The sequence below is a fragment of the Lampris incognitus genome, chromosome 4 (assembly GCF_029633865.1).
Source record: "Lampris incognitus isolate fLamInc1 chromosome 4, fLamInc1.hap2, whole genome shotgun sequence".
In the NCBI taxonomy this organism is placed as follows: domain Eukaryota; kingdom Metazoa; phylum Chordata; class Actinopteri; order Lampriformes; family Lampridae; genus Lampris; species Lampris incognitus.
Window position 1 is genome coordinate 34796825 of NC_079214.1, and position 144179 is coordinate 34941003.

The window sequence follows — 144179 nt, forward strand, 5'->3', positions numbered from 1 at the left end:
AGCAGCTAAAGGGTAGAAAGAGGAAAAGAGTCATTTATTTTTGACAATGCATAACTCTATATGATGGAGCCAGGTGGGCGAGACAGCAGTGGGGACAGAGGGACACATGTCAGTCAATCTTATCTGAACGTGGTTTCGGTGTTTTGTTTTGTTTTTGTTTTTTCCACCACGTTGTTTACAAGACCCAGTCCGACGTCAATCACACCTATCAACACCAAGTCAAGTCCACCAACAACGAGTCAACGTTTTGGAGTCAAAGTCCATCTGTGGGCCACTTCCTGCACCGCTCGTGGTCTTCAAAGCGCTGAGCCAGATGGTTAGAGCTGGAAACGTCGTCATGGTAACAGGGGGAACAGAATTACACGGAATACAGCAGAAGCTTCTCTAAACTGTAGAATCCACTGAAGTCAGAGTCAAAGCTGGTCATTTCATTACAAAGTCAGATAGGCTACCGCAGAAATATCGAAATCCCCGATTTGGGAAGTTTTGACTTCAACTGATACTAAGTTTTCCTTTTATTCTGCAATGAAAGAAGAAAAAAAAACAATTTCTCAGTCCCAAGGTAAAGTTTGTTTGTAGAATGTGTCTTGAATATTCCTCCTCCCGCTTATCTGGGGACACGAAGCAACTGAATGAATTTCTAAAAACAAACAAACAAACAAACAAACAAACAAACAAACAAACAAACAAACAAACAAACAAAAACAAAACAGTCGTTTGACATGCGCACGACATCAAACTAAAACATACTCCACAAAATTGGCAAATTTCTGTGTGGAAATAAAACCTCCGTTTATTTTCTTGCTATATGCAATAACAGAGTAGTGTCTTGTTACCTGAGTTACCTGAGTTCGTAGGAGGCGTAACGTCCCGTTCTGTGGGGCTCGAGAGACGCACGAGCATCAACATGTGATGTGTGACAGGGATGACCTTGATTCATGTTAACTCCTCCTCCCTGCTAACGTCGGATGTGGTTTACCGTCTGGGTTTACCAAGTCCTCTATCATTTAATGCTACGCTATACTAACGCCGCCGACGCCGACGCCGACGCCGACGCCGCAGCGTCACTCATGCTTCTATACGGCGTAAAAGACAAATCAAGTCAGGCCGCTTCAAAGCGAGCCGCCTCTGCCTCGCCACCTTCAATCCACTCAAGCAAACAGACCAAAACATTATTTACTCTCCTTTAATTACCCATGCATCTTACTTTCAGGGAGAAATCAGCTTGAACATTTACACATGCTTGTGTTGCACGTGGCGTGAAAACGGTGTCGTTGGAGTTTTCATTAGCCTTTTATATGATAGCTTCAAGTGGGCCCATATCCCATTAGACGCGGACTGCATTTCTACTGACCGCTAACACACTGGATCTGACATCGGTGTGCAGAGTGGCACAAAGCCCCGATGTAAACATCTAACTGAAGACGTAAACACATTGACATGCTGTGGGTTAAGTTATGATGATACAGCCCATTTAAATATAAAAAACACAACTAAGATATGGTCCCTTATATACAACGCAGGTAGCAGTAGGTGCAGGTTGCAGGTTTAGACGTGCGCAATGTGGCAGCAGCGAACAGGACGTTATTATATAATGAAAGCAGCCCATAGCGCTATGTACACACACACACACACACACACACACACACACACACACACACACACGCACACACACACACACACTCACATATTAAGGTAGAGCGTTGTGTTTTCCTTTTAACCTTATTTTCCATTAAACCATTTAACCTCAATTAATAAGCTCTAACATTTATCAGCCACGGCCTATAGATCAATCAAACCAGCAAAATATACCTGCAACTATTACTATTATTATTATTATTAATATATTATCATTATCATTTATCATTATCATTATTATTATTATGAAGTGAATCGTTTGAGATAATGATGAACAACCGGCAAACTACCACAAAAAAGGAGACCTTCATATATAGGACATTGGGTGAGCGGGGGGGGGGGGACAAGTTACTCCAGATATGTTCACTCACAGCTTTTTCGTGTCAAATGAATTTGAGCTCTCTCTCTCTCGCTCTCTCTCGTCCTCTTCGCTCTCTCTCTCGCTCTCTCTCTCGCTCGCTTGCTCTAGCCAGGCCAGCCAAAGCTTCGGTTGAGAACGTGTCCAAGAGTGAGGTCGACAAACCTGGTCAGGGTAAAAGAGCCCCAGCTACAAGAGCTGCAACAAAGCGAGGGAAGAAGGCAACCCCAATAGTGTCACAACTGATGTATTTTAAAAGATATGTTTTAAACGTATAATGAAGGCTCAAAAATATCTCTCTTCTCACCTCTCTCTTCCCCCCTCTCCCCCTCCTCCCTCTCTCTCTCCTCACTGAAGATATTTTCGTTTCCCAAATCTGACATTAACAGAGACACTGTCAGGAGTAAGAAGCGCGCAGCTTATGTGTATGTGTGTGTGGAGAGGGGAGGGGAGAGAGAGCGGGGGGAGGGGGTGTATTTGTAGCCTACTGCTGGGGGAAGTCTCTCCAGAGCCAGACCGGACAGACAGTGGGAGATGTGGGGCCCAGGGTGGCTGAGAGCTGTATGGGAGCCCCGGCGAGGTGACCAGGCTCATTGAGAGACATGTTTAGAGGGGAAGGGGAATGCTTTTGCTCCACATTTGGCCCCCTGACCCACTGTCCAGCGTCTGCCTTATAGCGTCTTTGAAACCACACATATTTATTTGAAGCACTCTGAAGAAAGAGGGTGGAGCAGCTGTCAGAATAAAGACACTGGCACTCTGACAGCTTCATCTGCCGTTGAAGGGCAGCTATGACAGCCACACAATGTCTCTGTGTCGGCCAGCCTGGGCACATAGGCTGTCATATCTGAACATGCTGTGAATCCATGCCCCCCCCCCCCACACATAGACACACACACCGTCACCATCACCATCACATCCACCCCCACCCCTTGATACAGGATTGTTTTTTTGCTGGCGCAGTTGGGATTGTTTTCCATCTCTATTTAGAAGAGAGAGAGAGGGAAAAGATAATCACGGGCTACATTCTGTTGCCCAAACTGAGCAAGCCAGTACTTGTTGAAATTAGGGCATAGACTCAAGGGATGAATGAAATGACACAGAAGTGACCTCTGTGTAGAAGCCATCTAATTGCATTAGCGGTGCACCAGGCATGGGCAGCGAGGCATAGCGGGCGGTTCGATTCATTCGGCTGAATCAGGAGGATCGAGTCTCAATGAGTGGAACTTTCAAGGCTTGGTCTCAGGTACATGGGTACACGAGTCCTCAATACTTCTGATACACACCATGCATTCAAAACTATCACTTCAGTGCTGTGCAGCAGGCCTGGTAACAAAACATGGAAGGCATTCTTTGCACTTTGACCATTCTGTAAAGTTAGGGCCAAAGTGTTGGCAGCGCTGGACAAATTGTCTCAGCACAGAGACCTATGGTAGTGTAACCTCACGAGGTTATATGCTGCCTATGTTATATGCTGTCATTACCCAACTCTTTCAATTTGGGCCTATTCAACCTACTGTATTCCAAGGCATCAATAAATAATTTTTGCATCAATCACTACGAAAAGACATCATCTCTCTCCCTCCTTCCTCTCTCGCTCTCCATTTCTCTCAAATTCAAATTCAAATTCAAAAATGCTTAATAGGCATGACAAATAGGCAATTGTGCTGCCAAAGCATTCATTACAAACCAGAAATCAGAACATATACCAAACATCCACAGAACATAATACATACATAAATACAAGAAATCAGAACATATACAGGGTGCAGTAAAAAAACCAGATTGGTAATAAATTACCAGTAGTACTTATTGATCATTTAACTAATGTTTATTATCATCATTATTAATGTTATTTATTTAAAGCAGTAGGATAGTAAGGATGACTGTATCTGTGTACGTGCATGTGTGTGCATGTGCATTTATGAGTCTCCGTGGGCTTGAGCGTTTGCGCATGCGTGGGTGTGTGCGCGCGTGCATGTTTGTGTCTGTGTGCATGTGTGTGTCTGAGTGTGGTCTTGGGCTTCTTTGTGTAAAAATTAACAAATATCTGTGTGAATACGTGTATCATTCAGTGTCCCTTAGATGGTGGCAAGTGAGAACATATTGTGCAGCTATAGTACAGCTCTCTCTCTCTGTCTTCACCCAGGGGTGGTTTACTGTGCTTTGGTAGAGCATCGGATTCGGGGTGTTTTTCTTCAAATTTGAGAAAAAGCAATCACGGATTGATTGGAATGTTTTGTAGTCTGTTAAGCTCTGTCTCAACTACATTGTCTTTGCACTGCTGACACAGTGACTCACTCACTCTCTCTCTCTCTCTCTCTCTCTCTCTCTCTCTCTCTCTCTCTCTCTCTCTCTCTCTCTCTCTCTCTCTCTCTCTCTCTCTCTCTTGCTCTAGCTCTAAGGTTCTGTCTCAAGCAGTCTCGAGGTCTTTCCATACAGACAGAAGTGAGCTGTTAATTGGGAGTAGGTTCATGTGTAATGTTTTTTGCTGAGATAACAGTGCTAACCTAACACCGTTCTTACCATGAAGTCCAACATGTGCATGGTGAAATATTCTGTTCACCATGCGGTATGCAATACTCTCAAAGTTGTGCATATCCCCCCACAGTATCGTGTAATGGCTGAAGCCTTAAAATCTATTTAAATGATGTAGAGCCGTGGTTTTCAATCCGGTGCTCAGGGACCAGCAGCACTGCTGGCTTTCTAATCTGACAGATATTTTAATAACGTTCACCTGTTGTTCCTGCTCTACAACACGGGTAACTGGAACAACACATGAATGTAATTAACTCCCTGTCAGAAAATAAAATCAGTGGTACTCGGCCCCAGCACCTGACTGGGGACAAATGCTGGGCCCAGTCAGCACCTGACTGGGGACCAGTGCTGGGACTGACTGGGGACCAGTGCTATAGAGAACAGATGAAGTGCCAGATTCATTATTTGTTAGGATTCCCAAAGATGTTCTTTCGAAATTAGCCCACAAAGCCAAGGTGCCCTACTCTATCTGTGCCCTTATGTTTGGTTGAATGTTTTTTTTCAGTTGGAAATGAGCACACACACACACACACACACATATTTTTTTTTATTGTGCCCTTTATATATATATATATATATATATATATATATATATATATATATATAATATAGAGGAGGTGTGTCGAGTGCGTCTGGCTGGGAGAACTGGCGTTGGGTCGGCTGGGGAGCCTGGTCTGCTGCATCCTGTGGGCCCAGGGACCACGGCCCTGCCTGGAGCTGCACCCGAAGAGGAAACAAGGAGGGCTGTCTGACAAGGCGTGGAAGCAGGGCATGCTAAGCTAACTTCTAGCCCATAAAGACCGGCAGTTCCGACAGTCATCCTGGCTGGCTGTTCGCTTGGACAGTGATTTTTTTTTATGTTGGATATATGTGTATTTGTAGGTTTTTTTTGTTTTTTGTAGTTTGGATATGTGTTCTTGCAGGTTTTGGATATGTGTTTTTGTCTTTGTGTTGCATTGCTGTGCGCTTGGGGAAACGATATGACAAATAAATGTTCCTGATCCTGATTCCCTGATCTCGGGTGGCCGATGCAACCATTGCATGGGACAAAAGTCCGCGAGGGAAAGGCAGCAGTATAGGTTGTATATTTATGAATTCTTGGAAGTTTCCCGCCCGTTTACTTAATGAATGTTTAAATTCATTTGGTAAGTGAAAGAATCAGTGTTGCGTCCAGACACGACCTGTTGACTTTAGCGTCTGATATATTCCAACTTCTAACTTTGCGGTATCACCTTATACAGCATCGCTTCAGCATTCCTCCATATCTGTCAGCATCCCCTCCTCATTGCTCAGCATCGCTCGCTACCAGTTGAAGCTCGATCTGTATTGAGCTCGAAAAGGGGATTCGTTTCAAATGTCAGTTGCTCCTTCATTTTGCCCACATATATACATGCTGTTGCGACCCACCAGCGTCAGGCTAATATACCTGTCAGAGTAACCGTATCTTTGTTTCCTATCAACAAATCATTATCCGAGTCATGCTAGAGAGAGCATCCTCCAGCCCTCCGGCTTGTGCAGGTTAACCGCAGTGCTGCCGCCCACATCATCACTGTCACCACCATCCCTGGTGAGGGTAGTCTCTCCACCATCAGCTCGAATTACCGTCTGTAGTGACCTCTAATTGATATGAATAGCAACAAAAGAACGCCTGTTAATGGTGAACGTGACTGTCCCGGGCGAAAGGGCAAACAACAAAAAACACACTTTTCTCCGTGAGGGAAACGCAGGGCGGCCATCTGGGCTCCATGCAGACACGGACCAGGAAGGGACAAGAGATATCCATCTACACCCCGATTCACATTTCATTACCAACACGTTCATTAAACCTAACACCATACTCTGACATCTAGACTTTAACAATCCAATGTCATATATACGTATATATATATGTGTGTGTGTTTTGTGTGTGTGTGTGTGTGTGTGTGTGTGTGTTGGTATCAGATCTAAGCTGTGTTCTTTTATGAGCATTTACTCGATATGCATTGCACAGCGCATTTAACTACTGCCTTGGCATCCTTAATTGGGAAGATATTGGACCGAAACCCTTCACCATAAGTTGCAACACCCTTTTAAAGGCTATAGGTTTAGCTCCTAATCAATGTAGATTTGTGTTTGTTTTGTTGTTTTGGGGTTTTTTTTTGTCCATGGTGGACATGCATGAAATGCCGATAACTGGCTCTCCAGCCTTTTTTAAGATGCACCACTGAGAAGAGAAAAGAGCACTCTAAATACCAGCCATGTGCAACTGAAAACACACACACACACACACACACACACACACACATACACACACACACACACACACACTACCCCCCTCCACCCCCGCTATCCCACCAGTGCTGTTGTTGGGGTGGTCTTCGCTTCTGCTGTCACCGCTCCGTTTGCTTTTCAGTCCTCCTCCTCACCCCCCCCTCTCTCTCTCAGCCCCCCCCCCGCCTCTCCCTCCCTCTCCCTTGCAGGGGCCAGGCGTCGTGTGAGATTACTGAGGCAGCGCTGACATCTCTATCAAGCTGACCCCAACACTGTGCCCTTTCCCTCTCGCACTTTCACCCTCTCTCCCTCCTCCCCGTCTCGTGCTCTCAAGATCTGTCACACTCTGGCCTTAATAGCCCACCACAAAATATTAAAAAAAACAAAAGGACGTGAATAAAAAAAAAAACCAAACTCCCGCTCAAAATCCCCCCCGGTTCTCTCAGAACGTGGGATAAACACTTTCCCAACCACCTCAAAGCCTCCAACATCTCTGGATTAGATTGTTTCACACCAGCTCTGTACCTCTCCCTCTCCCTCTCTTTCTTCTCTCTCTATTCCCCTGCATCTCCGTCTTGGTCTCTCTCTCTCCTCCCTCTCTCTCCCTCAGAGACTCTTCCCATCTTTCTCTGTCTGGTGCTCCATGCATGCAGTCTTCCACATCAAAGTGAGCAGGCAATCCCAGAGGCCTCACTTCTGCTGCGTGAGGCAGCTTATAGCCTGTCCATATGGCGAGCTAGACCCCCAGAAAGATGTCTGGTCGGGCTGCATCGCAAACCGTTGCAGAGCTCAGCCCAGAGATTTATAACTGCACACTGTGTTACTAAATGCCGAGTGTGTAGTTTGTAAGGAGTTATGTATTGTCTACAGTGATGTCTGCTCGTCTGTCTGTGTGTAAAGTGATATCTATAATCTACTGTCTGACAGATGTCTTGCATTATTCTGGAGGCCGTTCGTTTATCGCTGTTTTCTATTACATGTATTGCACTGTTCCTCAGCCCTGTGCGTTTGGTCTTGATATCCCTGTACGATGTGACGTGAACAGTAAAATCCCGTTGTTAATTTAACTTCCATTTGTACACTCTCAGAGTTAAATTAACGCTCAGGTTTTTACTGTGTGAGTATGCATTGTGGTATTATTTTAGTCTGTTAGAATTTTGTTGTCCATTTGTGTCAGTTGTCAATATGTCTCTTCATGAGCGTCCCCAAGGACAAATTTGTGGGTATTTCTTATATTTGACAACGTTTGTACATGATCCTAATTCTGGTCTTTTCAGCCATATGACCATGGTTCTTTTCATGATTTGATATTGAATTTTCCCACTGAATGCCATCTTTGGTAGCCTCTCCACGTTCATCCAATCGCCCCCTATAGTGTTAGCTTTGAGATTTGTGAGGGGAGTGATTTTCATCTGCAAACAAACTGCTGTTTTCCCAAGAATGCCTTTATCTGTGCAGCCTTAGTTTCGTTATGAAGCCACCTAGAATGACACTGTCCACAGGGGGGCTTCGCCAGCGGAGAGATGCTGTCCATTAGCTGTCAACAACGACCACCGGGTGTCCCATCCCTTGGGACTGGCAGGCAAGGCATCATCACATCCAGGGACTGACTGAGAGATCACACAGACCCCATTGTGCCCATAAGCCCAGGGTCTTATTGTAGTAGTGCCTCTGGGAAGGGACAAGCCTCATGACTGTGGTCTGTTTCAAAAAAAAAGAAAAAAAAATGAAGGGATTTCTCTGGGCTGAGGCCATGAAAACTGCAGGGCTGAATCTAGGGTAGAATAGAGAGGTCTACAGCACAGATTTGGAATAGGAGGGCAAGATCAATCCCACTCCCCCCCCCCTCGCTCCGTCTGTCTCCCTTAAATGCATTGGGAGTCCCCTTCCAGACCTCCCTCTCTCTCTCTCTCTCTCTCTCTCTCTCTCTCTCTCTCTCTCTCTCTCTCTCTCTCTCTCTCTCTCTCTCTCTCTCCTCTCTCTCTCTCTCTCTCTCTCTCTCTCCTCTCTCTCTCTCTCTCTCTCTCTCTCTCTCTCCCATGCACACTCTCCCAGCACTGACCTCTTCTTCTCTACCTCTGTTTAATAATGCCTGGGCCCTGGTCATTCATTTGGGCAGATGGAGACGGGGGGCAGGCCTTGAAAGGAGCTGGTGTCACTCCTGAGGATGAGGATGGTAGGGATGACAGAGAAGAAAAAGCAATCAGAGAAAAGATCAAAAGCAGAAGCTCGCCTTTCACTCGCTTGAAAGCGCTAAAGAGGATAAGAAGTGATCGGGCCCGGGGTCTCCTGTCCTCTCTGGCAATTAGACTCAGCTGATGGAGAGAAAGGCTTGAATGGCAGGGTTCAAGGCCCTCTCTAGAACTCACACAACGGGGAGGGGTTTTTTCTTGGACGCCTCCTTTATCTTCCTCTCCTTTCAGAGTGTCAGAAATGCAGCTGAAATATCTCCCCAAGAAGACAGCACAATTCCCAGTGCCAAACCTTAATCAGGGTGGCTGATGAGGTGAGGGGAGGGAGGGAGAGACGGGGGGCTGTTTGAGAAAAACATACATTCTTTTCACAATTCATCCTTGCACTTTATGAGGCAGGGGTTCCTGGGAAAGAGTATTTGGTTTATGTGAGATAATTAAATAAATCAAATGAAGAGGAGTCCACATTTCTCTAAGATGATGAAAAATTCTAGGTGTTGTTCACTTCCCTACGTACCAAGAGACATGTAACATTTGTTTTTAGTTGAATGAAGCTATCCGCAAGAGAACAGAATATCTGAAAACACATTTCTTTGGTTTGACCACCCAGGGAGGCTTTAAGATATACAGAAAACGTAAAAAACGATTTCATCAAACTGCGGCTATAACTTCGGATTAGCTACTGTAGCATGCATCTGTAAATGAATGTAAGTGAGGTACACTCCATGCTATCCTACTCTTGGGAGGGCCTCAATGGGGTTGTGCAACGGATTGGGCTGTCCCAGGCAATTTGAAATCCATTTTTTAACTAGAGAGCTATCTCGGGTGGAGCCACAGCAACTCGTCCCACAGGGGCCTATTACCATCCTCTACATATGCAAAAGTTTCAACAAGATGTCCATTATACTCACAGAGAGACACAGCCACCGCTATGACTTTAATATCTAGAGTATGTCATGAAATATGTGCACGAGGTCCATTTATGCGGGTGATCGGCAAGCAGAGAATAGCACTATTTGGGGCATGTTAATGTAATTGCTACATCCTCTTGTTGACAATGGCTGTGGAAAGGGCATCATGTAGAGTAAAGAAATAATAAAAACAAGATGACGTTCATGGCAGCAGAATAATCCACTGTGAGACCGCCATGTCAAACGAAACTGACAGACTCCACTTTAACTGAAACTTTGCCACAGTGGAGGATGAGCTGGTTTGATTAAAAAGTGTGCAAGCTGAGTCCTCCTCTAGAGGTTCACTAAGGTCTGATGGTCTGAACTCCAGGATTTAATTCTCCTGAAGAAACACCTGGAGAGAAGACTAGAAAGATCCTGGACTGGGTAGACCTCACACACACCAAGCTTCAAGAAGTCTGTCTGAAGCAGTCCCCCCAGAGAAGTCCCACTGTGAGAGCTAAGGGAGGGACCACCACACAGACCCTGTAAATGATCCCTCTCTTGGCCTCCTGCTGCTGCTGCTAAACCTGCTGCTAGGCCTCTCCCAGGCCCATCCTCTCAGGGAAGAAAGAAGAGGACTAAATGGTAAATGGTAAATGGACCGCATTTATATAGCACTTTTCTAGTCTACCGACCGCTCAAAGTGCTTTCCACTGTATGCCTCACATTCACCCATTCACACACACATTCATACATTGATGGTGGAGGCTGCCATGCAAGGTGCCAACCTGCTCATCAGGAGCAGTTAGGGGTTCAGTGTCTTGCTCAAAGACACTTCAGCATGCTCTCTGGAGGAGCCGGGGATCGAACCAGTGACCTTCTGATTACTAGACGACCCTCCTGAGCCATGCCACCCCAACAGGGGCTCAAGTGGCCAACCACAAGGCCCCCTATCCCAACCCATAACATGTACACACAGACATACTCAGAGATTCACTTCTGCCCAACCCAAACCGGGGTTCACACAGATGTGTGATAAGCCACAACCTAACTCCTCCCCCTTGCTTTAACCCTTTTCTCAACACCATAACTGACTATCAAAACACTGTTATAGAGGGGGACACACGCACACACACACACACACACACACACACATATATACTTGCTCCTTCAATTCATCCTTTACACACATATGTACGTTATCATTAAGAAACACTCAACGGTAGGGAAAGTGCTCAACAAATAAGGGGCAAAATAATCCAGTGAGTCAAGAAAATTCTTTGTGAGACAGTACAAGCCTGTTTCATGCCATAAGCAATCATCAGCTGCCAGTAAAGATACACGGGAAAGAACATACCATTTACTGCCTCGTCATGCACATCATGTGCACAACGTCCAATGGGGAAGGGAGAGATGTGACATTCAAAAATTCAAAAACACATGATCGCTAACGGTCCAGTGGGGGGAGGGGAGGGGTTTGTCTATTGGCATGATTTCTTCATAATTACAAAACAGATGCTTGTATCTATGTCTGCAACTCCCGTTCTTCAATGTGGACCTTTCTGGTTTGCAAATGATAAAATATTTCTCAGTTAGATATAGATTGCACATTTTACTACTGGTTTAATATGCTTTGTTCTTTGAGAGGATTTTCCAGATGGTTGAATAATTAATGTTTCTGTCCGCCAATGACCAAATAGAACGGCTTAAAGATGTTACATTCTTTAAACGGTTGTTTCTAAAGCTACATGTGTGCATTAAACCTCTTTTTGAATGTTCCCTCTGTTAGACCGATGTATGTCTCTATTTTGCCGTTGTCATTTCTCGTCACCGTAGCTTGAGCACATACAGGCCGTACATGAAGCCCAACAATATACTGCAATACGTTCACAGAGAAAGCAATCATCTGCCCTCCATTTTGAAAAATATCCCAGTGAGCATAAACAAGAGACTCTCATGTTTATCATCCAGTGAGGTCATCTTTAACGAAGCCCCCCCCCCCCATACCAGGAAGCCTTACAAACATGTGGATATGGTTTCAGCCTTAAGTACAATCCACCACAATCCACCAGAAGGAGGAATATCACCTGGTATAATCCTCCCTATACCGACACCGTGGCCTCTAATATTGAAAAACAATTTTTCAAGCTTTTGGATGACAGCTTTACCCTAGACCATCTATTGAGGAAAGTATTCAACAGAAACACAGTCAAAATGAGCTACAGCTGCATGCCAATGTTCAGCAGGTTATTTCATCCCACAACACAAGCATCATGGCCAAGGCACAGACCCCCTCACCACAACCAAGCACCTCCAACTGCAAATGCCATGTTAGGGCATCGTGTCCTCTTGAAGGAAAATGCCAGATAGAGGGAATCATCTACCAGGCATCGGTGACAAGAGAAGACAACTGCAATGTGGACAGTTACGTGAGATTAACAGAGGGCCCTTTTAAAATTAGGTTTAATGCCCATATGAGTAGCTTCAGAAATGAGCATGCAAAAAATGCAGCGACCTTAAGCTGCCACATTTCGTCATTGGTAGACAAGAATATCAGTTATTCTGTCTCATGGAAAATCCTGGCAAAGACCAATGCATATTCAGCTAGAGGTAAAAGATGTAACCTGTGCTTGGCAGAAAAGTATTTTATTATTTGCAGACCTGATATGTCCACCTTGAATAATAGAAACGAATTGGCCACCAGTTGTAGACACCAAAAAAAATATCTCCTTTGTAACTATAAGTAAAACGTCTTTATTATTCTGCCCCCCTCCCCAGATTAGATGATACACATATGCCATTTATTTTTTTTGTTTATATATTTTTTTATATATTTTAACTACCTGTCCTTCCAACTGTGCCCCAACACCACCCCACTATATAATTCACGTAAATTACCTTGTTATATTTTTAATGTACGCCATTTCATCAGTGCCCTGGTCCCTAATTTCTTTTCAAAACAAACCCCAGTCCCTTGACCCATTGGTTGTGATGGTTTCTGCCCCTCCATTGGTTGCTGTGCATCGTAAGTACCTACCCAATTGGTTGTTATAGTTTGAATGTTTCCTCATCTGATTGGTTGCTGTCCAACCGACATTAGGGGCATGACGCTGGGCAATGTAAGCTGTGTGATTCTTTGTTTAACCACATTAGCAGCTGATGAGTGCACGATGCACGAAACAGGCCTGTACGGCTATGCATTGAAACTTTTTTTCCCCTGTATCTGTGTTGATATTCCGCTCCTCATTAGTTGAGCGCTCTTATCAACACCATTGACGGTTTCCGGAAGAAAAAAACCCGCTATATATATATATATATATATATATATATATATATATATATATATATATATATATATATATATATATATATATATATATATATATATATAGTGTAACGTGCATGGATAAGTAGACACGCTGGCCCCTGGCTCGCGGGTCTGACCCTTTAATCGAGCGGTTAGTGATGTCTCCTGCGGTGCGGGCGATACGGGTTCGCTTCCCGGCAGCGGCAGTTCCTGTGGTTGCGTTGGCCCCCGAATTCGCTACAATGGTGTCAGAAGTGGGATGGAGCGACCGTAAGGCCATCGGAAGCGTATGCGCCCTGAGGCGTGAAGGAGTTTATATGCTTAAGCGCGAGGACGCGCTTCCCGAAGGAGGGCGGTTAGTGTAACGTGCATGGATAAGAAGACACGCTGGCCGCTGGCTGGCGGGTCTGACCCTTTAGTCGAGCGGTCAGCGGTGCGGGCGATACGGGTTCGCTTTCCGGCCGCGGCAGTTCCTGTGGTTGCATTGTCCCCCGAATTCGCTACAATATACATATATATGTTATGTTAGATTCCATACCATTCCATTCCATTATCCAAATCGCTTATCCCGCTCTCCAGGGTTGCAGGATGTTTGAGCCTATCTCAGCAGTCTTTGGGCGGCAGGCAAGCAGGGAGACACCCTGGACAGGCCACGAGACCATCACAGGGCTGACACACACACACACACACACACACACACACACACACACACACACACACACACACACACACACACCCACACACCTAGGGACAATTTTGTATGGCCGACTCACCTGACCTATATGTCTTTGGACTGTGGGACATTTTTTTTTACCTTTTCTCACATAAAGCACATAGCATTGCACTTTTATGTGCTATATAGATATAATTTGTCTGGTATCAATCTTTGGCCACCGATCCAGTGAGATAACATCAATCTATTATCTATACCGACTTAATACCATGTCACGGGGGCTGGAGAGAATGCAATTCAATTAACGTGTGTGTTTGGGAGACACGTGTTATTATTCTTGGAAACACAGGGACAACATGGAAACTCCACACAGAAGGGCTGGAATTGAATCCAGGACCCTTTTGGTGCTAACCAATAAGCCACAGCACCATCCTCGGTAAGATACGTGTTATTATAATTAACAGGAAGCGGAAGCGCCACTTGTGTGTCAGCCTTCATTGTGTAAAGACCGAATTGGGTAAGGACCTGCGAGTCTACATGTGCAAGTCCACCGAGCAAGGACACTGACTGATAATTCCCTTTTCTACTATTTTCTCTTGTTGCCTGCCTCACCCACCCATGTGCTACAAAGGCATCCCTGTCATTCAAGGTTATCAAAAAAAATCACATCTGTCACAGACAATGTAACCCTGAGAACCTCTATTCACTCAGGAAAGCCTCCTCTGCTCACTCCTCCTTTACTTTTGGCTTATGTAATTGCCAATCGACTGTAAATAAAACAGAATTTATCAAAGCACTTGCTAATCTGTCAGACATTCACGTACTAGCTCTGACCGAAACCTGGATATGTCCAGAAAACACTGCCACACCGGCCGTGCGCTCTGCTGACTCTGCTTTCTCACACACACCCGATTCATTCTGTTGGGCGTAGACGCGGTACAGATGTCCTCATTTCCACAAACTGGAAATTCACTAAGCTTTCTCCACTAAGCAACAACTCCTCCTTTGGATACCATGCAAACATGGTTACTGCTCTGATTAAGCTATTTGTGGTTGTCTTATGTCGTCCACCAGGGTTTCAATTGGGGAACGTTGTAGTCGAACTAGACATGTTACTCTCAGCCATTCCTGATGATGACACACCACTGATTGACATGGGAGTCATGAATATCCTTATTGACAAAACCCAAGCGACTGACTTCCTGTGTCTTCTGTCCTCTTTTGACCTCAAACAGGTCCCCACCCCTCCCACACACAAAGCGGGCAATACTCTTGATCTGAATTTGACTAAGAACTGCTCCACAGCAAATCTGACTGTCACATCCGTCAGACCACTTCTCCATTCAATTCACAGCCTCCTTACTGGACCATCTTCACGTTCCTCCACAAATGGTTTCCTTCTGCCAAAACATTCACTCCCTTACACTGACCCAGCTTTCCAATGAGGTCTTGGCTTCCATGCCTCCTCATAATGAATTCTCTTCACTCCCTGTCAACGAGGCTACAGACATACTCTATTCCTCACTAGCCTTCTCTCTTAACAATCTCTGCCCTCTAGCATCCAAACCTGCTTGTAACCCCCCCCCCCCCCGCCAGTCCATGGCTCACTGAGGTCATCAGAGAGCAAAGAGCGGGGCTCAGAGCAGCAGAGAGAAAACGGCGTAAAAATAAAGAGTCCACTGACCTCAGTGACTATTAGTGTCTCCTAGCATTATTCTCCTCCAGCTTAAAAACAGCTAAGACCACTTACTATCAGAACAAGATCTGTGGTGCCACTGATGCCCAAAAAATGTTTTTTGCTTTTAACTCACTCCTCAATTCACCTCCTTCTCCGACATCCACTCTGCTCACTCCAGACATGTTAGCCTTGTACTTTATTGATAAGATTTCTGCCATCAGCAACCAGTTCTCTGAGACTGACCAACTCTGTCTGTTGCTGCCAGCTAACAGTGCCTCACTCACCTCATTCTCCTGCCTGACTGAGGAGGAAGTCTCAAAAATTCTGATGGACTCTCGTCCCACTACCTGTCTGCTGAACAATCTGTACGATCCGAATCAGTCTGATTTTAAGTAGGGTTACTCTACCAAGACTGCCCTCCTGTCGGTAATGGAATCACTGCATTTGGCTAGAGCTGCAGGCCAGTCCCCAGCTTTACTGCTACTAGATCTGTCAGCTGCCTGTGACATGGTTAACCACCAAATCCTCCTCTCCTAACTCACTGAGCTTGGTACCTCGAGATCTGCCCTCCGCTGGTTTATGTCCTAGCTCTCAGGGAAATCTTTTAGAGTATCGTGGAGGGGAGAAATGTCCGAACCGCAGGGCTTATCCACAGGGGTGCCTCAAGGATCAGTGCTTGGTTCCCTTCTCTTCTCAATATACACCACCTCAATTGGTGCAATCATCCGCTCCCATCGTTTCTCATACCATTGCTATGCTGACGATACCCAGCTCTTTCTATCATTCCTGCCAAATGACCTCACAGTCTGGGCATGGGTATCATCATGCCTTGCTGATATCTCTGCATGGATCAAAGAATGCCCCCTTAATTTTAAAAAATGTTTCTCCCCTTTTTCCCCCAATTGTATCCAGCCAATTACCCCACTCTTCTCAGCCACCCGGGTCACTGCTCCACCCTCTGCCGATCCGGGGAGGGCTGCAGACCACCACATGCCTCCTCCGATACATGTGGAGTCACAAGCCGCTTATTTTCACCTGACAGTGAGGAGTTTCGCCTGGGGAATGTAGCGTGTGGGAGGATCACACTATTTCCCCCAGTTCCCTCTCCGAACAGGCACCCCTACCGACATGAGGAGGCTCTAGTGCAGCGACCAGGACACATACCCACATCCAGCTTCCCACCCGCAGACACGGCCAATTGTGTCTGTAGGTATGCCCGACCAAGCCGGAGGTAACACGGGGATTTGAATTGGCAATCCCCGTGTTGGTAGATCAATATCCAGATTGGATCAACCCAACTCATGCCCACAAAGTCTGCCCGAAAACTGGGTGCCATGATTGATGACCAACTAACCTATATGGTTCACGTGGCCTCGATTGCTTGGTTGTGCTGATTTACCCTGTACAAAATCAGGTAAATTAGACCCTACCTGTCTGAGCATGCAGCACAGCTCCCCTAGAGGCTCTTGTAATATCACACATTGACTATTCCAACTCCTTACTGGCCGGTCTCCCTGCATGCAATTTCAAACCTCTGCAAATGATCCAGAACGGCGGCGTGTCTAGTCTGCAACCAGCCTAAAACAGCACATGTCACCTCGCTGTTCATATACCTCCACTGGCTCCCAGTTGCTTCCCACATCAAATTCAAAACCTTGATGCTCGCTTACAAAACAGCAAGTAAAATGGCTCCCGCCTACCTGAACCTCCTCATTCAGGTCTACACTCAGTCCCGCTCAGTACACTCTGCCAATGAAAGGTGCCAGGCACTTCCACCACAACGGGGCCATAAGTCACTAGCCAGACTCTTCTCTTCTGTAATATCCCAGTGGTGGAAGGAGTTACCAAATGCCATTCGATCCACTGAGTCCCTCTTCATCTTTAAGAAGATGCTAAAGACCCAGCTCTTTCTCGAATACCTCCACACCCTATGGTATTAAATGAAACAAAACATAACAAAAACAAACAAACAAACAAACAAAAAGCTTCTATGCACCCTATGCATTTCCTTTTTGCACTGCTTGTTGACACCTGTGTCCTATCAGACTTGAACCTAGTTTTTTGGCACTTACTTACGTTGTTGTCTCCTGACTAGATCCTTGCTTGTGTTGTATTAACTCTCAGATGTACGTCGCTTTGGATAAAAGCGTCTGTTAAATGAAATTATAACACTGTAATGACATGTCTGTGTTTCCTAAAACATTTCTTGAAAACATTTTGTTTTGCTCAACTATGTGTATGTTGTCCAGAGTTGCATCTGACACATCACAGGAGAGATGCTAGCTCTCTAAAATGATCAGATTCCCAGGTGAGTAACCTCTTGTAGCCGGGTGGTAAAGAACCGATCTTTCTTCCTGCAGTGAAATTAAATTCTGTACTGCCCCTTTAAGAGATTAAGCTCGACGCAGGGTTATAACGTCACACGCGTGACGCTTAGTGTCAGTCAGAGCGAGGACAGGGTGAAGCGTGGTGGACAGAGATGCATAGCAGTCTGCATCGGGGTAAATATTTTAAAATTTACATTCAACTTATGGAAATAATGTTCATATCCAGTACCTAAGATCTCAAAGTGTATATTTACGAGTTATTAGAGTGAGATGGAGTATTATTTTGCATGGATGGTTCTGAATTGCGTAGTATGCATAACCGCGTGTTCGGATTTTATTATTTGCATTTACTGGTACTTATAAAACTGCGCGTTACCCGCGGTGCGTACTTCGGTATTTTGTGCATATTATTTTGTAGCGATTCGGTATTTTATTTCGGTATTCTCCTTTTGTTACTGTGAGGTTGTTGAATCAACTACTGTGAATGTTTGACTAGGTAGACAGTTTTGCTGTAGCTGTTCTTGGCCAGCCACGCTGAGGAGGCCATCTTGAAACGTGGCTGCAAGTGAGTGGCGGTATGCACTTTATTTCACATAAAGGCCTTAATGCTACTGTTGTTTAATGTTAATGTAATTAACATTGAATGTTTTCTTTTGTATTGTGGTTTTATTTACAGAAGCCCACTACTGTATTTCATTTGTATATATTTCATTTGGGTACATTTTCATTTGTATATTTTATTTTCATGCAGTCGTGATCTATTTCTTTCTATTCTCCTATCGACCACTGTCCTCCTATTGAAGTGAGGCAGCATTCAGAATAAAAACCCCAAAATAGAATTTTGTGTTGTCCGGTGAGTTCATTACCCTAAGGACCCATCACACTCTGAATCAACATTTGGGTCACACTATACTGTTCATAGTCATAAGACATGACTGAGCCTGTACTGTGTTACCTTCCTCGGCATTCAGTGGAGTTTTGTCTAGCCCCCTGGACCTGACCCTTGGCTTAAGCAAACCCTGTCTCTGACTGATGCTGTTAAAAATGTTTCACTCTTCAAACTCCCTGTAGATTTTTGTTGTGGACCAACATCCGCAATGAGCGACACCATGTTCATTTAGACTCACAGCATTGCAAATTGCACAGAAAGTAATTGTAAAGGCCTCTGGAACAAAATTGTGTTTTAGGGCTATATAAATATATTTGACTTGACTAGAGTGTAATTTGTATGTAATTAGTTATTTGTGTAGAGCTACTTTAAAAAAATAAATAAAATTGGTGGGCATCTTCCTCTATGGGGTGTTTTCCGCTCTCCTACCCTGCAGCCATGTCAGAATTGAGGACAGAGGTGTATGCTTCTCTGGACCAAAAGACAGACACACACTCTCTCTCTCTCTCTCTCTCTCTCTCTCCGTAACAGGCACGGCTGCCTCCACCTTAGCACTTCTACCCATCAGCGATATTGGAGCAGTGCTGGGAGGGGTTCCAGTTTGGTAATGAACCCAGTTTGACAGGAACCGTTTCAGTAAACAACGGTTGAAAACAACTTGGTGTTTCTAAGAGTTATTTGATCGGTGCTATGCATTATTCTCCCCAGCTATGACAGGATCCTTATTGTGGAAGATTTCAACATTCATTAAAACAATCCAGTGAATTGGAAAGCTATACATTTCTGCAGTCTTTGGAGCTGCACGTACTTCTTAGGGATGGTCCAAAGATATAAAATCCATCACTGATATGGCTGTGGCTGATCATTATGGTGTACTTTATGTACTGTCAGCATATGCAATGTACTTATTAACACTGAACGTATGGTAACACTGTTTTATATCTCAACTCATTGGCCGTTGATATTTTCTAGCACTGTTTAAGAACAGCCCATTACTCTCCTCTCTATGCCATTAATAATTTGTCTGACTTTTTATTTTGTGCAAAATGGTGAGAAACTCTCAATTCGTTTGCCCTAAAAAGGTTAAAAAAGGTTAAAAAAAAAAGCTTGAAATGAAATGATGACCCATATTTTAAGAAATTGCTGCAGGGCAGAATGTAACTGGGGAAAAACCCAATAACGGAGTCATCATGATTTTTCTTTTTCAACAACAACTTTTGATTTACCATGGGAGCATTAAATTGCTAGGAAAGCTTATTCTCTGATGTCCTACAACCATGATAATCCTTGAAAATTATGTTCTACAATGGACCGTCTGTTGAATCTTCCATAACTGATCCACAGCTGCTTTCTGCATTTAAATGTGATGCCTTTGCCATATTTTTAGAGATAAGATACCAAAAACAAGGGCTGATGTTTCCTCAAATCAAAAGCCTGGCCAGGTTATTGTTCCCAATTTATCCCAGTGGGGCTTTTTTTCAGTTTTACTGCCATCGATGGGGACTTGTTGAGCACTTCAGTGAACAGGCCAAAGCCCCCAGCCCGTGACCTTGTCCTCCTTCCCACTAAGCTTTTTTAAAAAGCTTTCTGACAGTATGCAGACTACTCCCTGCAGACTGGATACACTTCTTCTAAAATTGCTGTTGTGCCTGCCTTCTGCAAAAGAAGACACCAAACTCAGCTATTCTTGGCAACTACAGACCAAGCTATAATCCAGCGTTTCCAAGAAATACTTGAAAATCTGGTATATGTACAATTGACTAACCATTTCAATATAGCAGAATTCTAATCTGGTCTCTCTGTGCCACAGTGTAAAGTGTATAAACACACACACACACGCACACACGTTTTTATGGTTAATGGTCAAATTAGAGTGGGTGGTCAATGCAAGACAAAATGCAAGCAAAAGGAAATAAAGACTATGGCATGAAATATATAAAAAATAATAACATGCATAAACAGCAGTAAAATTAAAAAGACGGTGAAAAGATTTAACAAAGGTTGAAAAGATATGGCTTTTCTCTCCATACCTGGTATATAGAGAGAAAAGCCTCATTCCCCAGATCCACCATGCAGATCAGCCATCATGTATTTCAACAAATTATTAGATTCAACATCGTTTGCTCAAATATCACAATTTCTAGGAGTGTGCAATGTGAGGTGCCATTTTCCCCAAACCACGTGTGCCAGTATATGCACTGGGGTGCTATGTCGGTGCCATGCTTGCAAACGATGTACTGTGGTGGTATGTTAGTACCACCCGCATGTTATCTTGGTATTGCACTGTCACTATGTGCTGCAAATCTCTTTAAAGATGGTGCGCGGGGAGTTGATCTTTCAAAGCATATTATCGTTAATGGATCACTGTCACACCAAGACAACATTTCTGCACATTTATTGCATTTTGCAGCTCCTAATTCTAAGACAATTCAACGACTCTGAGATGGCTTTGAGAAACAGCACAGATAATTATGCTTAACAGGAACTATATAACACAGAGAGCCTGGAAGTGGGCAAAATTAATGTGGTAAACAAAGAAATAAACACAAACCTGACTTAGTGTCTTTGTGTTTATCTCTCCCAAACTACAATGTTGTGTATCCCTTCTGACATGGCCTCTGATGGCACCGCTGGTTCTCCGTAGCCCCGGGCTCACTCGGAGCAGATGCTTTGATGTCGGCCCTCTGTGGAGCAGCCGGCTGGGCATGTGGGAGAGGGAGGCATCTCCGAGCACAGCCTGGCCTCTGGGCACTGATGTAGCTGTAACTTACCTGGACTCAAGCCCCCGGAAGATCTTTAACACCGCATCCGTCTCTGTTCGGCGGTTCACTAAAGACAAGCTCAACGCCGGGACTGCATATACATGCAACGGAAAGCTGCATGGACAGGTGCAGAGTTTTGTTTTTACGTACTTGTCATACGATGAAAAAAAAGGGCGTTTACTTTTAGAAAGTAGTTCTCCGCACAAAATTAAGACTCATTTACGGTGGTTTTAGGGGTAGATTTTGGAAACTGGTGTTCTCGGTTGAGAAGAATAACATTTTGCAAAATCTATCTCCTCGATTAAGCCAATATTGAATGATGAATTTAAAGTGAAGATTCTTCTTCAAAATATAAAGTTTCACCATCTTATGAATATTAAGGGTTTTTCTCATGAACTCATCATACTGAACAGTTTTATCCACAGTGCTCTGGTATGGGTGGCCACAGTGGAACCTGAACTCCTAACAATGGCTGTGTTAATGCCTTGCTCTGCCCATTGTCCGCTGTCATCTGGAGGTTCAATTCAAACTGCTGATGTGAACTGAGAAATGAGGGGGTCCTCAGTCACTATTCTTAATGGAGCATGCTTTAGCATGGCAGTACATTAGCACTACGGCTGCAGTGAGAGGTTAACAGGCAAATAAGTGACTCATTACTGCGGATCATCAGCACATTACCATACCATACCGTAATTCTACATCTCTCATGATGATTAATCATCTCTGGAAAAGAATGGAGAGGGGCGTAATTTGCTTCTTAAGCCGTTTTAGAATCGGGCCATGAATCAAAGTGTTGTTTTGAGACTGTGAGGCCTCTGCAGCTAGCCAACACAGTTGCACAGCTGACCTCGGCCACATGGGAACAATTTTTTTTTTTACTAATCAAGTGAGGGGAAATTATAACACTGTGTTGTCCGTTAAATCCAATACATAACACAACGCAACCCCCACCTTGGGTAGCTACACGGTCTTTATGGTCAAATGTGTAGTTTTTTTTCTTTCCCTTTCATCACAAAAGTAATAAGTGCATCAGAGGGTTATTAATAAGCATTACTGGACATTCACACCCTCAGCCGCTCTCAGCTTCTGCAAAGCTTAATAAGAATTGTCCCTCGTTCAGCACAAATGCACCCAAATACACCCACACATACACACAATGCTTAATGCTCTAGGCTGTATTTTCTCGGGTTTGATACAGAGTTTTAACAAGTCTTTTGAGACTGATCACCCACTTTATTCATGGCTAATCAGAATGCATGCACCACATCACATCATTCTGTGTGTATCCCCCGCGCCTGAACCCTGATTTTACTTGGTAATTTGGAGCGTCCCTCTGCCTATACATATTCATGCGGATACTATATGTGTCAAATTGAGACGTCCTTCCAGTGTCCTTGACAGGGGGCTTATTAATATTGAATACCTAAGTCACTGTAATATCTAGATGAGGAGACATATAGGTCATTTCCTGCTATGCATGTGACCATTTCTTCTGTCCTGCAGACACGGATTAATCATCAAAAATTATTTTATCTCATGTAGAACTGCATTATACATCGAGCGGAAGTGTCACAGGAGGTAGTTAGACTGTTACTTGTCAGTTACTGTAGGAGATGACTTAAAGTTTAGATTCTCTGAGACTGTAAATCCTGATTGTTACTCCAGACACTAACATTTTAACCAACCCAGCTCTTCGTCAGTCCCTTAGATCAGTGTGTCTGTTACTTTGTGGCTGGCCTTCAAAACTCTTCTCCGGCCCTGAGGACTGAGGATGGAAGCTGAGTTTTGTCTGTTCGTCGGCTGGTGCGGGGGGGAAGAAAGAGAAAGTTTGCTGCGGGCAGCTCGTCACGGCAGCTGAGAGCAGGTCGCTGAGGTCGTACTGCACTGGCAGCCTGTGGCAACGCCCCGAGGGCCGCCAACACAAGAGGGAGCCCGGGTGCCGGAGAGGTCTTGCATAGCCGTGCCTGCTTCATGAAAGCCTAATGAAGAGAGGGGTCCTGGAAATGTTATCGATACTCCCACAGTTCTGCAGCTCCGGAGCACGTACGGTGATGACAATGTTCACCGTGCAGCCGAATTTAAGTTAAGAGATGAGGAGACAAGACAGTGACAGGTAAGATGCAGCAGTGGTCAGGTGTGTTTATTGTTGTCAGATATCAGTAACCAGAAAAAGCCCTTATTAGTGATTGTTCTGAATAAATTAAGACGATTTAAAGTTGGTGTACAAAGATCTGTCATCACCAGACCCCTCAATAGCAAAATGTCATCTATACAGACACGAGTGAAAGAATCATCTAAATCTGAATTTTGAGAGTATATCTTTACATGGATTTAAAAAAATAACTGCTTATTCTTATTGTGTTAACATATCAACAAAGCTCTTTACCCATTATATAAAATAATTTTGAGAAATAATGAAATCAGATCAATAATTTTCATCAGCCATTTGCTAAATACCTTACTAGTTAATGATACAAAACGAACTTGTGTCTAAAAATACAAAACTAACCTCTAATTCTTTGAGATGACTGACAACTTTGACAGTTACATACAGTATACACAAGAGAATGATAGAAGGCATCCTTTCCAACAAATTGCAGATAACTCCTTTTGGAGAGAAACACTCATACAACTGACATGGCAAAGCAACTAAAACAGAGACTGAATTAAAAATACAAGACTACCTTGTACGGGTGGCACACTAATTTAGTGGTTAGCATTGTCCCCTCTGGATTTGATTCCTGCCCATCTGTGTGGAACTTGCGTGTACTCCCCATGTCTGCATGGGTTTCCTCTGGGTACTCTGGTTTCTTCCCAAAGTCTCAAAACAAGAGAACTGGATTCTCTAAAACTGCACATAGGTGTGTGAATGTCTATGTGCACTCCCTGTGAAGGACTAGTGACCTTCCCAGGGTTTCTCCCTGCCTTCCACCAAATGCATGCTGGGATAGGCTCCAGCCTGGCGCAACCCTGAGTTGGATTAGGCAGGTACAGATAATGGATAGATGGATAGATAACAACATTGTTGCATATTGTCTTACATCTTTTTTGCCCAATAGTTTAAATATACACACCTTACTAAAACCTTTTATAAAATACACAACACAAACAATGCAATGACCTCTGTTTTGTCCACATAGGGTGAAATGTGATCCTTAGGTAACATTCAACAGGGCCAACCTGCGCATCTCCAACCAGGATTTCTGGTTTCAAATGTACTGTTTTCAGGTGGAGGTACTGCGGGGCCCAATGGCTGCTGGGATAGGCTCCAGCATCCCGCGACCTTGAGAGCAGGATAAGCATTTTGGATAATGGATGGATGGATGGATACTGAAGGACCCTAAGGATCATATTGAGGTACGTCCATATCGCCATGGGACTCCAGCAGAGTCTAGATGCTGTTAAACATGGCATCAATCAAGTCCAGTGTGCTAGCTCACAGGCCGTGTCCACCACCCAAACCTATGAGATCTTTTTCTTTCTGAGCATACTCTGGGTGCTGCTTGCCCTGGAGTCACTGTGCTGGACCTGAGAAATTCAACAAGTACAGTAAATTACAAGGATTTGCCTTTTGGGACACTGTTGTACAGACAGTGAAATTATAATAAGGTTTCACAGAACATGCTGTCATAAACAGTACATGTACAGCAGGACCTCCAATATCTATACCTGACTCACATGGTACCACAGCATATTGTGAAACACATAGCTTGGACACAACATGATGAAGAAATATGATAGAAAACTGATTAATATCTAGTATTCTATCTATGTACCTTCAACAACATGCAGTCATTATTGATCCTTGCATATAGGGCAAGTGTCCAGCATAGTGTAGTGTAAGGTGAATAGACTCAGTGTGATCAGGTGGGAGAGACGCATAGTAATCTGGTATAATACTTTTCAATATTTCTTTTAACTTGCAATACTTTTTACAATTTACACTACTTTTCTAAAATTTTGTGTCATGCACCATTGTCACAGTGAGCAACAAATCCTGGCATGTGAAATATTCCTTGTCAAATGAGCCAGGTTCTGATTTCACTTCTGATTTTAATGGACAGATATAAGACTGCAGTGCCTGACATGTAACCCTCCCAAAGGAGGGATCAGGGCAGCGGAAACTGCAGAGCGCTGCTGCCCTGAGTCACCCTTAATAAAACGCGATAAAAAAACACGAGCTTAAGGCAGCGAGAAGAAAAAGGGAGCTACGGCCCTGCTATAGTACATGGTTTGTTGGGAGTCTATGCCCCTAGCTAAGTCACACCGCTAACGGTGACTTACTAATGCTGTTTTAGCCTGGGAACAAGGTAGCGTTTCAAAGGCGCTAAGTAGCAGACCTCCACCAGGGATTGTCGCAGAAGCAGAAACACAACAGAAATTATACAGGACTGGATAATTATACAGAAGCTGCTTAATTATACAGCAAACAGTTAAATGCCTGGGAGTTGTTTCGGTAAAATGTGAAGTTTGGAGACTCAGGGATTTTCAGCTTCCTGAGGGGCTTACCTTCTGCACATCTGAAGGCACCCTCGTCAGGAAATCAAGCACTTCATTGTTGTCGATGCTGTACGGTTTCCGTAATTTCTTGGTGAATTTATTGATACCTAAAACAGAAGTCCCACACGCAGAGTTTAGGAGCTTCCATCAACATATCATTAATTCTAATCTCTTGAGGCTGAGCACAGAACTGTGACTACTGGCAGCACAAGACTTCTGCTGTCAAGGAAATTACACTCGAGCGACACATATAGTACTTCTCTCTATTGTTGCACTTTACATTTTACTGACTAGAACCAAGGCATCATATTTACCTTTTAGTCACTGAACTGAAACTCTTATCCACAGTGATTTACAGTGTGTGCAACAGTAGAATAAGCTCTCATTTCTTGGCCAACTAATAGTGAGGAGGTCAAAGGCTGAGGCCATAGCCCCCACCCAATCTTCCTGTGACCGTAGAATAATGATTCAGAAGTGAATAAACAAAATATAACCTCAGAAGTGAAGTAAGTAGATCTTTTTGGACAAAAAGGAAATTAAAGCAAGTAGAGGACGTGAAAGGGGAAATAATTCGGTGGGGTCAAGTGTACATGTATTGTGTGTGTGTGTGTGTGTGTGTATTGTGTATATATGTATATGAGATGTATGTCACATTCTTTTAATACTTCATCACACTATTAAATAAGTACTGTACTGTTGCAATAAAGTTTAAAGTTTTTAAAACTCACCCCATATCAAAACAATGTAGCGCACAGGAATGAAGTATGTGATGATCGTTGCCGTTACAAGGACCAGGAAAGCCAGGTTGGACAGGAATGGAACAGACCAGTTGAAGGTACTTACAAACCAGACCAGACAGGGAAATGAGTGCAAAGAGTTTGGTCCCGAAAGGAGATCATTGATTGGTTTAGAAAAATAAAGTGACACTTTAGCATTAGCATTTTTAGCATTAAAAAAAAACTCTACTTGACATTAAACTAAGCACGAAATTCAGAGAAACTAGTATGGCACCTTTTGAAACAACAGCAAAATAACTGAAAGTCCATCATCACTTGCAAGCTGAATTCTCCTTTTCTGAAAATACTGAACGATGAAGCACAGCTACAGTGGCTCGTTTTTTTGTTTTTTTTCCAATAGTATGGATAGACATAATTTTGAACATGGAGCCTTCAGATGTGTCGTACATTTCGCGTTTCAAGACCAAAGTATTATTGCCATCAATTTCATTTTATTTTCTAAACACACACTGGAAATTGAATATTCAAATGGATTTTAAAAAAAGGGAAAAATTAGTATATTATTCGGTGTATTAATCTTTAAATTTTGCGGTCCTTACTTCTTGATTCTCTCCCCAAAGCAGGCGATCTCCTCCAGCAGGTTCTGGACGGTGATGACGATTTCTTGGACCATGTGGATTTTTTCTAACAGTCCTTTCCTCTCTGACTCCTGTAACAGCGAAAAACACATCGGCACTGTTTGCAAGAAACTGAATGTGTAGCAATGGTCTGAGATGGGATGAGATGAGACGCGCTGCCTTTACTGCAGAATTAGAGATCAGAATTGACGACTGAGTTTGCACATTAACATGGTGAGATGTTGACATATTATAAACAGGACATCTTGAAGAGTAACATCTGAGAACATCTAAGAATATCCATAAATACAGCAGTTAAGGGAGTAAATGTCTGTCCAGAGTGCAAAAACAAAATAAAATTTGGAAAAATCTACACATAGCATCCAGACATTTTGAATATTTCATTGGTAGTAAAAACAGCAACAAAATCACATACTTAGTATTACTTCCCTAAAGATTTGTCCCAGTGTATTAATACTGTATTTTAATGTGTAGAAAAGTACTACAAATACACAAGAGTTTTGTATGTGTTTAGCAAATGTTTTCTTTAATATTATTTGAAATATATACACTACCGTTCAAAAGTTTGGGATCACCCAAACAATTTTGTGTTTTCCATGAAAAGTCACACTTATTCACCACCATATGTTGTGAAATGAATAGAAAATAGAGTCAAGACATTGACAAGGTTAGAAATAATGATTTGTATTTGAAATAAGATTTTTTTTTACATCAAACTTTGCTTTCGTCAAAGAATCCTCCATTTGCAGCAATTACAGCATTGCAGACCTTTGGCATTCTAGCTGTTAATTTGTTGAGGTAATCTGGAGAAATTGCACCCCACGCTTCCAGAAGCAGCTCCCACAAGTTGGATTGGTTGGATGGGCACTTCTTTGAGCAGATTGAGTTTCTGGAGCATCACATTTGTGGGGTCAATTAAACGCTCAAAATGGCCAGAAAAAGAGAACTTTCATCTGAAACTCGACAGTCTATTCTTGTTCTTCATAATGAAGGCTATTCCATGCGAGAAATTGCTAAGAAATTGAAGATTTCCTACACCGGTGTGTACTACTCCCTTCAGAGGACAGCACAAACAGGCTCTAACCAGAGTAGAAAAAGAAGTGGGAGGCCGCGTTGCACAACTGAGCAAGAAGATAAGTACATTAGAGTCTCTAGTTTGAGAAACAGACGCCTCACAGGTCCCCAACTGGCATCTTCATTAAATAGTACCTGTTAGAGCCTGTTTGTGCTGTCCTCTGAAGGGAGTAGTACACACCGGTGTAGGAAATCTTCAATTTCTTAGCAATTTCTCGCATGGAATAGCCTTCATTTCTAAGAACAAGAATAGACTGTCGAGTTTCAGATGAAAGTTCTCTTTTTCTGGCCATTTTGAGCGTTTAATTGACCCCACAAATGTGATGCTCCAGAAACTCAATCTGCTCAAAGAAGTGCCCATCCAACCAATCCAACTTGTGGGAGCTGCTTCTGGAAGCGTGGGGTGCAATTTCTCCAGATTACCTCAACAAATTAACAGCTAGAATGCCAAAGGTCTGCAATGCTGTAATTGCTGCAAATGGAGGATTCTTTGACGAAAGCAAAGTTTGATGTAAAAAAAATCTTATTTCAAATACAAATCATTATTTCTAACCTTGTCAATGTCTTGACTCTATTTTCTATTCATTTCACAACATATGGTGGTGAATAAGTGTGACTTTTCATGGAAAACACAAAATTGTTTGGGTGATCCCAAACTTTTGAACGGTAGTGTATATTTTTGCAAGGGTTGCCAAGCCTTAGTAACATATAATAACATTCGTAATAAACTAATGTGACTTGTTTTTGCCCAACTGCACATAAAACATCTGTCAAAACCGCACACTTATGAAGTAAATTGTAAGCCGATACTGTTTTCTTGTAACAGATTTATACATTGGAATTTTCATTTGTTTGGATATAATAATCATAATTTTTGATGAAAATTATAGTGACATACAATCTGTATGTGATTAAGCTGACATTAAAGGGTCTCATTAAAAGTAGACTTGAAAAATTTATTTAAAACAACTGAGTCCAGTCAGACGTCTAGTCGTCTTTAGGGACCCGACTGCGCTATTTAAATGTCAACCCCTTCACTAAACCCCTCCACGCTCAGGCATCCTATGTCTCTCTGGAAAAGAGCTCTAGCTCTTTGTACCTGAAGTACATGAATGAAAAATGACTGAAAATAGCAGTCCAGTTGGACTGTGCACTCTTGCGAAGGACTGAACATAATAATATCAAAGAGAAAAGAGGTCCATTTCTCCAGCAGCGGTTCTCGGGGCAGCCCGGAGGCAGAGAGTACGGCTCCCAGAAGGGAGAGATAGCACTAAAGTAAACAGAGAAGACCAGGCACTCCACCCTCAAGATCTCCAGAGAAAGTGAAATACAGAGATAGATACAGAAAGAGATAGAGAGGATAAGAGAGAAAGGGAAAGGGGAAAAAAAGAGGAAGAAAGAGAGGATGAGAGCCCCTGAGTCACTCAGAGTCATCAAGCACCAGATAGGGACACGGCCCTATCGCTACATCAAACACAGGCAAAATGAAGACGGGACGATCTGAACTGTGTGTGTGTATGTGTGTGTGTGTATACAACGGTCTTTTTCTTTGTGCATGCTCGGCAATGTACGGCTGTTTCAACTAAAAAGCCACAGAGAGGAACTGCTGGCACGACAGCATCCAGACAGCAGACCTCAGCCAGGCAGGGGGAGCGGAAGGAGACAGTCCTGGGAAAAGATGTGGAGGCCAACCCCACCACCAGTGCTGCTGGGTCCTGCTCAGCCTCTGCCAAGTTTCCTCCAGGCCGACTGACTTTACTAAACCACCTCAACTCACATTCCCACCAAGGCCGTTGCCACAACCATTTCGTGGGTGTAGCCAGCGTGATGGGGATTTTGGTCATTCAACCCCCCCCCCCAAAAAAAGGGGTGTAAACTCAAGCAAATTCAGTTGAATCAACCAACCAACCAACCAACCAACCTTAACAACATAATAAATTTACAGTCTGTACCACTGGATGCTAAGCCCATAGAAACATTGATCATTTGGTACCCCTTAAGCTAGACCCGCATCATTAAGGCAGTGGATGCACAGAAACAAAGAATCAATTGATTATATTTGCATAATGACACTATACAGCAGTTGGAGACCTCATTTGATGGACAGAGTGATTGTGACCTAAAGATCTGAGAAAAGTCTGCTTACTGTATGAGCCTACCTAAAAAACCCTGTGTAGGTTCTTTATGTAGGCTGGATAGGGCCTCTCCATTTCACATTTGACCGTTACACACCATGGAAAATGTGCATGATAAACAGAGTGGGTTTTAAGAGAAATTTAAAAAAAACAACATTCCAACACAGCATGGTGCATGCCTGGAGACCACACAGGGCTTTTCTAGCCGCTGTCATTAGCCCTATGTAGATAGCATTATACTGTGTGTTTGGCTGAGGGTTATTTGCCAAATGCAGCAGAACCTCTGTTTCCATCCTTTATTTGCATATAAATGAGTTGTGACATGTGGAAACTGGTTGGTGAAATCTTCATTAGGCCTGCATGTCTTTGTTAACTGTCAGTTGACAGAGGAATATAGCTCGCGGTTCGGGACAGAATGAAAACACCAAGAAAATTAGCACAGATTAGAGGGCTTTGCTGACAGGGAACCCGAGGTTATTAATGGATACCTTTGTCAACATTTGCAGATCCATAGACATAAATAACTTGTGCCCTCAGACTAACAGAGACAAAGAGTGAAAAGATATGAATGAATGACTGATAATAAAGTGGTAACAGACAGGCAGCCATGTCAGTGTGTTAGCATTGATGCAAACAAATATCAATATAGAACCACAGATGTAGATCTACCCTCATAGTTCATAGACTTATTGAAATAGAGAGTGTGTTTTGGTGGCAATAAACTGAAAAGACAGCATCAAACAGACAATACAGGTCAGTTACCTTCTCATCTTCATCCTCTTCATCACCCAAGTCCACACCATCCTGAAACAAGAATGGTATTAAGTTGGTTATGGTCTAGCAGACATTTTATATACAGAAAGAAAAAAAAACACAAAAAACCCAGACATGAGCCCGGGGGGGGGGGGGGGGGCTGCATATAAAGTCCACTGTGACAAAAAGACACCTCAGCCACTGCAGTATTTTTTTTTTTTTTTTTTTTTACATGGTGATGTTGGTCGCATGGCTTGGGTTGGTGGTTGGGCTGTTCCGGTGGCGTCTGGACACTGCTTGGCATCCTCCTCATCATAGTCTTCAGAAATTTTATAAGTCCATTATAATTCTGTTATTCTCTTTCAATGTTGTATTCTGTAAATTGGGTAAACACAACATCCACGGCACGTTGTTCATCTTGGGAGAGAGATCCTCCTCTTTTGCTCTCCCTGAGGTTTCTTCCTATTTTTTCTCCCTGCTAAAGGTTTTTTTTAGGGAGTTATTCCTTATCCGATGAGAGGGTCTAAGGACAGGATGTTGTGTTGCTATTTAGCCCACTGAGGCAAAATTATAATTTGTGATTTTGGGCTTTACAAATAAAATTGACTTGACTTGACCTTGCAGTGACCCAGCAATGACCCTGTGCTATAGCCAGAGCCCTGGGGTCAGCCTCTGTCCATAGCACTAGTGGCCTTTATTACCACTGACCTCACAGGGACCTTTGCATCTCGTTTACAAACCAGCAGCTATCACAAAACATTGCAAACAGCGATGTAACGCTACTGTGTCCATGGCTGACTAACTAACAGCTCAGTGGACTTGGAGGCAGCTGGCCTGGGGTGGTGGTGGTGGTTGATGTGTGTGTGTGTGTGTGTGTGTGTGTGGCAGACTATGACAGACTTACCCCAGGTTGTCACTTGCTGTGCTGTGTAAGTTACACTTTAACACCAGACAACTATCGCCTGTCTGTGTTAAGCTCAATTAAAACTGTGAAATCATACAGCACATGGACAGCTATTCTCCACTACGCCTTTTTTTTTTACATTATGCCTCTAATGTATCGATTGATATTATCAATACCGTAAAGTCAATGAACAGCGGGCATGGCAGTGCCAGTTGTAGCTCTGACATCCAGCTCTGCTCTCTTTGACAGCTTCCAAAAAGTTCGAAAAGATTTTTCCACCAGTAATTAATGTTAAAAAATGTAATATATTAATATATTAGAAGTTTGAAAGCCTATAGCAATTTATATCCATATATTTCCATTTTTCATGGAAACCAACGATACAGTCATTGCCTGTATATATAAAACAAAGATACATTGTTTCTAAACACCACTGTTACTGAGTCCATACAAGAGAATTCTGTGGATTTGCATTCAACACCATGTGTCCTGGTGGCTTGTAAAAACAGCATTTCCTGTGTGTACTGTATTGTTTTTGATGTGAAGGTTGCACTTTTGAGCATTCCTGACCCAATGCAAGGACCTCTTCTGCTGAAACCAGGGGATCAACAGTTCTCTGAGGGTTAAGGTACCAAAATGAAAAAAGCCAGAGACCATAGTGATGGACACAAAAAGATATTTTCCTCCCTGACCGCTAGTAAAATTCAACATTTTTATATTGTCTTACTTAGTTTGTTCTGAATCCTTCGTTATACGACCTCAAAATAACTTGTAATGGTTAGATTTTGTTCTGGAGGATGTTGGTGTTGTCATAACCTGAAAATAGGATAAATAATCCTTTGAAAACTGATTTATAGATGACCATAATCTATTTGATAAATCTGAAATTAAGTGTTTAATTTTTTTTCTTGAGTAACAAGACTGAGTAAAATTAATAGATTGATAATACATGTCGCATGAGCTTTGTTTTTCCATGAGCTCATGCATTGAGTCATTGCCACAGAGCTGTAAAAATACATATATATTTAAAAGTCAGTAATAAACTGATAAATTTAATAGAGAAACAGATGTGCTTCTCACAAAGGCTGTCACTCTTGCACTTCCTTCTTATCTATAATCCATCTGCAGGCCAAAAAATGCCCTATGGCAGTAAATCAAAATGTCTGTTATGGAGGGGGGCAAAAAGAGAGACCAAAATGCTGAACACAGAAACCAGCCTACATATTTATAGGCAATAGACACCAGGGGATCCAAAGGGATAGTTGTTCATTTTTACATTGTACTTGATATTGGACAACCCCAGGGTTCAAACCCAGGACCTTCTTGCTGTGAGGCGACTGCACTAACCACTGTGCCGCACACTGGCACATTTTTCATCATTTCTAAGCACATCAATTTTTTTTTCTTTGTCCCTCATCCCAGCTTCCACTCCCATCATAAAGATGGACCCGCTAACCATCAGGGTGTGCAGTGTGTGAATGGGTGTGTGCGTTCCTCTCCAGGTCTATGAGTTACTTCAAACCCAAAAATAGATTGGAAGTATAAAAAGACTTAGCAGGTCAGGAGAGGGGTGTGTATGACGGATGTGTATCACTCTAAATTGGGATGCCTAGGGTAACCCAGGAGGCACTACTGTACTCACCAGGTCCTGACTGACCCGTCCTGACGCCATCTGAATGTATTTCCATGAGATGAGCAGAGCCAGGTAAAGGGGCAGCATATAAAATTCCCAGTACCAGACCGTCACCACGAACAGCTGTTGGCAGACAGGTCAGAGGTCAGAGACTACAAACCAGAGCAACAAGATGGCTTCTCTTCATTGAGTGACTTCCAAAGACATTTTCAAAAGCAGCCTAATCCCCAACAGTTAAAGGTTGAGTGGATCCACTATCGGTTACACAAGATCTGGTCAAGAGAATAAAGGCTACCCTGCTATTATCAAAGCCTCCCTCCCACTACATACATAATTCTACATACATTCTTAAGAGGGACTGGTCGCCCTGCACGTATGAATTCCCGTTAGCCATTTATATGTTATTGCTCAGCTCCTCTCATCTTGACAACATTAAAGCTGGCCAAGTGATTCAGCACAGCCACAGGGAGCCAGGGTGTGAGAAAGCCACTGACGGCCATAATGGCACGGTGATGCACATTCCACCTGTGTGTCTCAGGGAAAATAGATAAAAAGGATGAAGAAATATGGTTTGTGATGTCTCAATTGTGCGGCTAAATGGAGCTATAAAATAATCCTTTCATTGTCTGGGACGGCACCATGCCGACCCGCATGAAGGGGATTTACATGTTTTTATATGCTAATAAAAATAGAGAACATCTGGTAAAGTCATCGCTCTCCTCTGAGGCACCAACTGACATAAAAGATGGCTGACCCCCCCCTCCATCCCCCCTACAATCATACACACACGCACACACACACACACCAAAACTCAACCCATCACCAGCACCACCAGCTTTAATGTGCAAACAGCCAAGCACGCTCTTGTCTGTTATCACAAGCCAAAACAAGGCCCGGGTGGGGAGATGAAACTAATTCCCTGCTAAAAGGGTTGTGTTTTATTAGCGGGTGCTTTGGAATGACTGGGAGAGCCAGGCTATCTGTGATGCCAAGTCACGCTTTGCTGGAAATGTATACACAGCTCGTAAAGACTGTGATAATCGTGACCTATTTCAACTTGAGAGGCATTACACAGTCTGCGACAGCGAACACGCCGTGGAAATACAATCTGGCTTAGGGAAAAATGAAAATGAAAGGCCACCTAATGCTGGGAGGGCTACTGAACAGGAAGCTGGTGCCTACTCAGAATGCGGTGGGAATTCCACACCAACACACAGGGAAGGGTCTTCGTCTCTCTGTGGTACAGTGCTAATCTAGGAGCGTACTTGTCCCTTGAGATCTGTAAAATTATGTTAACGTTGCTAATCATTCTCCAACTGTTTGCCTCTTTGGGAATATGCGTGGGGAGCATGCACACTGAAAGTGGCTGTTAAAACTTATAAAATTTGGTCTTTTGTAAGATGGAGCTTACTGGCTGCTCAAACATAAGCGACTATCCTATATATTTCTCCATGATATTTATGAAGTTGACCATTAAGGCCCCATCTCTTTTATCTCCTTCCCAAATTAATAACAAAGGTTGTAGAGATTTGTGTTCTTGCATTGTTTAATGTAGTTCAATAGAGGGTCCGCGGTGGTGGAGCGGTCTAAGCCTCAGCTTTGTGTCGATGCAGTTGCCCACTGGGGACCGGGGTTTACGCCTCGGTCTCATCAGATCCGACTATGGCCGGACTCGATGAAGCAGCAATAACTGGCAACGCTGTCTTCGGGAGGGGGGTGGAGTCGGCTTGTGTTCGTCACATGAATGCGTCTCTGTGTGTGTTGGAAAAAGCAGTGGTTCGGCCTGGATTCGCCTTGTCACGAAAGTGGCGAGGCGTCTCCTTTGAGACTGCCAACCGAAGAGATGCAGTTGGCGAATGCATACAGTACGAGGGTAGGTGTTTGAACTAAAATAGGGATCGATTGGCTACTAAATTGGGAGAAAAAGGGAAAAATCAGAAATAAATTAAAAAAAATATATAAATAATGTAGCTCAATAGGTAAAGCATGCCAGTAACACTACCAGACTTTAGGGCTCCATTCCCTCAATGGGTAGGGCACAGTGCGAAAGTGCCAGGTTGAAGAGTCTGTTTTTTGTTTTTTTGTAGAAGCCCTCCATCTTAGAGCATAGCAATGCATGCTACTGTAAGGCCCTTTGGAAAAGAGAAGAGTGAGCACTTCCTGTTATGAGGAGACAAGACTCATTGCTCTTATACGGCCGCTCTATCAAACATTCTTTATTTCCTCTCACTGGAGCATGAAGAGGCTTTCCAGCACGGGGACAGGTGGAGAAAGACAGGGAACATTAGAGTGAAAAACATACAGATGGCACTGTCTTTCAAAATACAGAGGCTTACTTTTTCCTGCTGCGTGCATGAGTGCAAATGTGTATTTGAATGTGTGTGTGTGTGTGTGTGTGTGTGTGTGTGTGTGTGTAGGCTTGTTCCTGCTTGTGTGTATGCTGCATTTATATTTGAGTGCATATCTCAGCTCTTGGGCCAAACAGAAATATTAATCTGTTATTAGCTGTCAGATAAAACACCTACTATTTCGCATTAGCAGATAAGGAAAGCCAACCTCGGGTCAATTCACTCTCAATTTGGCCAATTTACAAGGGGGATTTTCACACTGACAGCCACTGGTTCTTCATCTACATATAAAAGGGTTCACTTTAGCTCAAGTTTTGTACTCTGTGCTGTAGCACTGAATAAATTCCTCCTGTGATCCACGCTGGATCGGCCGGCTTCTGTGGTGTTGCCTACGTGAAAGTTAAAGGGTTTACAATGTAGGTTGTTGATTTTGTAAGCAAATGTACAGTAAGTAGATGCCCATGTGAATGCAGCACGATTTATCACGTGGCTGGATCTGTGTGTTTCTATATGTTTTCTGATCCAAACTGAGCACTTTGTGGTGTTTTACATACTATCTGCAGTGCCTGTGTAGCATGCATCTTCCTTGGAATAGAATTTCCTCCCACAGGACAATCACCTGTCTGCATGTTTTATCCATGTTGTCTATCTATCTTACCCCTCTCTCTCGTCTATCTTCTCTTATTTATCTATCTACCTATCTCACCTCTCTTGTCTATCTATTTATCTAATCTTGTTGATCTATCTCGTCTCACTTTTCTGTCTGTCTGCTTGTCTGTCAATCTACCTATCTATCAGGAATTTATTTGCTTCGCTGTGCATCAAGGTAATAAAAAAAACAAGCAAAGAAAAATTACATTTAGCGTTCTACAGTATCCTACAGTATCTACAGCATCTGTCTCTCTACGGTCTCTCACTCTCTCTCCAGTATCTATCTATAATGCCCAGCTACAGTATCTATCTAGTAACCTGTCTACCAATTTAGATACTCATCCATCTTCCTATCTGAATGTAGTTATCGAAGGATACTGAGTCTAATCTACTGAGACAGAAGTAAATTTATTGCTTTTTATTTTCCCATTGTGAAGTGATTATACAGTGAGCTGACCCCTGACCTTGTCACAGTTGACAGTATCTCTACACAGCATGCCTTCCTAACAAACATAAACACCCAGCTCCCAGCTATAACACAGATGGTGGCATCCCCTCAAATAACATCTCTGTGCCTCCTCTACCAATTTTCACAGCAAACTGAACAAACAGTACGATTGGCTGACTTTATTTATTTACTTATTTAGGCTGACTTACATCTCCCCATCTCAGGCTGCCCCCCCCCCCCAAAAAATACTTTCTCAGTGTACTGAGAAAAACCTTTAGCGCCATCTACAGTGCAACTACTAAAAATACCCAAAGAACTTTCTGTGACCCTGCTGCCTACATGGTTAATGCACAGCTCGCTGTACGCGGTATTGATCAAGCTTGATGTGGGAGCGTTGCTTTGAAAAAGCACAGCATCCACTTCTCTTCAACATACTGTCGTTTAAAGATGGGGTGTAAAAGGCTATTCTTGTCCTTCTGTCTTCAAACTGCTCTGTACTTTAAATTCAGGCAGACTAGACATGGTCTTATCTCTGAAGGGCCTTTTAATTGGACTTCCCATGTATCTATAATGGGGTGTAAATCAAACCGTACACAGATTTGACAGAGGGTTAATGAGTTGTCAGAGAAGTGAAACAAAAATAGACTCCATCTCAACTCCACCGGGACTCTACTCTCTCTAGCTGAGGCTTAATGCTGCGCTGTATTCACAAGACACGCAACGCTCGAGCTAGGCCGCTGAAACCCCGGGCCGGGGCCAAGCCTTCCTGCCTGCCCATTTGTCTGCTTGCCTGCACAGACCAGCCTGACGCAGCATTAATTAACATTCTCGCTAGGAGAGTTCAAGTAGAGGTTGGCCAGACTGCAGTTGTCTTCCACAGCTAGAGGGGAAATGGGGAGATGCAGATAGCTTGTTGATAAGCAGAGGAGGCACTCACCAGGAAGGCGAGGAGACTCCTTTGAATGCTCTCCCACTGGAAGCAGCTTTTTATGTAATGCAGCGTCGACAATACTGCCTTGTACAGAATCCGCACACGTAGGACGTTTCTGGCCAGAGTCTGAAAGATAGATCAGAGAAAAGTATATTCGTTGATATAAATACATTTCACAATTACCATGTGTATGGGTTGGCAGCGCGTGGTATTGAGTGCTCATAAGAAAAGTTTCAGGAATGTTTGAACATTTTTGAGAAAGTTGGGAACGTTTTTGTATTGCTGCTCTGATGCCACTAGGAGGCGCCATACAAGTCTGCTGGAAGAGAGAAGCATGCCGTCACAGGCTCAATCCGCCAGTATCGCTCTTCAACACAGAAAGGGAAAAACGCGTAAGCTTAGAGACAAGAAGTGCTACTCTAAAAATGGCCACTATGGGCATATTTATTGTAAAAATTAATAGGCGTGTAACCAGTTATTTTCTTGCCCGGTGCGGGATTCGATACAGGGTGTACTGCACCACAAGGCAACATCACTAACCGCTCGGCTAAAGGGTCAGACCCGTTAGCTAGGGGCTAACGTGTCTTATTAGTAGTTTACAGTCGTCCCCCTCTCCCGGAAGTGCGCCCTCACGCTTTGTTATTCCCGCGCTCCGAAGAGACTTCTGAGGATCTGCACACTTCCGGAGCCCACCGCTGCCACCAATGTAACCGGTTATTTTCTTGCCCGGTGCGGGATTCTATACGGGGTGTACTGCACCACAAGGCGACATCACTAACCGGTCAGACTAAAGGGTCAGACCCGTTAGCTAGGGGTTAACGTGTCTTATTAGTAGTTTACAGGCGGATTTCAAAAAAAATCACAAACCATCGCAACTTTGGGGAATTTTCTTTTTGTATTTGCTTATTCTCATAAAGACTGTGTCCACACTAGATAGAAATGCATCAAATACAACTGACAAATGAGTTTTATTTTTAGAAAATGGAGATCCATCCATCCATTATCCAAAACGCTTATCCTACTCTCAGGTTTGTGGGGATGCTGGATCCTATCCCAGCAGTCACTGGGTGGCAGGCGGGGAGACACCGTGGACAGGCCACCAGGCCATCACAGGGCCAATGAAAAAAATGAAAATGGAGATTTATTAGCTTATCCTATGAGCAATGTCATCATGTCACACACGTACGTGTCAAAACAATCGTTTTGATTACGTCCTGTTTTAGCCAACACAGCCAATTAGCATTGTATAGCCTCACAGCTATGATAGCTAGTTTCTAAAAAAAAAAATTGTATAAGGTTGAGACTCAAATGGCCTTATTGATTAATGGAGCCGGAGAGTATTTGAACATAGCACCTACCAGAACCTAAAGAACTAAAGAAGATTCATGGCAGTGGTCACATAAAGTACATTTTTAGCCATGTCGCCATGTCTCAGCTCTCTATCAGGAAATCTGATAGAACAGGGAATTCATCTTTTAAATATTTTATATATTGAAAGTTGTGTTCAAACCTTCATGAATCTTGTGGTTATTGTGTGGGTTTTACACACTGTGTGTGGGTTTTAAACACTGTGTGTGTGTGTGTGTGTGTGTGTGTGTGTGTGTGTGTGTGTGTGTTATATCCAGAGTGAGAAATTAACACTAGCCAAAATCCTGGTAAATTTTGTGCTTGTTTGTTTGGCCTCTGTACCTCTTCAGCTGAAGTTTAAGGTTCAAGTTTATTAGTCATTTGCAACAGTTACACATAGAGTAGCCAATTTAGTTTTACTTTACCAGGTAACTAACTATATTTTTGGGGTCCTTTTCCATTTTGATAGACACATTAGTATGGCCTATTCAGTGGCCCTGCACTGGTTTACATTGGCAATTTCATGACATGGTGCTAAATCTAATCCTAGCATAGACTTAAGACACCTAAAGCGAGGAAAAACTGTCCAGCAGCATGTGATTAGTGAAGCCTGATTGTCACAGAATAAGCCGGTTTGGCTTTAGCGAGCGTGCCATTGTCTGACAACAATGTGTCTTTGTTGAAAGTGCAGACAGTAAGGCACCCATTGTACATCAAGCTAATGTAACCGAACATTGGACAAGAACTCAGACACAGTTGGGGTCCATCAAAGCTCAATCCAGACAATTCAGGGAATGCCTTCTCCAAAACAAGGGCTGGAAAGCTGTTTTAGTAATCCCACTAAGAAGATCAGGCTGAGATAAAAAAATTAACCAATTTCCTTCTTTCTTTTTCCCCAAGTACAGGATCAGTTTATAGTTAGAGGAATATGTTTAGGGGCCATGGTTCTGACCCTGGACCTCCTTGGTATTGGTTGCTTGTGTGCTCACATTGTGAAATACTCTGGAAGTGAGTGTCAGCTAAATGGCTAGAATGTAAATATAACCTTTTATACCAGCTTTTTTGTACATAGACTTTATCAACAATGTCTGTGATTTTCAAAAACAATTAATTCTGAAATATTCTACTGCATTTATAAATTCTTGTCAAGTTTGAGTGGCTCCGGCAAGCAACCAAGTTAAATTCCTTGTTTTGTGAAAAATCACTTTTACGTGCAATTATGTATACACTCACTTGTGCTGAGCTCAAGGACCACAATGGAAATAAGTTTGGGACTTTTTGTGTTATCCTTGACAATTTTTAAGATACATGCATTCTGTACTATGCATTTTAATTATTGTCAAATAAAGTGAACTACATGGAAAACAAAACTGATTCCACTTCTGATGTATTCTCCTTTCAACTGATGCTTTCAGTTGATTAAATTAAAGGTAAACATGTCCACTGCCCTGAAATAGGGACATCAAACCTTTTTGGAAAACTTCAGATTATCCTCCATAAATCTCTTCTCCTTTGGTTGGAAGGTTCTCAGGCTAGCTCTGACCTGATAAACACAGAAACAATGAAGCAATGAGGGGAGAATAAGACAGAAAGAAATGGCTGTGTAGCTTGCATGGCTGAGCCCTGCGCTGGTCAGAGCAGACTCGCTGAAAGGCCTCCAGTCCCACTTTATATTTTTAAATACATTAACTGCATCTACACAACGGCAACAGACTACATTAGTGGTAACATCTTTGGCCACCTGGCCTCATCAGATCCTTGTCATAGAAAAAGCACCATTGACTTTCCTGCTAATCTTCCGTCGCTTAGCCTTTAATAGTTCCATTGGTACACATCATGTCCCCACCGGATGTCATTGAGCTAAAGAGTTATTGACTGAGCCCAGTGTTATGAGATAAACTCAGCTCCATCTGTTGTGGGAGTTGGATTTGTGTTCATACACTGTCCCCGGCCAGTGCCTTACAGATGGCGATATCAGCAAGGATTTACCCATCTGCAATAGCCATCATGCTCTCCCCTGCTATGTCCTTGTTCCTGCCTGGACCATTTCTACTTACGGGGTTAAAAATAACCTCCAGCTCCAGAAGGATGCTTCCCTTAGACGGGCCTCCTAAATCCTCTTTTTTCAATGGGAAGGTGATCTGCTGCCCGTTGTGTATCTGCAGGGCACACAGGTAGAGATTGCATCAGGTAGTGAACGCGGCCATGAGCCCTGACTGCCAGTCATGCTGGATTAGATATAAGCGAGTCTGTAAACTGTCTTGACTGTAAACACCCCCTTCATTTAATTTAGACAGAGTGTGTGTGTGGGGGGGGGGGATAAGCTGACTGATTTTCACAGTAAACTCTAGCTTACATATTAGCAAGCATTTAAATTCAGACACAGAGATAGAGAGGAGAGATGTGTGCGTGGAGAGATGAGTGTATTGACTGTGGCGTACTGAGAGCAGGGGAATGGCGATCTTTCCCAAAAAGTCTGGCGGTTTGTCTCCATCCTCGTCGAAGATGGTGACCTCCAGAACATCGTGGATGTCTTTGACAGGGCTGCAGAGATACACGGGGCAGTCAACAGCACACGAACCAACAACACATGGGGAAAATAGTGCAGAATTAGGACTTCCAAATCATAATTGTAATAACAAATAAAGATGTTTGAAATTGGGCTTTAAATGCTATTTCTGATATATAAAAAGCCACATCCAGGTACATCAAGTGTAACGTTTCATTTGATTTCTATTTCCAAATAACGGATGATCCGGTCTGTAAAGGTGTTCAGTTATTCAACCAGTAATCTAAGTTTGTTTAAAGTACAAGTTTGTTTTTGTTTCATTGGTCCTATTGTAAAGAGCCTGTTTCACTTTTTTCAAATGATAGCCTCAATTTTAAAAGTCTGGAAAATCACCATTTAGAGGGGAGTAATTATTATCAATTATCAATGCAGGGAATTTGTACAGAAAAATTACATTTGTATAAATTTACAACTCACAGTCATGGGTGGACCTGGGTTTTTAACACTAGTCATAAGAACAGAATGAGACTGGTAAAAGATTTAAAACAGACTCCTGCTCCAACTGACAATGTAAAGACTTTGTTCCACTCTGGGTGGAGGGTCTTATAGACGGTGTGGGTCTGCAATCTGTCATTCCCCAACTCCAAAACGCAGAAAGGATCGCTCTTTCCTGCAGGTAACAAAAAAATTACTTGCAGAAGACAGAAAATGTCTCAGTCCTTCTACTGCAACATTAAAAAACAAAATAAAGCAGACGGGGGCTTCGTTTAACAACATGGCTGTACCGTTTAAGTCAGCAGCCATCAGATCTGTGGCTCTGATGACCTTCACTTGAAGGAAACCAACATCATGGATTTTCTTCAGGGACGTTTTTAAGCTCTGCAGGACAAAAATCAGATAGTGAGCATCATAACATATTCAAATCATGAATGCAAAAATGTTTATTTTCCATAAATGTTGCACAGGAAACAGAGAAAACTCTTGTGGATGTGGTCAGTGATTATAAGTGCAAATTTGCATCATAGAGCTAAGTTAGATGTACGTATCTATCCTACCTATGTTTGAGGTAGATGAGCTTTACCACAAAGGACATAGAGCATTCTCCATAAAGTCAATTTGATATAGTAGTCTGTGGCTGAAAACTTACTTGAGACTATCGAAACTATCTTGATGCAAGATATTCCATCCATATATTGTGACAAATAGGATAAAACAAACATTGTCTATTCAAATAGATACCTGCTCTCTTTTCAATAGAGGACCTAACGCTACAAAATACAGCCAATTGACCAGCCACACAGGTCTTCATTTCCCCTCACGAAACGGCTGTTTGTTTGTTTTTTTCTAATCCATCTAGTTCAAGTATACCGGCATCCTTAAATAAAACAGCATTGGGAATTATTTGAGGGATGTCGTTCCACAGGTAACACTAGGGCATATTACTGAATTATTACCCAGCCGAAGTACTTTTCCTCTGAAATTAGAAAAATATTTGACAGGAAAACATACCAAAAAATAAACGGGCAAATATGAAATAAAACCAAGTTCTAGTTTATCCAGTCTAAAATATCACAATTTTTAATTATTACAGAATATTACTTAACTGGCAATTTCAAATAATGTCTAGAATGTCTGTTGTAGATGGAAATAAAATTAAATAAAATAATTATAAAATAAAATGTTAATCTAAGATTCCAAAAAGGGCAAAAACAGTACTGGTTGTACATTTTTCAATGTAAATGATCATGATCTTGATATAGTGCAAAAAAATCATGAAGATTTTTTTTTTAATCCAGAAAGACGCAGCCCTAAACGTCACTATGGCATATGGCATACTGACATATATACGTACATAACCACATGGATGATTTATGATCACCAACATGAATTAGTAAAAGCTCTGAAGATAAAGCAATGCCATGGATGTTCAACACATTAAGACAAAAAGCTTAATGATGTCAACAATGTCATAAAAGCCGGTTTACTATATATCATGAAAGATGCCTTTATTTACATATTTCTCCAGCTGTGTCTCTCGCTCATGAGACTCATCCAGTGGTGCAGCACACAGGTCAGAGATGGAGACACCACTGCAGGCATGTAGCGTGACCAGGAAGAGCACACAGCCTTTCCCCTGGTCCAGAGAATATGTAAACAGCTGGCTCTGGTTTACAGGGATCATGGAGAGGTCCACTTCACACCTACACACACACACACACACACACACATACAGAGGTTAGTACTGAATGAATAGGAAATCTCTCCTGAGACTAGCTAATGGTCAAAGGCGCCTCAGGCATAATATGACTAGTAAATACCAGTAGGGGCTGCTGAGTGGTACTGATTGAAACAAATGACTGTACATAAATGACTTATACCCCCCCCCCCCATTTCCCAGATTTCTGCATTCAAAATCTCAGGGGCAGGGCCAGCTGTTGTTTAATGCCGCACACCCAAAAAGATTTAAGCAAACTGTGCAGCAGCCACAGGAAATTATATCTACACAGGACGTTCAAAAACTGAGTCAGCCAAAGATGGCGGCAAGTGTGCTGTGCATCTGCTACCTTTTAATTTGAACTGGTTTAGCTTGCTTGCTTTGATTTTTTTATTATTCATGTCACTGAATGATAGTCAGATTTCAAACAAAATTACACCTAGCACCTTCAGTGGTTAGGGACTGGTTATGGGGTTGATTTGTTGAGAAGGTAGACTCACGTTCCCAAACATTCCTGGTTTTTGCGTCCATCTTTGGAGCAGAGCTCCAACTCTAGGATGCTTGAGCCATCCAGGAACCGATTAAAAGTGAATCTCTCCCTCCACTGAGGATTGGCCAGTTTAATACATTGGTTCTGAGGACACAGGGATTATAAAACGAGTAATTTGTTAATATTTGGAAACAGGGTGCACCCATCTCCCAGCCTGTCTCTATGGCATCCAAATGGAGAGCTGTATTAAGAAATCTATCATAATGTATAATAATAACTATAATGTCCACTGGTATCAATCAATCAATCAACCAACCAACCAATCAATAAATCAAATTTTACTTATGTAGGAATAGCATATTTCATTCATGACAACGCATTGCAACATGCTGGAAAATGCAAAAATACACAAAATACAAAGATAAAAAAACTGAACTACATAGTTTGTATATAGAATAAGAGAACATGTGTAAAGATGGTGAATATGAAGCCAGGTTGAGGTAAGGGCCAATTGCAGGTTTGTGTGTTTGTAAATGAGTGTGTTGATGGGGCAGTGATGGACATAATCCAAGGATACGACCTTACTGAACTAAACCCAGGTTAAAGTGGCAATCTTGAAGATTCCCCCTTAAATAAATGTCAGTTTACTATCTTTCCCCGTGACACAATAACGATTCAGCCTATCATTGATGAAAGCCCATGCATTTACAGTAATAAGGGTAAATACAAACATGTGTCTGGTTCCAATGTTCCCACCAGATATCCCAACCGTAACAAATGTATTGATGTGCTTTCTGTCCCCCGGCAGGGGTTTTGTCCACCAGAGAGGACAGTGCTCTGTGTTCTGATGTTGCAGCGGACAAATTAGTTAGTGGTTTTGAAAGGACTCCTGGGAAGTGTATGCCAAAAAAACAAACAAAACAAAACCGGAAGCTTCCAGATTTCCACTTTAAGGTAAGTGAAGTAAGTTTCAGGTTGGGATTGCCACTTGTTGGATATGAACCAGGCGGCACAGTGGTGCAGTGGCTAGCACGGTCGCCTCACAGCAAGAAGGTCCTGGGTTCGAGCCCCGGGGTAGTCCAACCTTGGGGGTCGTCCCGGGTCATCCTCTGTGTGGAGTTTGCATGTTCTGCCTGTGTCTGCATGAGTTTCCTCCGGGCGCTCCGGTTTCCCTCCACAGTCCAAAGATATGTAGGTCAGGTGAATCGACCGTACTAAATTGTCCCTAGGTGTGAATGTGTCAGCCCTGTGATGGACTGGCAGCCTGTACAGGGTGTCTCTCCGCCTGCCTCTCAGTGACTGCTGGAATTGACTCCAGCATCCCACGACCCCAGTTGGGATAAGCGGTTTGAATAATGGATGGATGGATGGATGGATGGATGGATGGATGGATGGATGGGTGGATGGATGGATGGATGGATGGATGGATGGATGGATGGATGGATGGATGGATTGATTGATATGAACTCTGGTTCAGGTATGCCACACCATGAGACCTCTGACACTGTTAAAAGCAACTCATGTTGAAATGAATAGAAACCCCCCTGGCTATTGTTAGCAACTTTACAGTAGCAACAGCAGTCGTGTACTCAGTACCTTGCTCTTGTGTCTCTGCTCCCCAAGTCTAAAGCGGACAAAGAGCTCTCCCTGACCCTCCACGGCCAGGTTCTGACCCTCCACCAGTGTCACCCCCACCATGCCGCTCCACAGCTGGCTCTTCCTCAGCGACTCTGAGAGACGGTCCTGATTACCTCCCCCTGACTTCAGGAGAGGAGGAGAAAGGACATGGGGGGGTTAAAGGGGGAGTTTGTGGTGGGTGTAGAGAGCAGAAAAATGGAAGGGACGAGAAGATGACGGAAAAGGAAAGTAGGAGAATAAGGAGAATTGAGGAGATGGATGAAAAGAAAAACAACAATGAAATATCAGGGGAGGGATACCCAACTTCAGTGAATTCAAATCAATGTGACTCAAACTGGAAAAGTCCGTCTTGGTGTTGGTCCATAATAACTCTTGTTATTCAACACCAAGGCTGTTGACTGACTCTTAAAACATACACCTAAACAGACAGAGAAAGCCAAAGGGGGAACACAAACCAACCAATCCCAAAGAAGACACGTTCGCTTGTCACATTTTTGTAGGTGGATACACCACCTAAATGGTCAAAACTATTTCGTTATCAGACAAACCCAATCAGACAGAGAGAGATGAACGAGAGGACGCGAGCTCTCTTCTCAGCAATGAAAGGACTCTTTAAAAGAAATCCAGAGGGACATAAAACAATATTTTATTTCACATGGAGATGAGGTAGAGCCTGGCATGGATGTAGACCTGCCCCAGTACATTGTATATAATAACGAGTCATACGGTAAGATAGCTGAGCTTGGGATAAAGCGCTATGGGAAATACATTTAACGCAGACTCTGTTAATGCAGATCAAGCTAACGTTGATGCTACTGCTGCTATTGCTCGGCTGCTCCCTCCTTTTTTTTCTCCCCAATCATATCCAGCCAATTACCCCACTCTTCCGAGCCATCCTGGTTGCTTCTCCACCCCCTCTACTGATCTGGGGAGGGCTGCAGACTACCACATGCCTCCTCCGATATATGTGGAGTCACCAGCCGCTTCTTTTCACCTGACAGTGAGGAGTTTTGCCAGGGGGCCGTAGCGCATGGGAGGATCACGCTATTACCCCCAGTTCTCCCTCCCCCCTGGACAGGCGCCCCGACCGAGCAGAGGAGTCGATACTGCAGTAACCAGGACACATACCCACATCCGGCTTCCCACCCACAGACACGGCCAATTGTGTCTGTGGGGACGCCCGACCAAGCCGGAGGTAACATCGGCCGTCTTCCATTTTACCTCAATGGAGTAAATAAAATTAGCTTTAATTACTGTTCCACATACAGAAGAATACAATCACATATGAAGTAGGAGAATAACACCAATTTAGTCTGATCTTTTCATCTTTGAATTACAGGGCGGTTTTCTGAGGGAACAGCCGGGTGCATAACTGAACAAATGATTGTAAAATGGTTAAGGTGTTTTGCTGCCCTCTTGTGCAAAGACGAGAAAGAGAAAATTCAGATGAGGTTCTATTAAAGAATGATGAGTCACTTAATCAATTATCTCATCATTGCTGGGTAGACGGTGCTGATTATGCTGTCCGTCAGTCTTACCCTAGAGCTTCGTTTTCGCTTTGGGGGCCACAGCTGTCACAGGTGCATGCATGTTAGGTGAAAAACAGAACAAGACCACGGTTAATAGGTCGCAGGCAAAAGTAAATAATGTGGCATCTGTGATGAATAAAAATAAAAACCACCACAGATATCACCGCTGATGATATAAACATGCGGGCAATACATTGGCATGCGTACGAGAGATTCCCTTACAGAGCCTCTGTTGCTGTCCACGTGTCTGGGAGAAAGGCACATATCCACCAGGATCACCCCCATGTCGTCCTCCAGGCTATTAGGGTCATCCAGGGGCAAGGACAGTTCACATACCCTAAGGGGAGAAAAAAGAAAATAAAACAAATTAGGCCTACATTAGAGAAATCACCAAGAATGGACTTTTTCCACCTTAAAAACATTGCTAAAATCCCAACTATCCTACTGATCACTGCTGCAAAGGCCTTTATCAATGCATTTGCTTCACCCAAACCAGATTATTGCAGTGTCCGCTTCTCTACCATCTGCCATGTACTTGAAGAAGAATCTCCAGATGGTACAATATGCTGCGGCTAGAATCTCAAGTAAAACTAGAAAACCTGACCATGACACCCGTCATCTGACTTCAAAGTGCTGCTGCTATCATATTAGATTAGATTAGATGAGATGAGATTAGATTAGATTAGATTAGATTAGATTAGGCAGGATGGTGCTGCAGCGGTTAGCGTGGTTGCCTCACAGCAAGAAGGTCCTGGGTTCGAGCCCCGGGGTAGTCCAACCTTAAGGTTGTCCCAGGTCGTCCTCTGTGTGGTGCTTGCATGTTCTCCCTGTGTCTGCGTGGGTTTCCTCCAGGTGCTCCAGTTTCCCCACAGTCCAAAGACATATACACTACCGTTCAAAAGTTTGGGATCACCCAAACAATTTTGTGTTTTCCATGAAAAGTCACACTTATTCACCACCATATGTTGTGAAATGAATAGAAAATAGAGTCAAGACATTGACAAGGTTAGAAATAATGATTTGTATTTGAAATAAGATTTTTTTTACATCAAACTGCTTTCGTCAAAGAATCCTCCATTTGCAGCAATTACAGCATTGCAGACCTTTGGCATTCTAGCTGTTAATTTGTTGAGGTAATCTGGAGAAATTGCACCCCACGCTTCCAGAAGCAGCTCCCACAAGTTGGATTGGTTGGATGGGCACTTCTTTGAGCAGATTGAGTTTCTGGAGCATCACATTTGTGGGGTCAATTAAACGCTCAAAATGGCCAGAAAAAGAGAACTTTCATCTGAAACTCGACAGTCTATTCTTGTTCTTAGAAATGAAGGCTATTCCATGCGAGAAATTGCTAAGAAATTGAAGATTTCCTACACCGGTGTGTACTACTCCCTTCAGAGGACAGCACAAACAGGCTCTAACCAGAGTAGAAAAAGAAGTGGGAGGCCGCGTTGCACAACTGAGCAAGAAGATAAGTACATTAGAGTCTCTAGTTTGAGAAACAGACGCCTCACAGGTCCCCAACTGGCATCTTCATTAAATAGTACCTGTTAGAGCCTGTTTGTCATCATTATTTCTAACCTTGTCAATGTCTTGACTCTATTTTCTATTCATTTCACAACATATGGTGGTGAATAAGTGTGACTTTTCATGGAAAACACGAAATTGTTTGGGTGATCCCAAACTTTTGAACGGTAGTGTAGGTCGGGTGAATTGGCCATACTAAATTGACCGTAGGTGTGAATGTGTGTCAGCCCTGTAATGGCCTGGTGGCCTGTCCAGGATGTCTCCCCACCTGCCACCCAGTGACTGTTGGGATAGGCTCCAGCATCCCGCAAGCAGGATAAGCAGTTTGGATAATGAATGGATGGATAGATTAGATTAGATTAGATTGTTTTATTAGCCACACGAGCAAGGCCAGTGGAATTTGTTTTCGGTACACGTTAAACTCTGCAGCACAATACATCCATGGACAACAGCAGACACTCTACATATTACAACATGAACAATACAGTTACACAATAGCAAAAACAAACAGATTATGCACAACAATTAGCGGAATGATAGTATGCATACCAGTAGTGTGTGAGGAGGGGGCTATAGAGAGGAATTCAGAATCCTCGTAGCTAGGGGAAAAAAACTGAAGCGTTTAGTCTTAGTGGACAGAGATCTGTAGCACCTCCCTGAGGGAAGGAGCTGGAAGCGGTGGTGAACAGGATGTGAGGGGTCGGAGATGATCTTCTTTGCTTGCTGAGGGGAGTGGGTTGCCTATGGTTTTGGATGCCTTGTTGACAATCCGCTGCAGTTTTTTTCGTGTTTGACTGTCTGTGCCGCCATACCATACTGTAATAGAAGATGTTATGATGGACTCAACAATGGCTGAGTAAAACAGAATGAACAGTTGATGTATGATCTGGTATTTTTTAACCTGCCTAAGAAAGTAAAGTCGTTGTTGAGCTTTTGCAATGATGTGTTCTTTAGTGTTAATTTTCCACTTCAGAATATTGCTGATGTATGTTCCAAGGAATTTAAAAGAGTTGGTGGTGGTGATGGGGTCTCTGTGCATTTATATGGGTGTTTGGGGATTTGGCATGCATCGGAAGTAAATAATGAGTCCTTGGGTTTTGGCTGTATTAAGCAGAAGATTGTTGTTTGTGCACCAAGTGACAGCTTGGTCTACTTCAGTGCGGTACTGGGTTTCATCATTGTTGGAGATGAGGCCAAATATGTAAAATAATACACGGCCTTCCTCTGTCTCATCTATCAGACCTTGTGAAGCCTTATGTACTGTCCTTCTCCTTCTGACCCAAGCTGCAGACCTTCTACAATGTTCCTAGAGTATCTTCTTAGCCCACCTCTTGTCATTTGAATAGTCATCCGGCTGATGTCAGAGAGGCTGATTCTGTAGTTTTCTTCAAATCTAAACTAAAAACCTACTTATTCTTGTTATTGTTTGACTAGCGGTTACCTCCAAGTTGGATGGATTTGTTGATGCTTACCTTAATACCCCCTCCCTGCTAGGGGCTCAGTCTCAATGCAGGTTTGGTCAGTCTTTCTAGATAGCACTGATCTCCAGGTCCTGTCGATACTTAGCTTTCTTACAGTCAAGAGGTCAACTGCAGGATTTTAATAATAGGTAATGATAGCAGCTCTCTGAAAGCCGCCAAACTCTAACATATATAAAGCAGACAAACTTCACGTCATGCATTTTGAATCCAAATGATATTTCTTAACAGGAGCTTATGACTCGATAGCATTGTTGTTGTTGTTTTTTTTTTTAAAGACAAATGTGCTTTTAAATATGGCAGAACTGATTATTTAGCAGTTGGTTTGTAAGGATTTTCCTCCTGGGGAAGCATGGTCCTCAGATCTCCTTCCCAGGTCTGACTTCTTATCTAAAACCAGCACAGTGAAAAACTACTATACTTAGAAGCAATACCACCAACTATTTTTCATGAAATAGTCATACTGTGGAGGATGTAAGAAAGGAGACGAGACCGCTTCTCCTTTTGATCACACAGCTGTGGGGTCATTTATCCCACAAAACAAACTTTTTATATTCTAAAACCATGCCCTCAATTCTACCCACAATCCCCCCGGCTAACCCCTGAACCCAACATCTTAAAGGGATCGTCTCTTCCACATGGTGAATACTTAACATCACAGTAGGTCACTACACCCCCCCCTCCCCAGAAGTCACCATGACAAACAGAAGAAAAAAAAATCAACATGGTGGGGGACGAATAATGCGGCCAAAATGGCTCCTCTTGAAGGGTGTAGGGGCAGGGGGGCATCCACACCGAGGGGGCTGGGCCAATTGAACCGGCCTGTTCAAGTCCAGGTGAGCCATCTTGAGACGGTCCACTGAAACCCCCTCCGGCTTACCGCCCACGTCCACCACAAAGTTCTTAGTCCCCGCTGCCAACACCCAGAAGGGGTCATCGTAGGGGGGCCGCAGGGGGGTACAGTGGGTGTCATGCCGGATGAAGACGTACCCGGCCGACTGCCGGTTCTTGGGATGTAAGACTGAGGGAGGCTGCACCGTGAAGTTGGAACTGTAGTGAAAACGCCAGCGCCATCCTGGAAGAAAGTCCGTTGGCGGGCAGCAGACCAGGGTGCCACGCCGTCTGGGAGAAATTCCCCCGGGACCCGCAGTGGCTGGCCGTAAACCAGCTCGGCCAACAAGGACTGGAGGTCTTTCTTAGGGGCAGTCTGCAGGCCAAGCATGACCCATGAGAGCCAGTCAACCCAGCTGCTGTCTGTGAGGCTGGCCCAAAGAGCGGCCTTCATTGAACGATGAAACCACTTACATAAACCGTTGCCCTGCGGGTTGTACATCGTGGTGCGATGGAGCTTCACCCCTAGGCTTTCAGCGACTCCAGTCCACAACTCGGTAGGAACTGATGGCCCCTGTCAGAAGTGAGGTCAGATGGCATGCCAAACTGAGCTACCCAGCACCCGATGAATGTCCAGGCCACCTCAGCAGATGTGGTGGATGACAACGGAACAGCCACCGGCCACCTGGTGGTCATGTCCACCATGGTGAGGAGGTGAGGGAAATCACAGGAGGAGGGAAGCGGTCCCACTAGGTCCACATTGACATGGTTGAAATGCCTCCCGGGCACCAGGAATGGCACCAGGGATGCCTTGGTGTGGTGGTGAACCTTGGAGCGCTGACACGCCACGCAGGTGCCTGCCCAGTCCTTGATGTCCTTCCTCAAGCCATGCCACATGAACTTGACCCCCACCAACTTCATTGACACCTTCACACCTGGGTGTGAAAGGCCATGGATGGCGTCGAAAACCCCCCGCCGCCAGCCTGTGGGCACCACGGGCTGGGGCTGTCCGGTGGAGATGTCCCAGAGAAGCGTGGCTACGGCATCATCAAACACAACATCCTTCAACTGCAGCCCAGTGTCAGCGGTCCGGTAGGCCTGCACTTCCGTGTCAGCAGCCTGGTCTGCAGCCATGACAGTATAGTCGAGTCCCACGTGGACAGCCCCCACCACCGCCCAGGAGAGGCAGTTGGCGACGAAGTTGTCCTTGCCGGCGACGTGCTGGATGTCAGTGGTGAACTCAGAGATGAGAGGAGCCGTCCGGGTAATGAACCAGTTGTAAAAATTCACCATGCTCAGGAACTCCTGCAAGGACTTCACCATGTTCGGGCGTGGGAATCTGGCAATGGCATCCACCTTGTCGGGAAGCAGGGTTACTCCGTCCTTTGTAACCCGGTGCCCGAGGAAGTCAATGGCTGGCAAGCCCAATTGGCACTTTGCTGGGTTGACAATGAGCCCATGCTGGCTGAGCCGCTTGAACAGCTGCCGGAGGTGGACCAGGTGCTCTGCCGCAGACGCAGACGAGAATGTCGTCTAGGTAAACAAACAGGAACAGCATATCCCGCAGCACAGAGTCCATGAGCCGCTGAAAGGTCTGCGCAGCCCCCTTGAGCCCAAATGACATCCTCAGGAACTCGAACAGGCCAAACGTCGTGATTACTGCCATCTTCGGCACATCCTGCGGCTGGACCGGCACCTGGTGGTATCCGCGCACGAAGTCTATCTTGGAGAAAATGACCGCCCCTGCCAAGTGCACGAAAAAGTCCTGGATGTGCAGGATGGGGTAGCGGCCTGGCATCGTGGCATTGTTGAGGCAGCGGTAATTACCACATGGGCGCCAGCCGCCATTAGCCTTCATGATTATATGTAGGGGAGAGGCCCACAGACTGTCAGAGCGGCGCAAGAGGCTAAGGCGCTCCATGTTGGCAAACTCCTCCCTGGCAATGGCGAGCTTGGCTGGGTCGAGGCACCGTGCACGGGCATAGACTGGGGGGCCAGTGGTGGTGACGTAGTGTTCCACTCCATGCTTGGTGACTGCTGATGAGAAGATGGGTGTTGTGAGGTCCGGAAACTTAGCAAGCAGACGCTAAAATTCATCCCCGGTGGCAAGCATATTGGACAAACCGATGGGACCCGCCTCCCCCTGCATACATGGGTAGGAGCAGAAGGAGACAGCATCAATGAAGCAGTGGTTTTTAACGTCCACGAACAGTCCATAAGCGCGCAGAAAATCCGTGCCCAGGAGGGGAATGGACACCTTCGCCATCACAAAGTCCCAGCCGAACCGTCGATCTCAAAAAACCACCTCCACATATCTTGTGCCATAGGTGCAGATGGGGGTGCCGTTGGCAGCATCCATGGGGGGGCCGAATCTGCCGGCCATCGCATCCACTGCTGTCGCAGGCAGGATGCTCCACTGCACACCTGAATCAACCACCAGCCGGAGATGGTGTCTTGAATAAACAGCAGCCTGCCTTCCTGGCCAACTCTCAAAGTTACTACTGAGAACCGGCCCTGGCTTTTCCCACTCCACTGAAAGTGCATGGTGCATGGCATTGATTGGCTTTGACTCCAAACCTAGCATGGTAGAAGCACAGCCCCCCTGAGTCCTGCTGCTGATGAGAAACTGCTGCCGCGGCGATGCCCGCAGCCTCAACCGGCGGTGGTGGAAGAGCGTGGGCAGGCAGCAGAGTGGCCGCACACTGCTGTTGGCTGGCCAGAAAAATCCTGTCAGCCTCCGCGGCCCAGCTCCCGAAACAATACAGACTACATCAGAGCATTAGCACATAATACTTACTTGTCAAGCTCCAGATCACTTAGCAGGACACTAGTGGAGCCCATGAAGTCATCAGTGGTCAGGTCTCGGTCGTATACCTGTGTACAACAACAGTAGACTGTTAAGTCCTGATCCACACTGTCTTGACAGCAGAGTAAATTTGCACATATGAGGAATTTGTCTAGGTCGGATGCTGCATGGAGTCACAAGGACATGGGCACATTTTACATGAGAAAACCCTAATCTAACAATATCAAGTATGTAGGAAAATCAAAATATAAAAGTTTGCAAGTAAGTAAGGAGTATGGGAACGAGTGGTATTTTTCTGTGCAGAGTAGAAAAAGCAAGCACTAACAATCACAAATTAGGTAAAACTGATACAAAAACCAAAACTAGTAATAATTACTAAATTTTCTATGATGGCATGGCGGCGTGTCTGGGGTGTCTCCCCACCTGCCGCTCAATGACTGCTGTAATAGGCTCCAGCATCCCCGCGACCCTGAGAGCAGGATAAGCGGTTTGGATAATGGATGGATGCTATGTAATCAATTATAGCATCACAATGCAACACAGATTTTTATTGCAACTTTGCTACACAGATGAAGAATTGTCATCATAAAAGTATTGAAGAGCTAAAAAAATAGGGTTAACCAGCATTAGTGATAGTTTAAATATGCATTGTTAATGCATAAGCACCATAAATTCAAATGCCTACAATACGTTCAACACAACAACACAACCCACTGGCACTCTGTCCCTTCAGACGAATTAAAACTCCATCTGAGAGGAATTAATTGAGGTGCTGCAAAGTGTTCACCTTGATGTACATCCTCTGGTCCAGATACTTCACAGGCAGTGTGAAAGACTCATTCCATGTGGGGTTGAGGTTCTTATAAACCACTTTGCTCTTGAAGAACGTTTTGCCGTCCAATTTGAATTTTACATAGGGATCACTAGTACCTGAGAATAAAAAGAGCAAACAAAAATAAAATACTTTTGGATTTTTTTCCTATATCATTGTACTAATATTTAGCTGACAGTATTGCAGAGAAAATTGACAGTGAGAAGAGGGTCAGTGTCAGCTTTTAACAGACATACATAATAATGGGGAAAAACAATTATGGCCTGAAAAGACAGAAAACGGAGATGAGTTAACATATTATCATCACTAAGCAGGTTGGTCAGTACTTGTCAGTAGGGCTGTACACTTCTCAGACAGCTAGCAGAGAATTCAGTTGTTTTTTTGTTTTTGTTTTTTAAGGGTTTGGTTGACTTTTTTGGGGGGGGTAATTAGGTTGTTTTAATGTTTCATTCGATATACTGAACAAATAATTTCCTGGAGAGATGATGAACATCTTGTGTATTAGAATAATAGTGACATGAGCCTTTTTTACACCTAATGTTAAGGTTTCATTGCAAGTCTTTAGAAAGGTATGATTGATGGGAGGATGCAAGTAGATTGATTTAGATACAAAACTCCTCATACAAAACAAAAACAAAGCAAACTTCCCCCCTCGAGAAAGTCCTGTTGCATGGAAAACAAATAGCATATGGATGTAAATGAAAAATTAATTCCCTGCAACAGCAGACTGGCCTACAGAGCCCGGCAGTTCAAACCCACCAATCACTATTCACAGAGTCCTGTGCAAAGTCTTTTCTAACTTATTACTCATTTCCTAAACTGATTTTCAGGTCACTTCATTTCAGTCGATTCAGAATTTTATGTTAGATTTCCTATTTAGTCTTTCAGTATGAATCAATTCAACCTGCTACCCAGTGGCTTCTCATTTCTTTCTATGGAGGATGTGGTCTTCCTTCCGCTAACCGATCAACCACAACTTCCTGAACTGACAGCCAATCAGAGTTCTACCTCCACTGTGGGAATGACAAAAGCAGTAAACACCCTACAGCCTTCACCCGCTGGATAAACCGGAAGAGCAGTCAATAAAAAATTAGAAAATTAAAAAACAAAAAACAACGGATCCGTCGTAAATAAGGAGAATGAATTTGGTGTTTCCAAAGTGTTGATTATGGGCTGTGGAAAGGGTTAAGCCCTTTTCATTCTTTAGCAATTTCATCAATTCACCAGCTGAGGGCAGTATGCCCCCAGTTACAACACTATTGGGGTCGGATCACAGTTTCTCTCTGCTTTGCTTTTCTCGTCATTTACAGTGATGCCAAATTTTGTCTGCCATCTATCAGCCAGCAGCACACTACTACTACTACTACTACTTTTGGCTGCTCCCGTTAGGGGTCGCCACAGCGGATCATCCGATCAGCCAGCAGCACACGATGAGCAGATATTATCGGATTCAACACAAAAAAATAAATAAATCGTCGCACTTCCATTTGCTTTCAAAAAGCACATGGTCATAACAACCACACAGTGAAACCAAATCCCACACTCCCCTGACCCTCCCATCCATCTCCCAATAGACTTTAAACAGAGGTATGTTATGTAAATTTCAAGGAAGGCTCAGACTCAGGCCAAACCATGTCGAGTCAGGTAAAACGATCTAGAACCTAATGCACGCCCTGTGTGAACGGATGGATGTAAATAATGCCGGCGCAGGGCCAGGTGGTCTAGGTGTGTCTCAGACAGGTTCTGATATGCTGTGAGGAATGTGGCTGTGGCTGCGATGGGAGGATATATAAGCTACTGTGACGTGGTGCTGTCGACACTGTCAATGTGTACACAAAACACACAGGAACACTCCAGCTCCTATTTTGTAGGCAAAATCCACAACAGGATCATCTAAATAAACACAGGAAACTATATAGGCTATGAAGGTGAAAATGTCATTCAGGCAGATTTGGATGGCAAATGAGTTAACACAGTCAATGAGTTCAGCTAAGCAGCAGTGGGGCTTGAATAATGGGGTTCTTATAAAGTCAAGTGTTATCATTAGCTAAGTAAGTTTGCACATACAAGGAATTGGACTTAGAGGGAGGCTCACAGTAAAAAAAATAGCAAAAAAAACACAAGGGACATGAGTTGAAATCATAAAGTTGAAAAAGTAAGAGCATCTGACAACCTCTATTCACTTACATACCACTGCACCTGATGCTAGTTTTGTCTTTTTAAATTTCTTCTTTTTCAGTCTCACTTACAGCATCGAATATTGAAATGCTTTCTATGAGCAAGTGATTGTACTGCAGGTTCAATCTAGTACATCCTATTTACTAATTACCTCTGCTGCTTGCACAGTCATGCGCTACTTGTAGTGCAAACACAGCCTTTACAAATCATGCCACCATAACTTCAGGAGCTATGTCCACAAGATACAGCAGCTACTCCACGAATTTTAACCCTATTCAGAGGTACTGATGGTACACCTACGCATCCATCTCTCCATGAGAGATCCCATGGTACCTATATTTTGTGTCATTAAGTAATATGGTACTACATTGGCCTGTTTGGATCCTGTTGTCCATGCACTGTGTGCCAGTATATATAGTGTCTTACTATCAGGATCGTCGCAGGGGGTTCAAGGCCTTGTGTGAACTTGATGAGCAAGGCCCTGCTCATTGACATGCATGCACATGAATCACAGTCACACTCACATAGCTGTTCTAGTTCTACCACACGCAGCTATTCTAGTTCTACTGCACATGCAATCACGGTGCAATACATGTTTAACAAGTAGAATAATACAGCATCATCATGCACATAGTCTCAGCTATGACTTTTTGCTATTAAAGTCTTTTAAAAAAAATCCACCGTAAAACAATTGGCTTTACATTATCATGTTAGCTCAGCTGTCACTTTATTTTGGCATGTTGAAGTATGACAGTATGTTACAATTCAGTATTTCAGCTCTATAGCCTACATTTCATTCAGATTTTAGATCAAGTTTCATACCGGTCATTACGCATAGCCTACGGTCACCGTCGCATGCGCCCACTAGCTTTGGACACCTTGTCAGCCACCACATCTCTGGAAGTGTTGACAAATTTATGCAGCGATCCTCACAGTGACTTGTAAAATTCAACCTTCTTTTTAAATTGTTTTCCTTCTCTCAGCACCCGACTCATGTTTATGAACTCAGTCATGCTATCGTGCAGCTAGCATTGTTTCCCCTTCTCCTTCTTCCTCGCAGTGAGCAGCGAGATGGAGCATGCACTAATGATGCAATATCAAAAATGAAAAAAATAAATACATAAATAAAACTGAACAATTTCTTAAGATTTTTTTCATGTGACCTTGACTATGCATAATGGAACTGACACACGGGAGTTTCACTTTATAAGCATGTTGGGTCAAGAACAGTCATAAGAATTTATATATTAAAAAAGAAAAAAAAGCTGCAGGATTACAGCCCAGGCGCGAGGCCCTGTGCGGTCACACACTTAATACAGCCCATGCTGTGGTTATGCTTACTATGTTAGTAGTCATGGTCTCAGGAGCAACTTCTCTATTACGAAACTTGTTTAACAGGGTGATTACCACAGCGATCTCTGATGACCAGGTTCTGGCCCCTCTTCAGGTTGACGGTGAGGAGGAAGGACCTCGGGGTCTCTCTGATGTTCTCTGCTCCATTCAGCGTCTCACTGCCCATCTCACCCTGTACACATGTATGCGGGGATCACACACAAACACACACACACACACACACACACACACACACACACACACACACACACACACATACACACATACAGTATTACGTTTACTTCCACTCTTGCCATATGGTTCGGAACGAAATGATAAACCATATTAATTTGCTAGAGATTATGATCTCAATTGTCAATTACAATTTTAAATCTTGAAGTTATAAAGACCAAAATTATTTCATCAACTTTTTGGTTTTGTGTACCAACATTCAGCAGCCATTTATAGACTTGCATGCAAACAAATGTCCTATATGATACTTTCTGTTGCTGGCATATTAAAGCAATAGCTAATCCACATTGATCTAAATCATGAATACTCAACCGTAGTTGCTCAAATCTGACATATGATTATAAAACATTAATCATGCAGCTTACTTGTTGACATCACTATCATTATATAATAATCATAATTCTGCCAAGCCAACTTCATTGTTTGCGACGCTTTAGCAGTATTTGAAAATCACTATCTAGATCTGGAGAACCTGTTTGAAAGCTGTGGTTCTCAGCCAGTCATCTAGGGCCTGGCGGCTAGACAAGAATATGAAATATGTTTTAATGTGAAGAATGTAAAGAATGTGAAATATGTTTTATTGTAAAGAATGTAAAGAAAGTGAAATATTTCACATTTGTACCTTTATTTTGAAGCCTTTGTGATAGACACTGTTTTCTTCTCGACCATTGTATGGTTTTTTTTGGGGGGGGGTTCCCTCTTTTTCTCCCAATTTGTACCCATCCAATTACCCCACTCTTCCGAGCTGTCCCAGTCACTGCTCCACCCCCTCTGCTGATCCAGGGAAGGCTGTAGACTACCACATGTCTTCTCTGATACATGTGGAGTCGCCAGCTGCTTCTTTTCACCTGACAGTGAGGAGTTTCGCCAGGGGGATGTAGCATGTGGGAGGATCACGCTATTCCCCCCCCCTCCTCCCCAAACAGGCGCCACGACTGACCAGAGGAGGCGCTAGTGCAGCGACCAGTAAACATACCCACATCCGGCTTCCCACCCGCAGACACGGCCAATTATATCTGTGGGGACGCCTGACCAAGCCAGAGGTAACAAAGGGATTTGAACCGATGAGCCCCGTGTGTAATCTGCTGGAGATTTACTGCTGTCATCCTCTGCCTCTTGTCCATGCAAATGTGATATTCAATCATGGTTAAACCTTTCAAACAAACCAAGCATATTTCAGAGAATAAAGCCTTGGTCTCCTGGAATCACTCATCTGAGGGTCCAATACCTGACCCGGCTGCAACTGACCACACGAGACACACTACACAATAAGTCTACCACACACATGCCGCCGAAATCCAGAATTAAAATTTGAGGAGAGCGTGTAAACCGAACCTCATTGCTGCTCTCCACTGAACGCACCCTATCCATACGATGAGGACTTCATGACTTCACTCCACCACAGACCCAACAAACCAAAGGCCGACACCGTTTATGTCAACAGCAACCAAATGACCTCAAAATGTCAAAATGTCAGCTGTCTAAGCTGTGAAACAGCACTTACACTGTAGTTGTCCATGACCTGTGGAACACGTGAGTATCAAAATTATGCTCTCCATGCTATGGATGCAAAAAAAAAGAAATTTAAAAAAGCAGATAATAATGAGAATATTGTGAAATTCTCATGTAAGATTCCGTTAATAGAAAAAAAACAAACAAAAAAATGAGCCAAATCCAGAAGGCTGACGGAGGTTATTCAATTTGCTAAACACAGCCGAGTGTGTGCGTGTGTGTGCGCGCTGATCTGCCCTGCAAACTTCTTGAGAGGTTTTTTAATAAAACTCCTGTAGCTTGTTTTGAACAACGTTAAGCCAAATGCCAGAGTAATGACAAAAAGGAATGTGCCTTGTCTAAATCCACCTTCTCCCTCGCTGAGAGGAAAAGCTCGACGAACTACTGTGGTAACATACCAGATATTAGTCTCACTGTACCACCATGCAACCAAGGACCCGCTTGGGTGTAGTCATATGGACGAGCCTCTACGCTTTGACTTTATCCATGTTTATTTGAACCTTGAACCCAAAATCTAGATTTAGTCATCCCAAGGACTTGTAAACATATGCCCTTACCTCGGAAAAGATAAGCTGCTTTTTGATCCTTGACACTGTTTTAATGGTGACAAGAAGAACGAGAGGCAAAGGGACTATAAACAGCGGAAAGGACAGAAAATACACGCAGAAAGGTACTGAGTGTACTTGTGCATGTGTTTTTCGATTGATAGTTCAAGATTATTTTGAGCAATTTCTTCTTTTTGCACTGAAAGACGGTGATGAATGACAGAGGTGATGAAATGTGAGGATGTTTGTCAAACAGATGTCATTCTGCTCTCTGTTTTGAGTCTTTGAGAACCTCGGACCTTGGTTCCAAATCTTATGAATGTCAATATTCAGGTATCAAAAGCTTCAAAATGATGAATTCTTCTGATAAAACATCAGTCTCTCTATGACAATGGTATCATGAACTTGCAGTTTAAATGCTCATACCCAAAACCCATCCCCTTACTCTACACACCACCGCACTCACATACACTGCTCAAAAAAATAAAGGGAACACATAAGCAATGCAATGTAGCTCCAAGTCAATCACACTTTTGAGATATCAACCTGTCCAGTTAGGAAGCAACACTGATTTGTGAATCAATTTCACCTGTTGGTAAATTGTCTAATTTCCACCAGGTGGAAATTAAGACAATTTGCAAGACAACCCCTATAAAAGGAATGGATTTGCAGGTGGTGGCCACAGACCATTTGCCTGTCCTCATCTTTTCTGGCCGATCTTTGGTTAGTTTTTCATTTTGCTAGTGCCCTCACCACTAGAGGTGGCATGAGGCGGTATCTGCAACCTACAGAAGTTGCTCAGGTAGTGCAGCTCATCCAGGATGGCACATCAATGCGTGCTGAGGCAAGAAGATTTGATGTGTCTCCCAGCACAGTGTCCAGAGCATGGAGGAGGTACCAGGAGACAGGCCAGTACACCAGGAGACGTGGAGGGGGCCGCAGGAGGACAACAACCCCGCAGCAGGACCGCTATCTGGTCGTTTGTGCAAGGAGGAACAGGAGGAGCACTGCCGGAGCCCTACAAAACGACCTTCAACAGGCCACTAATGTGCAGGTTTCTGCTCAAACAGTGAGAAACAGAATGCATGAGGATGGTATGAGGGCCCGACGTCCACAATTGGGGCCTGTGCTCACAGCCCAACACCGTGCAGCCCGATTGACCTTTGCCAGAGAACATCTTGGTTGGCAGATTCGCCATTGGCGCCCTGTGCTCTTCACAGATGAGAGCAGGTTCACACTGAACACATGTGACAGACGTGAGAGAGTCTGGAGACGCTGTGGAGAACGTTCTGCTGCCTGCAACATCCTCCAGCATGACCGGTTTGGCGGTGGGTCAGTGATGGTCTGGGGGGGCATATCCTTGGAGGGCCGCACAGACCTCTACGTGCTAGCCAGAGGTACCATGACTGCCATTAGGTACCAGGATGAGATCCTCAGACCCATTGTCAGACCATATGCTGGTGCAGTGGGCCCTGGGTTCCTGCTCATGCATGACAATGCTCGTCCTCATGTGGCCAGAGTGTGTCAGCAGTTCCTGTATGTCGAGGGCATTGATGCTATGGACTGGCCTGCACGTTCCCCAAACCTGAATCCAATCGAGCACCTCTGGGACATCATGTCTCGTACCATCCGCCAACGCGATGTCGCACCACAGACTGTCCAGGAGTTGACCGATGCCCTGATCCAGGTCTGGGAGGAGATCCCTCAGGAGACCATCCGTCGTCTTATCAGGAGCATGCCCAGACGTTGTAGGGAGTGCATACAGGCACGTGGAGGCCACACACACTACTGAGCCTCATTTTGAATCGTCTTGAAGAATTTCCACAGAAGTTGGATCAGCCTATGTTCTCATTTTCCACTTTGATTTTGAGTATGATTCTGAATCCAGACCTTAATGGGCTAATGATTTTGATTTCCATTGATCATTCTTAGGTTATTTTGCTCTAAACACATTCCTCTGTCTAATAAATAAAGATTTTCAGCTGAAATATTTCATTCATCGAGGTCCATATTGTGTTTTTAGGTGTTCCCTTTATTTTTTTGAGCAGTGTATATATGTACTTGTCCTCATCTTCTACAGGCCCCCTCAAACACACACACACACACACACACACACACACATCTCTTGATTTCATTTGAAAATTCTTCTTTTCATTTCATACGTTCAACTTGTTCTCGGATGTGTCTACAAGATAGACATTGTAATGCATTGGTAGAAACAAAATGTTCTGTAGAAATAAAGTTTGATCGATTGACTGATTGATTGATTTACATGAATGAACAATTGATTGGATCACTTGATCATGAACAACACTGAGATAGTCCCAACAAGAGCTCATTGCCCATGAAACTTAATCTGTCACTATAAAGACTTTCCATTCAAACGAGATACAACACAAAAACTGAAGCAGTGTTTATTTTCCACCCCAGAGACGAGTTGGAGGTGGATTCTCTGCTATAGTGATGTGCAGTACAGGTACATAGTAACATGACACCAGTGGCTGTGTCTGAAGAGCTCAGCCCTCACTATAATGCCACCTAAGCCAATTCTGGGTGGAGATCAAATCCTTTGTTCTCAGTAAATACTATTAGTTCATGAAAAAAATAGTTTGCTAAGAAAACATTTGATATTAATAGGCCATGCCTGCTGCTTTACTAGAAAACTCAATTAACATGTCAAAGAAATGACAGACTAAGAAATTGCTGGTTGGAGCCTTTTAATTAAAATTGGGGCTGAGAGTAGCTTGCATCCCATAAAAGGTTGAAGGGGCTGCTTATAAGGTATTCACTTACAATAAAAAGCCCAAAGGAGAGATGATATTTGTGTTAACCTGGCATGTTGGCAGACATATTTTCTGGTACCCATATTCTCTGGACAACAGTACAATTACAGGAAATCTGTTTCCATGCAACCCTTGTTTTTTTTATTATCTGAAATTGACCCCTGGTGGCTCGTCTTGGGTTGCCGCCGCAGAAGCCAGGCTCCATTCTCAGTCGATGGAATGAAAACTCATCCTATCTTAATCAACAACCTCTGCTAAACTGACACAACACAAATTCAAGCTACAATCCTGAAGAGCATCGTTTTTGTAGTACTCACTGCTGTTGTGTCAGCCTCTTCAGCCCCACAAAACAACAATAAAAGCAAAGCTTTTCTGAGGCTGGGTATCAGCTTACCAGCTTCTCATGTGTTCATATCTTTCATTAACATATTCTACAAACTTGTACTGCCACTTGCTTGTTAGCCACAAAAATCCGCCCAGCCTTTGTGTATTTGGCTACTACGGTGAACAAACTATGCCCTATATGACGTTTCCCGGTAAAGTCCTACCTGATGTTAAGCATTAAAATGAGCAGCGACAAAAGAGTTTGCGATGATCTGGATATTCGTGGATTAGTTATTACATTAAGTTTTCCCGAAATACTTTGTTAATAATGCCAATGAGATAACACGAAACAGAAGTAGGAAAAACATACAGTTCTGGTTCATCAAAATATACAGGACACGGCAGCAGATAGTGTGCCATGAGTCTAAGTGTGTTGACTCATCTTGACTCCCTCCAGCTCCTCTGTTAGTATGGAGTAAAGTTGGTGTAAGATACCTGAACCCAACACAACTCAGTCCCATCACATCCACAAATCTGCAGCAAATGAAGCAGAAACACATCTAAGCCTTTTCTACTCTTTAGACTGATTGATTGCTAAGATTTCATTGGGAGTGATGAAGAAGGACAGGATTAGGAACGAGTATATTAGGGGGACAGCTCAGGTTGGACGGCTTGGAGACAAAGCAAGAGAGGCAAGATTGAGATGGCTTGGACATGTGTGGAGGAGAGATGCTGGGTATATTGGGAGAAGGATGCTGAATATGAAGCTGCCAGGGAAGAGGAAAAGAGGAAGGCCAGAGAGGAGGTTTATGGATGTGGTGAGAGAAGACATGCAGGTGGCTGCTGTGACAGAGGAAGATGCAGAGGACAGGAAGAGATGGAAATGGATGATCCGCTGTGGCGACCCCTAACAGCAGCAGCCGAAAGTAGTAGTAGTAGACGGATTGGTTGGGAACTGCTCTGAATATAATCAGCTGAATGTTTTGAATGAGAAAAATTGGTTAATCTTATTTTTTTTTCAATGTAAATCAGGACACGTGATTTGACAAAATGACCAGTGCAATGAAAGTGAAGCTCACTATCTTTTGCTATTACAACTTTTAGTCAATAAGACATTTTTGAACAAAATACCTCTGTTTTTGAGGGCAGAATTATGAGATTTTCAAATATATCAAAATATTTCAACTATTTCAAATATCTCAAATATTTCAAATATATCAAAGACTCTCAGACGGTAAAGTTTTACCAATATGGCTACAAAATATTTAGAAAGAGATCCTCCAATACGTACCAGGGGGCTGTCTTGGGATATCTCCATGTTGAGGACCTCTTGACTGTAGATAGACATCAGCTCCGGCAGGGCCAGCTCCTGAGGCTTTATCCCTCCACCTGGTCTGTAGCTGGACACCAGAGGGCTGTCCTCCTCAAAGGGAGTGGCAGTACTCCTGCCCAAAGACTCCTGAGAGTAGGCCCAGTTAGTACCATCAACTTGCACGCTTAGTTGATGTGCGCTTCTCCCAACTCCGCCTCCACCCCCATCTCCACCCTCTGCAAGCACCAGGCTGCTCCCACCTCCCTGCTGTGCCAAGAGGGACTTGTTTATCGGGGTGGTGGGGCTGCCATAGCTGGTGGTTGAGTAATCTGGAAGCTTCAAGTTCGAGGAGATGGTGTAGGACCCACTCCTCATGTCTCTCATGTCGGGAACAGAGGAGCTGATTCTCTGACCCAGTGTGTGGTCCGGCTTGCTGTGGCCTAGCCTGCTGCGCCGGAGGTTGCCCAGCAAGGGACGGGCTCTCTGACGCAGCTGACTGAAAACACCTTGCTTCTTGCCATCCATGGAGCAAGGTTGAGGGAGGTTCAGTGAGTGGCTAGTGTCTGGGCATCACTGGCAGCTAGAACAGAGAACAAAAAACAGAGGAGACTCAGAGAGAGCTTTAGATCTTAGTGTTGACTTTAACCTTTATTTGTCCAAGGAGGTGTTTTACTGAACCACCCAATTTTTTCAGCACCAGCATGCTCCATGTTTCCGCCTGGGAAGCTGGCCAGGACAAAAACTTCCTTCGATTGTTGGCTACATAGCACCATCACTGGCATAGACCGAGGGTAAGTGCCTGTCTCAAGTGCACTTGAGAAGCAGTTGGAAAGAAAAAGAGTGTCACTCCCTCTATGCCATCCTGTCCAGATACTCACACTAATGACCTTCCAATCAAAAGCTAGTTTCTAAAGCCTCCCATCTACTGCTAACTCAGCCCTCTAAACCACATCCTTTCTCAAGGGTGATTTACAGGCACACCCACATAAATGACACCGTTCTTATAAATATTGACTGTTTTATTGTGCTGTGTGGAGCAACTGTGTAGCCACAGATGTGCCGGGATGTGCCTGTGCCATCTAAATCTTAAGATGGCACACCCAGCATGATCATAAAAAATGTACGAGTTAGCTTCCTGCAAATTGAAAAAAAACTTGATATCATTTATTTTTTCTCACACTATTGAAATTAATTGGGGGAAAAAAACAACACAATGAATAAAAATAAAACAATTCTTGTTTCATGATTCTTGTTTGCCATATGATAATGATAGGTCAGATTTTTCTGAGTGGCAATACATTTTGCAAATGGCAGATTGCGAGCAGCCCCTCCTCTTTCACTCGGTGTACAGCCCACACATTGCACAGAGGAACAGAAGCCTACTTCCCACTAGCTAGCTGCTTTTAATGTAGGTTAAGATAAAAATCATGGTGAAACATAGCAGTTTCCTTAAGTTTGCCCTAAAAAGACATCATGAGGTGCAGGAGGATGAGAATTCAGCTCAAGTTCAGCCATCATTCTCAACCCAGACACCTGCTGCTGTGCCAGTTTGTCCTCAACAAGTGCCAAGTAGTAACTACATGTATGTAATTTCAGTGTTCAACACCAAGCCCCATTGTCTCCTGCTGTAATCATCAAAAGTAAGCTAATTTACAATTTCAGACTCTAAAAGCCAAAAACAATATTATTGTTTAGTGGGTATAGTTTTTGTTGGGTGTAGAAATGGATTTTACGCTGATGTTGCTGGTGTCTGCCGTGTGTGTGTGTGTGTGTGTGTGCATGCCTGTGTGTGCGCATGTGTGTAGACAATGGTCATTTTCTTTGTGCATGCTCAGCATGCGTGTGCATGCTGCATGTGTGTGAATATCTGGCTGCTGTGCCAGGCTATCTGATGCTGTAAATGTTCATCTTGGTACTGTAACGTTACCTCTGAATATGTATAAGCCTTGTATAATTAAACTGTGTTGCATTCAGACAAGTATAGTTGTAATGACCTATTTTGACTAACATACACTCACTGGCCACTTTATTAGGTACACCTTGCTAATACCGGGTTAGACCCCCTTTTGCCTTCAGAACTGCCTTAATCCTTCGTGGCATAGATTCAGCAAGGTACTGGAAACATTCCTCAGAGAGTTTGGTCCATATTGACATGATAGCATCACGCAGTTGCTGCAGATTTGTCGGCTGCACATCCATGATGCGAATCTCCCGGTCCACCACATCCCAAAGGTGCTCTATTGGATTGAGATCTGGTGACTGTGGAGGCCATTTGAGTACAGTGAACTCATTGTCATGTTCAAGAAACCAGTCTGAGATGATTCGAGCTTTATGACATGGCGCGTTATCCTGCTGGAAGTAGCCATCAGAAGATGGGAACACTGTGGTCATAAAGGGATGGACATGGTCAGCAACAATCCTCAGGTAGGCTGTGGCGTTGACACGATGCTCAATTGGTACTAAGGGGCCCAAAGTGTGCCAAGAAAATATCCCCCACACCATTACACCACCAGCCTGAACCGTTGATACAAGGCAGGATGGATCCATGCTTTCATGTTGTTGACGCCAAATTCTGACCCTACCATCCGAATGTCGCAGCAGAAATCGAGACTCATCAGACCAGGCAACGTTTTTCCAATCTTCTATTGTCCAATTTTGGTGAGCCTGTGCGAATTGTAGCCTCAGTTTCCTGTTCTTAGCTGACAGGAGTGGCACCCGGTGTGGTCTTCTGCTGCTGTAGCCCATCTGCCTCAAGGTTCGACGTGTTGTGCGTTCAGAGATGCTCTTCTGCATACCTCGGTTGTAATGAGTGGTTATTTGAGTTACTGTTGCCTTTCTATCAGCTCGAACCAGTCTGGCCATTCTCCTCTGACCTCTGGCATCAACAAGGCATTTTTGCCCACAGAACTGCCGCTCACTGGATATTTTCTCTTTTTCGGACCATTCTCTGTAAACCCTAGAGATGGTTGTGCGTGAAAATCCCAGTAGATCAGCAGTTTCTGAAATACTCAGACCAGCCCGTCTGGCACCAACAACCATGACACGTTCAAAGTCACTTAAATCACCTTTCTTCCCCATTCTGATGCTCGGTTTGAACTGCAGCAGATCGTCTTGACCATGTCAACATGCCTAAATGCATTGAGTTGCTGCCATGTGATTGGCTGATTAGAAATTTGCGTTAACGAGCAGTTGGACAGGTGTGCCTAATAAAGTGGCCGGTGAGTGTATGTCTTTCAGAACTTGTTAAGTATTATTGGTCTTGGATGGGCTTAGGTCACCGGATTTTCTCTGTGCCCACCCATACTGTAATTTCTGCCTACCCGGTTGGTACGTATGGAGTTACACACTACCCACCCAGTCTTATCTGTAGATATTTAAATGTATTAAGGTGTAGTGGTTATGGGGCTACATAATTCCCCTTTTTGAGCTAGTAGGAACGTTAGTTTACAGCTGCTGTTTCCTCGCTTCGGGTTTACAGTGACACACTTCCGCTGCGCGGGTTTGTTGTTGTTGTAATGGTGGAAGGAATAAATGGTGCACGTTGTGTAGCCGAAAGAGAAAGTTGTCACGACCCCTGCTTGAGCTCCTCTACACCGGTGACCCCGACGTTTGTCTCGGTAGTTATCAGAGACAATCTTTCGAACGAACATGGTTGACGAAATCAACGTGGTTTCTCTCAAATTGCCAGAGTTCTGGGAGTCATCGGCAACGACATGGTTCGCCCAGGCGGAAGCGCAGTTTGCTATCCGCAAAATAACGGATGATGCCATTAAATACTACTACGTGGTATCGGCGCTCGGATGTTCGACTGCAACTAGAGTGGTGAGTCTCCTTACAAATCCTCCGGCGGCAGACAAATACAAGAGGCTCAAAGATAACCTCTTGAAGATTTTTGAACTTTCCGACGCCGAGAGGGCCCACCGTCTCTTTTCTCTGCAAGGCTTGGGTGACAGCAAGCCATCCGAGCTCATGGACAAAATGCTGCATCTGCTGGGACCGGCGCACACACCTGTGTTGAGTGCCAACGCTCCAAAGTGCTCCGGCACGTCAAAGCGCCCCTGATACCTTTCACGGTACCTAGAGGAGGTTCGACCACGTGAATGTGGACCTGGTAGGCCCCCTACCCCCCTCCCGTGGTTTCACATACCTGCTCACCATGGTCGACAGGACCACGCGATGGCCAGAGGCCGTCCCGCTTTCGTCCACGACAGCGCCTGAGGTTGCCCGAGCGTTCATCGGAACCTGGGTCGCCCGCTTTGGCACCCCATTTGACCTCTTCTCGGACAGAGGGCCGCAATTCACGTCAGCGCTCTGGGAGGAGATCGCCGCGGGTTTAGGGGTGAGGCTCCATCGCACCACAGCATATCACCCTTAGGCGAATGGATTGGTCGAGAGGTTCCATCGCTCGATGAAGGCCGCATTGCGGGCTACCCTCAAGGACGACCGCTGGGTCGACAAACTGCCTTGGGTCATGCTTGGGCTCAGGACGGCTCCCAAGGAGAACCTCCAGTCCTCATCCGCCGAACTGGTCTACGGACAGCCACTTCGGGTCCCGGGGGGATTTCCTTCCCACCGCCACAGCTCCCTGGTCCGCCAGATGCCAACGGACTGCGCTGCAGGAGGAAGCCAGGGCTTTTGCACCGGTCCCCACTTCTCAGCATAGCGGCTCTCAAGTCCTATGTCCCCACGGAGCTGCGGTCGGCGGAGTATGTTTTCGTCCGTCACGACGCGCACCGCGGTCCCCTGCAGCCACCCTACGACGGCCCATTTCGGGTACGGGACACTGGAGATAAACACTTTGTGGTGGAGGTTGGCAGCAGGCTGGAGCGGGTTTCTGTGTACCGCCTCAAGCCTGCTCACCTGGACTTAGACCGCCCTGTTGGTCTTGCCCTGCCCCCACGGCGGGGGCGCCCCCCGGCTCTGCCCCCCTCCCCCCGGCGAGCCGCCTCCCGCTTACCCAGCCCCTCCCTTTCCCCGGTCCAGCTGTGAGGACTCTGCTGCTTTGCCTGCGGTTAACCAGCCCCCAGCTCCTGTTCAGCGGAGCCGTTGGGGCAGAGAGATCCGCCCCCCTCACCACACTGACTTTTCGTATTAAGGCGAATTCTGGGGGGACGTGTGTAGCGGTTATGGGGCTAAATAATTCCCCTTATTGAGCTAGTAGGAACGTTAGTTTACAGCTGCTGTTTCCTCGGTTCGGGTTTACAGTGACACACTTCCGCTGCGCGGGTTTTTTGTTGTAATGGTGGAAGGAATAAATGGTGCACGTTGTGTAGCCGAAAGAGAAAGTTGTCACGACTCCTGCTTGAGCTCCTCTACAAAGGTATAATGCAATATTTTATTTGGTTTTATCTTATTTTCTGTAAACTTGGTCTGCAAACCATATACCCCCACTAAGGAGCACGAGAAAGTGAATGAAAACTACTAAGGTTTTAGAGCTAAATTGCACATCTAAATGTATTTTGAGTGGAAAAACTTAAATATATGACTTCACCTCAATTAAAGACATCAGTCCTGGACAAAATCTCAACATTTCTGTGCAAATATATTATCTGCATTTCCTAAATCTGCAAACATTGTACCCTTGCTGGTTGACCTGTGCCATGTAGTGGATGTACTCCAATTGCTTTTGTAATGATATATCACTCATGCAAAATAACCAAGAGTGAGTGTTTCCATTCCCATCAGATATGTTCAAAGACACAATCTGATTCCAACCACCAAAACCACATGTACACACACACACACACACCATAAAACATTTGTTTTTTATTAGTTTTCAAGGGTTAGAAAGCCAGAGCACAATACAGGAAGCAATTTGAAAACAAACTTATGTAACCGGTTGGCCGTATTTCCCATTCCCCAACATCTAAAGCAGCTGCCCATTTACAGCACTGATGATCAAAGGAAGCAGACTGCCTTGATTGCCCTGCTAAGATTGAAGTGTCTCTCACACACACACACACACTACAGCAGGCCTTGCTCTGTCATCATAGGGATTGCTAGACTGCCTCTTGGGGTGAAGGACTGTGAGCTGATGTCTTCAACATGGGCCTTGTATAGTTGAGGTAGACAGCATGGATGGCAGTGGTAGCCAATAAGACTATAGAGGCCGGTTTAAAGCCCTGTACCATCTGTATACGGTTAGCTTGTCACAATGCTTTATGCTTTACACAAGGGTTGATAGCCTTTAACACGGTTGATAACAACTGATAACAACCAGCTTTTCCAAATACAGGACACAATAATAATGGTTGGTCTGACAGGGAGTCTCTGGCCTTCTTAATGGTGCAAATACTAAGCCATCACAATTCATAATTTAATTTAATTTAAACGTTTATTTGGGAAGGGACAATGTACATTAATCAACATTCAAAACAAATGTAAATGTATCCGAGTTAGCGAAGAGGCTAGTTTCCATCGGCAGTCCCTTTGCCTGATTTTGTTAGGCATCCCAGGATGATAAAATAGTACAAATAATACACGTGCATGATGATTGTTAAAGCTGGAGTGTGAGACTGCAATGGACCTGAGATTATGTTATAAATTGATGCCAGCAAACAACATCACCAAGGTGGACGGTGACACCACCTCTCTCACACTGTCATTATTCAGTGCTCATCACAGCCAGCACAGGTACGCAGGACGTTGTCATGCAAATTTATGAATTTTAAACGATGGCGCAATAATATGTGCTTTCATTTTTTTAACAAAATACTGACATTGGTGTGTTTCTCTCAACCTTTCTGTCACCAGGAGATATAAAACACCCATGTAGACAAGCAGGTTATGTGAATTGGAAACACTCTGCCTAGTTACCATTGAGGTGTCCATGTGCCAATGCAAATTCAACCGACTGTTCAAAGAGCCCTTCATTAACCAGTGGCACAGGCCGTGATTGTACTGATGTTACTGTATGAATGTGAAGCAGGCTGAAGCCAAAACAAAGGAAAGTATTTAGTAAACGCTTCCCCATCGAAACAAAAGTAAAAAAAAAAAAATGAAAGTTAGATTCATGATGATACGAAAGGGATTGATGACTGCCATTCCTGATTCTTGCTCAAATTCGTTAATTCATGGATTCATGGATTAAACATTGTACCCTCACATTAAATTTTCAATAAGGTCACAGAGTATAAGTTTACACTCTTCATAATTAGAAACGCTTATTACTGTTATTATTATTATTATTATTATAATAAATCACATGTACGTCGCTTTGGATAAAAGCGTCTGCTAAATGAAACTGAAAATTGTGATTGTAAATGCTACTGAAAAGAAAGGCTGTCAGACGGGGATCAGCTACAGTAGTATTCCATAATAAGTGACTTTCAAAATGTCTGGCAAAATCATTCTGAGGATACATTTTTAAAATAATGTATTTCTCATCTATGTGCAAAAACAAAATTGAGTGCAGCATAAATGCTCTCGAGGGCAAAAAAAACCCCAACAACAACAACAAAAACAAAAAAACCTGAAGACCATCATCTTTCTCGTACAGCTCAATGGTCAGTGTCAAAAAGGAAGTTAAGAGAAGTGCTAGTGCTGGTGTTGTAACATTAGAGGGGCTGATGAGTCCGCTGATGGATGGAAGTGATGCGTATTGTTTAAAAGCTATGATATTTAAGTTTTAAAACTTAAAAAGAGCCATCTAGTGTTAAATATAATATATTGTGTGAAATGTCATAATACAGCCCCATTGGGGATCAAATTTTGTTTGGCGCGTCTCGGTAAGAGGTAGAATGGAAGGAAAGAAGAGAAAAGATGAGGAAAGGAGAGAAGGAGAGATGAGAAACTGCTTTCTCAAAATGTAAATAGTCACATCAGTTGGTTTGTTTGTTTGCAGTGGCATTATTGGCTGCTGTATCACATGTTTCATACTGCCTTTGTAAATCACTGAAACCATTTGTGACGTTTTAAAAAATGCCTTGGATAAACTCTAATCATCCCACACCGGCCCATGTTGAACCCCCAAGAGAATAGACAAATGTAGCAAATGTAATATATTTGGCTCTATCAAAGAAAGTTGAATCAGTTCATCTGGACACGTTTCTTGACAGAAACATTTCCTCAATCATCTAAGTGACCTCTTCAGTCTAAACTGACTGCAAGTAACCCCACCCTTATAAACAACACAGTGGCATAACGACCGAAACCAACGACCAATTTCATATGCAAATTACCGTGACCATTAACCAGAGTTTCAGTGGCCATGTGTACTATTCACAGAGGACTGGGGAATATGAAAAGAAGCGGCTGGTGACTTCACATGTTTCAGAGGAGGCATGTGGTAGTCTGCAGCCCTTCCCAGATTGGCAGAGTGGGTGGAGCAAACGGATTGGGGAATATTTGCAATCACAGCATTATAAGATGGCGACAGATGTACTCTTAGCCCCCCCCCCCCCCCCCTCGGTTCAGGGATAGTCGTTCCCTCTTCACATAGATGGCCTCTTTGACTCCCCGTTCAAACCAGCATTGCTCCCTATCGAGGATGCGCATATCCTCAACCTTCAAAGAGTGGCCACTGGCTTGTAGATGGGTGTAGACTGCAGAGTCTTGGCCTGATGTGTTAGCTCTTCTGTGCTGTGCCATCCTCTTGGCCAGCATCTGTTGGTTTCCCCGATGTACAAGTCATGGCAATCCTCCCAACACTTAATAACATACACTATGTTGGTCTGTTTGTGCCGGGGGACCCGATCCTTGGGGTGGACCAATTTGTGCTGACAGAGAAAGTACATCCCCTGCTGGGCCTTTTTGACAATTGTGTCTATTGGCGTTTTCACACTGGCCAAAAAACCCCCTAACATCTGCCTTTGGTCAATGTAAAATCCTTTTCCCACTGGCCAAAAAAACCCTCTAATGTCCGCCTTTGGTCAATGTAAAAAGGCGGATGTTAGCGGGGGTTTTTTTGGCCAGTAGGAAAGGGTACTAAGTTGGATGCCCACCTTAGATCCTGGGAGATTGTGGAACCCAGAAATCTGTAGGTTTTCACCATAGACACCGTGCTGTTGAGTATGTTATGTGTGTGTGTGTGTGTGTGTGTGTGTGTGGGGAGGCAGTGTTGGTGGGCTCTCCCTGAAGTCCACTCATCGTCACTGTTTTCAGCGTGTTCAGCTCCAGGTTGTTATGGTCGCACCAGAGGGCCAGCTGATAAACCTCCTGCCTATATGCAGACTCATCGCCATCCTGGATAAGGCCAATGATGGATGTGTCGTCCGCAAACTTCAGGAGTTTAACAAACGGGTCTCCTGAGGTGCAGTCATTTGTGTAGAGAGAGAAGAGTAGAGTGCCGAGAACACATCCCTGGGGGCTGGTACAGTGAGCCAGGTAAGTTTGGAGTGGAGGATATCTGGGACAATGGTGTTGAATGCTGAGCTGAGGTCCATAAACAGGACCCTTGCATATTTCCCTGGGAAGTCAAGGTGTTGGAAGATGTAGTGCAATCCCATATTGACTACATCCTCCACTGACCTGTTTGCTTGGTAGGCAAACTGTAGGGGGTCAAGCAGGGGACCTGTGATTTCCTTCAGGTGGGCCAACACCAGTCTCTTAAAGGATCTCATGACCACAGACATTAAGGCAATGGGCCTGTAGTCATTTATCCTGTGATATGGGATTTCTTGGGGACCGGGATGATAGTGGAGCTCTTAAACCAGGACGGAACTTCAGACGGCTATAGTGATCTGTTGAAGATCAGTGTGAAAATGGGGGCCAGCTGGTCAGCACAGACTTTAAGACAGGAAGGTGACACGCCATCCGGGACCGGTGCCTTCCTAGTCTGTCTCTGGAAGAGCTGGTGCACGTCCTCAACACAGATCCTGGGTGCAGGTGGGGGTTCAGTGGGGAGCGAGGCGTGACTTGCAGGGAGTGCAGATGGTTGTGTATTATGGCTGGAGAGGTGAGGGGTGTGAAAGTTTGCTTATTAAACCTGCAGTAAAATCCATTTAGATCATCAGCCAGTTGATGGTTCTCTGCAGTGTGGGGGGAATTGTCTGGTCTCCTGTAGTTGGTAATGTCTTTCAAACCACTCCAGACTGATGATGGTTCGATGGCAGAAAACCTGTTTTTCAATTTTTCAGAGTAGCACCTTTTTGACTCTCTGGTCTCCTTTGTGAGTGAGAGTGTATTTCTGGCTTTACAGAACGTTTTTCCTGCAACAGAAATAGTTACACTACAAGACCTCCTTTGGATAACGTGATTAATGACTCAGGGAAAATCTAAATAAATATTAGCGAGAGACAGTGAGATATATTATAACCCCGTATAATCAATTTGCCATTTCGAAGCAGTTGATTCAGTGAACAATATTCCATGAAACATATACCAACAGAAAATCTTGCCCAACACATGCCTGTTTTTCCATGTTGCTACAACAACATCAGTTCACTCCTCTAGCCATAAATATTAGATGTGTAGGGTAAAGGCATGTCATTCATGGCATCTTCAAATAACAAATTGACGCTAAAAATGGTCACGGTTCATTCAGATCGCCAAGATTATTTCTGCTGATACACCTCATGTTTACATTCCAGATCCAAGATAAGTGGAGAACAGATACTGAAAGAGACTGGACAACATTCATTCAGGATCAGGTATTCCAGCAAAATGCATGTGTTTGGTTGCACTCAGAAACTACAACTAATATGAGTGAGTATGCACAACTGATCAGCTCTTTCACAGGGAGAGACAGGGGTGAGCCGAGTGTCCTCTACATCAGTGTGTTCATCTACACCATGTCTCTGGTCCTAGCTTCATCAGAAGTTTCCACTCCCACAGGGGTTCAATAGCTCGAGTTTGCCTATGATATAGCTCAGGTTAAGCCTTGCCTTGTTTTTTGTTTTTTGTTGTTTTTTTTGTTGTTGTTTTTTTGCTGCTTATTAAGTTTCCAAGTGTGGTGCCTATTGAATTGTTTGTTCTTGGAGTTTTTGTAGTTCCATTTGTGTCTGTGTGCTTAACAGAAGCTTTACAACCTTTTCTAAATCAGACCTGAATTGAAGATGGAATACAGTGCATCCAGAAAGTATTCACACCCCTTCACTTTCCCCACATTTTGTTATATTACAGCCTTATTCCAAAATGGATTAAATTCCTTTTTTTCTCATCAATCTACATACAATACCCCATAATCACAAAGTGAAAAAGGTTTTGTAGAAATTTTTGCAAATTTATTAAAAATATAAAACTGAAATATTGCATGTACATAAGTATTCACACCCTTTACTCAGTACTTGGTTGAGGCACCCTTGGCAGCGATTACAGCCTCAAGTCTTCTTGGGTATGAAGCTACAAGCTAGGCACACCTATATTTGGGGTATTTCTCCCATTCTTCTCTGCAGATCCTCTCTAGCTCTGTAAGGTTAGATGGGGAGTGTCGCTGCACAGCGATTTTCAGGTCTTTCCAGAGATGTTCAATGGGGTTGAAGTCTGGGCTCTGGCTGGGCCACTCAAGCACATTCACAGACTTGTCCCGAAGCCACTCCTTCATTGTCTTGGCTGTGTGCTTAGGGTCGTTGTCGTGTTGAAAGGTAAACCTTCGCCCCAGTCTGAGGTCCTGAGCGCTCTGAAGCAGGTTTTCATCAAGGATCTCTCTGTACTTTGCTCCATTCATCTTTCCCTCGATCCTGACTAGTCTCCCAGTTCCTGCCGCTGAAGAACATCCCCGCAGCATGATGCTGCCACCACCATGCTTCATTGTAGGGATGGTATTAGCAAGGTGATGAGAGGTGCCTGGTTTCCTCCAGACGTGACGTTTGGCATTCAAGCCAAAGAGTTCAATCTTGGTTTCATTAGACCAGAGAATCTTGTTTCTCATGGTCTGAGAGTCCTTTAGGTGCTTTCTGGCAAACTCCAAGCGGGCTGTCATGTGCCTTTTACTGAGCAGAGGCTTCCGTCTGGCCACTCTACCATAAAGGCCTGATTGGTGGAGTGCTGCAGAGATGGTTGTCCTTCTGGAAGGTTCTCCCATCTCCACAGAGGAACGCTGGAGCTCTGTCAGAGTGACCATCAGGTTCTTGGTCACCTCCCTGACCAAGGCCCTTCTCCCCCGATTGCTCAGTTTGGCTGGGCGGCCAGCTCTAGGAAGAGTCCTGGTGGATCCAAACTTCTTCCATTTACAAATGATGGAGACCACTGTGCTCTTCAGGACCTTCAACGCTGTAGAAATTTTTCTGTACCCTTCCCCAGATCTGTGCCTCGATACAATCCTGTCTCGGAGGTGCACAGACAATTCCTTTGACTTCATGGCTTGGTTTCTGCTCTGACATGCACTGCCAACAGTGGGACCTTATATAGACAGGTGTGTGGCTTTCCAAATCATGTCCAATCAATTGAATTTACTACGGGTGGACTCCAATCAAGATGTAAAAACATCTCAGGGATGATCAGTGGAAACAGGATGAACCTGAGCTCAATTTTGAGTGTCAGAGCAAAGGGTGTGAATACTTATGTACACGCAATATTTCAGTTTTTTATTTTTAATAAATTTGCAAAAATTTCTACAAAACCTTTTTCACTTTGTCATTATGGGGTATTGTGTGTAGATTGATGAGAACATAAAATAATTTAATCCATTTTGGAATAAGGCTGTAACATAACAAAATGTGGGAAAAGTGAAGGGGTGTGAATACTTTCCGGATGCACTGTATATGCAAAGTGCGGCGGTAACAGCAGTCTGTGAGTACTACATTGATGTAATAATCCTTTAAGCTGCACACAGCCGATGCTGTTCTCTCTCCACCATGTCTGCCGTGAAAGCAACAGCAGCACCTGCCATAGAGAGGACATTGTTTTTCTTTTCTTTTTTTTTTTTTTTTTAATCTAACATCCCTATAAGCCTCTTACTGGCTTCATAACTGAAGTTGTGTCCTGTACCTTGGGCGCATGGCAACACATTATTACCAGTACAGGGAGGAAAGGGAAGAGAGAGGGGGTGCAAGGTGTCAAAAAAAGAAAAAAAAAATCAAGGTATAAATCAGCATGCCTTGAAGAAGCAGATGAGGATGATGACATCTGGTAAGGAAATGTTGAAATGGAGATATTGGTTAAAAAATAAAACATCGGCCATTTGAACTGCAACATTTAAAACAAGTGCTGGCTTGATTTAAGGACTGTGAGCAATTTAAGGGTTTGACAAAATGGCAACCATTTTAACACGTGATTTCTTCTGATACTACAGCTCTTGAATCATGCATGCAACCCTGTATAGCTTGAAGACAGCTTTTTAGACTTACATCCTTAACATGCAGCCTTGTGCATTCACAGCACCGTAGAGCAGAATAAACAACTTCCATGTAGAGCTGTGCTTACTAGAGATATGCTGTATATTTATCTGCAGTCTCTCATCTGTTTAGTTATCATATTGGATTTAGAGGAAATGGCTAAACTTCTGACTCAGATCCAAACATCTGCAGCCCAGATTCAGAACTCTGTAGCCTGACCCAAATATGGGGATTAGATGACAGCCCGCTCAAATGTGGGAGGGAGAGAGACAGAGACAGAGACAGAGACAGAGGGACAGAGGGGCAGACAGAGAAAAAGAAAAAGAAAGAAAAAAGAAAAAAGAAAGAAAAAGAAACTAGTTGTTGGGGGCAGCACCCTTTCAGTTGCTAAATTATTTCTGAATGCGTGATGTTAATATCTTTGTTAGATTGTGGGTACATGTCAGTGACATAAGAAATTGTTTTAATAAGGAAAGGACAACACTTACCTTACCAGTCATGAGGAAAAAACACTCTTTACACCCCGATCTTTGATGACTAAATACACAATTCCTATCCGATATATCAATTCTTTCCTTTTTAATGTTTTGCCATGCCATATTACTTTCTGACAAATAAACTACAAATGGTTGATTTACCCTACATGACTTGAGATCTCATAGAACATTTTTAAGTTTTTTAGAACAATTAGCCATGATGTAGTCAAAAATTATAATTCTGATTATTCTGCGAGATACCGTGATGACAGTTAATGGTGATTATTTTTTTAGTTTTGAACTCCATTATTTGTGGAATAAAATAAATTGGCCATTTTTTTGGCATTACACACAGTATCAACAACATAGCCTTTTGAAAATGAGGTTGGCAATACTTCAAGATTACAAATTGTGAAACTAAAATGGCAACACTGTTATATTTCACACATTGCACAGATAGCTCCGATCTTAGCACAGGAAAAGGACAACTGGAAACTCAATAAATGGCAAACTGACTAGTGTACATGCATGACAGCCCTTCAGACAATAGGCTGCAACCATCTGTCTTCACTGTATTTCACATTTTAGGCATTTAGAGGACGCCCTCATATAAATGGATTTGAAATCAACATTCAAATGAGCTTCATATCCCAAAATGTCAACAATACAGGGAAACACAGAGCCACACCATCCTGACCAAACAATGGTTAGAACATTCTGGTGAACCCAGAATTACCATAATTGTTAAAAGATGGTAAAAAAAGAAAAAAAGAAAAAAAAATCCAAAAGTTAGAGGGTTTTTTTTCTCAAGCTCTATATTCTGTGGTTGATTAGTGGTTAGCACTAGTGCCTCACAGCAAGAGGGTCCTGGGTTGTATCCCAACTCTTCTGTGTGGAATTTGTTTGATTTAGCCTGCTCGCAGCCATTTTCTCCAGGCTTTCTCCCAAGGTTCTCAGACATGCACGGTAGGTACATTTAATGTAACTACCTATTTTTTTTGTTGTGTGAATATAAAGCCCTCTGAGACTGCAACTGTGATTTGGGGCTACACAAATAAACTGGATTTGACTTGCATTGGAGAATCTGAAATGCCCATATGTGTGAATGATTGTATATATGTGTGGACCCTGTGGTGGACTGGCAACCTGTCCAGGGTTTCTCCCTGCCTTCTATCCAAAGCCTGCTGTGAAAGGCTCCTGCTGCAACCCTGAATTGGATTAACATGGAATAGAGAATGAATGAACGAACAAATGAACGAACGGACGAAAGAACGAATGAAATGCCTCTGACCCGAATTTATAGCAGGAGGGTAACCTTGTTTGGCACACCAATTAACCACTACACTAACTTAAACTGCACTGCAATGCCAGGGGGAATCATCACTGCTGTGGTGCACTTATGCACCCAGTACACAGGACACACAGTAATGAGGGTGGGACCACCTGCAACACAACATTCGTCCCAAGACTATCAGTCTCATTCAAGAAGACTATGGTTTTGTGTTGCTTGCTAACACACAAAGCCTTTCCCAGCACTGAGGATAAGCCATCCCCCAGACAAACTAAACCTCTCCAGCAGAGGTCCATCTTACAGCCTTACTTTCACTGCATTTAGCCACTGCTCTCAAACAATGTTATTTATGAGGCCTGTGGTTAAATAATTAAGCGTCTTTTCCTGGATAACCAATATTACAAGAAACCAATGTTGAGAAGGTCAAATGTCAAAGACAGCTTTCTGAAAATAGATTGAATAGATGGAAAAAACATTCCCGTGTTCATGGCATGATCGTTAGTGATGCCAAAGGATGAAGAAGTAAGGGTGAAGGAGATAAGATAACCTAACTTGAAGACAGAAGCAGATTAATATGAGGAGACATAGATTGAGGGGGTTGCTATTAACACTGAGCATTTCTATTGGAAACTAAGAAAACAGTATATCCTGGTGCTAACTGGAAGCTATGGAAATGTTCTGATAGACTGCACAGAAGTCTTTATGGCTAACTCCGCTATGCAGGTAGGAATCCTTTTTCCTATCGGTTGCACGTAAACTTTCCCTTGATTCAACATGTGACATTTACTCATTTAGTTAAGCCTACTTTTAAATGTTGTGTGTAACTTAAAGTAGATTCTGATTTCTTTTTCTATTTAAAGGTAGAACGAGTAGGATTTTCCTAAAAAAATCAATGTATAGACTCATACAAAAATAAACCCTCTCAATCATCCCTTATGACCCAAAAAATGTGTGTGTGGCGGTCTGTATCTGCAGAGACCTTGTCTTCTGCCTGTGTTTTCTTATTTTTCTTATTTTGTTGTATATGGGACATTTCTGGGCGCTAACCTTTGAACAGCAGGACCCTATAAAACCTAGAGCCCAATACGGGGATTGCTGGTCTGAATCCCTGTGTTACCTCTGGCTTGGTTGGACATCCCTACAGACACAATTGGCCGTGTCTGCGGATGGGAAGCTGGATGTGAGTATGTGTCCTGGTCGCTGCACTAGCGACTCCTCTGGTTGGTTGGGGTGCCTGTTTATGGGGGAGGGGGAACTGGGGGGAAATAGCATGATCCTCCCACGCGCTACGTCCCCCTGACAAAACTCCTCACTGTCAGGTGAAAAGAAGTGGCTGGCGACGCCACATGTATCGGAGGAGGCATGCGATAGTCTGCAGCCCTCCCCGGATCGGTAGAGGGGGTGGGGCAGCAAATGAGATGGGTTGGAAGAGTGGGGTAATTGGCTGGATACAACTGGGGAGATAAAGGGGGGAAAATGTAAAAAAAAAAAACACTAAAGCCCAACCAATGAATCGGCATGCCGATATTATCAGCCTATATAATTGCAGCTAAATCAGTATCGGCATTTATAACGGCCAATAAATGACAATTAAAAAAGAAATGGAGAGCTGGAAGATTGTCGTTGCATAGTTTGCAGCTCCACTGTTGGCAACACACGTGTTTGGAAGCCACAAATCATAACAATCAGCTGACCCGAACAGAGTCAAGCAGAGTAGACCATGGTGAAATTGATTTTAAATTGGGTATTCGACAGACATTCACTCGCCCTGTGGTTAAGAGCGAGCGCTCGGAGGTGAGCTAACTGTCCTCCTGCCAACACAGGGTGAAATTGAGCAAGAAGAAGCCACTTTATCCGGAATTAATGTCTGTCGAACATTTAACTTAAAACTGACTTCACTGCGGTGCAGAGTAGCCCACGATCGAGCTCATCTGTGTTCATGGGAAGACAATTGTCACATGAAATACATTACTTAAATAACAATAAATATCATTCATCACTTCTCTACTTAGCCAAAATAAGCCGAACAATAGTCATGTCAGCCATGCCTGGTTTTGCTGCAGTAACATGAAAGCTGGTACCACCAGTCAAACATCAAAATTACATTTAACGTTACGGTAGTTGATTAGCGCAGGCTAAGCTGTTGACAAACTTGATTGTAGGTTTATTTATGAAACAGTGTGGCAGTTCTAGCAAGTAAACAAACAGTCCTATCATTTCTCCCTCATCACTTCTGAAAAGTCTCTGTCAACATCGCTTACAACAGCTCATAACGCTGTCCATTGCTAAATTAGGTTACCCACAAAGCTAGCTAATGCCATATTTATCAGTGCAAGACCGCTAACGTTAATGAGCGGTTAATTATATAGTGTTTAACTTATTCTGCTTACATGAAGCAATGGTAAATATATTTGTGACTCGCATGTCTTTAGTTACAGATAGTGCACTGGAAATTATTAAACCAAAGGGGACATGTGAATAAACGTGAGCTGAACAAGTATCTAACATGCTCCTCTAACCACCTGGCAACCTGCTCCTCTGGCTCCTTGAAAGCCATGAGCCACTGAAGAGTAGAGTGGTCAGTCCTCACAGTGAACGGCAGTCCACAAAGGTAGTACTTGAAGTGCCTGATTGACAGCACCACTGCTAAGAACTCCCTGCGGTTGATGCCGTAGCGCTGCTCAGCCTTGTTGAACACCCATTTGAACGCCACCACTTCCTCCCTCTTAGGCCCCAACTAGAACGCACACCTCCCACAGCCATGCCACTAGTGTCTGTGTCCAAGATGAAGGGCAACGTGCCAAGATGACAGGCAAGGTTCAGAGCATGTTGAAGGCTGCTGAATGCTCCCTGACATTGCTAAGTCCACACAAAGTATTTATCTTTCTGTAGCAGCTGAAACAGGGGTGCAGCAGTGCATGGGAAATCCCATACAAAATTCCTGCAGTAAGAGTCCAGGCCTAAGAAGCTCTTCAGCTGTTTCTGGCTGGTGGGGGTGGACCAGTCTGCGACAGCCTGCACCTTCTCCTCCATGGTGCCAATGCCCCCTCCCCAACTTGTGCTCCAAAAAGGTTACTGCTCTCTGCATAAAGTGGCACTTCTCAGGGTGCAGCTTTAGGCCACCTTTTCTGATCCTTTCCAGCACAAGCTGCAGGGATCCCAGGGCAGCCTCGAAGGAGCTGCCATGCACCAGGATGTCGTCAAGGTAAACCAGGCACTGCTATCGGTGAATACCAGCCAGCACCTTGTCCATCAACCTCGCAAAGGTGGCAGGGACATTACAAAGTCCAAAGCTGAGGACCTTGAACTGCCACAACCCCGACCCGGTACAGAAGGCTGTCTTGGGTCTGGCCTCTGGAACGAGAGGCACCCACTGCGGGGGTCCAATGAGGAGAACCAGCGGGACCCTGAGACCAGCTCCAGGGATCGCTTATTTTAGAGAGGTTTGATGATGAACTCTCACCTCTATGTCAGACTAGAGCGAAATATCCGTTTTGAGATGTGTCCATCTCTCACTTTAACGCCTAATACCGCCCCCCGACACACACACACACACACACACACACAGAAAGGGATCCCATTTATATTATAAACATAATTATCTATTTTTTTCTATTTAATTAATCTAATATAAAAAGAAACACATCAAATGTAAATATGAATTCATACATGGCGTCTGGACACTGCTTGGCATCCTGTGCATCATATTCTTCATACATTTTATAAGTCCTTTATGATTCTGTTTATCCTCTTTCAGTGTTGTATTGTGTAAATTGGGTAACACAACATCCATTGCACGTTGTCCGTCTTGGGAGAGAGATCCCTCCTCTGTTGCTCTCCCTGGGGCTTCTTCCTATTTTTGCTCCCTGTTAAAGGTTTTTTTTTAGGGAGTTGCCCCTTATCCGATTAGAGGGTCTAAGGACAGGATGTTGTGTTGCTATTAAGCCCACTGAGGCAAATTTGTAATTTGTATTTGGGCTATACAAATAAAATTGACTTGACTGTGTCAAAACTAGCCTGATATAACAGATGTTAGCTGATTCCGGCTTTCACATCGGAGCATTAATTAGTTCGACGAGCTGATGTGATGGTGATTACACGTGTCTTCTTTTATTCATGGTTCTCTTAGTCCATGGGCAAAGTTGAGCAAGGGCATCACACATCTCGGGCTTTTGTAAGAAGAAGTCCAGAAGCCATTTCCTGAAACCATTTCTGTGGCTTTAGTTTTCACACAAACCTATCTAGAGCAAGATCGATGCCTATCTCAACAGGCTGCGGATTTCACTGTAGAGAAGAAACAAAACCAGCACGACGACTTGTCTGAATCTACGGGTCCGGTGGATTAACTACTTGCCGTGGACGATGTCCTTCCACGGAGTCCTCAGTGGAAAATTTGACATTAATGCAAACAGACCCGCTACTGAATACGGAGTGACGTCACCCCGACAGTTGTTCTGCAGTCATTTCTATGAATTCTCCTTGTGATCGAATGAAATAAGACCCCACAGATCCTCAAATATGCCCCTGTAGTTCATAGTAGTTCATCATACTAACTTGATAATAGCACAAATAACTATGTAGAAGTTACAGCGGCTTTACGACCATGGAAGAGGTCCGTCTCCAAACGGGACGCTACGCACCTGGGCAGCCCCCCCCCCCCCCTTGAAAGCTCCCTGCAGGTAACAGTCGTGCTAACAGCGAGAAAGAAAGATTGGGATCACACATATAATTTTACCTTTCCGTTCTCCGACACTTAGATCCTGGCACTTCATCTCATGGCAGAGGAGCAGTTTTGGTCCAGACGACAGAAAACGCTAACCTCGACCAGCGGTTCGAGGGGAACTTCCTACTCCAGCGCAGCCTGACCGCGATCGACGACTCAAAGGGCAGTGACACCGTTTTGGCTGATAAAAGTGATGATTTCTATTTCGTTTTTCTCATTAACAAAAAAAACAAAAACTAAACCTCACAAACAAACCGCCATGGCTGTGACGCACGCCATCATTTCACTGCAAAAAAGGCTTTTTTTTAAAAGATGGATTCATGCTTCAAATTATCGGAAAATGTCGCAAAGTTTGGCAATTTCCACCGACCCACACGTAATTTCAGATAGAATACTCATCCAAGGACTGTTTCACGGACTGAAACCTGAACATAAGCATGAGGAATAAAGGTGGGGGACGTCCGGGGAGGAAGCCGGTTAACGAGCGGGTTTGCCCAACTTTTTTTCTCTCTCTCTCTCTCTCTCTCTCTCTCTTTTATTCTATATAAAAACATTCAAAATACAACATACATATACCAAACCAATAGGAAAATAAAACATTACAAAACCCATCGAACTCTACAGAATCGAAGAGGACAAGAATCAAAGATTACAACACAGGTAGACAAAACAGAAAATAGTGAGGCGTGGTCTCGGGCCATGCTCTTCAGCCCTCTAGTGGCAGATCACTGGCAGCACAGTTAATAAAAATTGGCTCCTGTGCTGCAAGCGTGTTTAAGTGGTTCGTTTCTGGTTTGGACATGTGTGGAGAGATGCTGGGTATATTGGAAGAAGGATGCTGAATATGGAGTTGCCAGAGCAGAGGCAAAGAGGAAGGCCAAAGAGGAGGTTTACGGATCTGGTGAGAGGACATACAGGTGGCTGGTGTGACAGGGGACAAGGAAGAGATGGAAACGGATGATCCGCTGTGGCGACCCCTAACGGGAACAGCTGAAAGTAGTAGTAGTAGTGGTAGTAGTAGTAGTAGTTTCTACAGAATGCATACATATTGTCCAGAAAACCATTTGCTAGAAATAACTGGAAGGTTCCTTTAAAAAAAACGCATTTCACCACTGGAAAACAAAATTCAGCTCTTGCAAAATGATGTTGGTTAAGTCTGTGCACAAAATGGTGGCAGTATAAACAACAGTCCTGTACATTTTGTTTAACAAAAAAAACAAAAACTTTATTACAGATTGAATTTTATAGATATGAATTTTATAGATATGGATGTAGAAGAAGCAGTTTTCCTGCAAACATTAGTGAATCAGATAGCATTTGTTCTGTCTGCCTATATTCGTCTCATCAGGACTTAAATTCTAAATGAAATTAACCTTATCCAGACTTCCATATAAAAAATAAAGGTGGTTCAGGTTTAAGCACCACTTTAAAGACCTCAGAATGGATGCCCATAAAGACTGCAATGCAAACACACACAGGCAATCCCCCAGGTGTTTCATGGTGGTAATTTGTGTTTGTGTGACTGCTGCCTCCTGTGCTTATGTCTACAGGGGCAGAATGTGTTTCTCTTTCACATGAAACCATATTAGTTACATTACAAAATGTTCGCCACACACAGAAAAGTCTTAAGACTGATCCTCAGCCCAAGTACCTTCAACACATCACCTAAACCCAAGGTAGCAAGACTGTTTAATTGGACTTTGACTAAGTGAAGGCTGCTCTCATCATAGACAGTGTACAGGTTGTCATAATATATCTAGCATTTCATCTGTAAAATTTCTGGGTTTTTATTTTCGCCCAATAACTGCCACACTGTATGTGAAGACTTGTCTGTGAGCACATAGCAAAGGGTGTGGCTCCCAGGCCAATTATGAATCACTGAGGAATGCAAAGTTCTACTCACATGTTGAAAAAGTATTGGGGAAATGATCAACAAGATTTTTTTTAATATTGTCAATAGATATTGTAATTCGCTACAATATTTTCATTCAATTGCCTTTAAAATTCAACATTGTCTTGTTTGCTGGGAAGTTATTGTGCATGCTTGTCAGGCATCGACCGAGGATTGGAATTCCAAAATGTAATTTGGCAAAGTTTTTATAATATTAAATAACTGAAAAAAACGAGTTTTTAAACCACAAGCTATTCCCCACAGAAGGAAGTGACTGTTTTTTTTTTATTTGTCAAACTGACTTTTTTGAGTTGTAATTTCAACAACTGAACTGTTTTGCAGCAGCTGAAGCAGTGCTCTAACATCTAGATGCTGCTCAGAGAGTGAAGTCTGGTCTTGGTACCTACAGGTTTGGAAGTAATGAAATAACAGGAAGCAAAAATCAAGAGTAAATGTAGAGAACAACATTGATAGGAAATGTAAATGAATATGTGTAAACTAAGCTTATCTTCTTGTTAATATGACACCAGAGGTGACAAGTGCAATAAACTCTCGAACGTTTGAAGGTCATAAACTTCAGTGCCGTCACAGGATTTTCTCCAGTTTCTGCCAGTGTCCTGACAGTTGTGGGGTCATGTGACTTACTGGCTGTTGTTAAACACTGTTTAAGGTGTAATGTCCCCTGACCGTGAGATTCAAGACTGAATCAACATGGCTCAGAAGATGTTTCCTAGAATAAGGTTTAACGCTGTGTGTCAAAATAAGTCACCCCGATACTCTACTTTTCATATCTTCAAATGCTGAGAAACATGAGCACCTCTAGAACCCTTAGTGAAGAGTTGTGTTGGGGTATCAAGAACATTAATTTTTGTCTCCAGTTAACATTTAACACTTTTGTGGTGGGGGTCATTTTAAATATACAGCACCTTGCAAAAGTATCAACCCCCTTGACAGGCATCACTAATTTCTGGATTATAAAAGATACTCACACATCTGTTCCTGAACAATATTATTTTTGTTAACCCATAAGCTGTAACAGCATGTTCCCAAAGCCAAAATAAGTTATGTTTCGCTGACTTTTTATTAATAAATTAAAAACTAAAATATAGTGCTTGCATAAGTATTCAACCCCTTGTGCTCTGAAAGCTCCAAGTTTACACAAATGACAAATTATCCCTAAAACAAACTCATGTTAACACAATTGGACATAATTAGTGTGCAACTGTAAGATATTAAAGTAACGGTCTTGTTTATGGGTATAACAAGCACTCTGTGTAAAGTTCATTAGCCAGGCGTGAACTCCATCAGGAAATGCTGACAAAGGAGCATAATACTTAGGAGACAAAGTGATTAAAATTCAGAAGGCAGGAAACAGATACAAAACAATATCCAAGTGTTTGGATGTCCCACAAAACACTGTTGGATCCATTGTCAGAAAGTGGAAGCTGTATCACACCATGCAGACGCTTTGTAGGACAGGCTGTCCCTCGAAGCTAAGTTTCCGAGCAAGACGTGGGCTGGTGAGGAAAGCCACAGATGATCCTGCAATCAATTTGAAGGAGCTCCAGAGGTCTGTGGCTGAAACTGGAGTAAATGTATATGAGTCCACCATATCACGGGCTCTCCATACATCTGGCCTGTATGAGACGGTGGCAAGAAAGAAGCCATTGCTCAAAACTATGCATATAAAGGCACGCTTGGAGTTTGTTACTAAGCATAAGAGAGACCCAGTTAGGATGTGGGTAAAGGTTTTGTGGTCGGATGAGACGAAAGTTGAGTTTTTGGCTAAAACTCAAAGCATTGTGTGGCGCAAACCTAACACTGCTCATGTGCTAAAAAAACATCCTCCCTACAGGGAAGTATGGCGGCAGCAGCATAATACTATGGGGTTGCTTTTCATCTGCAGGCACTGGGAACCTTGTTCAAATTGAGGGAAGAATAGATGGAGCTAAATACAGGGAAATATTGAAAGAAAACCTGTTGCAGTCTGCCATAAAACTGAAGCTTGGGAGAAGGTTCACCTTCCAGCAGGACAATGATCCTAAGCACAAGGCTAAAGCAACAATAGCATGGCTCAGCAACAAAAAGGAGAATGTTTTGGAGTGGCCAAGTCAAAGTCACGTCCTCAACCACATTGAAGTCAGTGGCACAAACTGAAAATCAGTTGAGGCACCATCCCACCAACCTGCGAGACCTGTACAAATTCTGCCAAGAATGGGCAAAAATTACTCCTGAAGAATGTGTAAAGCTTGTACCCAAGAGAATCATGGCTGTTATTGCAGCAAAAGGTACTCTACAAAGTATTGATATGTGGGGGTTGAATACACTATATGTTAGTTTTTAACTTATTTACAAAAAGTCAGCGAAACATAACTTACTTTGGCTTCGGGAACATGCTGTTGGAGCTTCGTTCACAAAAATAATATTGTTCATGAACAGATTTATCTTTTATAATCCAGAAATTACTGATGACTGTCAACGAGGTTGAATACCTTTGGCAAGGCAATGCATACTTGCGTTTTTCTCCCCAATAAAATATCATTTTGTTTTTTTTGCTTTCTTGTGGCACTGAAATTTGTAATTAAGTTATTAATCAGGAGAGAAAAAAGGTACAAGCCCATAACAATCAATTTGAAAGGAATCTTCTGAATACCTTTCCTGGCATGCTTCAGATGCACAACACCAATGTTTAATGCCAGGTTTACCAAACAGTGATACAAAAAAGTTTATTTTGTCATTAAGTGAAAAATCAAACAGAAAACGTGAACCAGATTTGTGTGCCAAATCTAGCACTGGTTTTTATGCAGGCTGTTAAAGATCTATGAATGATTCTATCGTATCTGTACAATCATCTATACAATCTGGTAACAAAATAATTAAATAACTGAATGCCTAAATGTCTTTTTGGCCATTGTGACCATCAGATAACAGTGATAAAGAGGTGTGAAAGACAGCATAAACCTGCAGCTATAAAACTGGCTCACAAGTTAAGGCTGATTAGCCCGGTTACAACAAAACATATTCATTTAATTCAAACAAGGTAAATGACTTATCAGTCACATTTGGCGTACCAGCACTTTGTGTATTTCAATAGCGCATAATGACTTAATGGTTCATGTCGTGGTAGGAAACCAAGCCAAACCTGATTATTATGGCAAAATCTTCAAATGGTAAGAGATGTCCTCTGCATAGTCCCATCACAACTCCTGTTTGAGTTTACTGGCCCTGTTACCCTCCAAGTCTGCTTGGTTGTTGTCCACTGTCGTCTTCTTTTTCTTCCCCTTCTTAGCATTGACCTCATTCTGCTCTTTAGACTTGCTGTTGTCTGTATTGGCCGCCTTCCCTGGAAACACCTGTCCCTCCACAGTGACATCCATGCAGCGGTCTTGGGAGATGAGGAAGTCTTTGACCTCCCAGGCCATGCTGCCATCACGCAGCATGAAGATGACCCTGTTGGAGCCCACCACAAATCTAGGGTAGGAGCAGGGAGAGGAAGTGAAATCAACGAGTTAATATTATTTCTTGGTTACACTCTGTGTATACGCAATACACCGTTGCAATACATAGACCTAGAGAAGGAGATGGTGCCTTTGCCATTAGGACCCCTACACTCTGAATAGCCTACCCGGAGAGCTCAGGGTGGCTTAATTGATATCATCTTTTAAATAACTCTGAAAAACCCATTATAATTTTCTTTTTGGTAAAGTACTAATTCATCTTTCAAATTACATCTTCATATCATTTATCTGATTGCCTTTACAGTATATCACCTTCCATCCATCCATTATCTGAACCGCTTATCCTGCTTTCAGGGTCATGGAGATACTGGAGCCTATCCCAGCAGTCATTGGGCGGTAGGCAAGAGAGACATCCTGGACAGGCTGCCAGACCATCACACAGGGCCCACACACACACACATATTCATACCTAGGGGCAATTTAGTATGGCCGATTCACCTGAACTACATGTCTTTGGGCTGTGGGAGGAAACCGGAGCACCCGGAGGAAACCCACGCAGACACAGGGAGAACATGCAAACTCCACAGAGGACGACCTGGGATGACCCCCCCCCCCCCAAGGTTGGATGACCCTGCGGCTCAAACTCAGGACCTTCTTGCTATGAGGCGACTGCACTAACCACTGCGCCACTGTGCCACCTGTATCACCTTCCATTCCTTCTCATTCATGCTCCCATTAGTTACCTTTTATTGTAAATGAATATTACACTGTTCTTTTGCTTTAACCTGTGAGGCACTTTGCAAAACCTGTTTTGACAATTCAGGGCTCCGGAGCACGACCATTTAGTCGCATTTTGCACCTAGTTTTGGTGTCAGTGCAAGTAAATTTTAAACCTGGGCACACTGGTGCAACTTGCAATATAACTGTGTTTTTTTAATAATGTGAAAACCAGTAAGAGGAGAACATGTGTGTGAATGAGTGGGCTTGGTGTATGTGTGTGTGTACACGTGTGTAAGAGAGAGGAGTTACCGTAAGACTCTCGTGACACGACCAAAACAAGGCAGCATTGTGTGTGTGTGTGGGGGGATTGCACGTGGGATGTCAGTCGCCGCTCAGTAGGACTTGCTCTTGCTGTGAAACGAACTACTGATTTGTTTTTTTTTTAAAAGAAAAGACCCTCCTTCAGACCCACCTCCTGTTCCACCGACCCAAACTGATGACAGTTGAGACGAGGGAGCAGCAGGTCATGTGAAAAAGGCAAAGACGTATTCCTTCCAACAGGAATGGCTTGTGCAATATCCATGGCTGCGATTTAGCAATGAAAAAGGCACCATGTACTACATGTACATGGTGCCTTTTCTCTTTTCTCAGTGTAGGCCAACCCCTCGACCGGCACCGCTATGTTCAAGCATGACACCATCTTTATGCACAACAGCCTGAAGCACAAACTGTGCAGGGACAGGTGCGTGGCTGGAAGTTCAGCGTCTCGGCAAACGGCATTTGAAAGGCAGGCATCTGCAAATCGTTCTGCACAAGAGACCGAAATGGAAATAAATTCAATACAGCGTACTACATCGCCGAAGAAGAGCTATCATTCACAAAATTCAAGGGCCACATAGACTTATTAAAAAAGAACAAAGTTAGAGTTAACCCCACATACAGCAACAACACAGCATGTGCCCAGTTTATTGGAGTGGTTCTTGTGCTGTAACGACAGTAATGTTACTGACCACATACCTTATGTTTACATTTACAAATGTATTAGTTGGTGCCTATGTTTACAAAAAGCACTTTAAAGTTTACATTTTATTTAACTTGTTTTTTTTGCTCTCAAGCACTACCACACTTTGTGACATTTAAAATAAAACAGCATATTGTTATTTCTGTAAGTGGTCTTATTTATTACCAAAGCATTTATCAGTAATACAGTTAAGACAGAAACAATATCAATGTGTTGTGTTGCGTGTCGATTTAAGTGGTGCTCCTAAATTTTGTGCTGATGCTCCTAAAAATTTCAGTAAGGAGCACCAATGCTCCCAGGGGAAAAAGTTAGTCTGGAGCCCTGCAATTGCTACACAAATAAAGTCATTGCCGATTTTAAAATTGGAGACTGCATGTTTTGCTCATCACTTTCAGACAAACAGAGCAACACACACCTAATACATAGCTATTTGCAGTGTAACATGTCTGGAGAATATTAGGGTTCAGAGCATTGCTTATTGTTCTGATACGAAATGTCACCTTCTGGTTGCTGATACTCAAATCAAATCAGTAACATTTTGATTAACTCATAAATACAGACAGACAGGTGACAAATTAAAGGAAAAACCTGAATGCTTGGCCCCTATAGTGAGGGGGTCTGGGGGCTCTGTTATGCTGTGGGGGATATTTTCCCATTAGAGGGAAGGGTTGCTGCAAATAAATAAAGTTATTCTGAGTGACTGCCTTTAACCTATGATTAAACATTTCTATTCTGATGGGAGTTGTCTCTTCCAGGATGACAATGCTCCAATTCCACAGGGCATGAGGGGGTCACCGAATGGTTTGATGAGTATGAAAATTATGTAAATCATATACTATGGCCTTCAGAGTAACAAGATCTCGACCTAATTGAACACCTATAGGAGATTTTGGTCCGACACGTTAGACAGCACTCTCCACCATCGTCATCAAAACACCAAATGAGGGAATATCTTTTTGAAGAATGGTGTGCCACCCCTCCAGTAGAGTTCAGAGACTTGTAGAATCTATGACAAGGAGCATTGAAGCTGTTCTGGTGCCTCATGGTGCCCCAACATCTTACTAAGACACTTAATGTTGGTTTTTCTTTTAATGTGTCACCTAACTTTGTGTGTGTGTATACTGTCAATGGTGTTGTTATAAGTGCTCAACTAATGAGGAGCGGAATATCAGTACAGATACAGGACAAAAGTTTGAATTAAAACTTTTTCATATATATATATATATATATATATATATATATATAGGTAATTCAAGTCTCATATCTTCTGGACCTCTTATGCTAGGCTAGTTTATACCTTTGAATGTCAAAGTTGGCATTGAAGAGACTGCCCTGCCACAGGCTGGTTATCTCCTCTGTCTCCTTCTCAGTGGGGTCTCCCGACACTGTAGCAAAAACCATTAGAGTTCTTCCCTTTTTTGACATCTTCAGCAGCTCCTCGGGTTTGGAGGGATCCACTTTGGAAAAGTCAATCGGAGGTGGAGACCTCTTGTGCTCTGGGAGGTCTCCTTCTTCAATGTCGTCATCTTTCTGTGACACAAATGACAAAACATGGTCTAAAATGACTGATTAATTACTCAGGTAGTTTCCTAATAACTGGATAATATCACTAATAGCTGAATGGCCAAATATCTAACTTTCAATTCTAGACGCAACAGCAAACGGTCAAATTTTCGTATAAACACAGTTGAATCGGGATTTTACTTTGGTTGAAGATCGTGAAGAATGAGGATCTATGTTGCCAAATACGTTGATGTTAACACCGTTAACCGGTTAGTAAGTTTGCCGTTAGCAAATGCTAGCTAAGAGCTGAACTAGCTCTGACGACAGCCGGCTGATTGGAAAAAAAACCGCTGGCCCACCTCCCACTCTTCCAGAAGTCGTGCCATATCTGCATCATTATAGTCCCGGATATCTTTCTTTTTCTTGGGTTTAGTTTTATCGTCAGCCGTTATAATGCATAACGAGTAAGTCAAGAGCAAGAGCACGACACATCTCCACCTAAAGGCAAACGCCATGTTTCCAGGTGGTCACAGAGGATTGGCGGAGACTTTGACTCGTCACGGGAGATGAGGGGGCGTTTCCGCTGGAAACAGCTTCCTACTTTTCAAAAGGACCGCTCTCTCTCTCTCTCTCTCTCTCTCTCTCTCTCTCTCTCTCTCTCTCTCTCTCTCTCTCTCTCTCTCTCTCTCTCTCTCTCTCTCTCTCTCTCTCTCTCTCTCTCTCTCTCTCTCTCTCTCTCTCTCTCTCTCTCTCTCTCTCTCTCTCTCTCTCTCACACACACACATACACACACACATTTAAAAGGGCTTTATTGGCACGGGAAAAACCTTTAAATTGCCAAAACAAGTATAAAATAAATTTAAAAAATGTACATACAATCGAAAAAAATGTGTAAACAGAATGTGTCACATTGTAACATTGTAGTCAATTATATAAAGAAACTACTGCTGCTGCTGCTACTACTACTACTACTACTACTACTACTACTACTACTACTACTACTTACTACTACACTTTCGGCTGCTCCCATTAGGAGTCGCCACAGCGGATCATCCGCATGCTTCTTGTCCTCTGCATCTTCGCCTGATGCCAGGATTGGCCAGATTAGCCAGTACTCGTTTTCTCCGTTGGTTAGGGCGGGGTTAGGGTTAAGGTTAGCTAATCAGAGGCAGAGTAGGGGCGGGTCTTCCTAGAATCCTAGCGCCTGGATGCTACGCGGGGCGTGTCTTGCCCAGAAGAGCCGTGGGATTTATAATAACGCTCCTCGGATACACCAGCCATCAGCATGGCCTCTCTCACCACATTCATAAACCTCCTCTCTGGCCTTCCTCTTCCCCCCCCCCCTGGCAGCTCCATATTCAGCATCCTTCTCCCAATATACCCAGCATCTCTCCGCCACACATGTCCAAGCCATCTCAATTTTACCTCTCTTGCTTTGTCTCCAAACCGACCAACCTGAGCTGTCCCTCTAACATACTCGTTCCTAATCCTGTCCTTCTATGTCACTCCCAATGAAAATCTTCTGCCACCTCCAGCTCCTGTCTTTTCGTCAGTGCCGCTGTCTCCAAACCATATAGTAGCTGGTCTCACAACCATCTTGTAAACCTTCCCACTGCGCCACCGTGTGTGTGTGTGTGTGTGTGTGTGTGTGTGTGTGTGTGTGTGTGTGTGTGTGTGTGTGTGTGTGTGTGTGTGTGTGTGTGTCGCCATATATAGCGTTTTTTCCCCCGAAACCATCAATGGTGTTGAGTGCTCGACTAATGAAGAGCGGAATATCAACACAACACGGATACAGGAAAAAAGATCTCAATGCATAGCAGTACAGGAAACAGGCCTGTACTGCAATGCATTGAAATCTTTTTTCCTGTATCTGTGTTGAGATATATAAACACCATTGACGGTTTCGGAAACAAACAGCTATATAATGGTGTTTTATATATATATAGCGTTTTTTGTTGATAAAAGTTTCAACAAATGAGGCACAGAATATCAATATAGATGTAGGGGGAAAAACTTGTAATACATAGCAGTACAAGCTTGTTTCGTGACTGGCAGCTGATGAGTGTAGTATTGGTGAAAATAACTGTAGTTAAATTCCAAGGTGTTGGTTCAATTCTGGATGGTGCAGTGGTTAGCGCAGTCATCTCACAGCAATAAGGTCCTGGGTTCAAGCCCCAGGATAGTCTAATTAAAAACAAATCAAACGATTTTTCATGTAAATAACTTGTTTAACATTAACTTATAAGTATAACAATGAAATTATTTACTTGGGACACTGCCTCTGTGGTGTTTACAGTGTGGGTTATCTCATATTTCCTACACATGTTAAACATATTCAGCCAGCTTCCTCAACATGACTGAGAGGACGTGATGACTAACACCTATCAAAATAAAGATCTTGTCAAAATAAAAGTCCACCCATCATTATGCCTTAAAGGCAACACACTCGTTGCCCGGCCTCTGTGAGGTCACCACAGAGGCCTGTGAACTAAGTGGGTTTATGAACATCAGTCTTCATTCAGAAGTAAGACGACTTCTGAAATTGGTCTGAGGAACTTCCTTGAATGTCCTTGATCCGAGGTCTTTAATTCCACCTTTCTCACTCTTCCATCTTCTCCAGGGAAGGTTTTTGTGATTATGGCCATTGGCCAGTTGTTGCGGGCAGCTTGATCATCTTTGTGAAGGACAATGTCTCCTTCTTGCAGGTTTGGGAAACTTGGTCCATTTCTTCCAGCCTTGCGAGGTAGACAAGTACTCTCAACTCCAACAGTTCCAGAATTTGTTGGCCAGAGCCTGTACTTGTCTCCATTGTTTGGTGAGGAGGTCTTTGTCTGCAAAGTCTCCTGTTTAGTCATCGTTGGAGTGATGCAAAGCGTTTGACTGCTTGTTCTCGGTTGTTAAGCAAGCGTCATCTCGGCTGTCTGAATGGGAGTGGGGCTACCCAACTATGTGACACATTCCTGTAGACTTCTTCATCCATCAGATTCAAGAAGATCTCATTTTCAACTGAAGATGCCAGCTTGTTGTTATATTATGTGTGATTAAATATGGTTTGTCCCAACAACTCTTGTATAGCCTTACTGGACTCTGAGATCCTGTCTTGCACCTCCTTGCCATGATGAATCTTTTCTTTGATATGTAAAAAGCTTGTGCAGGGTTGGAGGAGAGAGGGACGGCCATAGTCCAGCACAGTTGTCTTAAAGGTGTTGACTGTCGGCTTGTGTGTGTTCCCCAAACAAACTTCTCCAACTAGCACTCAGCCTAGGTCTAGGTGTTGGGTGAAGGGGGCATCGTGAGGGCCGTTGACATGTTCTCATACCTTGTGCACTCTAATTATGTCTCTGCCTAGCTACAGGAGAATCTCAGCAGCAGGGTCAAGCTCTGGGATGTGCTCTGCTACCTTGACAAGATGTGGATGATGTAGAGCTGCATTTGGCATTGGGATTTTGGACTGATTGTTGAGTATATCGTTGCACTCAATGAGTGGTGGGAGAGGGATTGTGATCTTTCCATTGAGTGACTCAACCACAAAGTTTTCAGCCTTTCAGCCGGATGTTTCCATTGTGCCAGAACACGTTTTCAGAGAGTAAGAACATGGTTCACATTTGACGTTGAACAGCTCAAAAAAATTGGACCTTACCAGCGACCAGTTACTTTGGTCATCCAGGATGACATAGGCCTTGATAGCTTTGTCCGGTTGACCGTTGCGATATACTTTCACAAGGCAAATATTAGAACAAAACCGGGTGACTTTTCCTGTTCTACAAACTTCAGTGCAGTTTGAGTCGACAATGGCTGTGACGTTGTTGCTTTCTTCTCCCTCCCCGCCATTGTGTGATGCATTTGAGGGAGCTTTGATTTGAGGTGCAGGGTCCGGATACAGAGCAGAGTTGTGATAGGCACTATCACACTCCGTACACTTAACTGCAATAGCACAGTTCTTCGTTAAGTGAGTGGTTGAGCCACAACACTTAAAGAAAGACTGACATGCCCTTTCTGAACACATTTTTTAACATAAGGAGTTTGAATCATACCAGAAAATAGGTGTGGTTTTATGAATTTAAAGCTATTGGCTACTGTCTTCCTGGGTGGGTGGGCCTCGGTACCACTTGTCACTTGTTATTTACAAAAAAATGTCGGCTAGCAAGAGCGAGATCCTCTGCGAGGATTACAGTTTCGAGGAGGAGGATTCAGTGATACAAATAACTGTTAGATAGATAGGTGATAGATATTTAGATAGAGAGAGAGAGAGAGAGAGAGAGAGAGAGAGAGAGAGAGAGAGAGAGAGAGAGAGAGAGAGAGAGAGAGAGAGAGAGAGAGAGAGCAATACATTGTAGCAAGATCGATAATAAAGTCTCAGCAAAATAGCACAAACTCAAGCCAAGTAGCTAGCAGGAGGGGGTGAAAGAACGGCTTCGCCTTGGTTTTATAGTATCTCACTACGGACACACCCTATATGCAAATTGACTGGCGTCTATGTATCCACCGGAACAATTTGTCATTGGACACCATCTACAGTCAATCACAGATCTCTCTTGAGTGGCCACATTCCAACTCGGAACATAGCCTATGAATAGGAATTTTCAGATTTTGATGTCAGTATCACTTTAAAACAGATTCCTCTTTCTTTGAGAAAGGTCTTTCTGTCCTCCCAATTTTTGGCTCTGAAGGCTTTACATAGTTTGAGGGGGTGTGACTTGCCATGTATTGGGCAGTATTTGTTTGGGTTATTGACACTTCACAAGACTGTGCTTGAACCTGTTGAGGAAACATTTGTCTTGTGAACCAAAATAGGGTTCATTGTGCCTTCATACACAGGGTTTTCAGGTAAGCCATTAGCACTTGGAAGAGCAAAACTGGGGTCATTCCTCTTCCGTGCCTCATAGCATATGAATCTGGTGAAGAATTCAAATGGTAGAAATTGTCCTCCGTTTTCTTCTTTTTGCCTCGAACCAGCAGAAATCAATTTTTCTTGAACCACATAGGGTAGTTTCGCTACTATGGGTTCAATCCCGTGTACAGTATCCAGGCAGGACAGGGCTGTGAGGTATCCATCCTCCTTGGCACACTGTACTTCCATTAGCAAGTCTACTAGTTCCCAGGGCTTCATATGGTCTTTCCCTGATACTCTTAGGAAATTGTCAAGCCGGTTGAAAAGAAACTTTTCAATCATTTCTGGTGCTGCATAACATTCCTGGAGACGTTCCCAGGCCTTTATGAGTGCTGTGACTGGATTTGTTACGTGTACTGATGGTAAACATTTGACATGGTCACTGGATTCCCTACCAAGCCATTTAATCAGCAAGTCCAATTCCTCAGTGGGGGTAGGGAATCCAAAAATGTAACCCACTGGTGCTGGAGCCTCTCTACACACCCCGGGACTCTGCATTGTGTTTCTTTGTGTGTAGTGGGGTATTGTGCGGAGGGTAGAAAGCACCGGACACGGGGGTTCTGAATTGTGGTTTAGACCGGGTGGCATTTTATTTGCTCACAACAGCTGCTGGTTCATAACCTTACAAGGCAGTCAAACAAACCAAACTTTAGAAAACATGTTTTTTTTAATACATATATGGTGCAAAATAATAATCTAACACTGAAAATAACAAATTACTGCATATTTAAATTAAATAAGACACTCATAACATATGATCCAGTGTAAAAAATAGATTCAATGACATAAGATAGATAACAAGACAACTGAAAAGTTTCATCATGTACCATTTCCACTGAGTGGGCACTACACTGGTACACTGCAAGCTAGCAAACATTACGGCCAATATTTACACAGAAATCACAAGCGCCCACTTCTCAAAATCACACCAAAATGTAGTTCGACATCTAAATTAACAAACCAGCTGAACAGATGGACTGGACGGGTGTTTTTTTTTATTTATCTATTTAAATATCTTAGGGATATTTACATTTAAAAAAAAAAACAGACCCATATTTAAAAAATTTTTTAAAAAACACCCAAGAGGCCTAACTCTTGAGTGGCGTTAATGTATGATGACTCCCACACACAATAGTTGTCAGGCTTATCATCAAATTGATATAAACTTTAACTCACCATGTCACGCCGAGCTGTACTGTGCTAGGTGTTCAGTTGTGGGTGCACCATGTATTGTATTTAGAAATCACGTCAGGACACAGCGCTGTCGCTCGACACAACCTCTCCGTGGCATTCTTTATTTAGACTGACACAGCATCAAAGGCAGACCCGATCAAACAACCCAGAGCCCGCAGGCATCACCAATCGATCCCAGCACAATAGAACAGCACCAAATCAAATGCAGCACTGTCGATGTGTGCATACATAACATTTCCCCCCCCCCCCCGGCAGGATTTCAAACATGAAAGGTTGACACAAAGTCCTCTAGGTGGCCAGGGCGTAAACGTGTGCGAACAGGTCGCGGGGCGGCCTGAGGCTGGTCAGGCCGAGGTGGGGAGGGAGATGGCAGGGGAAGCTGAGGCCCAGAAATGTCTGGGGCCCGTGTAGGAGCTGCATGAAGCCCCGGGGCGTCTCGCCATGCTGAGGGAATGGCTATGGTTGTGTCACCAGCTGTGTGTGGCGGAGCTGACACCTTCCGTAGACGACTGGCGTGCCACCGAGTGCCATCGCTGAGGAGGTAAGTGGCTGGGCCCAGCTGACGGGTGACTTGGAGAGGAGAGGACCAGTATGAAGCCATTTTATTGTCCCTGTGGGGCCTGCGGACCCTGACCCAGTCTGACACATTGATGTCTGGCACCCTGGTTCGTTTTGACTGGTCAAACCGTTGCTTCATCCGCGTCTGCTGACGAGTGACTGAGGCTCTGACCCCAGAGGGAGGTGCCTGAGGTGTGGAGGGGCGGAGCCTGTCAAGGGGCATGCACAGTTCCCGGCCTAGCATGAGAGAGGCTGGGGAGACGCCTGTGGTCGAGTGCTGTGTGGCCCGATAGTGCAGCAGAGTGTGACGGATGGCCTGCGTGAAAGAGCACCCTTGGGCCATGTGTGCTCTGAGGCCGTTCTTCAGTGACTGGTGAAAACGTTCAACGCCGCCATTGGCCTGGGGGTGGTAGTACGCAGTGCGTATATGACGGATGCCCTTGCTGTCGAGATAAGCAGTGAACTCAGCAGAGACCAGCTGAGGGCCGTTGTCAGTGGTGATGGCCTTTGGGAGGCCCCAGCGAGAGAAAAGAGAGTCCAGGAAGTCGATGATGATCTGTGAGGTCACAGTGCCGGAAGTGGTGAGTTCAGGCCATTTTGAGTGTAGATCGTAGGCGACCACCATGAAGCGTTGGTGGTGGGGAACTCCATGGATCTCACCACAAATGTCCAACTGCAGGTGTTCCCAGGGCTGAGAGGGCCAGGCGAGAGGTTGCAGGGGTGGGGGAGCCTGGTGGCCAGTCTTGCCACTCACAAGGCAGGCAGAACAGTCCTTCACCAGAGCCTCAATATCTCTGTCTATCCCCGGCCACCACACCAGGTCTCGGCAGCGCTGTTTCAGTTTCACAATGCCCAGGTGGCCTTCATGCGCCGTATTCAAAACACGTGCACGGAGAGCAGCTGGGACCACTGTGCAAAACCCACGTGCCACGCAGGTGTCGTTCCAGCAGGAGAGCTCCTGTCTGACTCGGGCGAACGCAGCCAGCTCCTCTGGGACCTTGTGAGGCCAGCCGTTCTGGATGTAGGTGCGGAGCTGGGAGAGGACAGGGTCCTGTTCGGAGGCTGCCCTCAGCTCCTGCAGAGAGACAGTGGCCTGGAGGGGTGTGTGTAGCATTTGGACAATGTCCTTTTCCACACAGTCAGTGTCCGTCTGTGGAGCTGGGGTGGAGACAGAGCGAGAGAGCAGGTCGGCGACAACATTGTCTCTGCCTGGGGTGAACTGCAGGCTGAAGTTGTACTGGCGGAGGCGGTCAGACCAGCGGTGCAGCCTCAGGGGTTTGTGGCCTGTCCCAGATGTGGACAGCAGCGCTGTCAGGGCCTGGTGATCTGTCCTGAGGGTGAAGGAGCGGCCATAGAGGTAGAGGTGTCACCTTTCACAAGCCCAGATACAGGCTAACGCCTCACGCTCACCCACGGAGTACCGCTGCTTGGTCAGGTTGAGGGCACGGGAGGCGAAGGCAATGGGCTTCTCCACACCGTTCTGGGTTTGAGACAGCACGGCCCCTATCGCTGTGGCTGATGCGTCACAGGTCACAAAGGTGGAGCTGGAGATGTCGAAGTGAGCCAACACTGGTGGTGAAGTCAGTTGAGTCTTGAGATCACGCACAGCGTCACTGCATGCCTTTGACCACACCCATGGCTCGTCCTTACGCAGCAGCTGGCGCAGGGGGGCTGTGGTCGCAGAGTACTGGGGAAGAAACCTCAGGTAGTAACTTGTCATACCCAGGAAGGAGGCGACCTGGGCGGCCGAGCTGGGCTCAGGGATGGCCTGAATGGCGTCCACGTTGGATTGTAGTGGAGTTACACCGCTCGCTGACAGCCGGAACCCAACGAAGTCGATGGCTGGTACAGAGAGGACACATTTCTCAGCATTGAGAGTTAGCTTGTGCTTGGACAGGGCTGCGAAGACCATGTTAAGGCGCTTGTCGTGGATTTCACTGGTGGGCCCGTGTACCACTATATCGTCCAGATAAATGGCCACGCCCAGTATGCCAGCCAGCACGGAGACCATGATTTTCTGGAAGCAGCTAGGGGCGGAGCTGAGACCGAAAGGCATCCTGGTGTAGCGAAACACTCCTGCATGTGTCACAAAGGCTGTGAGGTTTCGGCTGCTGGGGTGGAGGGGCACCTGTAAGTACCCCTGTCTGAGGTCGAGCTTGGAGAACACCTCAGAGCCATAGAACTGAGCAGTGAGTTCTTCTGAGGTGGGCAGTGGATACTTATCAGGGACCACTGCCTTATTTACTGCACGTAGATCGACGCAGACACGCAGGCCCCCCGACTTCTTCTTAGCCACCACGAGGTTTGAGACCCAAGGTGACGCGTCCACCGGTTCAATGATGCCAGCTTCCAGCAGTTGTTGCAGCTCGGCGGAGACCCCATCACGGAGAGCCAACGGGATGCGGCGCAGTGGTTGGATGACAGATTTCACAGCAGGGTTGAGGAGAGGTTGATGGGTGAAGGCGGAGAGGCAGCCCAGCCCCATAAACAGCGATGGCCACTTCTGCTGCCAAGGTGTGGCGACAGTCAGGATTGCTGCCCCCCTTGTGTCTAAGAGGGAAAACCCCAGAGCGGAGAACAGGTCCAGGCCCATCAGGTTGGCCCCACGGCGTGCCACATGAAAAACTGCATTGGGCACCAGCTTGGTTCCATAGCGGACAGTCACTTGGAGAGAGCCAACCAGATCGATTTTGGAGTCACCATACCCACAGAGGACAGCTGAGGGTGCGGACAGTGGCAGTGAACCGAAAAATTGACTGTAGGTATCAACATTCAGGAGAGACACACTTGCACCGGTGTCCAACAGCAGGGGGATGCACACATCATTAATGTTGACTGTGCATGATTTGAATGACACTGGCCCAGAGCTCACCTTGTGAATGACGGCGGTTGAAGACTGGGGGGTGTGGCCCTCTGACCCAGCCGGGGAAGATCGACAGACGTTGGCAAAGTGATTGTGCTTACCGCAGCTACGGCATGTCTGGCCACGGGCAGGGCAGTTCTGAGCCCTTGAAACATGAGACCGAGACCCACAGTTACCACAGGACTGTTGAGGGCGGGGCCGAGAACGCCGTCGTTGCAGTTGCAAGACGTCCCCAGTGGAGTCGGCGCCCGCCTCGCTCTGGCTGGGTTGCGTCCCGAGGGGCAGCCGTGAGTAGAGGGAGGAGTCGTTGGCAGCTTGACTGGAGGTGGCCACTTGCTGTGTATTTAGCATAGCAGCACACTCAGCTGCTCCCTCAACCTGTAGTGCGATGGTAATTGCTCTGGACAGCAGCAGATCATCTTTTTCCAGCAGGAGAGTCTCACGCACCTTTGCGTTGTTGGTGTGTTCGATTAGCTGGTCGCGAACCATCTCGTCCTGAAGCGCGCCAAACTTGCATGAGCTAGCTAGCCCTCGCAAATTAGCTACGTACTGCCGCACAGACTCACCAGGCAGTTGGTGTCGCTGACGGAATATAAATCGCCGAAGGAGGGCACTCTGTGGAGCAGCGAAATGGGTGCTCATAAGTCCCACAGCTTCGGCAAAGCTTGTGACGTTCCCCAGAGTCCCGAGCACACGATGACCCTCTGCTCCCAAGCAGTGAAGCAACAGAGCCGTCTTCCTAGCCTGGCTCACGTCGTCGAGCCCTGAGGCGATGATGTAATTTTCAAAACTATGTAGCCAGCGAGTCCATGGTACCGGAGGCTCGCCAGGTAACGCCAGGAAGGGGGCAGGTGGTGGGAGAGAGATATCAGCCATCCTCGTCGCCAATATTGTATTTAGAAATCACGTCAGGACACAGCGCTGTCGCTCGACACAACCTCTCCGTGGCATTCTTTATTTAGACTGACACAGCATCAAAGGCAGACCCGATCAAACAACCCAGAGCCCGCAGGCATCACCAATCGATCCCAGCACAATAGAACAGCACCAAATCAAATGCAGCACTGTCGATGTGTGCATACATAACACCATGGTTAGCTGCTGGCATATGGAAGGGCTGTGCAGACTCATTCAAGTCAGTGTGACACATTTCTGAATTCCTCCGACGGTCACTTTCTCAGCCTGATTTTTCACTTTGTTTGCTGACGGCACATACACATCATCAAAACCATTTTTGGCTAACGTAGCGTGGCTAGAGTTATAAGCATGAAATGGCTCATTTGGAAAAAGAGAGGGCCGCCATCTTGTGGTGGAAGGATTGTTAGGGCTTACTTGAAAGGTGTCATTTGCAGGGGGTTGAAATGTTGAAGGGCTAGTGTTAATGATCGCTTGCGCTGGGGAGTCGGCAGGTAGATGGCTTTTTTGTACTTGTGGGTTAAAATGAGACTGGGCGTATTCACTTGTTCGCTCCGTTTTGTCTTCCTCTAATGGGCCTGCTTCATCCAATACAACACAATTTTCCATTGCATCTGCTGCTTCCCACACAGCCACTTTGGCTTCGGCAGCCGCTGCCTCTCATCGGATAGCGAGCGTTTTTAGCTCAGCATCCCTTCTTGCCTTTTTTAGCTGCACTTCTAGGTCTTTAGCTGCTTTCTCTTTCTGGTATTCGGCTTCTCTGTCGGCATTTTCCTTCTTTAACTTAGCCTCCTTAGCAGCTCTCTCTATTTTAGCTTTAGCTTCTTGGTCTGCAAATGCAAGGCCTACTTTAGCTGCCTCCGCTTTAACGCGAGCACGTGTTAATGAGCTAATTGTCGATGCAGATGACTTTGAACTTCTTCCACTCACCATTGAAATCTTGTCGCTTTAATTTGCATCCATCTTACCATGATGTAAAACACCAGCTTTTCTGTTACGTCTCGCCGCTCCACACCCGCTCTGCAGTGTAACCTTGGCCGAGGCTCAACGTCTCCCCGCTCCACACCCGCTCTGCAGTGTAAGCGTACCGGGAGCTCTGCCAACTCCACCTGATGCCTGTTTCCTCGTTACCCCTCCACTCACCTGTTGGCAATCACCTCCCTATATCTGGCTGTGTCACTCTCAGCTTGTTGCCAGTTCGTGCCGTTCCCTGGGAGAGTACTTGTGCTTGTCCTGCTCATCGAAGTTTGTTTACTTACCTGGATCTTCCCTGGAGATTTCTCTGTTGGACCTTCCTCGTTGCTCCCCTTCCCCTGTGCGCTGCTTTCCGTTTACGAAGAGGATTTCTTCACTCCAGCGTTGCTGTGATTTTCCGTTCTCCTTTGGTATCCTCCTGTTTACCCCCCCCCTCCTGCCTGGATTAAGGGCCGACTCCACTGTTCCCGGATTAAAGGGCGACTCCACGGTTCCCGGCTTAAAGGTGGACTTCGCGTTTCCTGGTGAGAGTGGACTTCCTGAGTTTTCTCTTCAATAAATTAGCCTGTTGGTCCCGCTATATTGTGCCTTCTGTGTTTGTGCTCTTGGGGTCGGGTGCAAACCCTAACAGTACGAACTGGCCATGACGACCCCAGCCAGCACAGACGGCACACCCACAGCCAATCCGGTGCAAGCAGCCCTAGTAAAACAAATTCAGATTACCAACGCCCATTCCCAGCAATTACAAGAGGCTTCGGTTGCTGTGCAGGGTCTCCAGTCTCAAGTTCAACCCCTGCAAGCTTCTGTGGAAGCTTTAGCTATCCAGCAGGCGGCGATGGCGAGTCAGCAGGCAGAGATCATGCAACAACTGCAGACCATTTCAGCAGCTCTTGCCAACCAGCAGCTGAACCAGCCTGTACCGCCAGCAAGTGCGCCCCCTGTGGCCGCCGCTCCAGTAGATCCTCCGGTTCCTGTTTATTTACCCCGTGGAACCATCATTACCAGTCCACGCCCATTTGACGGTAACTTTGAAACTTGCTCTACCTTCATTATGCAGTGTGAGCTTGTTTTCACACACCAGCCCACCGTGTTCTCCAGTGATGCTGTTAAGATCGCTTACGTGACCAACCTGCTCAGTGGTCGAGCAGCGCAGTGGGCTACGTCTTCTTGGTCCATGGGGGCCAGCTACTGTAACTCTTATAGAGACTTTGTCGCAGAGCTACGTAAGGTTTTCCACCATCCGGTAAGCGGTCGGGATTCTGACTCACGACTGAATAACATCCAGCAGGGCGGCGCCAGCGTCACAGATTACTCCGTCGACTTCCGCCTGGCTGCCGCTGAGAGCGGATGGAATGACCAGGCCCTGCGTGCCACTTTTCGTAGAGGATTGAGCGAGGCGGTGAAGGATCAACTTGCTACCCGAGAAGAACCCTCATCTCTGGATGACCTCATTGCTCTCGCTATCCGCATTGATGGACGTATCCGGGAGAGAAAGCGTGAGAAGGCCTTGCGTGGAACTTCCTTCAATCCCAGAACTACCTCTGCGTCAGACCGAACCGCTGTTCCCGTTTCCCCGGCCAATCCCTCCTCTGACTCTTTCGCGACAACGCCACCTGGGGATGTAGAAGAGCGGATGGAGGTAGGACGTGCTAGACTTACTCCTGCTGAACGGGAGAGCCGATTCAAGGCAGGTCTTTGCCTGTACTGTGGTCTTAAGGGGCACCGACTCCGCGACTGTCCCTCACGGCCAAAAGATTAGGCTTACCAGGACCAAGGGAGATCCTAGTAAGCCGCCTTTCCTTCTCCCGTGGGTCCGAATCTCGCGGCCATCTTGTTCCTATTGCTTTAGTCTGGGCGGGCCAGAGACTTTCCCTTGGAGCCCTGATTGATTCCGGAGCAGATGATAGTTTTATGGACCTTGACTTTGCCTCGCAGGCAGACATTCCCCTTGAGTCTCTTGGGACCCCCATTGATGCGTTTGCCTTGGATGACCGGAGATTAGCCTGTAACACACAGCGGACCGTCCCCGTTACACTCACCGTTGCAGGTAACCACACAGAGACAATGCAATTTTACATCATACGTTCCCCGCTTAATCCAGTTATCTTGGGACGCCCCTGGCTCAGACACCATGAACCCCACATCTCTTGGTCCACAGGCACAGTCCTTGGATGGGGCTCTACTTGCCATGCCCAATGCCTTCGTGCAGCTCCTAGTGCTACGCCTTTGAGCTCGCCTACTCCCCTGCCTCCTGATCTCTCCTCCGTGCCCCCTGTGTATCATGACCTTGGTGAGGTATTTAGCAAGACCCGTGCTAAGTCACTCCCGCCTCACCGCCCGTATGATTGCGCCATTGATCTCCGTCCTGGGGCTACTCTTCCCAGTAGCCGCCTCTACAACTTGTCACTCCCTGAGAAGGCGGCCATGGATGAGTACATCACCGAGTCCCTTGCTGCAGGTCTCATCAAGCCCTCGTCTTCCTCTGTTGCTGCAGGGTTCTTTTTTGTGAAGAAGAAGGACGGAGGACTTCGACCTTGTATTGACTACCGGCAACTGAACGCAATCACCATTAAGAACAAGTACCCGCTTCCACTTATGAGTTCGACTTTTGAGCCTCTCACAGGCGACCATCTTCACCAAGCTAGACCTGAGGAGCGCTTACCACCTCGTGCGAATCAGGGAAGGCGATGAGTGGAAGACCGCCTTCAAAACACCCCGAGGCCACTATGAGTACTTGGTGATGCCGTTCGGACTCACAAACGCACCAGCAGTGTTTCAGGCGTTTATGAACGACGTACTCCGTGACATGTTGGATGTGTTTGTCGTCGTTTACCTGGACGACATCCTCATTTTCCCCCAGTCTCTTGAGGAACACGTCCAGCATGTTCGCAGGGTACTGGAGCGCCTCCTCCAGAACCAACTCTACGTCAAGGCGGAGAAGTGCCTGTTTCACTCCCCCTCTGTGGATTACTTGGGATTCATCGTAGAGAAGGGACGGACCAGAGCAGATCCCCGCAAGGTCCAGACAGTGGTGGACTGGCCGGAACCTACCAACCGTAAGGAGCTGCAGAGTTTTCTAGGGTTCGCAAATTTCTACCGGAGATTCATTCGCAACTACAGCCAGCTGGCAGAACCGCTTACTGCGTTGACCTCCCCAGCCAAACCCTTCATCTGGTCTCCTGCTGCCAGCTCTGCTTTCCAAGTCCTCAAGACAAGGTTCACCTCGGCCCCAGTGCTGCTCCATCCTGACCCCAAGAGACAATTCGTGGTAGAGGTTGATGCCTCGGATTCAGGCGTAGGGGGGGTGCTCTCCCAGCGGTCGGCTGAGGACCAGAAACTCCATCCTTGCGCCTTTTTCTCCCGCCGATTTCTGCCGGCCGAGCAGAATTATGACGTTGGAAACCGGGAGTTACTGGCTGTAGTGGCTGCTCTGGAGGAATGGCGCCACTGGCTCGAGGGCGCTGAGCACCCGTTTCTCATCTGGACGGACCACAAGAACTTGACTCACCTGAGGGCAGCCAAACGTCTCAACAGTCGTCAGGCTCGGTGGGCTGGCTTCCTTTAGTCGTTTCAACTATGTTCTGACTTACCGTCCTGGGACACGCAACGTAAAGGCTGACATCCTGTCTCGGCTACACCCGAAGGAAGGCGCGTTTGAAGAGCCTGAACCCATCCTCCCTGCGGCTAGAGTGGTCGGTGTGGTCACTTTTGGTCTTGAGTCGGCTGTTCGCACTGCCCAACGTGCTCAACCCGCTCCGAGTAACGTGCCACCCCGTCGCCTCTTCGTCCCAGATGCTGTTCGGTCTCGAGTTCTTCAGTGGGGTCATAGCAGTCGTTTCTCCTGTCACCCAGGAGTTAGTCGTACCCAGTCGTTCATCGCTCGGCGCTTCTGGTGGCCAACTATGCGGGAGGATGTCAAGAGCTTTGTAGCGGCCTGCACTGTTGCGCCCGCAGCAAGGCCTCTCACCAGGCGCCATCTGGTCTGTTGCAGCCACTCCCTATTCCTAGCCGCCCCTGGTCTCACGTGGCTTTGGATTTCGTTTCCGGACTACCACCTTCTCAGGGAAACACTGGTTCTCACCGTCATAGACCGTTTCAGCAAGGGCGTCCATCTGATAGCCCTTCCCAAACTTCCTTCGGCTGCTGAGACCGCGGACCTCTTGATGCAACATGTCTTCCGGCTTCATGGCCTGCCATCAGATGTAGTCTCCGATAGAGGTCCTCAGTTCACCTCACAAGTGTGGCGTGCATTTTGTAAAGGCATCGGAGCCACAGTAAGTCTGTCTTCGGGCTACCACCCCCAAACAAATGGTCAGACCGAGAGGGCAAACCAGAGCATGGAGACAGCGTTGCGTTGTGTATGTAACAGCAAGCCCTCCACCTGGAGTGACTACCTACCGTGGGTAGAGTACGCCACCAATTCCCTGGTCAGCTCTGCATCTGGACTTTCTCCATTCGAGGCATCCCTGGGGTATCAACCTCCCCTGTTCGACCCACAGCAGGATGAAGTGGCCGTTCCCTCCGTACAGCTCCACTTGCGACGCTGTCAGCGTGTCTGGAGGACCATCCGGACAGCACTGCTCAAGGCTGGGGAGCGCGCTCGCAGAGGGGCTGACCGGCGACGTACCCCTGCGCCGGAGTACAAGAAGGGACAGAGGGTCTGGCTGTCCACGAAGGACGTTCCCCTCCAGACAACCGACAAGAAACTCTCGCCCCGCTTCATTGGTCCTTTTGAAGTCCAGAAAGTCCTGAGCCCGGCAGCTGTTCGGCTGAAGCTGCCTTCCTCCATGCACATTCATCCTGTCTTCCACGTCTCTCGAGTTAAGCCCGTCTCCAGCAGTCCTCTTATGCCCCCGGTTCCTGAGCCTCCGCCTCCGGAATTTGTAGACGGTCATCCTCAATGGAAGGTCCGCCGGCTGCTTAAAGTCCGGCGCTGCGGCCGCGGGTTCCAGTATCTCGCGGACTGGGCAGGTTATGGACCTGAGGAGCGCAGTTGGATTTCGCGGAAGCTCATTATGGATCCCTCTCTCCTCGCCGACTTCTACCGTGCCCACCCGGGGGCGCCAGGTCAGTCGCCAGGTGGCTCCCGTAGAGGGGGGGGGTACTGTTACGTCTCGCCGCTCCACACCCGCTCTGCAGTGTAACCTTGGCCAAGGCTCAACGTCTCCCCGCTCCACACCCGCTCTGCAGTGTAAGCGTACCCGGAGCTCTGCCAACTCCACCTGATGCCTGTTTCCTCGTTACCCCTCCACTCACCTGTTGGCAATCACCTCCCTATATCTGGCTGTGTCACTCTCAGCTTGTTGCCAGTTCGTGCCGTTCCCTGGGAGAGTACTTGTGCTTGTCCTGCTCATCGAAGTTTGTTTACGTACCTGGATCTTCCCTGGAGATTTCTCTGTTGGACCTTCCTCGTTGCTCCCCTTCCCCTGTGCACTGCTTTCCGTTTACGAAGAGGATTTCTTCACTCCAGCGTTGCTGTGATTTTCCGTTCTCCTTTGGTATCCTCCTGTTTACCCCCCCCCCCTCCTGCCTGGATTAAGGGCCGACTCCACTGTTCCCGGATTAAAGGGCGACTCCACGGTTCCCGGCTTAAAGGTGGACTTCGCGTTTCCTGGTGAGAGTGGACTTCCTGAGTTTTCTCTTCAATAAATTAGCCTGTTGGTCCCGCTATATTGTGCCTTCTGTGTTTGTGCTCTTGGGGTCGGGTGCAAACCCTAACAGAAGAAGGGACCAATCTCCAGATACAAAGAGCTCACAGAGCCCTCGCTCAAAAAACCCCTCCGACAGCTCCCCCCAGGTCAATAGTGGTGAACTTTCAACAGTTTGATATAAAAGAAATGATTCTCAAGAAAGCATGGAAAAAGAATAAGATAGAGATAGGGGACAAATGTATTTACTTTGATCACGATTACGCAGCTGAAGTGGTCCGGAAAAGAAAATCATATTTGGGCATTAAGAAAGTGCTCAAGGGTAAAGGAATTCGTTTCCAGACACCCCTCGCCAAAATAAGGATCCACTGGAACAACGGAACGAAGACATACGACAATGCCAGGGAAGCTGCGATGGACATGAAGACGAGAGGCTGCGACATGGAGATACCAGACGATGACACGGCAACCACGGCCACAGAGCAGGTGGAGGCGACTGGGATGCGAGCAGGGTGGCAACGAGTCCAAGGCGCAAAAGGAGGACGTGAAGCTGCACAACGAGCGAAAGAGAAGCTCCAGGCCTATCGGAGAAAGTAGGATTGGTATCGTTCTGACTGAGTTGAGCTCCATTACAAAAGGCTTTTTCATCACATGCCACTGAGAGAGGTAGGCTATACGGTTGCCAAACGTTGGACATGCCTAGACAAGGCTGTAGGCCTATCCCATGTGATGGGAAAAATGTCAAGTCTAGAGTGGGGCCCTTTCTGAAAAGGATTTCCCCTTCACCTACCAACGGGGACTCGGGGTGGTTAGGCCCCTTTAGTTGGAAGTTATTTTTGTTGTTGATTAATGTGTTTTATATTTGTAGTTTTTTTGTTTGGAGCTCTGTGGGAATATATGGAAAAAGAGTATCAAGATGTCTAGATGGTTCACACTACTAAAATAATGTCGCTGAATGTTAATGGTCTAAATATGTTAAAGATGAGGGAAAAGGTTATGATTAAGCTAAAAAAGGAGGATGTACAAATCATATTCCTACAAGAGACCCATTTAACACAGATAGAGCATGGGAAACTTAATAAATATGGGTACAGACATTCATATTATAGCTCCTACAAGGAAGGGCGCAGGAGAGGTGTTGCAATTTTAATATCAAACAAAACTCAATTCGATTATGATAGGGAGATTGGAGACAAGGAGGGGAGATATATTATAGTGAAGGGGAGGTTAGAGAACAAACCAGTCACATTGGTAAATATATACGCCCCTCCTGAAAGTGATAAAAGATTTTTTAAATCTTTGTTTGATGAGATAGCAAACGAGTCAGAGGGGGTCTTAATTTGTGGGGGAGATTTGAATGTCGTTTTGAATCACAAAATGGATACGACCAGTATCAAAAGGACTAAAACACAGGTCACTCGATTTGTAAATATATCACTGGAAGAGATGGGGATGGATGATGTGTGGAGACAATTACACCCTCAGGAAAAAGACTATAGACATTACTCAGCTGTACATAAAGTTCATTCAAGGATAGTCTATTTCCTTATGAGCAAAGATGATATTTACAGAGTAAAGGAGTGGGGGATTGGAGGGAAGGATATCTCAGATCACAATCCAGTATATTTAGAAATTAATTTGAATTGTAGAAAGCGAAATACGGTTTGGAGGTTTAATGTGAGTCTACTGAATAGTGAGCAGAGTAAGATTATGTTAAAGACGGATATTCGGACATATCTAGAAGAAAACAGAAATGGGGAAGTAGACCCAACAATATTTTGGGATGCCATGAAGGCGGTCATCAGGGGAAAGTTAATAGCGCATTCAGCATTGATCAAAAAGGCAAGATCAATTATATCCAGAAAGAATACGGACAGGTTAAGAGAAATGGAGAGGGAATACCAGACTTCGGGAAATCCCGTGGTGTTGGAGCAAATCAAATCGGCTAAGTCAGACATTACTAAAGAACTGTTAGATGAAGTTGAGAAAAAAAGCTTGTTTCTCAAACAAAGATATTATGAAACAGGCCCGCGCGCAACTAAACTGTTGGCAAAACGTATTCGCAAACAGCAAGCAGTTGGCCATATACATAAGATCAGAGACCCCCATTCAAATGAGTTAACGAATATACCAGAAAGCATAGAGGACATATTTTTGGGATATTATAAAGAGCTATATTCACAACCCACACCTGCACCCGAAGCGGAAATTAATACCTTTTTGAATTCATTAGATTTACCCTCAATTGGACGGCTCCAAAATGACAAATTAACAGCTGACATCAAGATGGAAGAGGTGATAGATGCAATAAATTCTTTGAAAAACAATAGAAGCCCGGGCAGCGATGGATACCCTGCAGAATGGTACAAAGTGTTTAGGGAAGAGCTGGCACCAATACTTCTGAGATCCTTCAATTGGACACTTCACAATAATAAGATACCACCATCATGGTCAGAGGCAATAATCACAGTCATTCCAAAACCGGGAAAGGATAAAGAATATTGTGGGAACTACAGACCTATTTCATTATTAAATGTAGATTATAAAATATATACGACAATTATCTCCAAAAGGTTAAACTCATTCATAGGTGATTTGATAGATGAAGATCAAACAGGATTCATGAGAGAAAAACAAACGCATGATAATATCAGAAGGTCATTGCATATTGTTGATCAAGCGAGTAAGAGAAAACAAGCTACACTATTAGTAAGTTTAGATGCAGAAAAAGATGCAGAAAAAGCCGACACCCTGGCCATTGGCCAGGGTGTCGGCCCCCTTGGTCGAGCGGCTAGCGATATCGCCTTGTGGCCATGTATACCTGGGATCGCACCGAGCGAGAAGAGAAGATAGCTCAGTTACATAATTAACTGTGTAAGGTTAGTTAGTTAGTTTCATTTAGCAGACGCTTTTATCCAAAGTGACATACATCTGGGAGCTAATACAACACAAGCAAGGATCTAGTCAGGATTGCATAACACTATCAATAACAATAACATCTACTTGTATTATTTCTTTACGCTATCACAATGTATAAGCTTTAACAACAAAAACGCTTATTAGTTTTTTTTTTCACAATAACCAGGGGTTTCCAGATGGCAATCACAATTACCTAATAGTGCTCACATTTAACCAAATAATGTCAGTATTTTTTCATTACAAATTTTACCAGATAATCACAATATTTTTCATTCACAGTAAGAATGTTTTTTTTCCCATTACAATTCACAGTAAGAACATGTTTTTTTTTTCTCTATTAAGTCTCATAGTCCTCAAGCCAGGCTGGTGGCTTGTGCTCTCTGACGGGACGGTTACCCGTCCCTTGGGACAGTCCAGGCTCCACAGATGTTTCAGCACCAGTCTTTGGTTGCTCTGAGGAGTCAGGCAGTCCCAGGGGTACCGCGGTCAAATGGGAAGCATGCCATGCTTTACCATCATCCAGGATGTAAGTGCTAGGACCCACTTTCCTTTTTATCAGGATGGATGCAGAGAACCTCTGATGCCCTTTAATCACCTGCACAGGTTTCCGCACACGCACTCTGCCCCCTTCTCTGAATGAAGGAGTGTGAGCACCCCGTCTTCTGTCACAGTACTCTTTCATGTGAGATTGGCGAAGCGACACCCGGCCACGCACCTCAGTATCCTGTGCTGGAGAGAGAACGTTGAGCTTAGTTCTCATCTTGCGACCATGCAGGAGTTCAAATGGAGATGCGCCGGTCGTGGCGTGTGGCGTGCGGTGTAGCTCGATAGACTTGGAGGAAATCCATGGTTGCAGCTTTCCAGGGTTGATACTGAATGATTGCAGCTTGGATACAACCTTTGAGAACTTGGTTAAATCTCTCAATTGCACCGTTAGCAGCTGGATGGTATACAGAGGAGCGAATATGAGTGATCCCTCTGTCCTGGAGGAATGTGGAGAACGCAGCAGATGTAAATTGCGGTCCATTATCAGTGACCAGGGACTCTGGGTTTCCATAGCAGCTGAAGACACTGCTGAGGAATCCCACCACTGTTTCCGTGGTGACAGATGAAGCGAAAGCAACTTCGGGCCACTTTGAGTAGTAGTCGGTCAGAGTGACTGCGAACTTACAGTCCCATGTTGCAGTTTCAAACGGTCCAACAATGTCCACGCCCAGCTTACCCCAGGGGCCCTCAGGCAGAGGTACCGGTTGCAGTGGTGCCTCGGTCACTTTTGCTGACTTGTCTGAACTTTGACACAGTGAGCATGTAGATATCTCTGAGCGTACCAGTGCATCAATACCAGGAAACCAGTACAGCTCACGCAAGCATTGCTTCGTTCGCACAATACCCTGGTGGCCGTTGTGAGCCAGGGCAATGAGTGTCCGGTGCAAGGAGACAGGCACAACCAAGCGTGACCCTCGAAACAGTTGTCCTTCACACACAGTTCCTGCCTGATCTTGTAGTATGGTTGCAGCACTGGATTCACCATTTTAACAGACGGCGGCCACTGCTGGTTGATTTGCTCACACAGAGATGCAAGTTCAGGGCAGGAGAAGGAAGCATCTTCAAACTTCCTCGCAGACACTGAGACAGGGGCCGTCGACAGCAAGGCCACTAACTCAGGTTCTGTGTCCTCGACCAGAGGGGAGGCAGCAGGTAGAGGTAAATGTGAGAGGCAGTCGGCTGTATGGTTTAATGATCCAGCCCGATACACGACATCATAGGTGAAACAGAGGAGACGCGCAGACCATCATGCAATGCGCATCCCTGCTCGATCAGCACCTTTTGTAGAGAGGAGTGTATTGAGGGCCTGATGATCAGTGCGCAGTGTGAACTTCCTGCCCCACAGATATGTCCTCAATTTCTCCACTGCCCAGACACACGCAAGAGCCTCTTTCTCTACAGTGGAGTATTTCCTCTCTGTTGAAGTCAGTGAACGTGAAGCAAACGCCACTGTGCGTTCTGTGTGGTCTGGATGCATCTGGGTGAACACAGTTCCCAGTCCGTAGTCGGAGGCGTCAGTTGAAATTATGGTTGGGAAGTCCGGATTGAATAGAGCAAGCGCCGGGCTGTTCACCAGCAGCTGTTTCACAGTCAGGAAGCATTTCTGAGCCGCTTCAGTCCACTCGAATGTGCCCTCTTGTCGCAGACATGCACGGAGAGGCTCTACCTCTGTAGCATACTTGGGTATAAACTTTGCATACCACGAGAGCATACCTAGGAAGGAGCGGAGGCTGCCCGCATCTTTGGGAGCCGGGGCCTGAGTAATGGCCTGCAAGTGCTCTGTGTCAGGCTCGATGCCTTTTGCTGTCACCAGGTGTCCCAGGAACTTCAGACTGGCTTGGCGGAAGTGGCATTTATTTTCGTTCAGCCGCAGGTCGGCTCCTTCCAGCCGTTGTAGGACAGTTTCCAGAGCTGTGTCATGCTCCTGTGCTGTGCGCCCGTAGCAGATGACGTCATCCAGATAGTTCTGAACATTAGGCACACCCTTCAACACTGTCTCCATCAACTTTTGAAAGGCTGAAGGGGCTGAAGCCAGGCCGTAGGGAACTCTGCAGAACCGAAACAGCCCATCATGTGTGATGAAAGCTGTTAAATCCCGACTTTCGGGATGCAGCGGCACTTGGTGATATGCACTCTCCACACAGTAGCACCTGTCAGTGTAGAGAGTAGTTCCTCCATGTGAGGAAGGGGGTAACTATCCACTACAATCCCTTTGTTGGGTTCTCGAAGGTCCAGACACATTCGAATCCCTCCTGTTTTCTTCTGTGTGACCACGATAGGTGAGATCCACGGCGAAGCATCGATGCGCTCTATCACACCAGCTGAGAGGAGACGATTCAGCTCCGCTGACACATCAGCTCGCACGGAGAAAGGAAGGTGTCCTAGTTTCTGATGCACTGACACAGCGTCCGGTGACACTGTCACTTTATGCATGAAACCTTTTGCACAGCCTACGGTTGCAGGTGAGGCTGGCTGGGTGGTGAGACATCCCACTGACACTGCAACGGCGGGCAGAGATGGAGGTGCTGCGGATGGCGGATATACCGCGTTACCTTCGATGTGCAGGCAGAGAGCGGATATGAGGTCTCTCCCCATAAGTGCAGTCCCTGAGTCCACTACATAGAAGCTGGCTGGCCCTTTTATGCCATCCATGTAAACGGTCGCTTCCATGCAGCCCAGCACATTGATAGGGGTCCGTGAGTATGTCACTAGACGGACTGAGGATTGTTGTAGAGGAGCTTCTTTGAAGTGCTCATCGTAGATGCATCGAGGTAAAACAGACACTGAAGCACCCGTATCCACCGTTAGTTTCACTGTCTTCACCACTTTCGCTGTTTGAATGTCCACTGAACACTGTATCTTATCAGGGGTGTCTGTTCCTTCCACAAGCAGGAGTGTATATTCAGGCATTTCAACCTCCTTCACTGAATGAGTCTGCTGAGACTGCTTACACACACGGGCAAAGTGTCCTTTTTTATTGCAACCTCTGCATGTTGCTTTTGCAACTGGACATTCCTGTGAGTTAGCAAGGTGTTTCTCTGAACCACACCGGTAGCAGGTAAGTGAGGAGGAGGCATTAGCAGATTTCTGAGCAGACTTTGCATATGCACCCTTGTGTGGCTTTCCCTGGCCGCGTGCAGTTTTCTGGGTCTGCACAACTTGTACTGGTATTTGCTGCTGACCTGCCATACACTTAGCTTGTAGGGTAGCAGCTTCACATTGAGTAGCTATGGAAATAGCATCGGCTAATGTCAGGCTTGTCTTTAGTAATAACCTCTCTCTAATGCGAGGGTTAGCTACATGCTCCACGAGCTGATCTCGAATCATGTCATCAGAGTTTGCAACCAGTTCTCTTAATGCAGCAATATATTGCACTATGGATTCTTGTGCTCCCTGCACTCTCTTTCTGAAAGCATACCGCTCCGAAACTATGTTCACCGTCGGCGTAAAATGGCCCTGTAATGTCGTAGTGGCGAATGCTAAATCCTGACCTGTGTCCGGCAATTTATGGAAGATCCGCTGTCCTTCCGAGCCCAAACAATGCAGAAGTAGTGCTCTTTTCATTGCCTCATGCCACGCGTTTCCAGTTGCATTGGTCACGAGAGGTAATTCTCGAACATCTTCACCCACGTTTTGAAAAGTATCGCCGGTTCTCCCGGGCACGGCAAAAAAAGATCTGGAAACGGTGCATTGGCCGTCTTGTCCGTTTTAAAGTATGCAGGTCCGTCTCGTCGCCAATTTGTTATATTCTTTGGTAGAATAACCACACGACGTATTGCTTAATAAACTTTACTAAAAGAATTGCAAGGCAGACCGTTAGCTTCCAACATCCCCCGACAGGTTCTCAGCAGCAACTCACAACAACATACAAAGAGTCAACCTAACCTATTGTTACTAGTGACCTAAGAATACAGCACCCTCTAGCGGTTGGCAGTATAGAACTCAATGTAATATAGGGTAACTAGATTACTGAACACAACAGCTACCTTATAAGTAAGCCCTCAAACTTCTGGCGAGCAGGTGACCTGAGGTTGCTATCTAGTTGGTTTCTTCAGATTTTCCATGGGGCGCAGTTCTGTGCGCCCCAGACACTCCAACTTTTATTGGCAGCGAATTGGTATTGTTTTAATGTTTTTTGATGTACTGTGATTGGACAATTATCGTGGCTGTCAATCATGTTCACACCCACCACGACGCCTCGTCTCATCTGTCAATCATCCACCGTCTACGAACCCTGACAAACTCTATAGGCTACATTGTCCTTCTTAATAGCTCCGTTACTGTGTGGACATTAAAGCAGAGGCCAGGTGTGCTGCGCCAAGGTAAATTGCGCCCCTCCCCCCCAAAATAACAGGAACAGCCGCCACTGGTATTGTCCTAATTAAGCTAGCAGAGGATGACTGGGCGCAGTTCCCTGGTCGTAGTAAAACTTACGAAAAGTAATGCACTAAAATACGTATGTAACCCACGTAATCGTGGGCCAGGCTGTGATCACGTGACCTAGGCGCTGGATCGGCTCTGAGCCCTTTCTTCTTTGCAATGGTGATGGACAGGTTGGCGGACGAGATCAGGCAGGAGTCTCTGTGGACTATGATGTTCGCGGATGACATTGTGATCTGTAGCGAGAGTAGGTTGCAAGGTGGAAGAGAGCCTGGAGAGGTGGAGGTATGCACTGGAGAGAAGAGGAATCAAAGTCAATAGAAGCGAGATGGAATACATATGCGTGAATCCGAAGGAGGACAGTGGCGAGGATGCAAGGAGTAGAAGTGATGAAGGCATATGAGTTTAATTACTTGGGGTCAACTGTACAAAGTAACAGGGAGTGCAGGAGAGAGGTGAGGAAGAGAGTGCAGGCAGGGTGGAGTGGGTGGAGATGAGTGTCAGGAGTGCTTCGCGACAGAAGGGTACCAGCAAGAGTTAAAGGGAAGGCTTACAAAATGGTTGTGAGACCAGCTATGTTATGGCAGAGTTGAAGATGCTAAGATTTTCATTGGGAATGGCGAAGAAGGACAGTATTAGGAACGAGTACGTTAGAGGGACAGCTCTGGTTCAATCATCAATCCCGCCCCCCGTATTTACTGTTGCTATGTCCAAGCTTCCCAAGATTAAAATTCATAAAAATGATAAATTGCGGCGCATAATATGTGGTTTGGTGACATTGTGGAGATGACAACGAGAAGGGAAAGAGCTGCAGCTTTATTTCGTTGGTTACGTTTTCGCATTTGTTTAACGTTACACATCATGTATCGGGTGTTTCGCGCACAAGATACATTCCATTTGGATGCCAGGGCGGTCCAAAGGTTGGGTTTGGGGTATAGTTAAGAGCCGCCTTTGCCGCAGTCGCCCCGGCATACAAATCGAATAACCCTTGCGTGCGAAACACCGTCCGAACAGGCAGTCCCATAATCGTCTTCAGTCCACTAGTTATCATTGTACTTTAGCCTACCAGTGTGTAGCTAGAAGGCACAGTATCAACTATTTTAGATATTCATATCTCCAGTTACACTGCCAAATAAAATTATGAGGTAAATGGGATATGTAGGCTACATTATAACCGTGTTCATGCACCCCTCCCAGCCAATCAGAATCAAGCATTTCCAAATAAAGTTGAATAAATCTGTAGGCCTATACATTGTCTTTGTAATTCTGTTTTTCTTGCATAATAAAATGACACTTCTCCTCCGGTCCTTATATAATAATTCGATATCTGGTGTCTATATTTACCTTAATCTTTATAATAACTAACGTTATATGATATTTACCCCCCCCTCCAAAAAAACCCACACACACATACAAAATGACTTCCTGTTCCTGTTTCCGTTTCGTTGGCAAGATGGATTCTGAAGGTGAGGCGATACTCAAGAGTTTAGATAGAGTGGAGGAATCCATCTTACAAGATTTGGAAGAGATCCCTGGACCTTCCCAACCCCTACCACCACCACCACCCTCCCGGGTGAGATGGGTGCAGCGAGATGATGTTTACAGGGTGGTCGGTCAAAGAGTCGGACCACGTTCACAAGGTAACGTTAACGTTACCAAGCTAGCTAGCTAACGTTAGCTTCCCTGTGCAGCATTCGGTCAGTTTGGTACTTTCTGCAAGATAAATCGCTGTCACTTGATAGCTTATGTGTCACATTATTAGGTTTGAAGTCTAAGTAGTGATAGAGAGTGATTGTAAATTCCAGTCATGCGGTTTATTTAACGTTAATCAAAATAAGGTTTGTTTACCGGTATGTAGCTACAGGTACCGCATCAGGGGGAGTAAACTCCCAAGTCCCAGCGTGCCATTGCATTGCATTGGCTAAAAAGGGAGCGCAACACTCGTTAAAGGAGAATTCCAGAGTAAAATCAACTTACGATGTATTGTGGTATAACCCCTATTAGAAACCTATGCCGGGAGATCAAGTATTCCAGGCGAACGGGTCACCCAATAGCCACCGCTAGCTAAATTGCTAACATGGCTAATTACTAGCCTTTTTGAGGGCATGTCACAGGAACACAACAAACAGTCATTGAAAACCGACTAACAGTGTCCAAAATTCCTCAACACTTCGTTGCTTTAGTGAATCAGGTCTTAACATATAAACAAAAACACCGAGGAGCACAGATAGTTTATTTTTACCAGTGTTTTCAAAGCCATGCATCCGGAGTTTTAACAGCTCGTCAATGCCTTCAGGGAAAAGACCAAAATAGTCGATCGCCGAACAAAACAGGACATATGATGGGTTCGTGAATTATCACAACATTGAACGATACTACAGTCTACTGACATTATTAATTGGAATAACGATTGAATGACAACAAAATAGATTAGGTTAGCTTTGGAAAATTAACAATATGGGGTGGTAATTCACGAACCCATCATATTTCCTGTTTCGTTCGTCGATCGACTATTTTGGTCTTTTCCTCAGAAGGCGTTGGAATATGGATGCATGGCTTTGAAAACACTGGTAAAAATAAACTATCTGCAGTCCTCGGATAATCTCGGTGCTTTTGTTTATATGTTAAGACCTGATTCACTAAAGCAACGAAGTGTTGAGGAATTTTGGACACTGTTTGTCGGTTTTCAATGACTGTTTGTTGTGTTCCTGTGACATGCACGAGTACAATAGCACAAGTATGCGTGAGCAACCGGAGCAGGGCGCATGCGCGTTTCCGTCTAAATTAGACCACTGCTCCAAGCTTCAGAAATGGAAGCCTAGGGTGGGTGAAAAACATCATATGCTGACGCATAAGGAACTTGACTGATCTACAGAAAATGACGCCTAGGGAATGAGAATGTGTTGCAACGGGAGCAGCTGAAAGTAGTAGTAGTAATATGTATTTAAAAGTAGTCAGTGTTGGAGCAAGTCTCAAATCTTCTGGAAGCTTATTACAGTTATTTGTAGCATAGTAGCTAAACAGACATCAAAAGACATACATGGGGTGTCCGGGCGGCGTGGTGGTCTATTCCGTTGCCTACCAACATAGGGGATCGCTGGTTAGAATCCCCGTGTTACCCCCGGCTTGGTCGGGCGTTCCTACAGACACAATTGACCGTGTCTGTGGGTGGGAAGCTGGATGTGCGTATGTGTCCTGGTCGCTGCACTAGCATCTCCTCTCGGTCAGGGCGCCTGTTCGGGGGAAGGGGGAACTGGGGGGAATAGCGTGATCCTCCCACGCGCTACGTCCCCTTGGCGAAACTCCTCACTGTCGGGTGAAAAGGAGCGGCTGGCGACTCCACATGCATCGGAGGAGGCATGTGGTAGAGACCGAGACGGCTCTGAAGAGTGGGCAATTGGCGAAGTACGATGGGGGAGAAAAAAAAGACATGCATGCTAGGGCCAACACTCCCATCTGTGCCCCTGACCAAGGCAAGGCAGGGAAAGGCAAATTTGTCAATATAGCACATCTCCATAACAAGGCAATTCAGTACGTTTCATCATCACCAACAGGGCTTCCGGGTAATGGCGTCGCAGTGATCAGCGGTGTTTTCTTCGTCTCTCCCCGCCTGACATTTCTATTAATTACCGCACCTCTTGTCGGGGATACGTTTGCTATCCCCTCATCCGAGTCCGTTAATGTGAAGAAAAGACAGTCGAGACGTTTCTGGATATAATTCCGCAGTTTATTATTTTGGCAGATATCTGGAGACACAAACAGCCAATCCTCCCAATGTGTCTGTCTTTCTTTGTGTGTGAGCTTCTTTATATGCTAAACCTCCCTTGTTCATTCGTCACACATGGCCTTGAGCTTTCTTACCGACTTGTTTTACTTCTCTACAATATCCCTTCTGTCTGCATAACCCCCCCCCCCCTGTTAGCTATCCGCCTTTTGGGTAGGGAGAGTTCATCCTGTGTTGACATGTCGTGCCTACCTCGAGGGTCTCACTGTTCCAGACTTCTTACTTCCTCTCACTGGCCTTGGTTACACAAGCAGTACTATCTACATGTAGCAAGTAATATAATTCACATAATGACATTTAGTTAACCCACCATCGTTTGATATATATTGTAGCGAATTCGGGGGGCAGTCTGGCAGACCGTCGCCATGGCCGGGACGCGAACCTGTGTCTCCCGCTCCGCAAGCGACAACGTTAACCAGTCGACTAAAGGGTCCGACCCGTTAGTCAAGGACCAACGTGTCTACTTATCCATGCACGTTACACTACCCCCCTCCTTCGGGAAGCGCGTCCCCGCGCTTAAGCATATCAGTTCCTTCACGCCTCAGGGCGCATACGCTTCCGATGGCCTTACGGTCGCTCCATCCCACTTCTGACACCATTGTAGCGAATTCGGGGGACAACGCAACCACAGGAACTGCCGCGGCCGGGCAGCGAACCCGTATCGCCCGCACCGCAGGAGGCATCACTAACCGCTCGACTAAAGGGTCCGACCCGTTAGTCAAGGACCAACGTGTCTACTTATCCATGCACGTTAAACTATGGTTTATGGTTCCAATAATATTTTAAGTATTACACTCTCCAAGCTTTTAAAAAATTATCTAAAACGCTCCCTATTAACACGCAAAAATGCCAAACCACAAAAACAAAGTAAAACGGGCCAAGCCCGTGAAACAACAGTGGATTCTTCAAACTCAAGTGACGCTAGCATCGGGCCTGTAGCTAACGTTAGCGCTATGCTACCTGAAATCTCGTCGGAGGCTCTGCTTAAACGCATTGCCCATGTTGTTGCAGAAGAGGGCCAGCGAACTCAAAAGATGTTCAATGAGGTTTTCACCAAATTTGAGACGAGCCTGGATGCAAAAATCAGCAGCGTGGTTATACGTGTTGACAATGTCGCGGCGGCTACCGACTCTCTTACTACACGTCAGACTGAATCGGAGGCACCTATCTCCGCCTTGGAAGATGAAACAGCCCCGCTGCTCGGGAAATGTGCCGCGTTGGAGAAAATGATGGCAGAGCTGTCGGCAAAGGTTACAGACTTGGAGTGACGCTCCAGGCGGGACAATATTAGGATCTCAAACCTCAAGGAGTCAGTTGAGGGAAGCGAGCCCCTTAATTTTTTTTTTGAAGAGTTTATTCCTAAGGTGTTGGAGTTGCCAGTCACAAGCGTCACTATTGATCGCGCACAGAGAGGACCTGGTGCCCCTGCGGATGGTCGCCCCCGCCCTGTTATCATCAAGATCCATCTCTCCAGAGATGTCGCCATGATATTGGCCGCAGCCAGACATAAAGGAAATCTCCAGTATGAGGGCCAGCCCCTCCGTATCGCTCCCGACATCCCCCGGCGGTCCGGTCCGCACGGAGAGCTTTCAACCCAGTCTGAGCTGAATTTATAAAGAAAGGCATTCGTTTCCAGATGAACTTCCCTGCTGTGCTATCTTTAAAGCTTAACGGTGTCCAGAAGTCTTTTACAAACCCGAAAGATGCCAAGGCATTTTTGGAGGGGAGCGTTTGATTTGTACTATTTCACTGCTGTACACCCTGACGCTGGGCGGTTGGTGAGTCAGTACCACTAACGTACACATGCTTTGTCCCCTCTTCTAATTTCGCCTAGGTCGGACAGTTCACTTTTCTCTTTCGATGGTTATTTACTTATCATACTTTTGTTTATGTAGCCTTTCAGTTCATACTTGTATTATAACTATATGTTTTTAATTATGTCACATATTAGTTTCAAATCCATCCTACTTTATTGTCATCTTTGCGTATAATTCCTGTTTAGTTCTAGTTTTTTATTTTTTTAATTTTGTTTTTGAAGTAAAACATTATTATTAATATTATCATAATATTGTTACATTTGTTTCCGTTTTCGTATTCCGGTTGGGGGGATTAGAACATTTAACCTATACCTTTTCAGTTCTAGCAGGCGAGAGTGGGGAGAGACAGGTTATCTTTTTTAGTGATTTGTTTTTTTTTCAGCAGGGAAGTCCTTTTTTCTAGTAAGTTTAGGAAGAAGGTGATTATTCTCTCCTTATGGTTTACAATCTGTTCACTTTGCCATGCAAGTATTTTTGGGGGTGGGTGCAGTCTCTCAATTGGGGAGAGACCAGCTTGAGATTTCGATGGGAGAGTAGCTGAGGGTGGGTGCAGCCTACCGTTTGGGGAGAGGCTGGCAATGGAGTTTAGGGTTCTCTGGGTATTTGTTGTTGTGGGATGGGAGGGTGGGGGGGTGGATCTTTTAATGCCGGTGTTGTTTTAGGAGCCTATAGCCCTGGTCATGTATGGTTTATCGCTGTCCTATTATCTGCTTTACATCCTCATTCTAAGACCTGGAGTGTTAATATCATTTGTCCTTACCAACCTATGCTCTCAGCTAAGGAAAATGGATAGTGATAGTGAGCTGGAACGTCAAGCGTTTAAATCACCCTGTTAAAAGAAGGAAAGTGTTTGCACACATTAAATAATTTAAAACAGCAATTGCCTTTTTACATGAAACACATTAGTGGCTCTGATGACTCTCGCCTCATGTCACAGTGGGCGGGGCAGCACTTTCCAGGCCAAAGCCAGGGGTCTCAGTTCTTATTAACCAGAATATTCCCTTTGAGCATCACAATGTAGTGTCAGACACAAACGGCCATTATATCATTGTCTCAGGGAAATTATACAATACAGTGGTAGTGTTGGCCAATGTGTATGCCCCCAACACAGACGATGTGGAGTTTTTTTAACCTTTTTTTTTTTCTTTACTGGATCTGAGTTCATACTCTCATACTTGGTAGGGATTTCAACTGCAGGTTGAATCCTGTGCTGGATTGGTCTTCCACCAACCCTGGCATAATGCGTAAGTCTGCTTCACTTATTCAATCCTTTTTATCCAACTACGGTGTCTCTGATGTGTGGTGCAGGAGAGAGTACTCCTTCTTCTTACATGTTCACTATACCTTCTCTAGGATTGATTATTTTCTTATTGATAACCAACTGATCCCATTGGCCCGTTCCTGTGATTATCAGAGCATAATCATACCAGACCACGCCCCTGTTGTACTATCTGTGACTCTTCCTGGTCTTCCTGAAATAAAAAGACACTGGCGATTTAATTCGACCCTACTGTCAAATAATGATTTCATGAAATTTATGGAGGAGCAGATAACTTTCTTTTTTCATACAAATACCTTACCAGAAACCTCCAGCCTGATTGTTTGGGATGCTCTGAAGCAGCGCTTAATTTGTAAATGAGGAGGTCCTGGAGCACTGAGAGGGTGCTGCTCCGGCAGGTTAGGGGTGAGAAAAAAAAAGTCACGGAACGCATTTGAAAAATGCACAAAACAGTGCTTTCATTGCGCGGAAACAGCTACGCAATAGTCACGTGCTTTTCGGCCGATAATTATATTGTTTCTTTTATTAAATAAACGGGCCTAGCCTAATCTGACGTGACAACGAGGCAGTACGCACAGTAGCAAAGTTCGCCAAGTTAATGCTGAGCTAAAGAAACTTTCAAATGTTTAGACAAAAAACATTAACAACTTGCCAGCATACAGTGCATATAGGCTATGGCGCTTGAATTACGCAATTTGACCCGATACATTGATCACCATCACAAAACTATAAGGCTCAATTGACAACACTGCAGAAAATAATTTTTTAAAAGTACCTTTTATTTATTTGTCCAAAACAGCCCACAAAATGTCAGGAGAGCCTTCAGCCTCCTTCTTCCTGCTTCTTACTCTACTCCTAGTGTCCTGTGCAGTTCTATGTCCTTTGGTAATCCATGACCTCACATATGGAATGGGGTTGAACAGGGTGAGCGGTGGTCCAACAAGGCAAAGGAAGAGTAGCATGGAGATGGTGGATGCGCGAAGAGATGACCTGTTGGCGATGCAGAGTAGGTTCATCTGGGAAAAGCCCCTCTCACACTCTGCACTTGAGATGGGGACAGTGTTGACTGCTGCCAAGAGTTCTTTCAGTCCATCTTGGACAAATTTCCCACCATTGTCCCTATATTCTCTATATGCCCGAATGACATTCCGCGCGCCATCAATTCTAAACTGCTGGCAGAGTTTTTCGACTTCATCTTCCCCAAACAGTGCCCCAGGGTCGTCCAACCAATATTGTGGGTAGAGTAATTTTAAATCATCAATTAACTCGTTCTATCCTGTTTGGTATTTCCCTTGTGTTAGCATACGTTTCTCCAGATTCCTTGCTAGGCTTCTGAAAAACGCTGTCTGGTCCAAGGTTCTATCGCTCGTTTCCCCTCTATGTAGGAGTACACCTTGAAAAAAGTTCTCTTCGATTGCCCTCTGGCTCGTTATCCTCTTCTTTTTCCTCCTGCTCATCATGTTTGCTAGTAGCAGGTGCTGCCAAGCTGGTGCTAGCTAGCTGCTGCTGTGCTGTGCTGTGTCCTTCCCTGTTGGTCTTCCGAAATTACCATGGCTGTCTTTGGGTTTTAGCTGACCTGCTGGTCTGAAAAAACTAAACAAATTTGACTGTCTTTTTGACATTTTTTAATCAATGGCTTTTGATAGCGTAGGCGGCTAGTTGTTGTGAGTCTGATATCGCGGTAATGTTAGCTCCTGTGACACTGCGTGACTTGAGTGATTGACGTCTCTCTCGCTCTCTCTCTCTCTCTCTCTAAAAATAAATAGCCGATTTAAATGCATCAAACATAGGCAACAAGTGATTTACGAAAAACGTCAATGGGAAATAATAGAGTGACAGAACACATAACACTAAATATTAGAGAAAAGGTTTTTACAGTTTTTTATAGTGACGAAAGAGGTGGCGGAGCCAATCAGATAGGTGCCGGTCCAAATCTGGGAGGTCCCGGACTGCGCTCCGGCTTGCTCCGGCACAAATTAAACCCTGCTCTGAAGGCTTACCTAAGAGGGCAAATAATTTCTTTCTTTGTGAATATGAAAAAGAGAGCCCACGAAGAACGATTAGAACTAGCTGATCAAATGAAAGAAATAGACCAGCAATATGCTCAAGTTAAAAACCCAGAACTTTATAAAAAGCGAGTGGAACTTCAAACTAAGTTTGACCTCCTTTCAACACATCCAATCGAACGTCAAATTTTGAAGAGCAAGAGTTTATTTTATATCCACAGTGACAAATCTGGTAAGCTATTAGCCAATCGGCTGAGAGGACTTAAAGCAAAACAGCTCCTTACAAAAATTCAAATGGCTGATGGCAACATCACCTCGGATTACTCCAAGATAAATGACACATTCAGGAATTACTATTCCCGACTTTACACCTCTGAATTCCAAAATGATGACACTTTGGTGGATTTTTTTTAAATCGTTTAAACATCCCTATACTTTCTCCCGGCAACAAATAAAGCCTAGAGGAGCCTATATCACAAGATGAAATCGCTGCAGCTATCTCTTCTTTGCAGTCAGGAAAATCCCCGGGACCTGATGGGTTCCCCGTGGCATTTTTTAAATCATTCTCTTCATTGCTTTCACCTCAATTAAGCTCAGTGATTGGGGATAAGATTGTCATGTTCCTGTATCATTTTTATATCATGTAAATCTGACGTATCATGCACTTGTTTTAAAATCTTTGTAAGTATTACTTGTTGTTTAAAATCTAATAAAAATATCTTTGAGAAAAAAAAAACAAGGCAATTCAAAGTGCTCCACACAAAACACAAAAGCGATGAAGAGAAGCAACATTAGGCAACAAATGAAAAAAAATCTCAAAAACCAATAAAAACAGTAAAAGTTACAGAGCAGTGCAAGATGAAAATCAAACGCTTCAAGTCTTATTCAACAAAAGGCAGTGGCAAAGAGGAAAGTCTTCAGTCCAGATTTAAAAGAACCGAGAGCTGTAGCAGACCTGCAGTTTCCAGGGAGTTTGTTTCAGATACGTGGTGAATAAAAACTGAAAGCTGTCTCTTCATGTTTAGTTTTGACTCTGGGGACAGAAAGCAGACCTGTCCCAGACGATCTGAGCGGTCTGGGTGGTTCATAGTGTAGCATGCTACCAGTACACTTCTTCTCCACTCCTCAGGCATCCTCTCATTTTCCAAGATTGTGTTAAACAATCTAGTTTAAAAGTTCACTGCCATCTCTCCTAAACAGCTCCATGCCTCCATAGGTATGTTATCTGGACCAACCGCCTTTCCACTCTTAATTCTCTTCATAGATGCCCTCACATCCTCCTTGCTAATCCTTGCTAACTTTCTGATTCACTATTGTATCCCCACATCATCCAACCTACTCTCTCAAATTTTTTTCACTCATCAGCCCCTCAAAGTACTCCTTCCACCTTCTCAACACACTCTCATCCCTTGTCAGCTCATTTCCACCTCTATCCTTCATCCCCTAACCTGTTTTACATCCTTCCTAACTCGCTCCCTCTGTCTAGTTAATCAACAAGTCCTTTTCTGCTTCCTTTCTCTCTGACTATCCCACTGATTGCCAGCCTCTTCCTCCATATACTTTGCTGTATTTCCTCATTCCACCACCAAGTCTCATTGACTTCCTTCCTCTGTCCACATGACACACCAAGTACCTTCCTAGCTGTCTCCCCCACTATTTCTGTAATGGTTGCCCAGCCATCTGGCGACTCTTCACTACTACCCAGTGCCTGTCTTAACTCCTCCCTGAATGTCACACAACAGTCTTCCTTCTTCAACTTCCACCGCTTGATCCTCAGCTCTGCCCTCACTCTCTTCCTCCTCTTTATCTCCAAAGTCATCCTACAGACCACCATCCGATGCTGCCTAGCTACGTTTTCCCTTGTCACCACGTTGCAGTCTCCAATCCTTTTCAGATCGCGCCTGCTACATAAGATATAGTCCACCTGTGTGCCCTTTCCTCCACTCTTATTCGTCCACCTGTGTTCCTTCCTCTTCTTGAAAAATGTATTCACCACAGCCATTTCCATCCTTTTTGCTAAATCCACCACCATCTCTCCTTCCACATTCCTGTCCTTGACAGTATGCCTGCCCATCACCTCCTCATCACCTCTGTTCCCTTCACCAACATGCCCTTTGAAGTCCACTCCAATCAGCACTCTTTCCTCCGTGGGTACAGTCTCCACCACTTCATCCAACTCACTCCAGAATTCTTCTTTCTTTTCCATCTCACACGCAACTTGCAGGTGTAACAGAGGTAAAAAAAGTGCACTTAATTAATTTTTTTTATTTACAATTGGTATTTTTGAATGTATTTATCATTTAATAATTCACTTAAGTATTTGTGAATTTTATCTTATTGAGTTATTATTTTAATTTACGGTTATAAATATTCCCTGCGGAAATGGCATTGCTTTACATCGCTCCTTCTCAACCTCCTATGCTTCCGTAGCTTCTGCCCTCCCCTCATAGTGCCATATTGAATTGATGAGGTCGGTAGTGTGAAAAATGCTGTTGTGCTATTTCATTTTTTTCGTTGAAAAATGGACCGCTAATGTTCTATCTTTTAATGCATATTGTTTTGGTGCTAATGCAATAACATTAACACGCGGTTTTATGTAGTTTTGACAGCTAAATGATATTTTTGTCAAAGTTGTAGAAGTGTAGATATAACGTGTTGCAGCCGCCATTTTATGACAGCCGGCCGCCCTGTATAATGCGGTGTAAACGTGGTGTAAACGTGGTGTAAACTGTAACCTGTTATTTTGAATGTGTAGGAGCTAAGGTGCAGAAGAGAGACCAAAAAAAATATCATTATCTTCTGCTAGTATGTGTTTTCCTTTTTAAATGTTATAAATTTCGTTGTCTCTGTTTAGTAACCCAGGCCCCCTACAGAGGTATTAAGTTCATCAGCCACAGCATGAAGTTATGGGAAAGAGTAGTGGAAGCTAGGTTAAGAGGAGAGGTGATGATTAACAAGCAGCAGTATGGTTTCATGCCACAAGAGAGCACTACATACGTGATGTTTTCTTCGAGAATGTTGATGGGAGAGGTATAGAAAAGGTCAGAAGGAGTTACATTGTGTCTCTGTGGACAGGGTGCCGAGAGATAGGGACGCACCGATACCACTTTTTTTCAGACCAAGTACAAGTACTTACATTTGAGTACTTGCCGATACTGAGTACCGATATGAGTACTTAATAATGCCATTACACTTCTTACAATTACTTTGAAAATGTGTTTTATTTTCATCAAATATTGTTCATTCTTTGACCGTAACAAATCGTCGTTACTGACATTTGAACATTCAACTATGTTTGTCTAAAACATGGCATTGACAGAGTAACCCCCTTCATTTCACTGCATGTTTTACTCTGTATTTCTGTGCATGTGACAAATAAAGTACTTGAACTTGAAGTATATTGGAGTGCTGCAGTAATTGCAGTATATGTAGGATGACAGTGGTGAGGTGTGTGGTAGGAATGATGGATGGGTTCAAGGTGGAGGTGGGATTACATCAACAATCGGCTCTGAGCCCTTTCTTCTTTGCAATGGTGATGGACAGGGTGATGGATGAGATCAGGCAGGTGTCTCTGTGGACTATGATGTTTGCGGATGACACTGTGATCTGTAGTGAGAGTAGGGAGCAGGTTGAGGAGAGCCTGGAGAGGTGGAGGTATTCACCGGAGAGAAGAGGAATGAAAGTCAGGAGCAAGTCGAAATACATGCATGAACGAGAGGGAGGAGTACAGAATGGTGAGGGTGCAAGGAGTTTAGGTGACCAAGGTGGATGAGTTTAAATACTTGGGGTCAACTGTTCAAAGTAACAGGGAGTGCGAAAGAGAGATGAAGAAGAGAGTGCAGGCAGGGTGGAGTGAGTGGAGAAGAGTGTCAGGAGTGATTTGAGATTGAGAAAGATTACCAGCAAAAGTTAAAGGGAAGGTTTGCAAGATGATATTTATGGTTTGGAGATGGTGGCACTGATGAAAAGACAGGAGATGGAGCTGGAGATGGCAGAGTTGAAGATGCTAAAATGTCATTGGGAGTGATGAAGAAGGACAGGATTAGGAGACAAAGCAAGAGAGGTGAGACTGAGAATATTTGGACATGTGTGGAGGAGAGATGCTGGGTATATTGGGAGAAGGATGCTGAATATGGAGCATTCAACCAAGAGGAAAAGAAGAAGGCCAAAGAGGAGGTTAATAGATGTGGTGAGGGAGTGGCATGACAGAGGAAGATGCAGAGGACAGGAAGAGATGGAAACGGAGGTCCGCTGTGGTGACCCCTAATGGAAGCAGCTAAAAGTAGCAGTAGTAGTAGTAGTGGGTAACATCCTTATTCTACTCTGCATGCATTATTTGGTGTTTTCCGCTGGACGCGGAGAATGGATTTGCAGAATTCTGCATGCAACGTCTCAATTTGGTGTTTGTCCCATTTTGTAAAATCTTGGTTTGCGAATGGACCCCAGACCTCGCAGCCATAAAGGGAAACAGGTTCTATAACAGAGTTCTAAAACTCTCATTTTCTCTCTCTCTCTCTCTCTCTCTCTCTCTCTCTCTCTCTCTCTCTCTCTCTCTCTCTCTCTCTCTCTCTCTCTCTCTCTCTCTCTCTCTCTCTCTCTCTCTCTGCTTCCACGTTGAATACACAAGAGAGAGAGCTAGAGACAGATGGACTCAAGGAAACTTAAACTCCACAGCTTGAGAGAACTCAGCTCTCATTCTGTTTCTCTTCTTCCACCTCCCCTGGCTCATCCTCAAATATTTGGTCAGACAAACTTCATGTGACCATTACAACATTTCATCAAGTTAATTTTGAGTATCCAAGTGTAATCGTGATTTATTTCTTATTCAAATTACAAGCCAAGTATTGAATTTGTTCATCTAAGGCCAAATGGTTCCAAAAGGTCATGATAGCCCCGACAAAATATATTCACCTTATTTCAAGTAAATTAAAATTAGGTCAATATAAATTTCACGTTGGTATTAGGAACTTTGTGGACATCGTCATGGATTTATGCACTCATTTACAATGACATAGAAAGGGGAGTATGTATAGCCAAAGAGCTAGACCTAATAATAGCAAACCATTGATAAAAAAGCAATTATTTTCCTTTTTTGAAATCAACTCTATTAAGTATGTCTCATTTCTACATTGTTCACAGTCATAGAGTGGAGGCCATGTGGAGTACACGGGGTCAGTGGAGCAGTAGAGATCAGCCCGGTTGACGGAGCACATAGACTGTTTCCTGCTCAACCTACTCCACCCAGTGGCACTGTGCCCTGTGCAGCTGTGTCCAACAACAGAACTGACCCAAACATGCATCTCTCTCTCCCTCACTCACATACCGCACACACACTTTATAATGCACCAAGTTCTCCAGTCCGAGTATGAGTGTTATGGTGATGATGGAGGTACATCATAACCTCCTGAATGAGAAGTGTGTCTCCAAATGGCTGTAGCCTATGTACTTTCTGAAACATATATAAAAACAAACATCAATTCTAGTTCATCATTTATATATATATATATATATATATATGTGTGTGTGTGTGTGTGTGTGTGTATATGTGTGTGTGTGTATATATGTGTGTGTATATATATGTGTGTGTATGTATATATATATATATATATATATATATATATATGTATATAGCTGCAAACATCCAAGAGGTTCTCTAAATGTTATCCACTACGCTACCTTCTGTCCTTATAGGTGCATGATGTCCACGAAATGCCATTTGTAGGCTCCTGTCTGGGTCATTAATCATTAATGAATCTCTAACGTGTGTACCTATTGTTAAGATCCATTATGTTCTGTTCTATGTATTTATCATTTCGCTGCTAGTGCATGCTTATGATGATCCTCTTTTGTTGGTTACTTGTAGTGTTAACTAATAAGTGAGCAATGCAGTCTCATGTTTCAGTTTGCCTGGCTTTAGATGTATTCTCATAATTTCCTTTAATCTCGCGGTATTTTCTTTCATACACAAAGCGAGTCCAACATTGACATATTACGTATATGTCACACAGAATGCTCAACAAAGACTGTTTTTTCACTTCATCTATCAGTCTTTTGTCAGACAATTGGAATATAATTTTAGCATGAAAAACTAGGCTGATAGTATGCTATCGCAAAACAAACGAATCTCTAAAACACAAAATTGAAGATTCGTTCAAAAGATCTTTGTATTGCCCGCTAGTCCCTTTGCAACCACTCACATTGCATAAGCTTGAAAGACCTTAACCATAGTTATGGGGGGGGGGGGTCACACATAATCATTCAAATGTTGTCGTCCACAATATGAAGTAAAGCTCCCTCCCATAGTACCATTAGATTGGCTCCCTCTCATTCTTTGCGCGTCCGATCTACCCTGTGTGATTGGACAGTGGCTAAGACGTCATTCATCCTCAACAGTTCTCGGCGTCAGATTTCACCGCCCATAGAGAAGCTTTTGGTTCTGGGACAAAACAATGTAAGGCAAACGAATGTGGCGGTAGGGCGAATTTTTTTCGTATGGCATCCCAAAGTTATGTCCCATAGGCATTTTCTTAAAAGATCAATTTTAACAATTACATAACCGAAAGCTATTAAATATATGAGTGTATGCGCGTAGGCCTCTGAGTTTATGTAACTGTAGGAACTAAAGACCAAACGTGGCGTTTTTTAGGGAAAAATAGGCTAAGTACTGGCCGGTGAATCATTTTATGTATATAAAACGTCATATGTGTGTGTGTGTGTGTATGTGTGTGTATATATATATATATTCACTCACTATTGGGGCGTAAGTAACATTTAACCACCGACACTGACGATCAAAAACAGAGAGATTGCGCAAAACAACGCACGCGCGCACACATAGCAGCAGTGGCAGCTTGCGTGGTCGGGTCGGGCGGCGTGACGTGAAACAAAGTATTTGCGTGGCTCTGCTCATACAGCCGGAGCGCCTCTCGTGTGTGATCCAACAGCGTCGGCCAAAGTCTGCTCCGTCTAACTTTGACTTTTGTCAGCCGTGCAGGTGTATCCGTGTGTTTGATCATCTTAAACTGTCACCGGTGACCGAGAACACTAAAAAAGAGGCCACTGGGAGCACTGCATTGCCGGTCAAGTCGGGAAACTGCGTTTTGGGTGTAACTTTGCCCTTACACCGGTAGTTGAAACGCACCCACGTCGGGGCCTCGGGAAAGGATGTCTCATGGCAGAGGGATCAGTCAGCCCGGCGGAGACCTTGTAGACTAAACTACACGGGGGGAAAAAGAAACTCAAGAGGACCCGCTGAGCGACCGAATAACAGGGATGTTTTTTTATCATTATTATTATTATTTTGGTTTCTCTAAACTGCTCTGGCGAGACCAGCTGATGGCCGACATTTTGGACAGTTAAGAGTAATTTAACCAAAAGCTCTTGTCGCTCCGTTGCCACTTGGCTACAATCAAGCCGTTCAGTTACGACCACACCCTCCCCGCTTCCTGATACAGACGCAATATGTAGCGGGACCCACTTTCAGTTTGGAAATCACAGTCTCATTCAACAAAAACAACAATAAAAGTGACTTGTGAGCCATTGAGTTAAACGGCGTGAGAACTGGCATGGATGTCAAACCTGAGTCTCCGCACAGGATACGCTGTTGTTCTCCACCCTCATGTCCCGAGTTAAGCTGAGGAGGGCGTATGGACAATGCATGGGGAGTCGGATCTACCCGACGGACTAGTTTCTAATCCGGGATCGCGTATGAAAAAGAAAAGGTTGAAAGTCCGCGGAAGGTTCGTGTCGCCGGACGACTACTGTCGGAGTCGGTTTTCCTCGGAAGCTCTCATGGAATGATGATCGCGGAGTTGCACACTCCAGCGGGTAACAGGGACTGGCCGGGGGCTGCCGTGTGTCCACCAAGCATGAGTCTGCTTCTCAGTCTGGTTAGGGCGGTCACACTTCGCGGGAACAACTTGGAGAAGTACTCGGTGCTGTTAAATCCTACTTGTCCATACGCAAGTAGACATAAAATTACATTTTCGTGATATAATCAAAAAGACTCTTAACAGGCATCTATATATCGACGAAGTTCAACTATTGTACATGCTTCAAATTGGGAATGTGTATGTATTTTGGAAAAGAAAAACAAGTAGCGTTTGATTTTTTATATATATCATTATTCTCATTCTGCACTTTGCCTCATTGAAAGGCACCTTGGTGGCACTGCAGTTTGTGTGTGATTTATGTGATCAAGAACCAACCTGTGAATTGTCCCTTTTCACAAACATTTGGGACAAGAGTTGATATTGATTGAATTTTCCTTTTTTTTTAGCATATGTTGTCAGGGCATTTTAATACTTTAAACATTTAACGAAAATGGCTTTCTAGCGCCGATCTGTTTTAAATTGAAGGGATTTGAATTGATCTTTATTTTTGTATAATTAAAAGTAGTAAGGAGCAAACATTTTGGGGAACATGTTAGCTCATAGAGTGGGTTGTTCATAATGTCTTTTAACAGTGTTTCACATTGAGCAACACATTTTTTCTGCCCTGAATAACAGTAGGGATCCATCCCAAACATACAGTACATGCAGTAATTTAGTCTCTCTCCCACTAGATGTTTACATTGAGAATTCATGTCCTTTGTGTTAACATATAATGCACAGGGGATTATCTAGACTCTGAAGGAATTCAAAGAAGACTGTTTGGCCAGTTGATATTTAAAGATTTTGCTTTGACAAAAGAAAGTTGCGGTGTTATATTTTCATATTTTAGAAAATGTCAAACAATACAATGCAGCGTACAATAACAGAGAACTCTATATGACCGGACCCCTATAGAAGAGCATTTTACCCTTCCATACCCCCCTTATTATGGCTAGTGGTGGCTCTGGCAAGTCAGCTAGTGAGGGCTCCGCCAGCACACCGAGTGGCAGCTTGCAGCAGAGGAAGAGGCTCTCCTCCATCTGTGATACATGTAAGGGCAAGATGCAGCTGGTGGCCGACCTTCTCCTGCTGTCCAGTGAGACCAGGCCTGTGATGAACTCCGAGGGGGTGGCCGTGGCTGAGACATTCGACCAGTGCCGTGACACGGTCATCGCCAGGACTAAAGAGCTCTCCATCCTCACACACGACATCCAAAGTCAGCTCAATATGGGCCGCTTCACAGAGGTGGGCGACCGCTTGCTGGAGATGGGCGATCTGGTGGTGTCCCTGACTGAGTGCTCTGCTCACGCTGCCTACCTGGTGGCAGTGGAGACCCCTGGTTCTCAGCCCTGCCTTGCAGGGTTGGTGGATCGCTACAAGGTGACACGCTGCAGGCACGAGGTGGAACAGAGCTGCAGCATGCTCCGGATCACTGCCCTTGTGGACCTTAGCCCCCAGCTCCTCTTAGAGATCTCCCAGAACATTTCCACCAACCTTAAGACTCTGACGGACGCCTCATCACTGGCCAGTGAGAGGTCAAGGGACCGCTTTGCTAAAGAGCAGTTCAAGCTGAGTGTTAAGAGCATGAGCACGTGCGGCACTGCCTTTTTGGCCTGTGTGAGAGAGGTAAAGACCCAGCCCAGCGAACTGACCAGGAACCGCTGTGTTCTGTTCAGTGCTGCTCTGGTCCAGGCTGTCAACGCCCTGGTAGGGTTTGCCACGGAGCCTCAGTTTCTGGGTAGAGCTGCAAATATCACAGCTGAGGGAAAGGGGGTACAGACTGCAGTTTTAGGGGGGGCCATGAGCGTGGTCTCGGCGTGCGTCCTCCTCACTCAGGGCCTCAGGGACGTTGCACAGCATCCTGACAGCAGCTCCAAGATGGCGGACTATCGAGAGCGCCTGCGTAACTCGGCATGCGCCGTGTCGGACGGCTGCACGCTGCTCTCTCAGGCGCTCCGGGAGCGGTCATCTCCAAGAACTCTGCCGCCAGTCAACTCCCATTCTGTGAATTAGTGTAGGGAGACGTGATATCGGCTTGTTTGACATTAAACAATTGCCAGTCTCCCTCTCTCTTTATTTTGCCACACCAAAGAGACCCTCCCCTCTTGGGGTGACCATATTTGTCAGGTTAAGCAAAAGCAGTTAAAATCAAAAACAAGGCAGTCTGTTTATGTGGATGAGGTGGATGACCTGAGCTGGGTTTTTTTTTTTAAGTGATTCGAAGCACAAAAACAACAACTTCAGGGTTTTACTTCACGCTGGATGTGACAAAAGCCTTATAGGAGAACTGACCACTTCAACACGACAGCCTGACCCATGCTCGACTCTCAGCCCCCTCTCCTCGCCAGTAAACGGTGGTCTTGAAACCTGAAAAGTTTACCTCAGTTTTCAGCTATGGTGAAAACAACAGCCTCGATGATGGATGTAGCCTCGCTGTGTGAACCTATTGGCTGGGTGACTTGTACGTGCTGTGTGAGATTGGGAAGAGTGTCTCAATGCTTGTTTTCCAACGTGTGAATTCTTAAAGGTTAAACGCTGCTGTGAGTGTGTGCCATAGGTTTTACACTATATGCCAGACTTACCATAGTATTTTGATGTGTTTTTGATCATGCATGTACTGGAGTATTTATTACAGCTATTAAAAATGATGTTTCTGTTTTAAAAAGATAGAATTGATTATTTTTTATATAGATTGATATTACAGTCACAAGACTGAAATCTCTTCCCTGCTCTACTGCCTTTTCCATTTTATTAGATAATGTTAAATAGGGATGTAATGACAATACGTGGATAGGCATATACGTAGTTGCACAGTTTTAGTGGAAGAGATATGTGCAGGCATTTTGTTAAACACCTGAAAATGATCAGCACTTAAAAGCAACCTTATTGATATCATTGAGCAAAGGAAAAAACTTTGGTTATTGTTTAAATACCCATATTGATTAATTTATTGTACATTTTGTGGGTGATTACAGTTTGCGGTAACATAATGTTGATGCCAGCACACATACATGTGACAAGATAATTTTGTATCTTGGAAATATGCGGTTCTCTGTCACTTTTCAGTTAAGTGTAGGCCTCCTCTTGGACTAAATATACTTGTCTTTACTGCCCTATAAACACCCACCATTCTGTACCAGCTTCATGGCTGCTACTAGGTAGATGACTTTGACCTGTGACCTCCCTGTGGAGTGGGCACAAGACAAAAGAACTTTCCATCATGATAAAAGATTTGCAGTCATAATGAACAGACTAATTTAGTTGGGTTTTTTCGGTTTGAAAATTCGTGTTGCAAGCAGTGGATTGTGGTTCTCAGTTTCTTAGTTCACCATAATCACAAGGTTCCGTTATTGATATTGGGTTTTATCTTTGATATGCAGTTGAATTTTAAGCTTGTTAGATCCCATCTGTTCCATTTACTATCAAAGCTTGATGATAATCTCTTGCCAGCCCTTTGGATCAGGCCTTGGGTGTGGTTGAAGTTTGAGAAGTCATTATGTGTTCCTCACCGCCATACGCATCCAGCAGCATCCTCTGTGTTAGTCTGGCCATGCTGAGTCCAGTCCAAGCCACGCTCCCTCGACAACAGAGCAACTGTAAGCCTTGGGTCTTCACAAACTTGCAGCATTCAAATCCTCCTTTAATGAAAGCGTTTCAAAGGGGGATGTGATGCACTCTATACTTGAAGATGGATCTTCACTGAATCCTCCACTAATGCAACACAGGTAGCACTGTCATGACGCTTCAAGCTCCCAAGTTTGGCATTTGTGAAGTTTTCACATGATGGAGGATAAAGTGTTGATTCACATGTAACCCCAGGTTCATATACTAGGCAGAATGGTGCCCTGACCTTAGGCCTGAGTCCAATCTGTTTCAAAAGTGAAAGATCCCCGCTATTCAGCCAAACTTCCATTCCTAATTATATTCCATTTAAAATTAAAATGGGGTTCATGCATGTTTCATTGGCAGATGAACTGTCTTTGTAAGCAAAAAATATAATTTTTGGCAAATAGGCTCTGATCAGCATAGTATTGTACAAAAAGAACATATGAATGAATTTCAGTTTATAGTTTATTTCCACATTTCAGCAGCAGGAGAATACATTTACTTCTTGCAGTACACCAAGCCTACACATTAACGAGTGCTCTAATTGAAAATATTTCAGCATTGAATAGAAAACTACCAACTAGAGCCATGTACACATGGCTATAAGGTGCTCCAGTGCTTATTTAAGTTGTGTCTCTTGACCTAGCATTCTTCAAGCATCCTGCCAGGGTTCGGTAAAGCCAAAACTGTTGGCCCACAACAGGAAACCTATAGCCCTGGCTATCAGGAGCAGCTTCCTTCACAAAATGCCAGAGTCATAACTTTGAGCAAGGTTTCGCCCATTTCCTGCTGCAGGAGGGGAAACGTTTGGCTGTCCCATTCCCCAGAAGAGCTCCCATCCCTGTGGCGGTGATGACATCAGTCTGGGGGGAGAAGAACCTTCCTTTTGCAGAGAACAGGCAGGGCCCTTTGTCACGATTCCCACGCAGACATAAAAATGACCTTTTCCATATAAGCAAACTCCTCTTATTCACCTTGTAGGGTAGTCACATTGAACCTGGTTGTGCTGTACAACGCTTGTGAAGTAGACACATAGAATGAAATTAGTCTGTTTAACAGGAAAAGTCCCAAGTTTACAGGTGGGTTGCAGTAACCAGGGCAGAGCTAACTGATCCCATATGCATTATTGATGGATCTGGTAGATCAGATGACAGCATTGACACCAGCTGGCTGAGCGTGTATGGATAATACCACAAGCGCCGCAGTTAGAAAGAATAGGCAGATATCTGACACACATTATTACTGTCATTACACCCTATCCAGTAATGTTGCGCAGTTTGGATGGGAGGAATGACATTGTGTCCTGATCTTATAATCAGGTTTTATGAATACAGGTCTTGACCCCTTCAAGTAGATCTTTGCAAACATCCACCTGGGTATTACAAGTTTCAAGTTGATCGTCCTGTGCAACTGCTACACATGATTCAGCCAGTGCAATCAACTGCTTGTTAATGTTCACAACATCCAATTTGAAAATAAGATTTTCAAAAAATATTTAAGGTGAAAATACAAAATAAAGATAAAAATGTTAAGGATAAAAAAATATGGCAGATACAAACTCTGGCTTTGCTGTGCATACCACTGTATAATTTGTAAATGTGAATGTGCAATCATGCAGTTGACATGAAATCAATAATAGTGCATTGACAATGTACAGCTGATGGGTCGTTAAAGACAATACAGTAACTATTTCGCTTTATAGAATAGCATTGAGTGTGCAAAACTGCAGTGCTATCAACTGCAATTGGTTTCAGGTACACTCAAATGTGCAATTTCATTTCAAAATCCAGATCCTTGTCAACACTCCTGGTCAAGGAAGTTCTGTAAATGAGGTCTTTCACTTCCCAACAAGGAAGACTTTAACCTGATGTCACAAGGTAAACTGGGGAAACTGACTTCTTTCTATATAGCCGTTAAGCAAGTGGAAGCGAAGGGACTCTTTCACACATCTACCTAAAATCTAACTAAAATGCAGGAGGTCTCCATCTGTTTGTATGTCTGTTCTTCGCTTTTCTCGACAACTGTTCATCCGATCAATATCACACTTGGCGAGTGTATTGCTGATGACCCAAGGAAGTGCGGCGTCGAGTGTGAAGTTGTTTGGATGAGCGGTTCTCGAGAAAGCTGCAAGCAGCAATACTGGAGGCCAAGCAATCGGCCCGTTCCGAACAGGCACGTTTTGAATGGGCACTGCATTAGTCACAAAAGTTTTGTCCAAAATGATAACAGGGTAAGGGGTTGGCATAGCTTATAATCCAGTTTTACTGTGGAAGACAGCTAAAACCTGACAGCCACCATGGCCCTGCCACTACAGTAACACACACGTGCGCACACACGGACACATTAGAATGAAACTGGAGCCCATAATGTTGTTAACCTCATATGCTTCAAAATGCTCCTTTCTTGGACCCCCTCAGTATACTGATAATGATGTTACTAATGGTTCATGAACAAAATGATGGTTTATGGGTAAACTGATAGTGACTGACGGTGAACCGGAGCCATTATTGCAGGTGAAGCAGAGCCGTTGTTCACTAGATTTTGACATCTGCTCTCTGTGTTTCACAGCAAACACCCTTCATTCGAGTTCAGCCGCAGAATGTGGAAACTTGGCTGTCACTCAAGTCCATTTTTAATTCCAGGCCCGCCCCTCCTTGGCCCACGCCAACGGTGAGAGTCTGTGGTACATAGCTGAACTTTGACCCCTATCTTCATCCGTGTCGGGGCCTTATTTTTTGCCCAGGACCTGAGGCCGAGACGCTAGGCTGTATATGAAACACTCACACCACCAACTGCCAGCTGAGTGAAAAAAATCCTCTAGCTACATTTACTGTTGTTTGAGTTTTAATTTTTCTTTTTGGACAGAATACTTGGAGAGCTTACTACTGTTGAGCATGTAGTGTGTGCTTTCTGGAACGGTCCCACCCCCAATCTCTCCCACACCACACGCACACACACACACATACTCCAGGACCTTTCCCACCCTTCCCCTGTCCATGTCCTGTCCCTGACTGAAGAGACCCTTGTTGCCCTGCCTTCTATTGTCCATGCTAGCCACACATACACTACCGTTCAAAAGTTTGGGATCACCCAAACAATTTCGTGTTTTCCATGAAAAGTCACACTTATTTACCACCATATGTTGTGAAATGAATAGAAAATAGAGTCAAGACATTGACAAGGTTAGAAATAATGATTTGTATTTGAAATAAGATTTTTTTTACATCAAACTTTGCTTTCGTCAAAGAATCCTCCATTTGCAGCAATTACAGCATTGCAGACCTTTGGCATTCTAGCTGTTAATTTGTTGAGGTAATCTGGAGAAATTGCACCCCACGCTTCCAGAAGCAGCTCCCACAAGTTGGATTGGTTGGATGGGCACTTCTTTGAGCAGATTGAGTTTCTGGAGCATCACATTTGTGGGGTCAATTAAATGCTCAAAATGGCCAGAAAAAGAGAATTTTCATCTGAAACTTGACAGTCTATTCTTGTTCTTAGAAATGAAGGCTATTCCATGCGAGAAATTGCTAAGAAATTGAAGATTTCCTACACCGGTGTGTACTACTCCCTTCAGAGGACAGCACAAACAGGCTCTAACAGGTACTATTTAATGAAGATGCCAGTTGGGGACCTGTGAGGCGTCTGTTTCTCAAACTAGAGACTCTAATGTACTTATCTTCTTGCTCAGTTGTGCAACGCGGCCTCCCACTTCTTTTTCTACTCTGGTTAGAGCCTGTTTGTGCTGTCCTCTGAAGGGAGTAGTACACACCGGTGTAGGAAATCTTCAATTTCTTAGCAATTTCTCGCATGGAATAGCCTTCATTTCTAAGAACAAGAATAGACTTTCGAGTTTCAGATGAAAGTTCTCTTTTTCTGGCCATTTTGAGCGTTTAATTGACCCCACAAATGTGATGCTCCAGAAACTCAATCTGCTCAAAGAAGTGCCCATCCAACCAATCCAACTTGTGGGAGCTGCTTCTGGAAGCGTGGGGTGCAATTTCTCCAGATTACCTCAACAAATTAACAGCTAGAATGCCAAAGGTCTGCAATGCTGTAATTGCTGCAAATGTAGGATTCTTTGACGAAAGCAAAGTTTGATGTAAAAAAAATCTTATTTCAAATACAAATCATTATTTCTAACCTTATCAATGTCTTGACTCTATTTTCTATTCATTTCACAAAATATGGTGGTGAATAAGTGTGACTTTTCATGGAAAACACAAAATTGTTTGGGTGATCCCAAACTTTTGAACGGTAGTGTACATACACCCACACACAAACATGCACACACACGCACATACACACATACAAATGAGGTAGAACAGGGCCTCAGTCCGTCATTATTTTAACATTATCAAACACCCAGAACCACCTGCTGCTCTGACAGTCCTGACCTCGTCCTCCACTTCTATGGGAAAGTGTGTTCGAATGACAGATGTGTGCGATTTCCAGCCGACATGAGCACAATTTGTGTGTTCTGTTTCTAACAGGAGTGCAGAATCAGAGGGTGTTTTCTTTACCTTCACTTCCTCTTGTGTCCTGCGATATCCTGGAGGTGAAGGGTGGGTGATGGTGCAGCCAGTGGAGCGTGGAAACCAGACGCTGTAACAGCAGCAGCAGCTCCAAACTGATGTTACCAGATACGCTTTTAAGGCCTCAAATGAAATCTGTCTGGTTATGCCTCAAGTTTCTGGATTAACTAGAGCTTTAATTGTACGGAGTGGCACCTCAGCGTCATGGGTCAAACATGGATTTGCACTGTGTGAAATAATGCTATTAAAACTGTGGATTTTAACTGTTGATAGTTCTATTTTAAAGATTATTAAATATCCTGTGGATGTTTGGAAGTGCAACAGAATCAGCTCTTTCCATTTCAATAGCACTGTCAGTATTATGCCGTTTTTAAACTTATTTTGCATTATTTCTAGCTATCTAT

General features: G+C 44.6%; 3 protein-coding genes across 3 annotated transcripts; 1 reads left to right on the forward strand and 2 right to left on the reverse strand.

Moving 5' to 3' along the window:
- Positions 1 to 23634: 23634 nt before the first annotated feature.
- Positions 23635 to 86044, reverse strand: LOC130111958 (multiple C2 and transmembrane domain-containing protein 2-like). The gene is made up of 21 exons (XM_056279265.1): positions 85411 to 86044; positions 65674 to 66274; positions 59042 to 59159; positions 55412 to 55554; positions 54616 to 54692; positions 48208 to 48322; positions 46415 to 46579; positions 44829 to 44962; positions 44128 to 44314; positions 42899 to 42992; positions 42681 to 42783; positions 42046 to 42148; positions 41662 to 41763; positions 41073 to 41147; positions 38264 to 38383; positions 33889 to 34002; positions 31352 to 31393; positions 27342 to 27451; positions 26734 to 26843; positions 26015 to 26112; positions 23635 to 25033 (listed from the first exon to the last, which is right to left on the reverse strand). Exons 2-21 carry the CDS (start codon positions 66217 to 66219, stop codon positions 24968 to 24970), a joined length of 2622 nt encoding a protein of 873 aa, XP_056135240.1. The 5' UTR covers positions 66220 to 66274; positions 85411 to 86044; the 3' UTR covers positions 23635 to 24967.
- Positions 86045 to 89989: 3945 nt separating this feature from the next.
- mesd (mesoderm development LRP chaperone) lies at positions 89990 to 94506 on the reverse strand. The gene is made up of 3 exons (XM_056278977.1): positions 94351 to 94506; positions 93786 to 94018; positions 89990 to 90760 (listed from the first exon to the last, which is right to left on the reverse strand). Exons 1-3 carry the CDS (start codon positions 94504 to 94506, stop codon positions 90487 to 90489), a joined length of 663 nt encoding a protein of 220 aa, XP_056134952.1. The 3' UTR covers positions 89990 to 90486.
- A 40114-nt stretch (positions 94507 to 134620) lies between these two features.
- Positions 134621 to 138287, forward strand: tlnrd1 (talin rod domain containing 1). The gene has a single exon (XM_056278568.1). It carries the CDS (start codon positions 136586 to 136588, stop codon positions 137648 to 137650), a length of 1065 nt encoding a protein of 354 aa, XP_056134543.1. The 5' UTR covers positions 134621 to 136585; the 3' UTR covers positions 137651 to 138287.
- Positions 138288 to 144179: the final 5892 nt, after the last annotated feature.

What these genes read in the sequence shown, in the direction of transcription:
- LOC130111958 (XM_056279265.1), bottom strand. Translation starts at nt 66,219, where the DNA reads ATGGATGGCAAGAAGCAAGGTGTTTTCAGTCAGCTGCGTCAGAGAGCC. An exon ending in GATGGCTGCTGACTTAAACG is followed by an intron (nt 42,784 to 42,898) that starts GTACAGCCATGT and finishes TGTTACCTGCAG; the next exon opens with GAAAGAGCGATCCTTTCTGC. An exon ending in TGCCTTCAGATGTGCAGAAG is followed by an intron (nt 25,034 to 26,014) that starts GTAAGCCCCTCA and finishes TGAATTTCTCAG; the next exon opens with GTCCAGCACAGTGACTCCAG.
- mesd (XM_056278977.1), bottom strand. Translation starts at nt 94,506, where the DNA reads ATGGCGTTTGCCTTTAGGTGGAGATGTGTCGTGCTCTTGCTCTTGACT. An exon ending in GACTTCTGGAAGAGTGGGAG is followed by an intron (nt 94,019 to 94,350) that starts GTGGGCCAGCGG and finishes TTTGTGTCACAG; the next exon opens with AAAGATGACGACATTGAAGA. An exon ending in GCCAACTTTGACATTCAAAG is followed by an intron (nt 90,761 to 93,785) that starts GTATAAACTAGC and finishes CTCCTACCCTAG; the next exon opens with ATTTGTGGTGGGCTCCAACA.
- tlnrd1 (XM_056278568.1), top strand. Translation starts at nt 136,586, where the DNA reads ATGGCTAGTGGTGGCTCTGGCAAGTCAGCTAGTGAGGGCTCCGCCAGC.